Here is a 144,179-nt window from a genome sequence, read left to right on the forward strand (position 1 = left end):
TCTTAAAATTATTTCAACTGATTGCCAACACATTTGCAAATTCTTCTTTTCTTTGGCTTGGCTTCGCGGACGAAGATTTATGGAGGGGTAAAGCCCACGTCAGCTGCAGGCTCCTTTGTGGCTGACAAGTCCGATGCAGGACAGGCAGACACGGTTGCAGGGGAAAATTGGTTGGTTGGGGTTGGGTGTTGGGTTTTTCCTCCTTTGTCTTTTGTCAGTGAGGTGGGCTCTGCAGTCTTCTTCAAAGGAGGTTGCTGCCCGCTGAACTGTGAGGCGCCAAGATGCACGGTTTGAGGCGAGATCAGCCCACTGGCGGGGGTCAATGGGGCAGGCACCAAGAGATTTCTTTAGGCAGTCCTTGCACCTCTTCTTTGGTGCACCTCTGACACGATGGCCAGTGTAGAGCTCGCCGTAGAACACGATCTTGGGAAGGCGATGGTCCTCCATTCTGGAGACATGACCTACCCAGCGCAGTTGGAGCTTCAGCAGCGTGGATTCAATGCTGTCGGCCATCTCGGGTACTTCGATGTTGGGGATGAAGTCGCTCCAATGAATGTTGAGGATGGAGCGGAGACAACGCTGGTGGAAGCGTTCTAGGAGCCGTAGGTGATGCCGGTAGAGGACCCATGAAACGGAGCCGAACAGGAGTGTGCGTATGACAACGGCTCTGTACACGCTAATCTTTGTGAGGTTTTTCAGTTGGTTGTTTTTCCAGACTCTTTTGTGTAGTCTTCCAAAGACGCTATTTGCCTTGGCGAGTCTGTTGTCTATCTCGTTGTCGATCCTTGCATCCGATGAAATGGTGCAGCCGAGATAGGTAAACTGGTTGACCGTTTTGAGTTTTGTGTGCCCGATGGAGATGTGGTAGTCATGGTGGGGAGCTGGCGGATGGAGGACCTCAGTTTTCTTCAGGCTGACTTCCAGGCCAAACATTTTGGCAGTTTCCGCAAAACAGGACATCAAGCGGACATTTGCAAATAGTGACTCCACAAATCCTGAGATGTGAATTTACATTTGATATGTAGGGGGTTGGGGCAGGGTAGATAGTAATACAATTCAGTTCCTTCAATCTTTCAGTTTAATTCAAAATGTTTCAAGGTGATGTAAATACAGATCTGTAAAGATGTTGCATGTCTTAGGGTTCATCTTACATTGTTATCAATAGAACGATTGAGTTTATTCACCACTGGGTTACTCAATATCAGCTTTGCATGCATCATAAAGTTTGCCCCATCATCTCTGAATTGAGAAAGAGCATTTAGCTCCCCACGTACAATGTAAAGTTGCATGTAAAAAAAGAAAATGATCTGTTTAGTCTCTATATTAGCTTATTTAACATTTCTGTAACTGTTCCCATTTATCTTTGATCGACTGGCTGTTAATGAATATTGCCTGTAATAAGGCTGAGAGGAAACCATAACTTCTACATTGGCAATAATGATCATATTATTTGTGCAAATGTCATCCTGTATATCCATAAGCAAACCGTACAAAGCAGATTTATTTTGCATTTAGCCAAAATGTTTTTTTATATAACCTGAGGGAAGATCTCATTTTCAAAGGAATGGGTGGGCAAGCCAAATTTACCATTCCGTAAATGGTTACGATACATTCAGCAGCTGATACTCCTGAGAATCAGGTATTTTACAGTAAATAGGTTCCAATACATGTTAAATCTACACAAGAATAACAGTTCATATTACTTTTCAAAAAGATACTGCTTATTTAAAATGTTCAAGAATTCAGATACAAGCCTTGATAAAATTAAAATCAAGTATATTTAACAATGAATCTTAAGTTAAAAAATGCAGATTTTTTTAAACTTTATTCTTGTAGAGTGTAACGTTGATTACATGTCCATATCCATTTCATACCCACTTGTCCTGTCAGTATATCATCGTAGAGTTTATTTCTGGAAGGATAAAGTTGAAAAAAAGAGAGCATACTAAATATAGATAACAGTTTTTGGGATGTGATGCCTAAATTTAACAAAAAAGACATTGGGCATCAGCGAGGACACAACACAAGGTTATTCCCAAAAAAGTATGAAAAGTTTTTACTTTTGAAAGTGGAGTTTGTGTAATCCAATAACACCATTTAAAATAATGAAATGTTTTAATAGAAGTGCTTTTACACTAAAATCATTTTTGAATCATGGTTGCATTGTGTTTAGCGCAAGCGAACATCAAGATCGATCCCAAAGTGTCCCAACTCTTGTAAGTGGGCAATGCTGGAGTCCATATACTGTATATAAGATAGTCACTTTGTAATCAGAGAGAAATTCAGAAGTTTTTTTATCTTTAGGATGGTGAAAGCATGGAATTTGTATTCACAAGAAGGGGTCAAGGTGAATTCTTGAAATGCATTTGAGAAGAGGCAGGGTAAACATTTGAAGAGGTTGTGCTAATAAATGAGGAAAGAGGAGAGGAGGTTGGTAAAACAAAACATCAATTCCCAAAGGATGTTAAGCCAAGTCGTCTAATTCTAAGCTGTTTATTCTGTGTAGACTTTGCTTTTCCACATGTGCACTTTTATTCTTTCCAATGGTTATTGGTTTGCAGCTCAGTTTTATCACTGTGTATCTCCATGGAAATCTAAACTGAGATTAGCCATTTGATCTTTGAGTCAGACTTCCAGCAATTCTGGAGTGAATCTGAAGCCTGGAGTGAATCCTATAAGTGAAAATTATGTCCTGTAATATCCAGCTGTCTAAGCTATGTTCTCCAGCTTCATTTTGTACAATTTTGTGCACTTAAATTCCTTTTTTTTAAACCAAAAATAGACTTTATTCACAATAAATTATTTACAAAAGGAAAACTGTTCAGAATCTGTTCCCACCTTTATTTTCACTTCTGTCACTATGCATTGTTCAATTTGATTGTTACCCCATTACCACCACTGAGGCACCTCGTCGCTTCTACTCCCTTTGTTGTTTGAGGGATTTGCCCTCGGTCTCAGCTCCTCAATACCGGATAATGGGAGGACTCTAGACTATGGTCCTTCCCTACAGCGTCCTTGTGTTGGCTGTTCCAAGCCTCAGTGCGTCCCTCAGCATGTACCTACATTGCATAGAGGTGCAGAATATGATATTATGAGCTATAGCACTCATCTAGTGTGATAGAATGATCTAAGATATGATGCTCTCATTTTTAATATGTGGAGACTCCAGTTCAATGTATATTCATTAGCCTATTGTACGTGAATGGCTGAATTACTCAGTGTAATTGTGACCATATTTAAAGGATATTAAAGTGCAAACAATTAAATAGTTGGTAACAATTCTCACTTACATCATTTACTAACAGCTGCTGAACTACTTATTCACCAAAATTTGTTTCCTTCTACTATTTACTTTATTTTTCCTTTGCTTTGCAGGGTCGCTGTATCAACTTCAGCCGGACCTAAGCACAGTAAACATTGTGAAGCTAAAGTTACTTAATTTCCTCCATTGCATACTAATGGCGAAGCATTTTCGACTTCAAATCAGGGGTGCAGCGCTGCCGGTGCTCACTGGAGCGCCACTCCGGGCACCTCATGGGACCCTGTTTTTGGTGAGCTCCGGCACCTCAAAAAAAAGATGAGGAAAAACAAAACAGCAACTTCTCTGGCAGGGTTTTTTTTAAAAAAACTCCCATCACAGAACTACAGCAAGACCCTTGGACCAAGACTGTTGTCACCAAAAAAAACTTAACAGCTTGTGATCTGTTTGGAACTCAAGAGAAAGAGAGCATTAGCACCTATTTCTACTCCCCTATAAAAAGCCATTGATCTTTGGCAATTGAAGTCACTTTGATATTTTTTTCTTTCCAGTCTGAATGTAGTTTGTCCATAATGTGCTGTTTCGGAAAATCAAATTTTATAGACAGAGAGCATTGTCAAAATAGAACGTGCTAGCCGCAGGCATAGCAGCAATCTCTCCAGACCTACCCGGTGCATTAGTTCATTGCCTTTCGGCGATGTCACATCACAAGATCCTTCCAACTTCACCACTTTACAATGCCTTACGGGAGCCGTCTGACTAAAAATCTTGTCATTTTCCACTGAAAAGTGCACACGCATGACAAAATAGAGACAGGATGCCTCAAGGTACAGGAATCAGCTAGGCTTTGCCCTTTAGTTTTTGAAAACACCTTTCATTCATTATGTACTGGGAAAGAAAATTAATAGGATGTTATCTTCATGCAACACAGCCTGTAACCAAAGATCTTCTGCGAAAACTGAGACTCTGGTGTTCTGAAGCTTGATGTGGTGGTTGATGCTTGGCTATCACTCTAATACTGTATTCAGTAGGGCAGAGCCTGCCATCATCCTGAAGCAAGCACATTGATCTGCTTGTTTCTATTAAACAAATAAATGAGAGAAAATAAAGCAATCCTGTTAGAAACCCAAGGTTGTATAGGCTGGTATTCTCTCATTCGTCAAATCTCGAAGGACGTTGCAGTGTCACAAGCAAGCAACTCTCTTTGCATGAGAATCTCAAAGTTTAATTAATATAATTAAAGGCAGCAGCCTGTGAAGATTTTCCTCATCTTTTTTATGCTTTTTGACATTGAATGACCTATTGCTACTTAAGCTTTGCTCAGATCTTTTAAAAATGTATTTGGTTAGGTGTGAAAGAGGAAAAGTACCCTTGTTTGTAGCCAAACAATCAAGTCATGTTTTCCTTTAGCAGCCCTTTTTCCAAATTGTTGAGGAAAAATATATTGAATGATTCTTGTTTTCCCCGACCGCTTTGTCAAAGCGACAATCCCAAATGATGTCAGTGTGAGCGGAAACACTGTGGGGGAGAAGAAGGCAGCAGCTGAAAAAAGCTCGAATGATGCAGTCACTTTCGATACTGTACATGAAATGCAAAATGGATATTCGAGTCGAAACCTGACAAAGCGCGCCTGCTTTGATGTGAACTGGTATAGACAATGACCAGTGGCTGGGTCAGTGGGATGTCTCTCTGCAAGCAGGGAGGCTTATCAAATGACACTAAAAATAAGTTCAACAACCATCACATTTGAGAGAACATGCGAACATTTCACATTTGGTGGGCAAGCAAGTGCGCGAAATGGGAAGAGCGTCAGTGAATAGTCCTGGTCTAATTATGTTTTTGAGCTGCTTATCAGAATCACATGGGACATGAGTATTTCCTTTGGTTTACATTCAAAATTTATGATGTTGCCAAAAGCAGATCTTGCTTAATCTATTGCTCATTATTATTTGCAGTAACGGTAAGATTGTAAGGACTGTTTTTTGGAACATTGCAAAATACATTTTATTTGATTTTTTTAAATTTGGCTGATTGTTATAAGAAGAGTTTATTAAAAATGAGGACTTTCAGGATCTGTCAAGTCAGATTCCCTATCGGTGGTTTTAATTGAGGAATTACACTATTTTCCAGAGTGTGTCCCCCCCCCACCCCCCCCCCCCCCCCCCGAAGGGAGAACCGTCTACATGTCGCCAAAGATTTGTGCACACTTGGCTTTGCAGCCATTTGGAAATAAATGATCAGTTTCTTGTTTAGCAGACCTGTATTATCAGAAGAAATTTGTCTTCAGAATTTGCTTAAAAAGATCTAAGTGTAATTTTCTTCTTAACCTGTATGTAAGTAAACTTGAAGCTCATTTGCTTGCCACATTACTGGATGGCACTGAGGTGCACCGTGCAAATTCAGAATTTGGACATGATAAAAATTTGTTTTAAGTCTTTGTGGACAAAATATATGCCTTGTTATAATTCTTTGTAATGTCAAATTAACATATTAACAGATCAAAAAGATTTAAAATAAGATATCAATTATCTGTACATATCACACTTGGAATGGTACTGCATAATGGCTGTCCAGGAAACTTAAAGTAAATTTATCCTAGATTGACTGTATAGTAAGACACAAGGTGTTATTTTAACTATCAAACTTCCCTTCAAACATTCTTGAGTAATAATTTATTTATTTAAAAATATATGCAGCAGGTACCAAAATTTAATTTATAATATTGCTCTACATGATTTTAAGCAAAAATGATAATCCCGTCATCATCAAACCATCAAAATATTTGAATGTAAAAGTCATGTAGAAAACAAATTTTATAGATAAATAACAATTGGGAAATACAAAAGTAATTCACTTGCTAGGTTTTATATAAATGTCATAAATTTACAAATTACTAAGTGCATATTTTGTTCAAATTCCTTTAATTTGGAGGGCATATTTTTTTTTAATTATTCAATTGATGCTGTTATAGTTACGTGAATAATTTCTGTCTGATCTTTTTCTTTTTTTTTTAGTTGAAGTGCTCAAATCAACAAGAGAAATCTATATAACAATAAAAATATAAATGTAATAAAACCAGTGGAAGGAAATTCTGTTTGTAAACTTCTTGGCAGATCCATTGCAAGAGCTTAGTTTGAGTTGTAATTTAGCTGCAATGTATAAAATTGAACCAGGACATAAATATGCATATATTTTACATTCACCCACAAGTGAAAAAAAAGTGATAACAGTTGCACTGAGGTTTAGTAACAGTTTCAGCCTCCAGTGCTTCCGAATCACTGAAAATGAAATATACTGTAAATATTAAGCACTTTGTATCCTGCAAAATCATGGCGCACCCAGAATCAGTGCAGTCTACAAGTGCACGTGCTTAAAAACTGCGCATTCTGCTTCTCTGGTTTTTTTTAAGAGAAATAGCTTTAAAGAAGATCTCTAAATATCATCATAGAATATTTTGAGGTCACAATTATTTATTAGCTCATAAAAATGTTACCAACCAACAGCCTGGACTTGCACCAAATAAAGTTCATCATGAGTTCGAATTTTGAGTTTCCCTCCACTATGTGGGTTTTCAATCAGTGCCTATAAGATTTGGAACATCTTTGAGGTTTTACTCAAATAGATAACAGGAGATGCTGGAAATGTAATCAATGTTCAATGTTTGTTTTTTGTCATTTTACAAATACCGAGGCACTGAAATTCAATTAACTGAGGCATAAGGATCAGCACACATTAAAAAATCTTCATTTTGGATTTGTTGGGGATTGAAAGGAAATAGCAAACAGAAAATATCTGTTCAATAAATGCTTTTGACTGACTGTTGCTTTGAGGGAATGCAAATCATTTGACATCCGACATCATTTGCGCAATATTCGAATAGCAGTGTCACGTCTTTGCTAACACCATTGGCAAAGAACAAAGAGTTCAATGGAAAGTATTTCAATGTTCCTCAGCAAAATGTAACTTAAGTCTGCAAGGTATAATGCTAAGTAATAGCAGAAACAATCTTTTGTTTTAGTGTAAGTAGTATTTCTGCACCAAACCTAACGCCTATCCAATATGCCCAAGAAAAAGGGAAATTTACAAATTGGCACAAAATATAAATGGGCTAAATTGAATTGAACAATTTATCGACTGCCAAGAGTTTAATGAAATATTTCACCAAACATTTATTTTTCAAATGAAATATTTTGAAAGATTAATCTTCAGTTTGGTTGGCATGCTTAAGTATTATATAAGCATACAATCAAACATGTAAGGGAGAACATCTTCAAACAAGAAGTACAAATGTTAAATGTGATCTTGCTTGCAGGGTTTTTTTCTCAGATACCACTGAATGCACCACACATTGTCAGTAAATATGATTTGATGAATTTTTGATCCTGATTTGTAGATAACAAAAAGTAAATGTTTTATTTGTAAAGAATAATTCATCGTATGATGAATCAAAAAGAATTTCAATGTGTGCATCAGTGAAATACGGCAATGAAAATTATTAATTTAGTTAAAGTTCTAATATCTATCAAACATTTAAAACATTACATTTGGTCATGCATTTTAAACAATAAAATGTGGAAATTAACTATGTTCGATTATCAAATTGCCTTGCATTTATGTTATTGCAAGTATTAATCACAAAGAAATCTGAGACATTTGATACAAATTTGTTAAATATATTGATCATTCCAAAACTGTTGCAAGATATTTCCTTGTTCAGTCAAATTAACTTGATATTGCTGAAATTTACTAGTTGATCCAGAAATGTTCTATAGTGTTCCACAGTGGTGTCACTAGGGTTGGTGTCACCTAGTGCAGTAACTCATGGTGTCAAACCACCTCCCCTGCCCCCGCCCCATGCCATGGATCTCCTCTCGTATCAGACCATGCAAAATCCTTAGAAATGTTCTTTATACTAATGATACTCGTAAATCATAATTCCCATATATCACTGAATGCAATGGGAATAATAGATACACAACAAGCAAAATTAAAATTACACCTTTAAGTTGCAATATCATACGCCCAGCAGCAACAAAAACAACAGTGCGTGCTTGTAGCGCGTGCAATATAAACCATGTGATCGAAGGATCATTATAATTGGGTAATAAAGGTAAAGGTTGCATTATTGTCACATAATACTACATTTAGAATGTAACATACATGAAATCCTTTAACTTTGTACAGCGCCCCTCGTATAAATAAAGCCCCAGCGAGCAACAAACTAGCGACCCCTGGTTTATGACAGCTCTGACCAGAAGGTTCAAAAATAAATTAGCATAGAGTTTTACCCTTGTAGGTATATTGATACCTGTAAGATGGATTTACGAAAAATGCTTTTGTTGTTATTTCTAACTTCAGGGACATTTTTATAACAAATCAAAAATTTCTGCTAAAACCCTGCACAAAAATTTTTAGACAGTCATTTTGGTGTCACCCCCTCTGATGGTGTCATCCGTGTGGTCTGCACACCCTCCCTAGTGATGGCAGTGGTGTGTCAGTCTCTAGTTTATTCCTTTGTTAGCCCCCTGTTTTAGAACCAGCATCAAGCCAACCCTTAATGAAAGTTCTATTTATTTACAGTATTACAGGTGCATAGGAAGTAAAAATACAAAATATTGTAAATGTTAATTTCAGGTGCAAACTGCATTTACTGACAAACAAAATGTCATTGATATGAAACATTAAATCAAATTTTAAGCAACTTAATTGCCTTATCTTAGTACTTTGTATGCTTTCTTTTAAAACCTCAACCCCTCCACAATTCAAGCTGAGCATTTATGTCTATAAATAACAGTGACACTTGCACATTTGTTATGCTACAGGTGATCTGACACCTGATATTTCAATCCCTCAATCAAGAGCCTGTTGTTTCAAAATAATGGCAAAATGTTCTACTTATTTCTTTACACAAAATTCTTCTTAATAACATCTAGCTGAGCAATTTGTCAATCTTGGTTGAGCACTTTACAAGAGTTATAGTCTTCCATTCATCACCTCACTTTAAGCAGAAGAAATGGGATTTAGAAGCCAACTGTCTAAATCAGTTACTTCTTTACCTCAAAAGAAAAATCTTCATTTCTAAGTTTATATCTGAAGAGCGACGTGTGATTCTCTCCACCATCAAGTTGCCCATTGGCAAAGCAAGTTTCCTCTCCCCTATTTAGTGCATGAAATTCACGCAGGGCAAGTCTCTTATTTTTTTTAGCAATATATAGAAACTCTGCCTTGTCAGAAGCAGGGCATTTGTCCAATCTGACAATATCCCCAGCCTTTTTTTTTAATCCCAAACTGAGCTCACGGCGGAAAAGCCACGATAGATCAATCGTGTAGTAATAGGGCCACGAGCCACGTCAGTCTTTTTTTCGCTTGCCTTCCTCGGAGTTGCTCAATTGAGGTTGCATTTTGTGCTTGTAGAGGGTTTCTTATACGAGCAGCCCAAGTATTTTGGCATTCCTCTGATATGACCGACTGAAATCAAAACCTCAATAATCAAGCAATGATTTGTAAATTTAGCATTTGTCCAATTAGCTTAAAAATACGACCAAAATGTTCCATTCTTAATTCCAATCAATTCCTTGAAAATAACTGGGCACATTTTTCAAATTTTCCAACAATATTGGAACAGAATGAAGATCCAACAAAGCGACAAGATTTATTTATTGGAGGGAGGAGGTGAAGCTCACCAATAATTTAGCAGCCGTCCTGAAACTTTAATTTTATGATTAATGTACAGTGTTTTTAAAATCATCAGTATGTAATTTAACTCTTATGTTACTAGGTGAACTTAGACAATGACATTACAAGATCTGTATATATTCCTGTGCAATAAAAATGCACCTTGGTGTGATCGCTGCAACCAAAGGAAAACAAAACATTTGATAATTTAAAAATAAATTTTAAATAGGGGTAATTTGATTTTTTTTAACGGTAATCAGAGATGTGAATAGTTCTTTTTTTTGTTGGTTTTGAGTCAACAGGGGGAATATAATAATGAGAACATGTTTTTCCATTGAGTGCCACTAACATAAGACTTGAAAGAGCCAGAATCCTGAATGTATCCCCCCAGCAAGCGATTTCATTACTAATCCATGTGATTGACATGGATAGCAGCAGTGTTGGAGTTATAATAGATGGAAATCAAGAGACAGTTGGACGATGACATGCCATGAGCGGTGCGGTTAACGTAGCGGTTAGCGCAACACAGTTACAGCGTCAACGATCGGCGGCGGAGTTCTAATTCACTCGCTCACTGTAAGGAGTTTGTATGTTCACCCTGTGTTTGTGGGTTTTCTTTGGAAGCTCCAATTTCCTCCCACCCTTCAAAACGTTCCAGGGGTTGTAGGTCAATTGGGTGCAACTGGGCAGCACAGGCCCAAGGGCCAAAAGGGCCTGTTACCATGCTTTATGTCTAATTGTTTTTTAAATATAAAAAATATTTAGGAATTCTTCATGCTAGAATAGAGTTATTTGTCAGCTTTAGCATTGTGCTAACACCATTCTTCAGCCAACAAGATAATTTGATATCTCCGAACAAAATAAATACTTCGAAGAATAACATTGGCTCTTTTTCCTATTGAGAGACCTTAACATTTACATCACACAGAATACGAGGATAATTCAAAATTAATTTGCAATGTTTTCCCCCCTGTAGAAATTGCTGCCTGAAAACAAAACAGCATCAGTGATACACATTCGGTCATGAAGCTTACTGTTAAATAACTTCATATTGTTTGATGCTACGAAGTGAATAACTTGCAGTTTTCTTATTGGCTCAGCAAACAATGGTTATTGTCAGAAAGATTAAACAACAATCCACCAGTAACTAGAAGAAATAATATTTTTTAGTTTGGAAAACTTGTAGATGAAACAAAATTCAGAGGACATTGATCTGGAAGAAACTTTTTTGTTCTTACTAGAGACGAGCAAACATTGTCAGGCTGAAATCACAAGATCTATTACTTCTCAGCAGTGCCTCTGCAGTCATCTTCTAAAGGAATAGAACTCCTTTAAATCCCCAACCTTTGCTCCTGACTGACCCAGCAGTCAAGTGGCACAAAACCCAATTGCCTTTGGTCACTTGTTTATTGAGAAGGTAACGCGGGTTAGGTTCAGAGACACAGTTCTTATTTATTGAATATAGAAAAATAATACAGTAATGCCACCAAAATAACCCCCCCCCCCACTTTGTGACCAATTAACCTACTAACCCCATATGTCTTTGAGATGTGGGAGGGAACTGGAGCACCTGGGGAAAACCCATGCAGACATGGGTCGAGCGAACAAATTCCTCACAGACTGCACTGGATTCAGACCTGGATTCCTGGCACTGTGATAGCATTGTGTTCTCCACTACATTAACAATTCATGCTGGGTCATGACTAATGTTTAAAAATAGCCAGCTACTCATGGAATTTTGTGAAGCTCTCTCACACTGCTCCCCTGCTGCACATGCAATTCCTCTCCGGCTCTCTGACCACATCAAATCTCACTACTGCAGCTATGCTTCATTCCTCTCGACCTCCTTCACAAAGATTAGCAAGGATTAGTTATGAACAATATAGTTATGATCTTTAATAAAAATAATCTTTGGTTTTGTCTCGAACATCCATGGCCTTTTGTCTCTTAAAGCTGTAATAATAGAGTGCTAGTGATCCTCCTGACCACTAGAGGGAGGTCAGAAATTAGTTGGTGGCAGCTTGTTTGGATTCAAGAGAAATGCCTCTACTCAGTCTTGTGTACTTTATCTAATAAAATAGAGTTGTTTTAAAAGAACCCAAGTTTCTTAATTACAATAAAATAAACTTTGCATGGCAGCAGGAGTGAGAATCAGTCAATATCAGCAGAGAAATGGTGAGTGTAAAGACTACTGATGCTCTAAATTGGACTGGAAATGTTGACCACAAGTGGAGGTTGTTCAAACAATGATTTATGCTGCACCTGCAAGCCTTTGGACTCAATAGCAAATCTGATGCACAGACGATTGCACCGCTACTTACTGTAGTGGAACCTCAAGTACTAGAGGTTTTCAATACATTGGTTTTTGCCAAGGCAGCTGACCAGGACAAGTTCAACAAGGTTGTTGAAATGTTTGCTGAACACTGATTCTTCACCAAAGAAAAATGAAAAGCTCAAGAGGTATGTGTTTCGCTCACACACGCAGCTGCAGGGAGAGCCTATTGGAAAACTCTGTAATAAGTGCAAAGGGCAGAATTACTATGCAAAGCAATATTTTTTCCAAAGGGTAACAAAACAGAAGTGAAAGTGTGCACATTGTACACTCTGTAGAAGAAACTGCCCTCAGTGATATGTTTTTGTTGGTATGGTAGTGTAGGAAGATTATAAACCAATATAAACTGAACAGCCAAGCATAAACAGGGTTCAGCTGGGTAAGTGGACTGTGTCATTGCACACAAATGGAGCAAAATTCCTTTCAAGCTGGACACAGGGACAAGGGCCAATTTGATCTGTGAGCAGGACATCAGTGCAATGAATATAAAGCCATACATCCATGCAAATCCTGTACAGCTCAAAGCCTACAATGGATGGAGCATCAACACAAAAGGTGCATGTGAACTCAAGTGAAAATAAAGAGTACCACCCCAGGTTTGCAGAAGTCCCAGATGGACATGAATCACTGCTTAGTGACAAAGCAGGTGGGTAATCAAGAGGGTGTACCATATTAGCAGCGACAATGCAGAGAATAGTAGAGAGGAAATATTGGATCAATTTCCAGAAATTTTCAAGGGGTTTTTAAAACTATTCACCTATAAGATACAGTTAAACTGGGTCACACAGCCAATAGTGCATGCCCTGAGGAGGGTTCCAGCACCACTAAAAGAAAAGCTCAAGGAGGAAATTGACCTAATGATGGCACTAGAGGTCATAAAGAAAGTGGAGGAGCCCACAGAATGGGCAAATTCAATGGTGTGTGTGTGTCAAGAAGAACAGTGACCCTCGCATGTCCATGGACCCAAAAGACTTGGATGCTAATATAAAGACAGAACATAATCAGATTCTGACCATGGATGAAATTACAAGTGAGATAGCCAGTGTAAATTTTACACTAAATTGGATGCATCCCAGGGCTTCTGGCAAATAAAACTGCATGATGATAGCACAAAAATTCTGTACATTTCATTCACCATTTGGCTGATACTTCTGTCTGAGGATCTCTTTAGGAATTTCCTCAGCTCTGGAAGTGTTCCACACCCATGATGTACTAGCAGGACCATGGCAGAGCGATGGGACTGGTCTGTTCCATGGTTATTTACTGGTCATTGACTATCTATCAAACTCTCCGGAGATGGCATTACCTCTTAACCTATCCGCTGCGTGTGTGATCAAATATATGAAATTGATCTTTGCAAGATCCAGAATTCATCAAATTGTCTACAATGACAACGGGCCATGCTACAGCTGTAGAGAATTCCAGAACTTTGGAGAAGAGTATGATTTTTGACATGTGACTTCATGTTCTCGGCACCCACAGTCAAACAGTGAAGCAGAGAAAGGAGTTCACAGAGTTAAACATTTGCTCCAGAAAGCACTAGACAGTGACTCAGATCCATAGCTAGCTCTATTGAGTTATAGAGATTCGTCTCTTGAGCATGGCGCATCACCCGCTGAGCTCCTGATGGGATGTAGACCACGCACCACATTTCCCTACTCTGGAGACCCAAACAAGAAAAGAGATGTTAAAGATGTCAAACGGAAACAAAAGTGTCTGCAAAGGAGACAAAAAGCAAACTATGACAAAGCCAACAAGAACCTTAGGGCCACTGGCACAACATGACATAGTGAGATATGGGGAAATGTACTGTGATAACTAAATTTTCAAACAAATACAGATGTATTCTTTCCAAATAAGTGGCATCCAGCACCAGTATTTCCTCACAAATTATATAGGCCATTGAGCAAAGATTATAAGGAGGTAGGTGAGAAAGATCAAAATACTTGTCACGGTAAAGCTGAATAGAAATAAGATACGGTAAAGGTATATGTAACTGTATTCATTAAGAGCAACAGGGACATACAAAATTTGAGCTTTCGATTCAACACAAAATCAAATGAGTCTGCATCAGAAAACTCGTCGATGCAACTGCACGTTCACAGCTTTTTTTAAAGGGTGTTTGTTAAAGGATGATCATCCACATTGCTAATTATGTGCAAGATTAATCATAAACCTATACCATATGCCAACACAATTCGCTGATGGGCTCAAGCTGGGTTTTTTTAAGCAACTAAAACCTGGAGCTTCTGGTGATCTCGAATCACTGGTCCTTGCCGAATGGGGTATCAAGGTGGGGCATCTGTTTTACTTGTTCTCAATTTGGGTCAGCAAGCTAAACAAGGTTGGTAAAAAAAAAACTAGCTCCTTTAATGAGACAGTGTTTCCTACTGTCAAACTCTATACTTAAATATTCAGTAGCTTGTGTCCTCAAAAGATGCAGCTAAAGGAAAAGGTAATCACTCAATCTTTAAATTGGAATGGTTAGTCCCTTTGTAAGTGGAGCGTCTGTTCAAAAACACCAGACGCCAACAGCAAGTGAGATAAAGATAAAGTTGGATGCACTAATTTGGTTACATAGCTATTGTGTAGTGTACCACCAGATAATTTGCATTTCACTTTCCCTAAATTAGCATAAGCATTATTTCAATGTTATAAATCCTCAAGGGAGGTTAAAGGAAATTGCATTTTAAAAGAATATTTTAAGGCCTTTAGAATAAATATGTAAAATCACAACTATATGAGGAAAGGACCTGTCATAGGTTTTTAAATTAAATGGTAAAAGATATAGACCATCCATTACACAAGAGTAAAGGATACAAGATGCTTATAACAACATATATTAATAAGGACTCTCGGCCTAATGCATGAAAGCATTAATCATAATCTTTATACAGGACATTCATTTTTTTAAATTTAGACATACATCACGGTAAGAGGCCATTTTGGCCCACAATTTTGTGCCGCCCAATTTACACCCAATTAACCTACATCCCCGGTAAGTTGGGAATGGTGGGAGGAAATTGGAGCCTATGGAGAACCCACGCAGACATGGGAAGAATGTACATACTCCTTACAGACAGCGCGGGATGCGAATCCCGGTCCTGATTATTGGCGCTATAAAGGCATTGTGCTAACCGCTGCACCATAGGATAGTCTGTGAAATAAAGCTTAAACACCATGTTCAAAGGAAAATTGAAGATGGGTCCTGAAACAGCACATTTAAATTTTAAAGTGCTCCAAGCTCTTTATCAGCCAAATAGTTCAGGTGATAGTCATTCGAATGTACTCTATTAATTTTTTTGTAATCGGTTACATACTTTTGCTTTAAGTTTGCCCTTGGGTTACTTCCACACAGCAGTTGCGTTTCTTGGAGCAGAGATTGCAAGATGCACTTTTTTAGCAACTTGTTGCCAAGTAATAACTTCCAAAAAGTTGTCTGTCACCAATAACTTTGTCAGTTCTCAAGTAAATTGGATAAGCTCTGTTAACTTATCACATGCTGCTTGGGACAATAACCACTCTCCCTTTATTTACCCTTCTGGCATTGTTTCCATTGGGAATAACAAATGGCAACTGGAATGTCAAACTCAGTGGCCTAGGAATCAATATGACACATTGGGCTCAACTGAAATGTCCAGCAAAGTCATTTGGGGCTTTTTTAGAAAATGAGAAAAGTTGCATGCCTCTGAGAAAGAAATGTTCCAATTTCTAAATGTTATAGGAAAAGTTGTGCTACAACAAGAGAATCTAATCAACTCAGCAAAGGATGTGAAAGATGCATTGGGCTACACAAGGGTGTATTTTAAAAAATCGACTTCTTTTCGAGGGGATAGACTCACTGCAAGCCAGACCAACAGAATACTGTAAAAGCCCTGTTAACCAGAATTCATGCAACCAGTAGCCTCATGGAACCGGCAAAAAAAAAGTAAAAAATACCAAAGCCATTAGTTTGCCAATCCACATAGCACCCAATCTCAAGCAACTGGAAAATTCACTTATCTGGCATCTACCAATCTCCATTGGTGATAGATACCAGGGGTTTTACTATACTTGGCTACCACACCAAAACATTACCTGTGATCAACAGTCAAGTGTTACATGTGTAATTGTTCAATTTATGAATTCCAGACATGTTTAAATAATGGTATTCAGCAACTATGGTAAAACTGGCCTTCAAACAGGCTAGTTTTATTAGCTTTTTGATACAGTACTACATGGTTCTAAAAGGGGAAACTGAAGAGAGACTAATTGGAATCACCAGAATAGAAGTGCAAGAAATAATATGATTGCCAGTCTGCCTGATTTTTTAAACTACTTGTTTATTCGTACTACAACAAAACTATCCACAGAACTACATCTAAACATACTATTTACAAATGAGAAAATCACGATAAGAGAAAATCAATGTTGCCCCTTTGTAAAATTGAAAGTTATTACACAGATACATACTATTTGCATTTTCAAATTAAAATCCTATTATTACGATTTACCATTCACTCAATCCCCTGGGGGGGGGGGGGATGGGAGATAGGCACCATTCCTGGTACATGCCCACCATCCCTTTGGTTACTATGAACACATAGGTCTGGATGCAACTCCAAAAGAGGGGCAGGCAGTTGCTCACCCAGAGCCCTTGACTACTCATTGCCTCAACCCGTAAATGGCCAGGAACAACCCATGCAACTGACCCCACCTCCACAACAGGTGACCATAAATCAGGAGCGTGGGGCTAAGGTGGAGCCAGAACTCGATGAACAGCCCCTTCAGGTAGGCCAAGAGGGATTTCAACCTCTTGCACTCCAATACACATGGTGCATCGTCTCTTTCCGGCTGCAAAAATGACAGGCGGCCAGGTGTCAGTGAAACGACGCAGAAAGCGGTTGCATGGCACTGCTGTGTACAACACTTTCAACTGTAGGACCCTGACATAAAGGAGGAGGACTACCAGCCTTCATGACTGAGAGGACAGAGATTCAGATGGTCACAATACATTCTTGATTGAAACAACAACCATTCAGGGCAGCACAGCTGGCGTAGTGGTTAGCGCAACACCTTTTCAGTGCCAGTGATCAGGACCAAGGTTCGAATCCCAAGCTGTCAGTAAGGAGTTTGTACGTTCTCCCTGTATCTGCGTGGGTTTTGCCCAGGGGCTCTGGTTTCTGGGGGTACTGTACTGGGGGTGTAGGTTAATTGAGTGGCACGGACTCGTGGGCTGAAATGACCTGTTACTGTGCTGTATGTCTAAATTTAAATTTAAAAAACACATTTTAAAATACTTAGTGGGAATTTCTTTGAGCATTGCTACTCACATACCACCTTAAGTAATCCTCTACTAACCACAGATCACCTTTGGCATCTATGAAGCTTGGAAGGGGACATTGATCTCCGTGCTGAAGAATAATGCAGTAATTTCTGGGATGTTAAATGTCAAGTCAAATTTATTTGTCATCTGATTACACAAGCACCACCCGATGAAATAGCGTTCTCTGGACCTTGGTGTCAAACATGCAGACACACAACCAGACATAACAAACATACATACAAACAAACCATATATGTGCAGGACAAGGACATATGTACAGGACACCTATACAAATTAACAGATAAGTATTGTTTCATGAATATGAAAGTTTAGGATGGTCATTGTGAGCAATTCCTTTGGTCGTTCAGCATTCTCACTGCCTGTGGAATAAGATGTTCCTCAGCCTGGTGGTGCTGGCTCTAATGCTCCTGTATCTCTTCCCCAACAGGAGTAGCTGAAATATGCTGTTTTAAGGGTAGAAGGGGTCCTCGATGGGTGTATAATGAATAGAGTAGGGGGTTAAGCACGCATCCTTGGAGTGCGCCTGTCATGATAATCATTGAGGAGGAGACGTTGTTTCCAATTCATACTGACTGAGATCTTCCAATGAGAAAGTCAAGGATCCAGTTGCAGCGTGGAGTACAGAGGCTGAGAGTTTGTAGCTTCTTGACCAGCACTGAGAGAATAATTTTATTGAAGGCTGAGCTATAGTCGATGAAGAGAAGCCGTATCTATGAGTTACTGTTAACAAGGTGGTGTAGAGCTGAGTGGAGAGCCAGTGATATTGCAACTGCTGTGGAAGGATTGTGATATTGTGACAAACAGGCTTTCTCTGAAGGCCCTTTCAGATGGACCCTCCACCTGGAGGTTGGCCGCAGGATTGGATCTCAACTTGGAGACTTACCTTTCACGTGGCTGCCCTAAAAGGCTGCTTGGTGCATTGCCTGGTCCACCTGAAAGGGCCTATTTGTATCCAGAGATGCCTAGTAGCACCTCTAGATCTGATGGAGGTGGGGCAACTGCTGCTGCAGCGCCACCCATCCTAAATATGCGGCATGGCAATGGCCAACTTCCCTATCCATAATCCCCCACACCGGTGGAACCACTCTGTTTCCCACAACAGTTCCAGCTGCATGGGGAATTATGGGTAGGGAAGACCACCATTGTGTTATGCCATGTTTTGAGCTGCAGAGAGCGGCTCCAGTGCAGGAGTGGCCAGCCACACTGTGACAGCCTGCACCAGCCGCCACCGATGTCCCCCGCCGGCTGCCCCGCCCCGATGTTCCCCAATGGCTGCCCCCGTCCCAACGTCCCCCACCATCTGCCCCTGCCCCAACGTCCCCCACCATCCACTCCTGCCCCTGAGCATAAAATCCTACAAAAGGTGCGGACACAGCCCAGGACACCACAGGCGAAACCCTCCCCAGTATTGAGTACATATACAGGGAAGAGCACTGCCATTGGAGGGCAGCAGCCATCATCAAAGACCCTCACCACTGAGCACACGCTCTGTTCTCATTGCAGCCATCAGGAAAGAGGTATAGGTGCCACAAGACTCACACCACCAGGTTCAGGAACAGCTGCTGCCCCTCCACCATCAGACCCCTCCACAACAAACTCAATCAGGGACTCATTTAAAGACTTACTTGTGCACTTTATTGATTTTCCTTTTTATCCACTCAGTTTGTTTACATTCATTATCTGTTTACAGTTCTTTGTTTGTTACTTGTATATGCTGTGTAGTTTTTTTTGCATTACCAATTAGTGGGAATTCTGCTGTGCCGACAGGAAAAAAGAATCTCAGGGTTGTATGTGATATCATGTATGTACTCGGACAATAAATCTGAAATTTGAAATATGGACCCTCCCTTCTATTCTGCTGGAGTTTTTTTGAAGTAGAAACCAACAAAGTGTTGAATATGTTGTTTTCCACATTGAAGGTGTTTTCATTGGGAAGGTGCTGTCAGCTTTAATTGGATCAGACAAACTGGACAATTTTTATCCAGGCTGTCCATTCTGATTTCTTATTCTGCTTTCTTTATCATCTTCAATGAACAGAATTCTGCTTGGTCAGCCATAGTTAAAGGTAAGTTTTCACAGAGAATCTTGATTGATTAGTAGAGGAATGGTTGATGGAATATAATGCAGAGAAATGTGATGGTGTAGCGGGCATGAGTAAAGGGGCCAAATCGCCACAACCCGTGGCCAGTCCAAGATGGCACACATTCCCCTTCACTGCCGAGGAAGATCCCACGCCTAGTGCCACATGTGGCACTCTACCTCTGCATAGTTGCCCGCTGGCTGAGGAGTGACACTGCGACGCAATGACATCACTTCCAGAAGCCAGCGGGTACGTCACGGGAAGTGGGCGGGCCAGCGCGGAGACACGATGAATTCAAACCAATCAAGTCGTTCTTTGGGGCACCCTCACAGTGTGTGGACATCTCTTGACTCAGTAGCGCTGCAGCTGCAGTCGTTACAACGTGCTGCATTTTGAGTGGTCTAATATGGGTATGACCCATGCAGTGAATGGTGAAGATCTGGGGAGTGTGGTAGAGCAGAGGAATCTTGGAGTACAGGTAAACAATAGATAAGGTGCTCAAAAAGGCTTTCAGTACATTGGCCTTCATCAATTAGAGAAATGAGTATTCATGAGGTCGTGTGGCCGTTGTATACAATGTTAGTGAGGATCGATTGTGTTCGCTATGCTATAGGAAAGGTGTTGTCAAGCTGGAGAGGGTGCAAGGATGTTGCCAGGAGAATTTGAGCAGGGTATGGCTTTATTTCTAGTAGTGCAGGAAGAGAAGGAGAGATCTCGCAGAGGTGTACAAAGTCATGAAAAGAATAGATCAGGAGAATGCAGTCTTTTGCCCAGAGTAGAGGAATCAGTATCCTGATGACAGATTTCTTTTCAATATTTCAATATTTTCATCAAGTAAATGTAATATAGGTACATGATAATAAAATATTAACAAATCACATAATAATAAAACTTGTGTTGAGACCTACGCTACATTGAGAAGAAGTAAAGGAAAATAACACAACCCCGTCCCTTCAGAGGCTACTGGCTAAACAGAAACAGTCCACTCCCTGATAATAAAAAGGAAAGTAATCAAAGGGGTCAAAAAAACCTGAAGTTAACTAATCTTACAAATTTTGAAAATAATTAAGAAAAAACAAACAAAATTAAGATTAATTTCAGTAGTGGAGCATCTAAATTTCTCCAAAGACAAAGATGCCATCATATCAGAAAACTGCTGGGTGTGATTAGGAGGGAGAGCATCTTTCCATCTTATTAATATAGCCCTTCTCGCGATAAGGGAAGATAAATGGGATGGTGAAGCAGGATGACATAGATTTAAGGTGAGTGGGGAGAGATTTAATTGGAACCGGAAGGTTAACTTTTTTAAGTGGAGGGTGCAAGGAATGAGGAGGAGATGGTTGAGGCAGGTACTACTGCAATGTTTAAGAAACATTTGGACGGATACATGAATATGTTTAAATAGGTTTAGAGGGATAAGGACCAAATGCAGGCAGGTGGGACATTTTGGTCGGTGTGGGCTAGTTGGGTAGAAGGGCCTGCCTCGATGACTCTATGAAATTTTCCTAACTTTATGAAAGTGGCATGAGTTCTACTGATACTTCGGTGGATCTGATTTGGTGATTAATGCAGTTCATTAATTGCTGGCTGTGGCAGTTGAACCATCTGATTTTGACATGAACTAGACTTCTGATGAGGGCTTTGGTTTTGATCATCCCTTAATTGCTAGAACAATGAAAAGGTATCACTTGAACCTACAGCTCTTTAAAGATGACTGAACAGTGAGGGTGTAGAATCTAGTTGTCTGTGTTCATGAATTGCTTGTGTATAACTGCCTGCTGTCAGACTTTATTGATTCAGATTGTTCACTAATTTCTAAACCTTCCACAACAATTGATGGAGCAACGCCATTGTGTGCAACTTCTTTAACTCAGTGAGATCAGTTTAAAAAAAACTCTTTGGGTGACAAGGTTCATGAAATCTGTCACTCACTCTAATTAGGGAGGTGCGGCAGCTATCTGATTGGATGTGGACTGATGGGTAACAAACTTAAGAGTGAGTGGCTTTTCAGCCACCAGCCCAGCCCTGGATTTCATGATGTAATGATAACTTTGCTCCACAGTGAGCAGAATAAGAACACTTCAAGCTCAGTCTGACTGTTTAAATGACTGATAAATTAAAAATGTAGGTGAACCAAATTCATCAACAGAAAAATATACCCTGTTATCCGGAATTCAAACAACAGGCAAAAACAAAAAATGCGGAAAATAAATAGGTAAAATATGCATATTTTTTAATTGGCGTGCCTTGCCATTAGTTAATCAATCACAAAATATAACCATATAACAATTACAGTACGGAAACAGGCCCTTTGAGTCTGCACCGATTTAACTGAAACTTCACTAATTTCACCTACCTGCTCCCTGCCCATAAACCCTCCAACCCCCTCACATCCATGTACTCATCCAACCTCCTCTTAAATGACAAAATTGACCCTGCTGCAACCACCTCTTTCGGAAGGTCATTCCACTCAGCCACCACTCTCTGAGTGAAGAAGCTTCCTCTTATGTTACTTCTAAAATTTTTCCCCCAACCCTTAACTTATGACCCCTTGTTCCAATCTCCCCTACCCTCAAGGGGAAGAGCCCATTCACATCTACTCTATCTACTCCCCTCATAATTTTATATACCTCTATCAAATCCTCTCTCAACCTCTACGCTCCAATGAATAAAGACCCAGTCTACCCAATCTTTCTCCGTATTCTAGATACTACAATCTTTCTCTTAGAAATATTTTTTATTGAGTGTAATGAACAAACTTACATACAAAATGATAAGGAAAACACATAACAAGTTATCTCATGTAAATACATGTACAAAAATAAAGAAAAAATTATTGGAACTACATTAGACAGTTCTTTGATCCACACGAGAAACGTTATTGAATTAATCTATGATAAGCATGTTAAACCTATATTTCCCAAGTTAAGCCAAATAAAAAAAAAGAAAATAAAAACCTAGCAACTAAATCTAATCAACTCCCTCCCTCTAATCAAAGTAGCCTTTGTAACAGAAAAGGGAAATTGTGGATCTGATGGTAACCTCCAGACATCTGACAGTGAATCTCCAGAACATTCAAAATTCTTAATCTTCCAATCATGATTAGAATCTATGAATGGGTTCCACATCTTGTCAAATTGAAACTTTCTATCTTCAATGTTGTATTTAATTTTCTCCAAGCTTAAATAGGACATTACATCATGTAACCTCTGTGCATGGGTAGGTGAAGTGTCGTTTTCCCATTTGAATAAAATTGACTATCTGGCTATCAGCGTGATAAAGGCTAAAACTTTCTCCTGAGTTGCAGACAGAGGTATATCCGGTTCACATGAAAAACCAAACAAAGCAATTAACAGATGAGGCTCTATATTAATTTTTAAAATCATTGATAAAGTTTGGAAAATGTCTTGCCAGAACCTCTCTAAATTTGGGCACTCCCAAAACATATAGATCAGAGAAGCTTCAAAAATTTTACAGATTTCACATAGCAGATCAATTACTCCATAAAAACAAGATAATTTAAGTTTGGACATATGAGTTCGATGTTCCACCTGTGACAGAGTATTTAGAGGTGGTTTGGGAGGAATTGCTAGAGTAGCTTGCACACACACATTTTAAAATGAATAATTTTTGCACAACTTTTGCATAGTGCTTTCTGCAGAGGGACAACAAAGTATCAACATACAGCTTGCCTAGGAGAACATGTGATTTTTGCAGGCAGAGACAGAACAGCTTTGCTCTCAGAGAGGGAGGGAGTAAGAGAGAAGGAGACACAGAAAACAGTTCCAGAAAGGCAGGCTGGCAAACTTTGGAAGGCTGCCTGGTCAAAGGAGAAGACTGGGAGTCTGTAAAGTGACCTGAAAGAAAGAGGATCATCTGGAGAACCCTGAAGGGGGCAAGTTTCGTCAGCAAGACTGATTGTGAAGGAATCAGTTGCGGATGTCCTGGAAAAGGAATCTCTCTCTAAAAACCAGCAAGAACCCTCTTGAGTGGTAACCATTTGCCTGTTAAACACCAAAGCCTGGTGAACTTTGTTAATGCTAACTTCTGTGCAGAGTGCAAGAATTACCTGCAACCAGTGAGATTGGACTGTGATTCAAATAACTTTTCTAATCTTAAATATACATTACACACACCTGCACTTAGTATTAGAGGGGGGATTATGTGGGTTAAGTAGGTTAATTAATTAGGTTAAGTAATGTTAAAGTTCAATTCTGTTTTCTTGTACAAATATAATTAAAAACTACTTTTATTTAAGTAACCCTGTGTTGTGGTGCATCTCTATTGCTGCTGGTTTTTGGGGTCCTCTGGACTCCGTAACCCACCTTAAATTGTAATAAGCTATGCCTTGAACAAAATGAAAAATCATTTCTGAAGCTAACAGTAGAGTAGCAATTCTCATCTGAAAATGTTATGTTCAAATCTCATTCCCTATTGTTCTTAATCCCAGAAACAGAGGCTAATTGTTAATCTAATAAACATTATAAATATATGACATTAATCCACCATGCAAAAAAAAAGTAAGTTAAAAAATACATCAAGAATATTATTATTTGAGATTCAATGAAAATTAGAAATCTTGGACTGACCAAAATGTCTAACTTGTAAATATATAAAAAATGTCAGTTAGAAAGATTAAATTTGGCTGATAACTGTTCAAAAGAGGCAAAATTATCTTGAATAAAAATATTGTTATAACTTTGGATACCTAATCTATGCCATTCCTTGAAACCTATGTCCAGCAGAGATGGCTAAAAATGATTATCTATAATGGGACTGGCCAGAGAAAACTATTAAACCCAAAGAAATTTCTAAATTGAACTCATATTCTCAACCTATTTCTCATTATCAGATTTACCATATAACCATATAACCACTTACAGCACAGAACAAGCCAGTTCGGCCCTACTAGTCCATGCCGTAACAAATCCCCACCCTCCTAGTCCCACTGACCAGCACCCGGTCCATACCCCTCCAGTCCTCTCCTATCCATGTAACTATCCAGTCTTTCCTTAAATGTAACCAATGATCCCGCCTCGACCACATCTGTCGGAAGCTCATTCCACATCCCCACCACCCTTTGCGTAAAGAAATTTCCCCTCATATTCTCCTTATAATTTTCCCCCTTCAATCTTAAACCATGCCCTCTAGTTTGAATCTCCCCCAATCTTAATTAAAAAAGCCTATCCACGTTTACTCTGTCTGTCCCTTTTAAAATCTTAAACACCTCTATCAAGTCCCCTCTCAATCTTCTACGCTCCAGAGAAAAAAGCCCCAGTCTGCACAACCTTTCCCTGTAACTCAAACCTTGAAATCCTGTCAACATTCTCGTGAACCTTCTCTGCACTCTCTCTATTTTGTTTATATCTTTCCTATAATTTGGTGACCAAAACTGTACACAGTACTCCAAATTTGGCCTCATCAATGCCTTGTACAATTTCATCATAACCTCCCTACTCTTGAATTCAATACTCCAATTTATGAAGGCCAACATTCCAAATGCCTTCTTCACCACACCATCTACCTGAGTATCAGCCTTGAGGGTACTATTTACCACAACTCCTAAATCCCTTTGTTGCTCTGCACATCTCAATAGCCTACCATTTAATGCATATGACCTCTTAGATTTGCCTTTCCAAAATGTAACACCTCACACTTATCTGTATTAAATTCCATCAGCCATTTCTCAACCCACACCTCCAGCCTTCCTAAATCACCTTTTAATCTACGGTAATCTTCCTCACTGTCCACAACACCACCAATCTTGTATCATCTGCAAACTTGCTTATCCAATTCTCCACCCCTACTTCCAGATCGTTAATATATATAACAAACAATAGTGGACCGAGGACCGATCCCTGAGGAACTCCACTAGTCACCGGCCTCCAATTGGACAAACAATTTTCTACCACTACTCTCTGACACCTCCTATCCATTTCACTACCTCCTCATTTATACCTAAATCCGCCACCTTTTTTCCTAACCTCCTGTGGGGAACTTTGTCAAAAGCTTTACTAAAGTCTAAATAGTCAACATCCACAGCTTTCCCTTCATCAACCTTTTTTGTAACCCCCTCGAAAAACTCAATCAGGTTTGTCAAGCATGATCTACCCCTGACAAAGCCATACCGATTATTCCCTTTCCATCAACTTGCCCATCACGGGCCTATAATTCCCAGGTTTACAATTAGACCCTTTCTTAAACAGCAGAACCACATGCGCCACCCTCCAATCCTTTGGCACTACCCCCGTGGCCAGTGACATCCTAAATATCTCTGTTAATGGCCCCACTATCTGTCCACTAGCCTCCCTGAGTGTCCTTGGGAATATTTTGTCAAGTCCCAGAGATTTATCCACCTTTATCTTTTTCAACACAGCCATCACTACCTCCTCGGTTATTCTTATATGCTTCATGACCTCCCCACTATTTTTCTTTACCTCAACTGGTTCAATATTTTTTTCCCTAGTGAATACCGAGGCAAATAAATCATTCAAAATTTCCCCCATTTCCTTTGACTTCTCACTCAGCCTACCCTCACTATCTATAAGGGGTCCAATTTTATCCCTCACTAATCTTTTACTTTTAATGTACTTATAGAAACCCTTTGGATTTATTATGTGTCAATTTGGAAAAGGAACATAGTAAAAAAAAAATCCTAAAATTGCCAACATAGAAGTGTTTTTGGAAAACTTCAGTTCCATTTCTACCCAAGAGGGGCGATTCATTGACTTATCCCAATGTAATAATAAAAGTAAATTGCATATGTTAATTATCCAATAATAAAATCTAAAGTCTGGAAGTAATAATCCTCCATTCCTTTTAATCTTTTGAAGTTGGGCTTTATTTATACATGTTTTTACCCCCTGCCATGTGTAAGTAGAAATAACCAAATCTAATGAGCTAAAAAGGATATAGGAATAAAAATTGGTAAAGCTTGAAAAAGATACAGAAATTTAGGTAAAATGTTCATTTTAATAGAATTAATATGACTGATCATTGTAATAGATAAGGGTGACTGTCCTGATAATAGTAGTTTAATCTTATTGAGTGTAATATATAAATGTGTATACAAAATGATAAGGAAAACAAATATCAAGTCATTTCATATACATACAAGTACAAAAATAAAGAAAAAATGGATGGAAACTATATGAGCCAGTTCTTTGATCTTTCACTAAGTTTTTGTAACTTTTCATCATTGCAATTCCTAAATATTGGAATTGATCTTTCACTATTTTAAATGGAAAATTAGTGTAGCTTGCAAAAGAACCTTTCAAAGGTAAAAGTTCACTCTTATATAAATTTAATTTCTTTCTTTGGCTTGGCTTCGCGGACAAAGGTTTATGGAGGGGGTAAAAGTCCACGTCAGCTGCAGGCTCGTTTGTGGCTGACAAGTCCGATGCGGGACAGGCAGACACGGTTGCAGCGGCTGCAGGGGAAAATTGGTTGGTTGGGGATGGGTGTTGGGTTTTTCCTCCTTTGCCTTTTGTCAGTGAGGTGGGCTCTGCGGTCTTCTTCAAAGGAGATTTCTGCCCACCAAACTGTGAGGCGCCAAGATGCACGGTTTGAGGCGATATCAGCCCACTGGCAGTGGTCAATGTGGCAGGCACCAAGAGTTTTCTTTAGGCAGTCCTTGTACCTTTTCTTTGGTGCACCTCTGTCACGGTGGCCAGTGGAGAGCTCGCCATATAACACGATCTTGGGCAGGCGATGGTCCTCCATTCTGGAGACGTGACCCACCCAGCGCAGCTGGATCTTCAGCAGTGTGGACTCGATGCTGTCGACCTCTGCCATCTCGAGTACTTCGACGTTAGGGATGAAAGCGCTCCAATGGATGTTGAGGATGGAGCAGAGACAACGCTGGTGGAAGCGTTCTATTTATTTAATTTATAACCTGAAAAACTGACTAATTTGATTCAACAAAGTTAATATATTTGGTATAGAAACCTTAGGTTTTGAAATAAAAAGCACTATATCATCTACATACTTTATGTTCAATTCCACACCTAGTTGTACTTTTAAATTCTCTACATTGTCAGAAAGCAACAGCTAATGGTGCCAGTACGATATCCAAAAGCAAAGGACTTAATGAGCATCATTGCCATTTTCCTCTATAAAGCCTAAACATTTCCAATTGATGTAAATTAGAAGAAATTAAAGCTGTAGGGCATGAATACAATAAATAAGTTCATTTAATAAAGTCTGGGCCAAAATTAAAATTCACTAAGATAGTAAATAGATGCTTCCATTTCCCCCCCCCCCCGATCAAATGCCTTTTCAGCATCATGTGAAAGGACATATTCTATTACTGGGGTGGAGGATAAATATAGAATATTCAATAGTTGATGTATGTTATAATAAAAATAGCAATTTTAATAAAACCAGTTTGGCCAGAATCTATAATTATTGGTAGAATATTTTCTAATCTATCCGCTAAATCCTTAGATAAAATCTTCATTAAGTAATGCGAGATGATTTTACCTACTTTGTCGAGATTTGAATCTTTGATTTCCTCGATGCCAAAAAAGAGTTATATTTCAGTTATGTATAATTTGTTACAAGATAGTATGGATAAATCAGATTGGGAGAAATCTAAACTTAAATAGGAGAGTGATTTAGTTTTTATTTTTCCCAAAGATGAACGGGTGAATATGTGTCAGAACAATGTAATTAAATTGACTAATGTACGATATGGAATGGTTAATTATAATTTTTTACATCAATTATATTTGACCCCAGAAAAGTTAAAAAAATATGGGTTTAGTAATTTGGATTCTTGTTTTAGATGTGGTTCATGGATTGGAACTTTTCTACATGCTGTATGGAATTGTGTTAAAGTTCAATCATTTGTAAGGAACTAAAGTAGTTTTGGAGAAATTATATAATTTTATATTACTGTTAGATCCAACGATTTTCTTGTTAGGAAATTTGTATCAATTAAGGAGAATGGGATTGGATAAAATTCAAATTGCTTTTGTACATTTGGTGTTATCAGTAGCGCATAAATGGTATGCTAGTACTTGGAAAGATGATACTGAGCTTAATATAGCACATTGGCATAATGAATTGAAAGTATGTATTGTTATGGAAAAAATTACTTATAATTACATGATAATTATTCTTTCTTTGTTAATAAGTGGTCTCCATATTTGAAATATATGCATTTAGATATACTTTGAAATTTTATTAACATTTACAATATTTTTTAATATAGATAACCTATATAATTTTTTTTCTGCCCTTAGGGGAGTTGGTTGTGGGGTGGGAGGGTGGGATGGGTGTTAATGTAAAATTTTCTTTGATTATTTCTATACTCTATGTTATGTTTTTGTTATCTTTTAAATAAAATTTGGATTAAGTAATGCGATAGGTCTATAAGGTGTACATTCTTTCCCTTTGTTTTAGAATAAGAGAAATACAAGCCTCATTAAATGGTAAGGAAAGCTTCTCATCTTTAAATGGGTCAGCCAACACCAATATTAAGTGGGGTACAAGCCATTTGGGGAAAGATTTATAAAGTTTAACAGAAAACCATCTGGTCCTGGAGATTTACCAGACTGTAGTGAGGAAGTAGCCACAGCTATATCCTCCTGCAAAATAGGTTTCTCCAGACTTGCACATCTGCCTTGAGAAAGCACAGGCATACTCAACCAATCTAGAAATTCCAACATTGAAGCATAATCCCTATTAAATTCAGAGGTATAAAGGATAGAGTAAAATTCTCTAAAAGTCTGTTGTCATTTTACTATCTCTCATTCGAATCTTTTTTATTTGTTTTCTGTAGCCAAAATTCCTTTTAATTGTCCAGCTAGTAAATTTCTAGATTTTCTCCATGAATATAAAAAAAAAGACATCTATTTCTTAACAATTGCTGTTCAATTGGATAGGTAGACAAAAGATCAAATTTAGTTTTAAGTTCTACTCTTGTATAATTCTGGATTTTTATTTTGAGCAATTTGTAAATCAATTTGCTCAATATGATTAATTAAATCTAACCTTTCCTTGTTAATCTTCTTCTTGATATTAGCAGTCTAAGAAATAATTTTTCCTCTTAAACAATCAAGTTGGACATCAAGCAACCAGAAAATTCACTTATCTGGCATTTACAAATCCCTATTGGTGCTGAATATGAGGCGTTTTACTTTATAGCTCTCAAAGCCACAGAGTGAATCAGGTTTGTGCTATAAAATACTATAATGATATTTTAAGTCCTGTGCTGATTCAAATTTGGAGTTGAGAACTTCCTGGACTCCCAGATTGGCATTCTTCTATCTCCAAACCTGACAGTATTTACTATCATTACTAAGCTGCCTATCTTGACTTCTTAACAGTTTTGGAAAAACAGCTGATAAACTGTTTGCTGGATCACTGTTATAACAGAAATGATTTGTAGATGGTAATGTTCTTCATTATTTGTGAGACACATAGCGAGATATTCCCTTGCAGTTGTCAAAAGGATCTGTGTTGGAGAAATGTGGGTTACAACCAAAGCAGAATTCTAACTGTGTTCTTAATGGTTATATATGCAAATATATTGTTTATTTTGATTAATAACAATTGGCCATTGGACATTTTGCTGGTCTCCTGAGCATCATTTCACATCCAGGGAATTACTTATGTTTATCTATTTATGTACAATCTTCAACATTTTTGCTGTGCCCAACTCTCATGCCTTGCTTTTAATCTCAAGTCATTTAATCCCTCGTATTTCCACACATTGTTGGACTTTCTTCTTGTCTGTCCTTTGATTGGTTTGTCTTTTTGAAGTCACTTACAGATCAACAGTACATACAGTTCTGCCATATTAAAAAAGGATTTCAACAGATGAAGATCATTGCCAGCGACATGCTTTCCACTAAATGTACAACAGGCCATGCAAAAGCGAGCAAGATGTTGATCCCTCGAGGGGAACAGCTTCAGGTTTAAGGAGAAATTGTGAAGGCAGATGGGCCCAGTGCTTTACTGAGGTACGTGTTAATAAAATGTTACATCAAAATTATTTAATGATTCCGTGTGCCTGAACCCTTAAAACATCAATAGCAAATGGAAAATTTAATGAGTGTTGAAGACGGCACAATTGAAATTATAGAAGTGGACCTGCTAACAGGGGAGTTCCTGGTGCAGGAGTGGTATCTGTGGAAGTCACCCTTATTTGGCAGAAAATCACTTCCAATGAAAACAAGTTTCATGGCCTCCATGATTGTTATGCCAATGCTCATGTTTATACAGGTATTAGGATTATATTGATCTGTTCTTAGTGCCTGTCTTTCTTCTTTTTCTTTGGCTTGGCTTCGCGGACGAAGATTTATGGAGGGGGTAAAAAGTCCACGTCAGCTGCAGACTCGTTTGTGGCTGACAAGTCCGATGCGGGACAGGCAGACACGGTTGCAGCGGTTGCAGGGGAAAATTGGTTGGTTGGGGATGGGTGTTGGGTTTTTCCACCTTTGCCTTTTGTCAGTGAGGTAGGCTCTGCGGTCTTCTTCAAAGGAGGTTGCTGCCCGCCAAACTGTGAGGCGCCAAGATGCACGGTTTGAGGCGATATCAGCCCACTGGCGGTGGTCAATGTGGCAGGCACCAAGAGATTTCTTTAGGCAGTCCTTGTACCTTTTCTTTGGTGCACCTCTGTCACGGTGGCCAGTGGAGAGCTCGCCATATAACACGATCTTGGGAAGGCGATGGTCCTCCATTCTGGAGACGTGACCCATCCAGCACAGCTGGATCTTCAGCAGCGTGGACTCGATGCTGTCGACCTCTGCCATCTCGAGTACTTCGACGTTAGGGATGTAAGCGCTCCAATGGATGTTGAGGATGGAGCGGAGACAACGCTGGTGGAAGCGTTCTAGGAGCCGTAGGTGGTGCCGGTAGAGGACCCATGATTCGGAGCCGAACAGGAGTGTGGGTATGACAACGGCTCTGTATACGCTTATCTTTGTGAGGTTTTTCAGTTGGTTGTTTTTCCAGACTCTTTTGTGTAGTCTTCCAAAGGCGCTATTTGCCTTGGCGAGTCTGTTGTCTATCTCATTGTCGATCCTTGCATCTGATGAAATGGTGCAGCCGAGATAGGTAAACTGGTTGACCGTTTTGAGTTTTGTGTGCCCGATGGAGATGTGGGGGGGCTGGTAATCATGGTGGGGAGCTGGCTGATGGAGGACCTCAGTTTTCTTCAGGCTGACTTCCAGGCCAAACATTTTGGCAGTTTCCGCAAAGCAGGACGTCAAGCGCTGAAGAGCTGGCTCTGAATGGGCAACTAAAGCGGCATCGTCTGCAAAGAGTAGTTCACGGACAAGTTTCTCTTGTGTCTTGGTGTGAGCTTTCAGGCACCTCAGATTGAAGAGACTGCCATCCGTGCGGTACCGGATGTAAACAGCGTCTTCATTGTTGGGGTCTTTCATGGCTTGGTTCAGCATCATGCTGAAGAAGATTGAAAAGAGGGTTGGTGCCAGAACACAGCCTTGCTTCACGCCATTGTTAATGGAGAAGGGTTCAGAGAGCTCATTGCTGTATCTGACCCGACCTTGTTGGTTTTCGTGCAGTTGGATAATCATGTTACCTAGTGTCGCCGAGAATATCCTCCCAGAATCACAGTGCGGCTTTCGCGCAAACAGAGGAACTACTGACATGGTCTTTGCCCTCAGACAGCTCCAAGAAAAATGCAGAGAACAAAACAAAGGACTCTACATCACCTTTGTTGACCTCACCAAAGCCTTCGACACCGTGAGCAGGAAAGGGCTTTGGCAAATACTAGAGCGCATCGGATGTCCCCCAAAGTTCCTCAACATGATTATCCAACTGCACGTTAGTGCCTGTAACATCAGACAAATTGAAGGAATTTCAGTTTGGAGATTTTGATTCACCCCAGTATCCAACTTTCTTTGAAGTCAGTGTTAGGAGTTTCCAGTCAAGTACACTGTTGCCACAATTCCTTGGACTGAAGGCCAACAGTCCTTTAACAAGTCAAATGTAAAGCTCGTCGAAAGAACCAAAGACTTGTTGATCCAAACCAAGGCTTTTATTAGCAAAAGACAGGAGCTCTTCACAGGTGGCCGACCAGTCCGGAATGATCCGACTTGGCTAGGGACACAACCCTTTAAGGCCCAGACAATAGGCGTGGCTTAGCTCTCAGCCAATCGCTGTAAGCACAGTCTAGATACAGTAACTATATACACTATGTACATTGGTGATAGATCTGTACTATCACAACAAATAGACTGAACCTAGCTACTGCACTCCCATCCTGGGCAGTTAATGAGGGCCTTAATGCTCTCAGCTAGTGAAGCCTCACCCAAAATTGTGAAGTCTGTTACAGATTTGATCTAAATCAGATTCATAACATTAATAAACATTCTTTAACACAAAAAAATAGTCAGCCTTGAGACTTGGTCGAACCACAAGTGAGTTTATAGCTACTAGCACTCATTCATAAAATTGACTTTTAAGAATGTGAAGTTATCCTTTTAGAGAGCCATGACATGTATTGCTAGGAAAGGTTTTACTAAAGGGTCCTTTTGGGGATAGTTTAGTTCATTATTTACAAACAATTTGTGGGTGTGGCATTTCCAAATTCACTTTGTACTTTACATAAATAATGACAAAATGGCTCCAAAGGAAGAAAGAAAGCATTTATGACGGCTTCAAGAGAAACAGGCACTGATACTGGTTAATCCTGGTCGCAAATTTAAGCTGTCTCATCTTGTGGAAACTTTGAGAGCCCTTTTATGGACATTATTCTTTGGCTTGGCTTCGCGGACGAAGATTTATGGAGGGGGTAAAAAGTTCACGTCAGCTGCAGGCTCGTTTGTGGCTGACAAGTCCGATGCGGGACAGGCAGACACGATTGCAGCGGTTGCAGGGGAAAATTGGTTGGTTGGGGTTGGGTGTTGGGTTTTTCCTCCTTTGCCTTTTGTCAGTGAGGTGGGCTCTGCAGTCTTCTTCAAAGGAGGTTGCTGCCCGCCAAACTGTGAGGCGCCAAGATGCACGGTTTGAGGCGTTATCAGCCCACTGGCGGTGGTCAATGTGGCAGGCACCAAGAGATTTCTTTAGGCAGTCCTTGTACCTTTTCTTTGGTGCACCTCTGTCACGGTGGCCAGTGGAGAGCTCGCCATATAACACGATCTTGGGAAGGCGATGGTCCTCAATTCTGGAGACGTGACCCATCCAGCGCAGCTGGATCTTCAGCAGCGTGGACTCGATGCTGTCGACCTCTGCCATCTCGAGTACTTCGACGTTAGGGATGTAAGCGCTCCAATGGATGTTGATGATGGAGCGGAGACAACGCTGGTGGAAGCGTTCTAGGAGCCGTAGGTGGTGCCGGTAGAGGACCCATGATTCGGAGCCGAACAGGAGTGTGGGTATGACAACGGCTCTGTATACGCTTATCTTTGTGAGGTTTTTCAGTTGGTTGTTTTTCCAGACTCTTTTGTGTAGTCTTCCAAAGGCGCTATTTGCCTTGGCGAGTCTGTTGTCTATCTCATTGTCGATCCTTGCATCTGATGAAATGGTGCAGCCGAGATAGGTAAACTGGTTGACCGTTTTGAGTTTTGTGTGCCCGATGGAGATGTGGGGGGGCTGGTAGTCATGGTGGGGAGCTGGCTGATGGAGGACCTCAGTTTTCTTCAGGCTGACTTCCAGGCCAAACATTTTGGCAGTTTCCGCAAAGCAGGACGTCAAGCGCTGAAGAGCTGGCTCTGAATGGGCAACTAAAGCGGCATCGTCTGCAAAGAGTAGTTCACGGACAAGTTTCTCTTGTGTCTTGGTGTGAGCTTGCAGGCGCCTCAGATTGAAGAGACTGCCATCCATGCGGTACCGGATGTAAACAGCGTCTTCATTGTTGGGGTCTTTCATGGCTTGGTTTAGCATCATGCTGAAGAAGATTGAAAAGAGGGTTGGTGCGAGAACACAGCCTTGCTTCACGCCATTGTTAATGGAGAAGGGTTCAGAGAGCTCATTGCTCTATCTGACCATGATTGTTCAAAACTCTTTAAATTTTCCATTTGCTATTGATGTATCAAGGCACACAGAATCATTAAATAATTTTGATGTAACGTTTTATTAACACGTACCTAAGTAAAGCACTGGGCCCACTGCAATTTGCCTTGCATCACTCTCATTCCATAGCAGAGCCAATATCACTGGCTCTCCACTCAGCTCTGGATCACCCAGAAAACAGCAACTCATACATACGGTCACAGCTCGGCCTTCAGCACCATTATTCCCTCAGTGCTGGTCAACAAACTCCAAACCGCGGGGCTCTTCACCACCCTCTGCAACTGGATCCTTGACCTCCTCATCAGAAGACCACAGTCAGTACGAATTGGAAACAATGTTTCCTCCTCACTGGCAATCAACACAGGTGCACCTCAGGGATGCGTGCTTAGTCCACTGCTACACTCACTCGACACATGGGTGGCCAGCCTTTTAATTTAGTCTTTCAGCATGGTAACAGGCCATTTCGGCCCATGAGTCCATGCCGCCCAATTAACCTACACCCACAGTATATATTCGTTCGCATGTTACCGTGCTCTATGTCTAAATTAAAAATTAAAATTCATAGGTTGGCCACCCCTGCTTTCTACACCCATGACTGTGTGGCCAGGCACAATTCAAAACCTATCTACAAATTTGCCGATGACATCACCGTTGTTGGCAGAATCACGGACAGCAACGAGGAAGTGTACAGGAGGCTCACGACAACACCCTTGCACTCAGTGTTAACAACACCAAGGGGTTGATTGAGGACTTCAGGAGGAAATCAGGAGAACATGGACCAGTCCTCATAGAGGGGTCAGCAGAGGAAAGGGTCAAGAGCTTCAAATTCCTGGGTGTCAAAATCTCCGAGGATTTGTCCTGGGAGTCTCCACGTTGATGGAATCGTGAAGAAAGCTCGCCAGTAGCTGCACTTTGTGGACATTCAGTATGTCACCGAAGACTCTTGAAAACTTTGACAGGTGTACTGTGGAGAGCATTCTGGCTGGTTGCATCATGGCCTGGTACGGAGGTGCCAATGCTCAGGACAAGAAAAATCTCCAGATGTTGTTAACACAGCCTGTGAAATCAGAGGCACTAGGTCTTCACCCATCAAAGACGTCTACACAAGGTGGTGTATTAAGAAAACAGCCTCTACCCCCACCACCCAGGTCATGCCCTCTTCACCTTGGGAAATAGGTACAGGAGCCTGAAGTCGAGCACTTAGCAGCACAAGGACAGATTCTTCCCCTCTGCCGTCAGATTCCTGAATAATAAATTAACCAAAGACACTGCCTTAATTTTTGTGAAATAATATTTTTAATTTTTTAAATAATGTTGTAAGCTGGTTAAAATATGAATGTTTGCACGATAATGCTGCCAGAATTTCGTGACTTGTTCATGACGATAAATCCTGAACCTGATTCTGATAAAAATTTACACTATGATACTGCCATAAAACAATGAATTTTGTGACATGTTCATGACAATAAGTTCTGATTCTGATCATTATTATCAAGATGAAGAAAAACCAATACCTTTGTCAACGTAACAGCGCAGTTAGCGCAATGCTGTTACAGCAGCAGTGACGTGCGTTCAAATCTGGTGCTGTCCCCATAAGGAGTTTATATATTCTCCCCATGACTGCGTGGGTATCTTCTGGGTGCTCCGGTTTCCTCCCACCATTCAAACCCTACAGGGGTTATAGATGAATTGGGTGTAATTGGGCGAGGCAGACTCACAACCGGATGGGCCTGTTTAAAAAAACCGCATAAACAGTATTCTAGGTATAATTACATATGTAATTGTAAAAGGAATTATCAGATTGGATTTTTTTCTGATTCATGTATTGATAAAGATGGCATAGCTCCAATGCACACTAAACTGCATGTACATGTTCTCAGAAGACTTCTGGGTTAACCTAGTTCTTTGTAGCTCTGCTACTGACTTCCCAAGATACTTGTATTGTATAAAACGATAGCTGGTCCATACTGTTATATGGTTTAAAACCAGCTAGTAGCCCAGACTGTCTGAGGAGAATTTGTTGCCACATAATTATAGAAAGAAATTAAACATTTCCTTTAGTTGCATTTATCTTTGCATGATCTTTCATGGATCAAGAACGTATCTGCTCTCATGGAAATCCTGAAATCATTGTGACTTTATGTGCATTTAAAATTGTTCATTAAATCTCCGGATTAAGTGACTCTATTCAGAGCGGCTGAGAAGCAGCTTCTATTCGAGGGTAGTGAGAATGCTTGAGCGGCCAAAAGAACTGCTCACGCTAACCATCCCGAGATATCTACTAAACAATCTTTATTTATTATTTTCAAATCTGTATATTTGTCCAGCAATATGTACAGTTTGTGTGTTTGGATGTTACATCTGGTTGTGTTCCTGCATGATCAGTAAAGAGGGAGTATTAGAACTTCTGGGGTATATAAGTAGATAACTCTCCTGGTCCTGATGGGATTTTTCAAAACTCTGACCTCCTTAAGGGAGGTCAGGGAGGAAATAGCGAAGGCTTTGACAGTGATTTTTTCAACGGTCACTGAAGGAGGGTGTGGTGCTGCGGGATTGGTGGGTTGCAAATGTGGTTCCGCTGTTTACAAAGGGCGCAAGGTGTTGGCTCAGCAATTATCAGCTAGTAAGTTTGACATTGATGATGGGGAAACTAATGGAAGGTATTCTTACGGATAATATGTATAACTATCTGGAAAGGCAGGGATTGATCAGGGACACCCAACATGGGTTTGTGAAGGGAAAGTCATGCTTTTTTAATTTTTTTTAATTTTTCACACTATAAACCATACTGACCAAAATACATACATACATTTTTCTCTTGAATATATACAGTGTCATTTTCTCCCCTTTTCCCCCCTCCCTTCCCTCCCTCCCTCTCCTCCCTTCCCATTTATTCAAAGTTCAATCTATACGATACATTAAACCCGTTAAATAATGTCATTTCTTAATAAAAATGAACAAGAAATTTTTGTCTTTTATATATACTGAGTCAGTTCATTTCGTTGTCTCTCCTTCTGTCATTTTAGGTGGTGGAGGTCCATGGTAGGATTTCTCTATTGTATTTCATGTATGGTTCCCATATTTGTTCGAATATTGTGATGTTATTTCTTAAATTATATGTTATTTTTTCCAATGGAATACATTTATTTATTTCTGTGTACCATTGTTGTATTCTCAGGTTGTCTTCTAATTTCCAGGTTGACATAATACATTTTTTTACTACAGCTAGGGCTATCATAATAAATCTTTTTTGTTCTCCATCCAAATTGAGTCCAAGTTCTTTACTTCTTATATTACTTAGGAGGAAGATATCTGGGTTTTTTGGTATATTGCTTTTTGTGATTTTATTTAATATCTGGTTTAGATCTTCCCAAATTTTTTTCTCTTTCTCACATGTCCAAATTGCATGAAATGTTGTTCCCATTTCTTTTTTACAGCGAAAACATCTGTCTGATACTGTTGGGTCCCATTTATTTAACTTTTGGGGTGTGATGTATAGCCTGTGTAACCAATTATATTGTATCATGCGTAACCTCGTGTTTATTGTTTTTCTCATAGTTCCAGAGCATAGCTTTTCCCATATTTCATCCTTTATCTTTATGTTTAGATCTTGTTCCAATTTTTGTTTAGATTTACAGTTTGTTTCCTCGTTCTCCTTTTCTTGCAGTTTGATGTACATGTTTGTTATAATTTTTTAAATTATCATTGTGTCTGTAATCACATATTCAAAGCTACTTCCTTCTGGTAACAGACTGTTTCCCAATTTGTCCTTCAAGTAGATTTTCAGTTGGTGGTATGCAAACCTTGTATCATGAGTTATATTATATTTGTCCTTCATTTGTTCAAAAGATAATAATTTATTTCCCGAAAAACAATTTTCTATTCTTTTGATCCCTTTTCTCTCCCATTCTCTGAAGGAAGGTTATTTATTGTGAAAGGAATTAGTTGATTTTATGGGAAAGTCATGCTTGATGAATCTTGTTAAATTTTTTGAAGAAGTGACTAGAAAGGTTGATGAAGTTGACATGGTTTATTTGGATTTCAGTAAGTCTTTCAATAAGGTTCCACATGAAAGGTTAGTGAGGAAGATTCCATCATTAGAGATTAATATAGAGATAGTCAGATGGGTTCAATGGTGGCTAGAAGATAGGCACCAGAGAGTCATGGTGCACAACTGTGTATCAGGATGGAGGCCGGTGATGAGTGGCGTGCCTCAGGGATTGGTGTTGGGTCCTTTGTTGTTCTTCACTTACATTAATGATTTGGATGATGGGGTGGTAAATTGGATGAGTAAATATGCAGATGATACAAAAATAGGGGGAGTTGTGGAGAGTGAGAAAGGTTTTCATGGACTACAGAAGGATTTGGACTGTTTGGAAAGGTGGGCTGAAAGGTGGCAGATGGAGTTTAATGTAGATAAGTGTGAGCTGCTTCAGTTTGGGATGAATAGCCAAAATAGGACGTATGCAGTGAAGGGGAGGGCATTGAGGAATGCAGAGGAACAGAGGGATCTTGGAATAATGGTTCAGCATTCCTTGAAAGTGGATTCTTATGTAGATAGGGTGGTGAAGAAGGCTTTTGGTATGCTGGCCTTTATAAATCATAGCATAGAATATAGGAGCTGAAAGGTGATGTTGAGACTGTTTAAGGCATCGGTGAGGTCATGTTTTGAGTATTGTGTGCAGTTCTGGTCTCCAAATTATAGGAAGGATATAAATAAGGTAGAGAGGGTGCAAAGAAGGTTTACTAAAATGTTGCCTGGATTGCAGAATCTAGAATACGGAGAAAGATTGAGTAGATTGGTACTTTATTTATTGGAGTGTAGAAGGATGAATGGGGATTTGATAGAGGTATTTAAAATTATAAAGGGACTAGATAGAGTAGATGTGATTAGGCTCTTACCCCTGAGAGTAGGGGAGATTGGAACAAGGGGGCATAAGTTAAGGAATAAGGGGAAAAACTTTAGAAGTAACATAAGAGGAAGCTTCTTCACTCAGAGAGTGGTGGCTGAGTGGAATGACCTTCAGGAAGAGGTAGTTGCAGCAGGATCAATTCTGTCACTTAAAAGGAGATTGGAAGAGTACATGGATGTGAGGGGGTTGGAGGGTTATGGGCAGTGAGTAGGTAGGTGGAACTAGTTGGAGTTTCACGTAAATCTGTATGGATTAGAAGGGCCGATATGGCCTGTTTATGTACTCTAATTGTTATATGGTTATACAGGTACACAATCCTTTATCCAGAACCCTTGGGGGAACAGTGTGTTCCGAATTATGGATTCTTCTGGATTTCAGAAAGCCAGATTTAAGCCCACCTGAATTGTGCTGCCGTATCCACCCCCACCCCCTTCCAGTTGCGCTACCGATCTCTCCCCCACCTCGCCCGCCCGACTCGTGCTGCTGGTCTTCCCCCCATTGCCAAAATAGCGCTGCTGGTCTCCCCCCCGCAATTGCCCGACTCGTGCTGCCTGTCTCTCCCCCTCGACCGCCTGACTTGCACTGCCGTCTCTCTCTCTCCCAACTTGCCAAATGTTGGAGCTTTCCGGATTTTAGATGTCCAGATAAAGCATTGTGTTCTTGTATGGTTATATAGGACAGGGTTTTGTTGGGCTGCGTTTGTGCCCACTGATGATAATGGACTTGAAGTTGAATGGATATCTTACTCTAACTAGGCAACCAATTGGGTGAGATTGTTTCAATTTCTTGCCCATGTGATTTTGTAAAATTATGCTGTAGAAATTATTTGCCAGGCTTATCATTGCCGAGTGGATGAGGAAGCTTTAATCATCTTACATGTAGAGTTTTCAAATATTGATAACAGGTCCCTGCAAAGTGATGAGTAGAAGTGTTGGGAAATCAGGCTTATTTTCCATTTTGACGCTAGTATCAAAGTGAAGACAGGTCAGAAGTTGATGTTATTGCTGCTTCCATAATCACCAGGGTGAGGAAAAGCTGTTTAAATGTCATTTTAGATTTTGAGACTAGGAGAGAAATGACAGGATATGTATACAAACCAAATATTTTGAGTTCTTTGGAATGATTTGACAGTGAGTAGCCGTCAACATGAACAAAATGTATACATTTTGAGCACTAACTGTTCGTGTATACTTAAAAAATGATTCCCTGCCATCTATTTCTTAACCACAATGGGAATGAAATTGGTCAGATTCAGATTTATCAGATTTCAGATTTATTGTCAGAGTACATTCCTGACATCACATACAACCTTAAGATTCTTTTTCCTGTGGGTGCGGCAGAATTACCACTTATTGGCAGTGCAAAATAAAAACGGATTCAACGTTTTCACAAATAAAAGTGATTGAATGATTGCGCGATACAGAGAAAAAAAAAGTTTAATCGAGACCTGAAGTTTAATCGAGACCTTATAATGCAACTCACAGCTAATGAGCAGAATCTTCATGTGATTCCCTGTTCAATGATTGAACAACAAAATTGACATTCACACTATGAAATTGATAGGTATGTATCAGTTTACCAGGAAGTCACATCTGGTTAATAGGATATGACCCGTCTGTTTATGGGGATTCATTACCCACTGAAGAGTCAAGTGGGATTTTGGAGTCTCCCAGAGTCTCTTTACAGCAAGGAAAAGGCCCTTTGGTCCAACTCATCCATGCTGGCAAAGTTGGCATTCTGGGAAACTCTCATTTGCCTACATTCATATCAGTCAAAGCCCTTTCTAACCACGCATCTGTCCAAATGCCTCTGGACCTTCTAATTTTACCTGCTTCTGCTGCTTTCTCCGCCAGACCATCCTCAGTGAAAAAGTTACCCCCACACCTCAGATTTCTCTTAAATCTCTCCCCTCTGACCTTAAATTAATGCCCTCTCACTCTGGAAGTGTTGGAAATACTGAGCTTCTTGAAAATCTAAGCCTTCACTTTTCGTCCAGCAGCAGAGGGTGGAGAGGAATATGGATCGAGGAATGTTTATCATCCAATTGTTTCTTGGAATGGCAATTCGGAGGTAGAGGAAAGATGCATCTGGACCTAATGATTTCCAGGCTAATGATAGAAATGTTACATTTTCCATGGTCACAGCTTTAGGCATCCATCATGTCTGGGCAGCTCTCCCAATGTAAATGTCATTTACTGCTCCTATGAATCTTTATTTCATTCAGATAGTGTGGGCTGCACTTTGCATTTTGTAGCCTGCCAAGTTTTTCTACCTCGGCAGCACAATAACCTCCGCAGCTTCTCTTGACATAGAGATTGAGTCAAGAACCAGAAAGGTCTGCTTTACCTTTGGTCAGCCGAAAAATTGGGTTTGGCCACAGAACATCAGGTTGGCCACCAAGTGCCAAGGTATACAGGCCCGTTGTCATGGATATGAGACATGGTGCCCATTTCAAATTCACTTATGTCCAACTGCAGCAGCGTGACCTACATTCGCTGAGGAAGATAACCTCTTGAGACAAGGTCTCCAATATCGAGGTCCTTTCTCAAGCCAGAATGCCAGCAGTTTCAACCACGGCGAGGTCAGCTCAACTGCGCTGGGCAGGACACGTTTTCAGGATGCCTGATGGAAGACTCCCCAAGGACATCTTGTACGGCCAACTGTCCAGTGGCAGCCGAAAATGAGGAGACCAGCGACTACAATACAAGGAAATTCTGCACAGGAGTCTTAAGAAAGTTGACATTGCCCCATCAACATGGGAGGGTTTGACTCAAGATCCCCCACAGCAGAGGGACATCATCAGAAAAAGTGAGGACGCTGCTGAGAACAAGCTCAAGGAGGTAATAGAGGGAAGGACCAGGAACCGCCACAACAGAGCTTCTGGCCCTGCTGCCCCTCTACACCTCACCTGTCAAGAATCTGGCAAGCAGGGCCTGTCAAGGATCAGCTTGTATAGCCATTCCAGGATGCACCTATCAAACCCCCACAAACTGACTGAAAGGATCCATCATCATCCTATGGGATGGACAGCAAGAAGGAGAAAGAAGACATCACATGTGCTGTATTGGAGCATTTCTACTCACTGAGAGGGAAGTTCATCTTCTTTGCCTTGAGCTGAGAGCCACAGGCATCATGAGTGTATAGATTTGTGCAGACTGCGGGTAATTCAAATGTCCAGGTAATTGTACCTGCACTCAGGTTGCAAGTCACACTATATATTAATCTGAGAAAACATCACTCCCTAAATGCACAGATTGTGCCCGCCAGCCAGCCCCCCAGACATGACTAAATTATCCTGATATAGTTCTTGGTCTCCATCATACCCAGGAAGACAAATGGCTTTTTGAGACCTAGATGCATTGATGGGATGGATCCTGGTTGTTGCAGAGTCCACAATTGCAAGGGCCAGAAGGGGTAAAATGTTTACTGCTTGGATTCTTTTTTGAATAAAAAAAATTTTAATTATGCTGCATGGTAACCGGCCAATTCAGCCCTACAAGTCCATGCCGCCCAATTTACAGCCCATTAACCTACAGCCCGGCATGCTTTTGAAGGGTGGGAGGAAACCAGAGCCCCTGGAGAAAACCCATGCAGACATGGGGATAACTCCTAACAAGCAGTAGGGGATTCAAACCCAGGTCCTGTCCCGATCACGGGGGTTGCAAAGGTGTTGCGCTAACCGCCACACCAAATGTACTGATTCTACCTTGATGAAGGGCTCAAGCCAGAAACATTGATTATGTATCTTTATCTTTATGAAAGTACACTGTTCGATCTGCTGAGTTCCTCCAGCATTGTGCTTTTATACTTCAACCACGAGGTCTGCAGACTTTTGTGTTTTTCTCCTGCTTGGATCCTGCTGCCTGAACCATGCAGGGTTTGATTCATAATGCTCTCTCCTCTTTTGAATAGAGCATGTGGCATGGTGTGCACTCTGGCCATTGAGTGAGCCCAGCTATTGCTCCTTGCAAAGAAGAAGGGAATAAAGGAGAGAAGAGATTTAGGTATATCAGGTCTGGCTAAGCAGACAGGATGTACTTGCCATCTTGAGGGACAAACAGATGGATAACCTAAGCCCAGAAACAATGTCTTTGCCACAATATCGACTCGAAATTTGAAGTTTCTTTCCTGTCTCATCACACAATTTTCAGGCAATGGCCATCTCCCGCATGTCTCATCGTTTCCCTCTGACATTTCACTGCATTCCCATTACTCACCCCTCTAGTGTCATCCAAGTGGAGTGATCTGTGCCAGGATTCAAAGGTGCGCCAGATGCTGCACACACAGGGACTTGCCTCTTTATTTCACAAACCCATTCCATCACCCACAAGAACCAACCGGTTTCGAAAGAGTTCCATACAGACAATGATGAATGTACTCAACTTGCCTCTCTGTCTCCAGCTCCAAAGATGGTTAAGAGTAATGACCTCATTCAGCACCTCTCAACCCACCTACTGTTGCCCCCATTATCTGCTCTGACCATTCACTGTCATTCTACATTGCTGCAAATTTTACGGTGGTGTGTCTTATATGAAATGAATATTGGCATCTTATTAACGCTCTCTTTTCATCATGTGGAAAAGCCTTCATCAGTTGGACCTAGAGTGTCAGGGACACTGCCACTTAAGTTCTCTAACCTTGAGAAAGCGAGTCTTTGTCTATGAATTTGTTTGGATTATATTTTTATCTAAAAAAGCACAATTCTCATGTAATCATCTCTCTATTTACTCATTATTGTGTGCCATCTTTTCCAGAACTCACCAAATCCAGAACCAAGCAAATGACAAATAGCATGCAATCCTCACCCACCCCCTTAGTGTTTGCATTAACTTGTACCTTTGCCTTCAGTCCTTTCTCTGCAGTAGTCCTCCAGTGGCTATACCCAAACTAGTGGATGACTGTCCTGCTGGCAATGGAGTAAGATGCAGATGATCGTGAAGAACAACCGTGAGGAGTGAAAACACAATGTTGGAGTAACAGCAGGTCAAGCAGTGTACTTTATATAGCAAATATAAAGATATATAACCAATGTTTCAGGCCAAGGAATAAGCAAAATGTAGGCAGGCGCCTCAATAAAATGGTGGGGGTGGGGAGAGGAAGGGGAGGGGGCATAGCTCTGCGAATGGAGAGGGAAGGGGGTGGAAAGCTAGAGGAAAGAAGACAAAGGGATAGGGGACAATGGGGAGTGGTCTAGCAGAAACTGGGAAAGTTTATGTTAATGCCATCCAGTTGGAGAGTGTCCAGGTGGAATATTAAATGTTGCTACTCCAATTTAACGGTGACATTGTTTGGCAGTGCATGAGACCATGGACAGATATGCCACTGATGGAACGGGGTGGAGGATGGAAATGGTTTAGCACTGTCATTGATGCAGATAGACTGAAGGTGCTCAGTACACAGCCAGTCTCTCTTAAGCACTGGATGCAGTAGATGTCTCCCGCGGATGCACAAGTGAAGTGTTGCTTCACTTCGGGTGACATTGTTTGGGCACCAGAATGGTGGTGAGGGAGGTGTGGGCGCAAGTGTCGCACTTCCTGTTGCTTCAAGAGAACGTGCCAAAGGGGTGATTAGTAGGCTGGGATGAGTGGACGTGGAAGTCACTGAGTGAGTGGAGGAGCTCAGCTTTAGATGACATCATCTTGCCATGATCAGCCGCAGTCTGGCCTGCCTGACCGACCAGCCGCAGCAGGATCCTAGTAAGATGACATTAGCAGGAACGTGAATGGTGTCATTTGTGAGGCAGGAATAGTGTATTTAGTGGACAACAACAAAACCCCTGGCAACAGAAGAATTTGGAGCCATAGTGGTACACATTGAGCTTGGATGAATACTGCCTGAGGTGCAAAGGAAGCTGTGATTTCTCCCAGCATATGCTGCTCCATGATGATGTTGGTGAAGGAAAGGTAGTGGACGTTGTCGACATGGACGTTAGTAAGGGCTTTGACAAGGTCCCACATGGGAAGTTAGTCAGAAAGATTCAGACGCTCAGTATTCACGGCGAGGTTGTAAAGTGGATTCGACATTGAAGCCAGAGAGTAGTAGTGGATGAATGCTTCTCAGACTGGAGGCCTGTGATTAGTGGTGTGCCTCAGGGATCAGTGCTGGGACCATTGTTGTTTGTCATCTCTATCAATGATCTGGATGATAATGTGATACATTGGATCAGCAAGTTTGCAGATAACACAAAGATTGGAGACATTGAGGACAGTGAGGAAGGTTTTCAAGGTTTGCAGAGGGATCTGGATCAGATGAAAAAAAATGGGCTGAAAAATGGCAGATGGAATTTAATGCAGACAAGTCTGAGGGATTGCATTTTGGAACTGTTACCAGCCCAGAGGACTCAAAAACTCAGCAGCAATAGAAATTCACCAAGATAATGGTTACTTAATTTTCTTTAAACATAAAAACAGGATCAAACTTTAACTTATTACTATTAACTTAACCTAACTTAACCCCCTTCTAATTCTAAGTGCACGTGTATGCAATGTGTATATGTTCAGGAAAGTTCTCTATTTCACTGTCCAATTGTTCACTTTTTCCTTCTCCAAGTTCACTGGTATCAGGCAATTCTTATACTGTGCACAGAATTCAACATTTATAAATCTTCACCAGGCTCTAGAGTTTAAAGTTAAACAGTTACCACTCACGAAGGTTCTAGTTGATTTCAGAGAGAGATTTGTTGCTCATTGGACACACACAAACTGATTTCTTCTGATCAATTACTTGACTGTCTTGCCGAAGAAACTTGCCCCATCATGGGTTTTCCAAATGATAACAGCTTCTTCCAGGTCACCACAGAGTTCCTCTTTTTCCCTTATTTCAGGAGAAATACTCTAGCCAGCCTCTTCCTCTTATAAGGACTACAAGGGTTTTGAACAGGCTGAACTCAGAACTCACAACCCATCTTCAAAATGGGGTTTTCAACAAGCTGCCAGCTTGCCACATTGCAGCCTCAAAAAACCACTGTAGAACTGACTCCTCTTTCTCTCTGAGAGAAGAATCCTATTTGTTCTTTCCTATCTCTGCTTGTAAAAAACCAAAACCTCTCCCAAGGCTCAAACCCAATCTTTGAAAGATCTTACCAGTACTTGAGCCCGGACTTTTCCATTTGCACCTGCCTTTGAAGTTCTTTCCAAAGCAGTTCCATTGTCTTTTGCAAAGCCAACCAGAGCCTGAATGTCTGGCTACAGCAAAGCTCCTGCATTTTAAATGAGATGTCTTTTGTGAATTGTTGCTGTTTGTGAAGTGACCTACACTAAACCTCCATCATCTATCTCTTTTAAAGACATATTTATCCATAGCCATACTAATATAACCCATAACAGAGGACAACATAAGCAAGGACATACATGGTAAATGGTAGGACACTGAGGAGTGTGGAAGAACATAAGGATCTGGGAATACAGATACATGATTCCCTGAAAGTGACATCACAGGTGGATAGGGTTGCAAAGAAAGCTTTTGGCATATTGGCCTTCATAAATCAAAGTATTCAGCATAGAAGTGGGGATGTTATGGTAAAGTTTTATAAGACATTGATGAGGCCAAATTTGGAGTATTGTGTACAGTTTGAAAGAATACAGAAAAAAATTACGAGGTTGTTGTCTGGACTTTCGCTGAGTTACAGGGAAAGGTTAAGCACGTTAGGACTTTATTCCCTGGAGCATAGAAGAATGAGGAATAACTTGATGAATATATTTTAAATTGTGAGAGGGATAGACTTAGTAGGCTTTTTCAACTGAGGTACAACCAGAGGACATGATTTAAAGGTAAAAGATTAGGGGAAACATCTTGACACAGAGAGTGGTGCGAGTGTGGAATGAGCTGGCAGCTGAAGTGGTGAGTGTTGGCTCAATTTTAACATTTATCAAGAATTTGGACAGGTACATGGATGGAAGGGGTAGAATTTGGACTGGGTGCAGGTCAGTGGGACGAGCCTAGCAAAATGGTTCGACACAGACTAGAAGGGTGAAAGGGCCTGCTTCTATGCTGTAATATTCAATGGTTCTCCTTTGGGATGACAAATGGTTATTGTTCAGTTAGCCACCACTGCCATGATGAAACTGATGGACTCCAGTCTCAATGTCAGGGATGGTGTTGGAATCCACAATGCTCCGTGGATCTCCCTTTGGTTTTTGACAGGCTAACCAATGTCTAAAGCAGCCATTCTCTACCTTTATTTTGGCTATGGTTCCCTTAGGACGCTGTTCAAAGTTTTTGGGTGCCCTTCCCTGTGAAGCAGTCAAGTTTTGATTTCTTCCGTACTTCTACTGATTATATAAAAAATGCAAACAATTATTTATGTAATGTGAGGTGGAAAGAAAACAAAACTTTTACTTAAATATTCTATGGCCCCAGAGCCCCATAGAGAATGACTCATCTAAAGCATCTCTTTTTTGTACATGCATAGCAACTTATGATTAAGATTAAACCCAGTGTGCTCCCTTGCTTTTTTGGGAGATAACACATGAGCTTCACTTTCCCACTCGTCTGCCTAATGTTCACTTGTGATTTAATATATGTAGATTCTATGAAAGTGGTCCATGTAAAGATCCACATCTGAACTGGGAGATCATTCTGGGACGCAAGGTCCTCTGTTCATTAGCTGGGCCACAGCCAGGTATCCGAGTTGAGAAGGAAATTAGCATACAGTCCTGGCAAGGGCAGAGGTGTAAACAGGACAGCATGATTAAACAAATTGCATTTCACAAGGCAAAGGGAAGGCATTTGGCCAAAGTGGATGCAAAAAGGATTGAAAATGAACTTGCTTTGAAGCATTGATAGACTTTGATTTTCTGCTGGCACTGGGATCTACAGCACAGTCTCTTGTCCAAGTGGACTCAGCCTGAATTTGGTAGAACCCCACCAGTCTGCAGCATCAGATTAGTGGGGCTATACCAGTGTCTAATAATGAGTTTGTGAGAGTGAGTGTAAAGTACCTGGGCATGATTGAATAGTTGAAGATGTATGTTGCATAAAAGGTAAAGGTTCCATTATTGTCACATAATTCTACATTTAAAATGTGACATACATGAAATTCTATAATTTTGTCTACCATAAGGAAGACAGAGAGTCGCCACTTTGTCCACCGCCCCTCACAGAAAATAGGTCCCAGCAAGGAAGAAACTCACGACCCCCTGGTTTACAAGACCACTGCTCTAACTACTGAGCCTTTCAGATTTCTATGTTGGGTTTTGGAGCAATGAGTTAAGCAATTATTGGCAGATGAAAGTTTGGAAGGTTTCCACTGACCTTCCCTGGGGTTGGGGCATTGGGATCAAATCCTCAAGCTTTCAAGGCATCAAGATCTTTTGCTCTCGTTTCTCAGGTTTCTACATTTCAGTCATTAATGGCATCAACATTGTATGCCTGATTGTCCAACCCTATACCTGGGAAGTGGATTAGATGCAGTAGGTTTCCTCTTCATTTTTAGTATTGCCCCAAGCTACACATTGAATCTGAACTGGCAGTCCTTGGATTCATGACCAACTTCCCTTCGAAGAGGTTTAGGCTTGATGTGAATCAGTTCAAGTTAGTTTCATTTGGTACAAGGGACCCATTAATTTATTTTTATGTACCCTGTGAATCTAACATGGCAACTTACATTCTTTGAAATCTCATTACCCTCCTTGAGGTGAACATTCACAATTTAAGAGCTAACATCACCTGGACAAACTCATTCATTCAGTGTGTTTTCATGCACAGTTTGATCTACCAATCAAAAGCTCCAAACTGAAAAACACAACGCAGTCATAAACAGAGATATACTCAACACTTTGATTTATTAAGGCCACTATGCCAAAAGCTCTCTTTGCAACCGTATCCACCTGTGATGCCACTTTCAGGGAATCATGTATCTGTATTCCCAGATCCCTCTGTTCTATCACACTCCTCTCAGTGCCCTACCATATACCGTGTATGTCCTTTCTTACTTGGCCCTTGTGTTATGGATTATATTAGTATGGTTATGGATAAATATGTCTTTAAAAGAGATAACATTCTGCCACTGGTGATTTTGCCATTGTAGCTGCATTAGTTCTGAACGTTGAACACGCCTGTCATAGTTCAAAAGCACAACATTCAATGGACAAGCTTTTAATGAACCCCGTTCTGCTGTTGTAACATAGAATCAGCCACTCTGATGAGAGCCACTCTGCCAAGGTCAGGCAGACGTTCTCCATCACAGGATTAATGCTAGTTTCATCCCAGCATCCCATAGCATAACCGATATTGCAAAGGGGTCTCTTTGAATTGTGAGCATATATTGAACCAGCCATGGCCTTGACATCTGTCTACCTGCCCAATGCAATTGGCGGGAAGCCCAAACGATTTTTAAAGTCAGGCATCATTTAAATAGATTTGGCAAGGAGCCAGCACTAGTCACGTCTTTTGTTGGCAGGGTGCCAGTTGGGAGGGCGGGTAGTCAAACAGGACAAAGACATCTTGCTACCTCTTAACAGTGAGGATAGAATTATTGGAGCTTCACCATCTGCAATGCAATTGTCTTTGAGGTGTGTTACGAGTTCAACAAAGCAATGGTTCCTTAAACAAAATGAGTGTAGCGGCTGCTACAAGGAATGAAACACACCACTACCACATTAGGGGTTTCAAACGAACTGTTTGTTCAAACTTCACGCGCGCACTTTAAGGGCGGCATGAGCTCCACCCCCGCGTCAGTGGTGATGTCACCATGCTTGCCCGAGGCGCGCACCCTGGCCTCAACCACGAGGCACGGAGGTCCCCCGATGGTGCCATCTTCTCGCAGGTGCCCCACCAGTGCAGTGATACAAGCAGGGCCAGTTCGCCAAGAGGATGTCCGCCACCACACCAACCCTCATCAGAACCGATTTATGCATCTTGCCGCTTAGGTGGCTGACCTCGTCATTTCGGCCAGGCCTTCAGTACCGGCTGTCTAAGGTCCAGGTGTGCCGCCTTGAGTCTGTCGACTGTGATCATCTCCCCCTTGCCTCCGACGTCTAGGGTGAATGTCTTGCCTGAGCATTGCAGGACTTTGTAGAGGCCCTCATAGGGGTGCAGTGTGTGGGCCTTGCCGGACGAAATCGAAGTCAGCCATGACCAGTTCTTTTGGGATGCAGCACAGCGGCTGTCATGGTGGGTTGGTGGTAGGGGTGCTAGTGAGGTGAGCTTACCCCGCAAGTCTGCCAGCAAGGTCTGATCCTCGGTTGCGGAACCAGTGCTTGGGCCGTAGAACTCCCCGGGTAGCGACAACAATGCGCAATAGACCAACTCCGCATCAATACCTGTAGGTCTTCTTTTGGAGCCGTTCTGATGCCGAGCAGGACCTAGGGCAATTCGCCCATCCAGTTGGGGAGGTGAGGCGAGCCATGAAGGATGACTTGAGATGCCGGTGGAAGCGCTCCACTAGACCATTGGCTTGGGGATGGTTTGCAGTGGTGGGATGGAGTTGAATCCCCAAGAGGTTTGCCAGCTATGACCAGAGGGCAGATGTGTGCTTGGACTCTGAACCTGGCGATCCAATGGGTGAGTAGGTTCCTGGCGCAGGACTCGGCAGAAGTTTCCCTCAGTGGCATGGCTTCTGGCCACCTCGTCGTGCGGTTGACCATGGTCAACAAATAGTGGGCGTCCCTGGATGCCGGCAGGGGGCCCACGATGTCGATGTGTATGTGTTTGAACCTCTTGGCCATGGAGTCAAACTGCTGTACTGGAGCCTTTACATGGTGCTGGACTTTGAAGGTCTGGCACTGCGTGCAGTTTCCACCCATTTGGGCTACCTGTTTCTTGAGGCCACACCACACGAACCATTCCGCCACCATGCGAACTGAGGACTTGACCGAGGGGCGAGTCAAGTTGTGCACCATGCTGAAGGTCTGCAGTCTCCATTGAGGTGGGACTACCAGGCACGGCGAGCTGGTGAAGACATCGCAGAGCAGCGTGTTGGGGCTGTCCGCCAGTTTGAGGTCCTGGAGCTGGAGGCCTGTGATGGCGGTGCAAAAAGATTGTGTGTCTGCAACCTCCTTCTGCACTTGTGCTAGCTGGGCATAGTCCAGGCCGGGGGCGAAGCTGTGGATAGTGGGCCCTGAGAGTGCGCCTGCAACATTGTCCTTACCCGCTCGGTGTCGGATGTCACTGGTGAACTCCAATACGTAGGACAGATGTCGGTGCTGGTGCGCCAACCAGGGATCCTTTGACATTGCGAGGGCCTGAGTAAGCAGTTTGTGGTCAGTGAAAACGGTGAATGGCCTGCCCTCCAGGAAGTATCAGAAGTGTCTGATGGCCAGGTACAGGGCCAGAAGCTCCCTGTCAAAGATGATGTATTTTAGTTCCGGGGGGTGGAGGTGCTTGCTGAAAAAAGCAAGCGGACTCCACTGGCCATTGACTGATTGCCCCAGGATGCCACTGACGGCCGTAGCTGAAGTGTCCACTGAGAGTGCGGTGTGGGCTTCAGGCTGTGGGTGGCCTAGTAGGGTGGCGCTCGCCAGGGCATCTTTCGTCACGATGGAAACATTCTCGGCCTCTTCCATCCATTCCAGGGTTTTGTTCTTGGTGGCAATCAGTGCGAACAACGGCTGCATGATGCGAGCTACCCCTGGGGTAAACCAGTGGTAAATGCTGACCATGCCAACATATTCCTGTAGACCACACATGTCAAACTCAGGCCCACGGGCCAAATTTGGCCCGTGATATATTTATATTTGGCCCGCAAGATCATATCAAATATATATTAGAGCTGGCCCGCTGGCCGCCTTGCCAGTATAGCGCATGCACAGCTAATACTACAAATCCCAGAATGCTTTGCAAATGCATTGGCGCCGGCCCGTCAGCCTGCTAATCGCCCCCACCTCCTCTGTTTACTTACATTAACATCTGCGACCTGTCGCCTAACTCACATGTAATAAACCCCTTATGAAAAATGGCCAAACGAAAGACAGAAAACTGGATCTTTCAAGACAGGTGGGAGGCAGACTATATGTTCATCATTTTAAAAGACAAACCTATTTGTCTTTGAAGCAAGTTGTTATTTTTTTGACTTGTTGGCTTGTGAAAAAAAAATACATTTAAAAGGGGCTTAAAGGCTACAGAAAAATATTATTTATTGAATATTTTATTTCTCATTTGTTAATGCTTCTTTTGGAAAGAATTTAGCCAAAACTATTATTAAACATTTATTTTAATAAGAAAAAGTTTAACATTGCATATGTTGAAACAAGAGAAAACATGCAGATGTTGTTGAAAATTTTCAATAAATATTTAGTTTGGCCCACGACTTAGTCCAAGTTTTTAATTTTGGCCCTCTGTGAATTTGAGTTTGACACCCCTGCTGTAGACCTTTGAGGGTGTCAGGCTTCGGGAACTGGCTGCGACCTTCTCGGTTGCTGGGGCGGCCCCATTCATGGAGATCGTATGGCCCAGGAACTGCAGGGATGCCTTGCCGAACTGGTACTTAGCCACGTTGTCTGTGAGGCCAAACTCTGCCAGGTGGGCGAATAGCTAACAAGATGGACCTTGTGTTTATCGTGGTCCCGACTGCCGATGAGGATGTCGTTGAGATAGAAAAAAATGGTCCGTCTCTGCCCACTGCGTCCATCAGCTGTTGAAATGTCTGGGCTGCGTTGTTAAGGCTGAAGGGCATCCGCAGGAACTCGATGGGTCCCCCGATGGCACCATCTTCTCATGCCCTGGTGCGGTAATACAAGCGGGGCTGGTTCGCCATAAGGATGTGCACCGTCACATTAGTTAACAACGAGATCAACACTTAACTTTTCAACACTATGTTACTTACACAATCCCGCCCCCCAACCTAATCTTAGCTCAAGTGTGTGTAATGTGTTTTCAAGAAAGTCCTTTTTACTGGCCAATCTTCCACTGTCCACGTTTCCAAGGCTACAGTTTCCAGTAATTTTCAATCCTGTGCACAGAATCAAACAGTAATTACATTCAAGCAAACTTCAGTGCTTTCCTTAGAATTACCAGGCAGGAAAGTTGTGGAGGGTTACAGAGAGATGGTTGTTGCTTGTTGGACACCCCAAACAGGAGTGTCTTCCAGAAGAAACCTGACTTCTTCCCAGGTTCTTCTCACAGAGTTCTTCTCCTCTTCTCCATACCGGAAAGACTAGCCGCCACTCCTGATTTCCACAGAGATGACACTCCGGCTCCCATATCAGAACTCAGCTCAGTCTTGAAAAAGAGGGAGCCTTTTCCTCCAGCCTTTTCTCAGACTGCCTCCTGTAAACTGCCTTTGCTCTCGTTCTCTGCCCCTCCCCTCCTGATGTTCCAGGCACTGTTATTTTTTTTGTTTAATTTTGCAAATGTTGCATGTTCCAGGCTTTACAAAAAACACATGGCCCCAACTCTCTACAAATGTTTCAGTTTCAGGGATGCGCTTGCATATGTAGCTAAAGCCCTGAACCTTCTGTTTGCACCTGCCCTCTGAACTTTGCAAGGCATTGTTCTGTCAGTAAAATGCATGCAAAACCCAACAACCAGTCTAACTCTATGAGCATTTATTTAATTGGCCCATTGCATCACAGGAGCAAGCCAGTGGCAGGAAGGAAGCCGTCCTTGAAGGGAGATTTCTCTGCCAAGAAATTCACCAGCTGTATTGGAGAGTGATGACTTCAGTGTAGGATGGTGCATTCAATGGGGCAGTGCTTTGAGTTATTAACTTGTTATTCAGCAATAAAGCAGTGGAATCATCATGGCAGTTGCTTTCCCATGGATCTCTATGACGGGGCGGGGGTTGGAAGGACCATAGTGTAGAATCTCTCCGTCATTGGGCATTGAAGGTTTGAGACTGAGGGAAAGCCCTTCAAACATCAGAAGGGGGAGCAGTAACAAGGTGTTACTGTGGTGACAATGGTGTAAATAGAGAGTGCATGTAACAATGTACAATGATGGGCATGGACATAATAGTAAGGATGTGAAGAGACTGTAAGGGGTTTACTTTTTTGTAAATAATTTGTTGTGAATGAAGTCTATTTTTGGAATTGTTGACGGATCCTTCATGCTCAACAGAAATGTCACCCACCAAGCACCTTGTCATCAAGGTTTCGGCAGTGGTGTGGAGACCGTTGCTCACCTCTTGGCCAAATGCAAGGGTGGATGCAAGGGTCCTTGTCACAGTTCATCCCCAGCAGCAGCTGCTTGATTTACAAGCTGTTCTGGGGAACTTAAAAAGAGTCAGAGATCCAGGACTGCTGGAAGACAATCAACTGGTGAAAGACACCCTTTCACCCTTTGGTCTGCCCAAAACTTGTGGGTCTTTACCGAGATGTCGATGCGGGGGATTTGCTGCTGATTGACACGTCCAAGGCCGCAGGAATGTGGGCTGAGGGGGCGCACTGAATCTTGGCTGTGGGGAAGGACCACTGTCTAGAGTCTTCCCAATACTGGGCATTGACAGGTCAAGACTGAGGGGAGCACCCTCAAGCAATGAAGAGGGATAATACCAACAAGATGCCACATTGGTGGCAATAGAGCTAGAGAACAAATGTGACAATGTACGTTGATAGGTATGTGTGGCTATGACACTAAGAATATGAAAGGGCTGAATAGTTTCCCCTTTTGTAAATAATTTATCGTGAATAAAGTTTATTTTTAGAAAACAATGGATCTCGATGGTCGCTTCCACCATTAAGAGTGCCGTCATTCATATGGATATATAATCAGTTCGCTGTAACCATTGAATTATAACCATATAACCATATAACCACACAGCACAGAACAGTTCGGTCCTACTGGTTGGAAGCTGTCCAGTTGGAAGATGAGGTGGTGTTCCTCCAATTTGCGAGTGGTCTCAGTCTGGCAGTGCATGAGACCATGGACAGACATGTCAGCAAGGGAAAAGGATGGAGAATTCAAATTGTGCTGCCTCATGTACCCATGATGAGCTCGTTGACTTCATCCACTTTGCTGCCAACTTCCACCCGACCTCAAATTCACTCAGTCCATCTCTAGCAACACTCTCCCTTTTCTCAATCTCTGTCCCCATCTCAGGTGACAAACTGTCAACAGACATTTTCTACAAACCACCAACTCCCACAACTACCTCGGCTACACCCCTTCCAACCCTGTCCCCGTAAGGATTCCATTCTCTCAATTCCTTCACATCCATTCCATCTATATCCAGGGTGAGGTCTTCCATGCCAAATCATCAGAGATGTCCTCCTTCTTCAAACAATGTGGCTTTCCCTCTACCACCATCAACTCGGCACACTGCCTAACTTCCATTACCATCACATCTGCCCTGGCCCCCTCCGCCCCCATGTGCAACAAGGACAGGATATAACCATAACCATTTAACCACTTACAGCACAGAACAGGCCAGTTCGGCCCTACTAGTCCATGCCGTAACAAATCCCCACCCTCCTAGTCCCACTGACCAGCACCCGGTCCATACCCCTCCAGTCCTCTCCTCTCCATGTAACTATCCAGTCTTTCCTTAAATGTAACCAATGATCCCGCCTCAACCACGTCTGCCGGAAGCTCATTCCACATCCCCACCACGCTCTGCGTAAAGAAATTTCCTCTTATGTTCCCCTTATAATTTTCCCCCTTCAATCTTAAACCATGCCCTCTAGTTTGAATCTCCCCCACTCTTAATTGGAAAAGCCTATCCACATTTACTCTGTCTGTCCCTTTTAAAATCTTAAACACCTCTATCAAGTCCCCTCTCAATCTTCTACGCTCCAGAGAAAAAAGCCCCAGTCTGCACAACCTTTCCCTGTAACTCAAACCTTGAAATCCTGTCAAGTGTAATGATCAATAGTCATTCCTGCAGACATTCTTTAAATTTGATTTTAATGTTAACAATACAGCATGGTAGGCCCTTCCAGCTCATGAAATTCCTGTTGCCCAATTACACCCAATTAACTAGTCAACCCTGCACATTTTGGAGGGTGGAGGAAACCAGAGCACTCATAGAAAACTCATGGGGAGAAAATATAAATTCCTTACAGACGGCACTGGATTCGAACCCAGGTTGATGGCACTGTAATAACATTGCACCAGCTGCTACACGAACCATGCTCTCCATTACACTGGACAACAAAGAGTTGACTTCTTGACCACTTTGGGTGTATTTTATGGATTTTGGGCTGCTTCTCACAAAAAAAATCACTTTAAAAATTTCCTATCACGTACCATTTTTTAGCCATGACCTATTTTTGCGATTTCCTGTCATATTTTAAGTCTAATTCAAGCTTATAAAACCATGAAGTGGCATATGTCATTCAAAATTCATTTTCTACATTTACACTTGGACGTCTTCCCTGCTGAGCTTGGTGCAGTCAGCGACACACATGGTGAAAAGTTTCACCAGGACATTGCAACCATGGAAAAACGGTATCAGAGCAACTGGAATCCATCCATGTTGGCCGACTCTTGTTGGATATTAACACGAGAGGCATCAGATGCTGAGTACAAATGAAAATCAGCGGTAAAACATTTTTAGGTCGATTGAACTAATGCAATGTGCCAGCATCATTATGCGATTAAACATGGTAAATTCAATTAAAGTTAATGAAATGTTTCTGCAACTTCCTTTATGATACAGAAAATCTAAAAAAAATTGTGTTCAGCTATCATAATACCCAACTTGTTTAGGAAGCAAACGTTTTGAAAAAAAAAATGTTGTCCAATGAATGATTAGAGAATTCCACCATTCCCTGACCCAAGTCCTGGCAAATCAATCAGTTTACAGTCAAAGCAATGGCATTTTGTTGCTGCAGTAGGTATCAGCAGAGGTTTGCAGTCAATTCCCAATGTGGAAGGAGCTCAAGCAGATAACATTTTTGAAGATGAAGGACGTGTGTTCCTACAAACGACTAGAGGGGAGGGTGAATAGTAACATGGTAATAGTTTTGTGCTACTTCGTCAGGGGTCCCAGTATCCAACTTTAATATTCTGATCTGAGGTGCTGTGGGTGGAATTTCCATGGCCACATGAGCCCTTCTGCCAGGATTTCCTTTCTGCCAGGATTTCCCTTCACATCTCCAATATCTGGCGGTAGCTTAACTGATGACTGCAAAATATCCCTCAGTGCAGATAAATTGCAAAAGAACCAAACGAGTGAGAGTCGCTAGGCATGTGAGGGAACATGAGTTGCAAGGGCAAGTAGAAAGGAATTGAGGAGATTGTTCTGCTGAGAGCAGAATGGCTACTTTCTGTGCTGTATGAAACAAGACAGACATTATTGGAACTCCCTGATGCACGGACTAACACTGAGTGCAGTACCAGCCAGGTACGTATCCTTACCAGGACTGCCAGCCCTCGTTATCACTACGTACTATATAACTTCAACACTGAAAATGTAAAAGTAAAGGTTCCATTTCTTTTTTCTTTGGCTTGGCTTCGCGGACGAAGATTTATGGAGGGGGTAAATGTCCACGTCAGCTGCAGGCTTGTTTGTGGCTGACAAGTCCGATGCGGGACAGGCAGGCATGGTTGCAGCGGTTGCAGGGGAAAATTGGTTGGTTGGGGTTGGGTGTTGGGTTTTTCCTCCTTTGCCTTTTGTCAGTGAGGTGGGCTCTGCGGTCTTCTTCCAAGGAGGTTGCTGCCCGCCGAACTGTGAGGCGCCAAGATGCATGGTTTGAGGCGATATCAGCCCACTGGCGGTGGTCAATGTGGCAGGCACCAAGAGATTTCTTTAGGCAGTCCTTGTACCTCTTCTTTGGTGCACCTCTGTCACGGTGGCCAGTGGAGAGCTCGCCATAGAACACGATCTTGGGAAGGCGATGGTCCTCCATTCTGGAGACGTGACCTACCCAGCGCAGTTGGATCTTTAGCAGCGTGGATTCGATGCTGTCGGCCTCTGCCAACTCGAGTACTTCGATGTCTCTCCAATGAATGTTGAGGATGGAGTGGAGACAGCGCTGGTGGAAGCGTTCTAGGAGCCGTAGGTGATGCCGGTAGAGGACCCATGATCCATTACTGTCACATAATACAACATTTAGAATGTAACATACATGAAATTCTTTAACTTTTCTTTACCGTAAGGAAGACAGTGAGTCGCCACTTTGTCCAGTTCCCCTCACGGAAACCTACAGTTCCAACGTGGCCTCCCCTCCACATACTGACCAAGGCTTAGCCCTGCTTATCTTCCAAGATCAAACAATCCCAGGCATATTCAGGCTATTAGGTGCTGCTACCAATTCTTCTCTCCCCTAATTCCCATTCCTCATCCTCATTGACAATAGGAATCTTCCTATTACTTTTATTTCTGCCCTTTTAATGTCTGTTGCAACAGATACGATGGTGGTGGACCAGTGTGGAAGAGGTGAAATGGCTTAATTACTGAATTAGTAATTCAAAGGCTTGCGCTAACAATCCAATGATCTGATTTGATTTTTCTTTGCAGGAGCTGGGGAATTTTAAATTTAGCTAATAATTTGACCAAACTACTGTATTGTCACAAGAATGTGAATCTGCCTCCTGGAGTCTTTTTCGACAGCAATTATGACGGTGAGCCCCAAAATATCCATTGAAGCCCACTTCCTATAGGCCTATATCACTATTGAAATTATAGCAAAAGCATTGACCAATAGGTTGTCAAAATATTTGCTGAAATTGGCAAATCCAGATCAGGCTGGCTTGGTTAAAAAAAAACAAACTCCAGATAATGCAGCTAGATTGTTTAGTATAATACATCTGGCACAGTTGGTAGTGGACCTGGGGGCAGCTGAATCTCTGGATGCAGAAAAGGCCTTTGATAGATGGAATGGGACTTAAGGTACTGGAAAAATTTGGATTAGGACAAACATTGATAAATTGGGGGAGGACATTGTATCATAAACCCCCCCCCCAAGCTAAAATGATCACAAATGGACAAATGAGTAGGGCTGTCCTTTGTCGCCAGTTCTGTTTATATTAGCCATTAAACCAGTGGTAGAAACCATTCAGACATAAAGGGGTATAAGGTGGGCCTGGTGGAACACCAAAATCAATCTATTTGCTGATGGTGTCTTAATATATTTGTCAGACCCTAGGGATGGGGGGAGTGAGGCAGGGGAGGGGGGGGGAAAGAGTTGTTGGACACATGTAAGGACCACATTGGAAGATTAAGGGAGGGTCTCAGGATTTAAAATAAATTTGTACATGTGAAATTGACTAAAAGGGATCACAAACGATATCATATAGACACACATATATATAACTAGAAGGTGAACTCTGCCCATAACATTATTGGGCAAAGTAAATTGTATCAAAATGAAGGTGATGCCAAGTCTGCAATGTCTTTTTCAAATGTTGCCCTTTCCATTGCCCCAATGCTTCTTCAAAATGCTCAGTGAATGTGACAGAAACCGTTTTGTGAATGGGAAGGTAGCTAGAGCCTCCATGAAAAAAATTAATATGGGAATATAAATTAAGGGGTCTAAAGCTGCCAAATTTCAAAAAGTATTATTGGGCTTCCTAGGTGAGATTTATTGCCTCACTGTTTGGGGGAGGGGGCTTTTCTGGGCATAAATTGGACACCATGTAATAGGGATGAGGACAGCAGGAGAATTTATATATAAATGGAACACCAAATTAATTTCCAAAAAGACAAATAACCCCATATTAAAATATATATAATCTGGTACACAATCCTTTATCCAGAACCCTTGGGGGACAGTGTCTTCTGAATTTTGGATTTTTCCGGATTTCAGAAAGCCAGAATTTTGCTGCCGTATCCACCTCCACTCCCTTCCATTCACTCTGCCGTCTCCTCCCCCTCGCCCACCCAACTCATGCTGACGGTCTCCCCCCCTCCTTGCCCTCCCGACTCACTCTGCCTTCTTCCCCCCTCACCCATCTGACTTGCACTGCCAGTCTCTCCCCCTCACCCGCCCGACTCGCGCTGCCATCTTTCTCCCCACTTGCCGGATTTTGATGCTTTCCGGATTTTACTTGTCCGGATAAAGGATTGTGTACTTATTTACCAAATATGGCAGAAAATACATCAATGCATTGGATTGAAGATGGAGATGTCTCCTGTTATGGGACCAGAAGACCCCCAAACCCAGCAGCAATAGAAACTCACCCAGACAAATGGTTACTTAAACAAAAGTTGCTTTTAATTATCTTTAAACATAAAAACAGGATCAAACTTTATTACTATTAACTAACCTAACTTAATTCCCTTCTAATTCTAAGCACACGCATATGTAATGTGTATAGAAGTACAAAAAAAGTTCTTTGATTCAAAGTCTAATCTCACTTCTCACTCCTCCATGTTCACTGGTATCAGACAATTCTTATACTGTGCACAGAATTTAATGTTTATGAATTTCACCAGGTTTTGGTGCTTGAAAGGTAAATTGTTACTTCCCAGGAAGGTTCTTGTCAGTTTTCAGTGAGAGATTTGTTGCTCATTGGACACACACTGATTCCTTCCGATCAGCTACGTCAGTATCTTGCCAAAGAAACCTGCCCCATCAGGGTTTTGCAGATGATAACCTCTTTCTTTCAGGTCACCACAGAGTTCCTTTCTGTTTCTCTTATTTCAAGTGAAACATTATACAGCCAGTCCTCTCCTCTTGCATAGACCACAAGGGCTTTTACCAGGCTGAACTCAGTACTCACAACCTGTCTTCAAAATGTAGTTTGTCCACAAGCTTGCCTGCTTGTCATGCTCCAGTCCATCCATCCCACCCCTCTCTCTCTCTCTCTCTCTCTCTCTCTCTCTCTCTCTCTCTCTCTCTCTCTCTCTCTCTCACAGAGAAAACCACATGACCCTCTTAGACCCTCAAACAGACTGCGTCTCCGGACCTAATCTTCTGAGTTTGTTCATCTGTTGCTTTCCAAAACAATAATCCTTTACTCCACAGCATGTCCAATTAACACCTATTTGTGAAGTTCTTATAGGCATTCTTCAATGTTTTTGCAAAGGCACTCGGAGCCTGGACTGTCTGGCTTGAGCCGAGCTCTGGCATTTTAAATGAGATCTGTGTTGAAATGTTTGTATCTTTTTGTGACCTACACTAAAAAAAAACCTGCCACAATTTAACTCTTTTAAAACATATCTATATACAATATAAAATATAACATAATCTGTTACACTCCGAATATACCATTTTAATACCCATGACACTGGACAACAGGATCCTGGACACTTGGTTCCAGAAAGGGATCAGGTGTATCAAGAACGGTTATGATTAAGGGCAACTAATGTCATACGAGTAATTGAGAATTAAATTTGGGTTATCTAATAGAACATTCTTCTGCTTCTTAAAATTGAGATCTTTCTTAAGAGACAAATTAGGACAAACAGTGACTCCCGCTGAAGTATAGCACCATGGAGATTCTAATTCAACAGGGGAATTTATTTAAATTTATTTCTAGAATGTATTTCCTACTCCAAAGTGAGGGCCCGAAACCAGGATTATTCCGGTCGAGAGAAAGATGGACAACGATTAACAAAAATTGGTGGGAAGACTTGTGTCTAAACAGCATGACAGGGATTGTCAATACTAGATATGTGCTGTTGAAGTATAATTTTCTGCATCAGTTGTACCTCACACCACAAAAATTAAATAAATCAAAGTCAGAAATTTCTCATATATGTTTCAGATGCAGTGTAGAGTTTGGAATCTTTATCCACTCCAATTGGCTTTCTATGAAGATAAGATCCTTCTGGGTAGACCTGGGGGACATTCTAAAAAAAATACATGTGAAGTTTCCTCAAGACCCAAAATTGTTCCTTCTGGGAGATGATAGTGAAGTACAGTTGAGACTATCCAAACACCAAATTCAATTTGTGAAGATTGTTTTGTCGGTAGGCAGGAAGTGTATAGAGGTTGCATGGAAGTCCAACTCTCACTGAGTATTACACGATGGAGTGTGGAAATGCAAAGTTGCATTCCTCTGGAGACTTATAACTTGAGAAAGAAGTATGACACATTCATTGAAGTGTGGCAGCCGTACCTGAGGCATGTAGGGGCACAGATATGATCTATACCCCCCTCAACCCCTTAAGAAATATTAAGATATATATCGTCCTGACAGATAAATAAAGAGACTGAATTAAGGTTGTGGTTCAGATGGCATGTGTTTTAATTTTTAGTTTCAATTTTTTCCTTTGCCTTTTAAGGTTTATTTAATATCTGGAGAAGGATTGAAATATACTTTATTTTTATATTATTGATATATACAAAGTCCCATTTTAGTAAAATGGGATTATCACTGTAAGGGATAGTATAGACAGAAAGGACTGAAGAGTCTTGCCTACAAAAGGGCCAGGAGTGTTTCGACCACAGCTCAGAGGCAATGCAAGAAGAATGTGTGAGCCTGTCGCAGCCACAACTCCAATCTTCCCATTAATTATGTGCATAAATTTTCAAAGGCCTATGTTTCAATACTGAATTTGAACTTTGAAGTAACTTTCTAGATTTTGGCCTGGACTGTAATGGTTTGGATATATCACACACACACACACTCACACACACACACACCTGCGCATAGTTGGGGATAGATTTAGTGTTAAGGATCATTTAAAAATTAAGACTAGAGTTTAAGAGTAAGAAATAAAATGAGTGATTTAAAATTAAACATTGTCTATTGCTGCTCATGACACATGGTTCATAACAATACATGGATATTATATTGTGTGATAATAAAATGTTTTTATATTGTTTGCATATATTTGCTTGAATTGTTTAAAATAAAATATTCAAAAAAAATTTTAAAAAGCATGCACATCTGGCCTGGCCCATGGAAATCTCTGGTGCTTGGGGTATGAACAAGTTCTGTTTTTACAGATGCCGAAAGATGGATTTTGTCCGCAAGTCATAAAATGCATCAAAAAAATACACATGGGTGTAAATACACCCACACAATGTTGTAATGTGTAGCAACAAAAACAGAAACAAGTGATAAGAAAGATTAATTACTAAAAGTAGAGAGAGAGAGCGAGGAGAAAGTAGTCATGTTGTTCATAGAAGGCGCATATTTGTATGTTGGACCTTTGAATTTTATGGTGACAAAACAAGCTACTCATTCAGGGCCAATTTGGAAGGGATAACAAAAGCTGCAAGTCCCAATGAGACATCCTAACAAATGAGTGAAAACAAATTTTAAAGCTCCTACTAAATTTCCCCAGCTGGAATCTCTCAATTCAACTGCATTCATGGGACACATGTGCAGGTGTTCAGCCACATTTGATACAAGAGGAGTTAACTCCCTCCTAACTGCGAGAGAGGAATGGCTGGAACAGCAGGAGATGGTCAGTCTTCACCTCCTATGAGTACTGCACTACTGGTCGAGTTCCTCCAGCATTTCTATGTATTTTTACTACAATCACACAGACAGCAATCCTGTTGATAGGGAGACAGCGCTCCTGTAGATGGGGAGAGGGGATTCCTGCAGATGGGGAGACAGCACTGCTGTAGACAGGAAGACAGCACTCCTTAGACGGGGAGAGGGTACTCCTGTACAGGGGGATAACTTAATTCCTGTAGGTGGGGAGACAGCACTCATGGAGACTGCATGACAACACTCCGGTAGACAGGTAGACAACACTCCTGTAGATGGGGAGAAGACACTCCAGTAGACGGGGAGACCACATTCCTGTAAACGGAGAGAGGGCACTCCAGTAAATGGTGAGTCAACACTCCTCTAGATGGGAAGACGGTACTCCTGTAGACAGGGAGACGGCGATCTTGTAGAGGGTAGACAGCGTTGCTGTAGATGGGGAGACACCAATCTTGTAGGTGGGGATACGGAACTGTCATAGATGGGGAAACAGCACTCCTGCAGATGGGGAGACGGCACTCCTTTAGAAGGGGAGATGGCACTCCTGTAGACAGGAAGAGTGGTCTCCTACAGCAGGGAAACAGCTCTTCTGTAGATGGGAAGACAGAATTCCTGTAGATGGATAGACAGCACTCCTGTAGTCGGGGAGATGGCTTTCCTGTAGACAGCGAGATAGCACTCCTGTAGACACAGAGAGAGAACTCATGTAGATGGGTAGAGGGAACTCATATAGATGGGGAGACAGTGCTTCGCTAGATGAGGAGAGGGCACTTCTGTTAATGTGGAGACTGCACTCCTGTAGATGGGAAGTCAGCACTCCTATAGATGGGGAGAGAGGAATCCTGCAGACAGGGAGGCAGAACTCCTATGGACAAGGAAACAAGTATCCTGTGGACGGGGAGAGAGACCTCATGTAGACAAGGAGAGGGCACTCCTGTAGAGGGGGATAATTTCACTCGTGTAGACTGGGAGACAGCATTCCTGCAGATGGTGGACTTCACTCCTGTAGACAGGGAGATGGCACTCCTGTTGAAGGAGACTCGCCAATCTTGTATACGGGCAGACAGCACTGCTGGAGATGAGACAGAATTCCAATAGATGGGAAGACCGCATTCCTGTAAATGGGGAGAGGGCACTCCAATAAATGGAGAGTTAACACTCCTCTACTTGGGGATACAGCACTCCTCTAGGCGGGGAGATGGGACTCCTGTGGATGGTGACAGAGCACTCCATTAGATGGGAAGTCAGCACTCCTGTAGACGGGAGCAATCACTGATGTAGACAGGGAGATGGCAGTCCTGTAGATGGAAAGAGAGCAATCCTGTAGACGGGGAGACAACACTTTTGTAGACAGGGATACAGCACTGCTGTAGACGAGGAGACAGCATTCCTGTCGACAGGGAGAGGGCACTCCAGGAAATGGAGAGTCAGCACTCCTGTAGATAGGGAGAAAGCACTCCTGTAGACTGGGTGACAGCCCTCATGTAGACAGGAACACAGCACTCCTGTAGATGGGGAGACGGCAATCCTGTAGACAGGGAGAGGGCACTCCTGTAGATGGGGATACAGCACTGCTGGATACAGGGAGACAGCATTCGTGTAGACAGGGAGACAGAACTCATGTAGATGGCTACACTGGACTCCTGTAGACAGGGAGACAGCAATTCTGTAGTCAGGGAGATGGCACTGCTGTAGACAAGGAGAGATCACTTCTGTAGACAGGAAGACGGCACTGTTGTAGATGGGGAGATGGCACTCCTGTAGATGGGGAGATATCACTGCTGTAGACAGGGAGTTGGCACTCCTGAAGATGTGTAGACAGCACTCCTGCAGACGGGAGACGGCACTCCTGTAAACGGGGATTCAGCACTCCTGTAGATGTAGAGACCGCACTCCGGTAGATGGGGAGACAGCACAACTCTAGACCGGAAGACAGCACTCCAGTAGATGGGGAGACATCACTCTTGTTGACAGGGACACATCACTCCTGTTGATGGTGAGACATTATTCCTGTACACAGGTAGACATCACCCCTGTACATGTGGAGACAGCACTCCTATAGACAGGGAGAGGGCACTCCTGTAGACATCTCTCCTGTTGACGGGAAAAGAGCACTCCTGTAGATGGGGAGAGAGCACTCCTGTAGAACGGGAGACAGCACTCCTATAGATAGGGAGACACCGATCTTGTAGACGGGGAAACATAACTGCTGTAGATGGGGAAACACCAATCCTGTAGATCGGGAGACGGAACCCCGGTAGACGAGGAAACAGCACTCCTGAAGATGGGGAGAGGCACTCTTTGGAAGAGGAGATGGTACTGCTGTAGGCAGGGAGAAAGGACTCCTGCAGAGTCCCCTCTCCCTGTATATGAGAAGATAACACTCCTGTGGACGAGGAGTTAGCATTGCTGTAGTCGGGGAGACAGCAACACTCTAGATGGGCAAACAGCACTCTTGTAGAGGGGAGACAGCACTCCTGTAGACGGGGAGATATCACTCTTGTTGATGGGGAGACATCACTCCTATACATGGGGAGGCAGCACTCCTGTAGACAGGTAGAGGGCACTCCTGTAGACATCTCTCCTGTCGACAGGGAGACAAAACTCCTGTAGATGAGAAGACAGCACTCCTGTAGAGGGGGGACAGCATTCCTGTAGATGGGTAGACATCACTCCTGTAGACGAGGAGACAGCACTCCTGTTGATGGGGAGACATCACTCCTGTAGACAGGGAGACATCACTCCTTTAGACAGGGAGACAGCTCTCCTGTAAATGGGGACACAGCACTCCTGTTGACAGGGAAACGGCACTGTTGTATAAGTTCCATCATATGAACTACAGTCCCAGTTCATTGCATTCACCCATTCCTGTAGAATTTAGGGTCTGTGAATGAAGTCAAAGAACATGGAATTTTTTTAAAAATTCAAAAATTTACTGTTATTTATAAATTTACAGATTTAAGCGGTCCAGCAGTCTGGAAATCCTGGTGGACCACCTTAGCACACCTTGGGTCTCCTCGTCCCATTGTCAGGGTGGAGTGGCAGGCTGGGTCTCCAGCTTAACGGTGCAGAGGGATGCATTTTCCTCCTGAACTGGATCCCTCGAGGCCCTGGCTGGGTGCTGCAAGAATGAGCTCCATGGCTCGCAGAGCACTTGAGTCAACGGACCCTCTGTTCTGGTGGGTGCCTGATGGAGTCGGTGTCCTCCCTACCATCCTGGTACTTCACTTAGGCGTAGGTGGGGTTGGCATGGAGCAGTTTCACCCTTTCCACCATGGGCTCCATCTTGCTTCTCCTCACTAGTCCAGGAGTGGTGAGCCAGACTGGGAGGGTGGAGGATATTTCCCGATAGCGACTTTCTTTCAAAGATGAATAGAAACCCATGAAGAGTAGCGTTGGTTGTGGTACATAGTAGTGACTGGATAGCGCGATGGGGAGGACATCCTGCCAGTGTTGAGTCTGGAAGGCCTTTTGACTTCAGGGCCAGTTTTTCAGCCTTCCAGATTGTGGCGTACTCCCTTTCAACCTATCCATTTACTCAGGGGTTTTAGCTGATAGTCCTGCTGGACACGATGCCCCTCACCAGCAGGTACTGATGCAGCTCGTCACTCATAAAGGATGAGCCACGATTGCTATGAATAGAGCTGTGATACCTGAACAGAATGAAAATGGAGTCTAGGCCCTTCATAACAGATGAGGTGGACAAGTCTGGGCACGGATTGGCGAATAGGAAGCGGGAATACTCATCATTGACAAAGAGGAAGAAGGTTTTCCTGTTCGTGGAGGGGAGTGGTCCCCTAAAATAGACACTGATCCGTTCGTAGGCTTGGATGACTTGATCAGGTGCACTTTTGCGGGATGGTAGAAGTGCGGCTTGCATTCTGCGCAGACCTGGCAAGACCTGATCATTTCCCTGATGTCTTCTACAGAGTTGGGCAGATTGCGTGCCTTGACAAAATGAGCCATGCGGGTGGCAGAGCTCATTATGCAGAGTCCACAGCTGGCCAGTGTGTGAAGAGGCACAGTTTCCTCTTGATAAGGCATCTGGAGGGTCATTAAGAGCTCCTGGCTGATAGGTAATGCCATAATTGTAGATGGAGAGTTCAATCCTCCATCTAGCAATCATAAATTTTGATTTCGTCCCTCTTGACGTTACTGAACATGAATGCAACTGTGTGCTAGTCAGTGAGGAGTGTAAATTTCCTACCAGCCAGGTAGTGTCTCCAGTGCCTTATGGCTTCTATAATGGCTTGAGCCTCCTCCGGAGATCGTAACCTTGCAATGTCTGTGAAAAAAATACAACCAGCCTTCCCGCCTGAGTTCATCAGTGTGGAGGTTGTCTCTGGTCATGTTCAGGTAGGTCTGGAAGCAGTCTAACCAGTATGTCAGGGGACAGAGGGTCTATCAGCAGAATACCTGGCTTGAGTAGCGCTTCCATCATTAGGGAATAAGCTAATAAAATTGTAGTGTGAACAAAAGCTCTTACGTCTGGAAGGAGAACAAACGCTTTTATTAGCTCTTACCTAAAAGTAGAGTTCAGATGGGTCTTCAGAAGGGTTCTGGTTTTAGACAGATGAGGGAGGAGCCGGGAGGCTGGGCCAGCCATCACCACAACACCCAATCAGCGAATCGCAGTTCACTGCATCTTATGCAAATTTTACTTTGCAAAGGAAGAAGTACTTGTCAGCCAAGATCATTCTGCGACCCTTCTGGCTCTGTGCTAGTACGTTCCCCCTCCATGTATAGGCTGGGAGATCATTGTACAATCTGTTGTCCTCCAAATCAAGAGACTGTGGATCCACACCCTGCTATTGAGCTCAAACGTGGCGACTTCCCAGGACTGCATCACATCTGTGACCTGGCGATACCCTGGGCAAAGTTTGCCATAAAGTTAGCTGGAACTGTGCAGCCCAGACAGGTGGTGATTCAGGATACCATCCCAGAGAACCTCTTCTGTTTGTTTCTAAACCGTCCACATACCTCCTGGAATGGGGCAAAGCGTAAATGTCATAGTACAGCATGACTGCCCTGTCCAATTACACTCACCTATCCCATATGAAGTTGGGAGGACACTGGATGTGAACAGTGCTGCAATAGCATTTCACTAACCGCAACACTAACTGTGCTGCCTACAAAGTTTCTTCAGAAACTGGCCCCTGATATTCACGAGGAAAGTAAGGAATGGTAAAGAGAACTTTATGGATGCACTCAAAGAGACCCAAAATGTGGTGGAATTTTGGAATCTTGCAATCTCTGATGCCTTGATCAGATTTCAACTCTTCTGATTATTTAAGAGGAACTTGACAAAAAGTTTGCTCAACTTCAGACGGCCATGGTCATATAACATATAACAATTACAGTTCGGAAACAGGCCATCTCAGCCCCTGTAGAGATTTAAGTGATTTAAGTGAACTCCTCTAGTCCCACCTACCCACTCCCTAACCCTCCAATCCCCTCACATCCATATACTCATCCAACCTTCTCTTAAATGACAAAATTGACCTTGCTGCAACCACCTCTTCCGGAAGGTCATTCCACTCAGCCACCACTCTCTGAGTGAAAAAGCTTCCTCTCATGTTACTTCTAAGCTTTTGCCCCCTAACCCTTAACTTATGCCCCGTCATTCCAATCTCACCTACCCTCAAAGGGAAGAGCCTATTCTCATCTACTCTGTCTATCCCCCCTCATGATTTTAAACACCTCTATCAAATCCCCCCTCAACCTTCTACGCTCCAATGAATAAAGTCCAAGTCTAATCAATCTTTCTTTGTTTTCAAGATACTGCAATCCAGGCAACATTTTAGTAAATCTTCTCTGCACCCTCTCTATCTTATTAAAATCCTTCCTATAAATTGGGGGCCAAAATTGCACACAGTATTCCAAACTTGGCCTCACCAATGCCTTGAACAGTTTCAACATCACCTCCCAGCTCCTATATTCTATGTTTTGATTTACAAAGGCCTGCATAGCAAAAGCCTTCTTTACCGCCCTATCTCCATGAGAATCCAGTTTCAAAGAATGCTGAACCGTTAATCCAAGATCTCTCTGTTCCTCTCCATTCCTCAATGCTCTCCGCTTCACTGCATACGTCCTGTTTTGATTATTCTTTCCAAAATGTAGTACTTCACACATCAATATTAAGCTCCATCTGCCATCTTTCAGCCCACTCTTCTAAGCAGTCCAAATCCTTCTGCAGTCCCCGAAAACCATTGTCAACATCCACAACTGCCCCCACATACTTACTAACCCAATTCACCACTCCATCATCCAAATCATTAATATAAATGACGAACAACAAGGGACCCAACACTGATCTCTGAGGCACACTGCTAGTCACCACCCTCCAGTTATCCACCATGACTCTCTGGCATCTATCTTCTAGCCACTATTGAACCCATCTGACTATCTCAACATTAATACCTAGCAACTGAACCTTCCTTACCAAGCGTATTGAAGGCCTTACTGAAAGGAAACGGGGTTGCTGCCATCAGAGAACAGCAGCAGTCATCAAGGATTCACACCACCCAGCACACACGATATTCACTGCTGCCATCAGGAAAGAGGTCTAGCTGCCACAAGACTCACACCACCAGGTTCAGGAACAGCTACTACCTCTCCACAATCAGACTCCTTAATGACAAACTCAATCAGGACTCCAACGTGCATTATATTCATTTTTTTAAAAAATTCTCTGTGAATTGCACAGTCATTTTGTTTACATTTGTTTCTGTTTACAGTTATTTATTTGTTGACATGTACATGCCTTACTAATTACAGTTTTTTTTTGCATTATCAATAAGAGGTAATTATGCCTCGCCTGCAGATGGAAGGAATCTCAGGGTTTTAGAAACATAGAAACATAGAAGATAGGAGCAGGAGTAGGTCATTCGGCCCTTCGAGCCTATTCCGCCATTCAATGAGATCATGGCTGATCTTAAAGTTCAGTACCCCGTCCCTGCCTTCTCTCCGTAACCCCTAATTCCCTTATACTGAAGAAATATATCTAATTCCCTCTTAAATATATTCAATGAACCTGCCTCTACTGCTCTCTGTGGCAATGAATTCCACAGATTCACCACCCTCTGGGTAAAGAAATTCCTCCTCATCTCGGTCCTAAATGGTTTGCCTATTATCCTCGAACCATGGCCCCGGGTTCTGGACTCCCTCACTATTGGAAACATCCCTTCCGCATCCATTCTGTCCAGTCCTGCCAGAATTTTATATGTCTCTATGAGATCCCCTCTCAATCTTCTAAACTCCAGCGAGTACAATCCCAAATTGCGCAATCTTTCCTCATAAGTTATTCCTGCCATTCCAGGTATCAGCCTGGTGAATCGCCTCTGCACTCCCTCCATTGCAAGAACATCCTTCCTTAAATAAGGTGACCGAAACTGCACACAATACTCCAGGTGTGGTCTCACCAAGCCTCTGTACAGCTGCAGTAAGGTATCCTTATTCCTATACTCAAACCCTCTTGATATGAAGGTCAACATACCATTTGCCTTTTTAACCGCCTGCTGTACCTGCATGCTTGCCTTCAGTGACTGGGGCACAAGAACCCCCAAGTCTCTCTGCACTTCCCCATCTCCCAATCTATTGCCATTCAAATAGTAATCTTCCCTCTGGTTTGTATTACCAAAGTGGATAACTTCACATTTATCCACATTGTAGTGCATTTGCCATGTATCTGCCCAGTCCCCCAATTTATCTAAATCACACTGGAGCATTCTGACCCCCTCTTCAGTGCACACAACCCCTCCTAACTTTCTGTTGTCTGCAAATTTGGAGATATTACATCCAAACCCCTCATCTAGATCATTAATGTAAATTGTGAACAGTTTGGGTCTCAGTACAGATCCCTGTGGCACCCCACTGGTCACTGCCTGCCACTCAGAATATGAGCCGTTTATCCCAACTCTCTGCCTTCTATCTGCCAGCCAGTTCTCAATCCACATCAATACCTTTCCCCTAATCCCATGAGCCTTGATTTTGCATGCTAGTGGGACCTTATCAAAGGCCTTTTGGAAATCCAGGTACACCACACCCACTGGCTCTCCCCCATCTATTTTACCTGTCACCATCTCAAAGAATTCCAATAGATTTGTCAAGCACGATTTACCTTTTATAAATCCATGCTGACTCTGTCCGATCCCTTCTTGCTAGTCATATGCTCCGCTATTACATCCTTAATAATGGATTCCATCATTTTGGCCACTACTGATGTAAGGCTCACCGGCCTATAATTCCCCGCTTTTTCTCTACCCCCCTTTTTAAATAGTGGGGTAACATTAGCTACCCTCCAATCCATGGGTACTGATCCTGAGTCTATTGAGTTCTGGAAAATAATTCTTAAAGCATCTGCTATCTGAATGTCCACTTCTTTAAGTACCCTAGGATGTAGATTATTAGGCCCTTGGGATTTATCGGCCGTCAATCCCTTCAATTTCCCCAAGACCACGTCCTTAGAGATACTGATTTCTTTCAGTTCCTCCCTTGCATTAGTCCCTATGTTTCCCAACATCCTTGGGAGGTTATTTGTATCCTCTCTCGTGAAAACAGAACTAAAGTAAGAATTTAATTAGTCTGCCATTTCCTTATTCCCCATTATATATTCCCCTGATTCTGACTGCAAGGGACCTACTCTGGATACGTGATGTCATGCCTGTACTCTGATAATAAATCTGAAAATCTGAAATTGCACATCCAGGTAACACATGTCCACCCTCCAAAAAAATGCATCGGCTATAAGAATACTTTAGGAATTTAGAATCGTGCTGCAAACGTGGATGATAAAACAGTGCCACATGGGGAACAGGCCCTCAGTCCAAGTGCCTGTGCTGAACGTTAGCAAACTCAAACCCTGCTGCTTACTCCTGATGCCACTGCTGCATCCACTTCCACCCTTTCTCCTGACAGCCTGTTCTTGTCACCCACCACTCTCTGTGTGTATATCTCCTACCTCCCTCTCCCACCCCAACCCCTTTTAAATGCATGTGCAATGGAGAGAAAGTTTTGACTCTCCACTCTATCAATGCAACTGGTGATTTTATAAACACTTTTCAGGCCTACTACACTCCAGAGGAGAAAACCCTAAGTTGGTCCTCTACCACAACTCATATCTTCTGCACCAGTCAGCATCCTGGTAAACTCTTCTATTCACTCTCTGAAGCCTCTACATTCCTCCTGGGCAAAATTAAAGCACCATCTTTTAAAGCACAATTGGTCTTAGAATGCATAAACATTGCTGCATTTTGGAAAATGGCCTCCTTCCGTTCCTGGCCTCCAACTGAAGATTGAACAGTTATAGGAAGAAGCAAAATTAAATCTGTGCACCTTAATTGGATATTTTCCCCTCTACCATCAGATATTAATGAAAGAACTGACTTCAGGAAGAGTGCTAACATAAAGGACCAGCAAAAAATGTAACCCCCCCATCTTTGATGTAATACTGTCTTTGTTACCATTACATCAGTGGTTTTCCAGCTTTTTCTTTCACACTCTCATTCCACCTTAAGTGTTCTTTATGCCATCGGTGCTCTGTAATTAGTAAGGGATTGCTTAAGGTATTATGTGGGTGGAAAAAAGTTTGAAAACCAAATCATACCTAATTGACTTGTTATGTGCATGGTTTCAGAACTCCAAAGGAAATGGGCCAAAATGACAATTTTTCTCAAACAAAATATTTCAGTGACAATTGGGTCTCCAGCAGTGATTCTCAACCTTCCCTTCCCACTGACATACCACTTTAAGCAATCCCTTACAAATCACAGAGCACCGATGGCATGGAGATTAATTCAGGTGCTATGTAAGTGGAAAGAAGCATTTTGAAAACCACTGTATTACATATTTAAAAAAAAATCAAACATAAACAAACCAGAATTGGTACCTGTGCCTCCAATTTCCAAGAAAATGTTCTGCGACACAAGATATTGGTGAAATTAACCAAGAAGTACAGCGTTATAATCCATGGACTGACCTTTTTGACCGTGGACTGTCATTATAAAGGATGGATTTCTGCTAAGAAGAGTGTAACATGGCGATACAGCTTAGTGCTATCTCACCAAGGTCAAGCTGTATAGAGAGAGACAGAGAGAGAGACAGAGAGAGAGAGAGAGAAAGAGAGAGAGAGAGATGTATTAGTTGATTGGAACTTTTGAGAACAAGGAAGAGTTCTGCTGTGAAGCAGAGAATTTGGCTTGGAACAGCCAGTAAGGATACACAGAGACACCACATGCTCTGTGTTTGGCTGAACCCCCTTCTCAAGGGAAAGACTGAATTAGAGTGTGACTAAAAAGGTCACTGTGAATCTCCCTTGTCATAGATATTTTGGAGAGCTGTGTAAAATGCACATGCCTCATAAGTGAGATGTTAAAAACTACACTTTGAGAACCAAGGGAAGTCATCTGAAGAAGACTGCAAAAGGATTTGTAAGTTTACTGAAACACAACATCAGTCATTTCTCTCTCCAACGTTCTTTGTTATCAGTTAATGAACTGAACTTGGGCATTGAAATTTGAGATTGAATTCTGTGGACTGTGTTTTTTGGACTGACTTACGTGACTGACTAGGCATTTTTCCTTTTTGAATATTGGGCACAGATTGTCATGGTCTGGGTTTTTCACTTACACACTGTTGATGAATATATGATATCTGTATATCTGCTATAGATACTTACAGTGGGGTTAATTGTGCTAAGACATATTGTTAATAATCATTAATAAATATAGAGTTAAAATTTAACCCTTTTGAATTGTGCCTTTTCTTTTGTTGTTGGTTTGAGATGTAACAACAGGAAAATGCAACATCTTTTGTCAAACTTGAAAACCAATGACTTTAAATCAAATGAGCAGACCTATCTATCTATCTGATGGAATAGAGCTTGAGGAATATACTTGTATTTTGCCTGAAGAGATGATGAACTGGAGTGAGGCATGACTAACCCATGCCTGCTGCACCTGATGTTGGTAGAACACCACCATCCTGCTGCCACTCCTCTGGGATAGCCAGCTCCAGCTGTTTATTCTCTCAGTAAGAGGCCCAATTTCATGAACAGCTCAAGTTAGCTTGCACTATTTAAGGGTAGCTTCCTTTAAATTAAACATTAATTTAATTACTTTATATCAAATTTCCATGTGTTACTGTGAGTTTTGAACTCGTGCTCAGAGCCATAGAAAATTATAGTTCAGAAAACAGGCCATTCAGCCCCTCTAGTCTGTGCCAAAACATCATTCTGCTGGTCCCGCTGACCTGCTCCCATTCCATAACCCTCCAGACCTCTCCCATCTGTGTATCTATCCAATTTATTCTTAAAACTTAAGAGTGAGTCTGCATTTAGCATGTCAGATGGCAGGTTGTTCCACACTACCAGCACTGTGATGAAGAAGTCCCCTAATGTTCCCCCTAAATCTTTCCCCTTAATTCTGTGAGTTCCACAGATCTACAACACTCTGAATATAGAAATTCTTCCTCCTCCCTGATCTAATTGGATAACTTCTAATTTTAAGACTATGACCCCTTTTCCCTTGTCCTCGATTAACCCATCAAGGGAAACATCTTATCCACATTCATTCTGTCAAAACTTTTTAATATTCAAAATGTCCCTATGAGATATTCCCCCCCCCCCCCCACCATTCTCCTATACTCCAATGAGAACAACCCAAGAGCTGCCAAATGCTCCCCATATGCCACCCCCTGCATTCCAGGAATCATCCTGGTAAATCTCCTCTGCACCCTCTCCAACAACATCACATCCGTTCTAAGATAGGGGGCCCAAAACTGCACACAGTACTCCAAATGGGGTCTCACCAGTGCCCCATGGAATCTCATTAACACCTCTCTACTCTTATACACTATTCATCTTGAAATGAATGCCAACATAGTATTCGCCTTCTTCACTACCAATCCCACTGTGATAGTAGATTCTATCATCAATGTGTATATGTACATATGTACAGATGGTAGTGTAGGATGACTGTGATTGGCTGAGAGTGTAGCCACACCTACTGGCAGGTCTTAAAGGATTGCTCCTAGCCAGACCAGGTCATTCTGGACTGGTCGACCTACTTGTGATATGCTCCAGTCTTTTAGTTAATAAAAGCCTTGGTTTGGATCAACAAGTCTTTGGTTCTTTCGAAGCGCTCTACACCCACCTGGACATTAACTTTTAGATTACTCTGCACAAGGATGCCCAGGTCACTTTGCACCTCTGATAATTGAACTTTCTCCTCATCCAGATAGTACTCTGCCTGTTATTTCCACTGCCAAAATGTAGAACCGAACACTTCTCAACATTGTACTTCATCCTCCATATTTTTGCCCAGTCTCCCAATCTTTCTATATCCTTCTGCAATTTTACGATTTCTTAAACAGTTCCTGCTCCAACACCTATCTTAGTGTCATCCGCAAATTTGGCCCCAAAATTATTTAGTCCACAATCCAAATTGTTAATATAAATTGTAAACAGCAGCGGCCTCAAGACCGACCCCATGACCTGTTGCCATGCTGAACATCTAAATTTTTAAAAATTAAAAATTAAAATTGAGAAAAAAATTCATGCCTCTTGATCAATGGCACAGAACATCCCCAACACATCGATTGAATACACTGTTCAATAATGACAAACACATTCCCCAAACACTTGCAGGCCATAACCCTTAAAGAGGAGTCGGTATAGTGGGAACAGTTCTTACTGGGCCCATGGCCAGTGATAGCTCTGAAACTGTAAATAAACATATCTAGTCCTTCCTCTCATGACACCCTGACCTCTCATTTGATTCTGATCTCTGATTTACAGTGAAAGCTACAGTTGGTGTAAATATGAGCCTCTTACATCTTGGCCTAGTTCAGCTTGACCCTCGACAGCTGAGGTATAAAACCTGGCCAGTTATTGCCGAAAGACGAAAACCAAAAAGCACTACCACTGGAGATAAAATTTCAGGCCTAGAATTTAGAAGTTGGCTTCAAAATGAGATCAATAGGGAGTAAATATTGTCCCCAATTCCAACAATTGTACTGAACCAAATAGTGAACTGGACATGGCTGCACTACAGCTGTGGAGGGTGGAAATGGACACTCCTCTGTCTGTGCTCCACCTCCAGGTTGACATGTGACACTCACCCCATGAGATGCCCTGAAAGCGTTGGGGAACCTCTCAAGCTTGTGAGGCTGTGCACTTGAGCAATCTGCCAATATTGGTCAAAGGACATGATGCAGAACAGAGAGAGGGAGTGACTTCACTCATGGAACAATGACAAGGAAATGGAAGATATTTCAAATATTTCGAATACCACCTTGGAAAGATCCTGATTCACAGAAGTCCATGTCAGCAGAGAGCATGACCACCCATGTGAAAACTGTCCAACAGGGCACTTGCAGAATATGCACATTTTAATTTTTTTTAAAATTTAGAAATACAGCACGGTTACAGGCCATTTTGGTTCACAATCCTGTGCCCAATTACATCCAATTAACGTACAACCCCCAGTATGTTTCGAACGGTGGGAGGAACCAGGAGCCCCCGGGGAAAACTCACACTGGCATGGGGAGAACGTACAAACTCCTGACAGACAGCTCGGGAATCGAACCCCGTCCCGATCACTGCCGCTGTAGCAGCATTGCGCTAACTGGTATGCTAACTTTGCGGACCTGAAATCAATACCAAATCCTCGGTGTAAACAGTGGAGGAGAGATGTCTCCATGGTCACCAGCATCCTGTGTAGTTCAGGGGTCTGCAAATCAGCAGAGCTGTGTGGAATAGTATTGTGGGTGGTCCTGTGCTTAGGGCTTCACCTGGCTGTTGAATATATCCGTGCTCTAGTTTGATGACTTTTCCACTCTGGTTGTGGGATCAGTTATTGCTTATTCATTGAGGCCATGATCTGCCAGCATTGCATACCTTTGGCAGGCATTACTAGCACATGTAACATGTAGCACATGTAATAAAAAACCTGGTGGCTGATTCAATCTATCACAAATATTCATATACACGTCAGCACCATATCGAAACTGACGCGGATGCTTGTTCTACTGCAACAACTGCCAGTGAAAATGTTTTACTGTCCTTAAATCTTCTCCATGGTAACAATATGAGTACATTTTTATTCACCTTCTACATTGAAAAGTTTAAAAGTCTTCCTCTCCTTTGCAATTTCCAGATTATGAGTTAATTTGCTTTGTTACGCATCATTCAGAACTGTAAAGCAATTTTTTATTTTATCCAGCAAATGACTATTTACAAAGAATTTATTATTCTGGCTCATAATTAAATTCAAAATGCAATTTTATGGTATCTTGATTTTCTTTATTTTGCAAATTTAATGGAAATTGAACTCCTGGCTATCAAGTTGATCACGGAATTCACAAACATTTCAATTGGTGCATGTTCACTGAAGAGTTGTGGGCACTTCGTAATGTACATTTGCAAAATTCTGCAAGTAGTCAATCCATATGTCAGCATCCATGAAACAAAACAATTGCTAAACTGCATCACCCTTTACCAAGCAGACACTGTAACCAGATTTTGGCTTATTTCAGATTTCTATCATCTAGAACTCTCATTTTCATTTCATACAGTAAAGTTATGATTGATAAAAAACTGAATTACTTCAAAGTCAGCAGGATTTTATTATGTAATACCAAGTTTATAGCAGCTATTGTAAATCACTTGAGTTGAGGAATTTCTCCACATCTGGTACATTTACCATGTCTTGTAAATATACAGGATTTATGCAACAAGCTGGTTAAAACAATAAAAGATCAACGAGATAATGAGAAAACTAAAGGCATTTATATTAATACCAATATATTCACATCTGTGAAACATTCCTCAGATATTGGTTGGAGATCGAAAACAGACAATAAATGTGTATAGGAGTAAAGCATGGAAGTCTGCAGACCCTGTGGTTGAAGTAAAAACACAGTAACACAATGCTGCAAAAATTCAGCAGGTCAAACAGTGTGCTTTATAGAGCAAAGATACATAACCTAAGCTTTCAGGCTTCAGCTCCATCAAGGTATGGAAAGATGTCGGCATGTGCCCAAATAATATGGTGGGGGAGGGGAGGAGCACAGTCCCACAGACAGAAAGTAATAGGTGGATGAGGGAGGGAGGGCACAGCACAGCAGCAAGCAGGGGGAGGGGGGTGGCTCTGTGAATGAAGAAGGAAGAGGGTGGAGAGTTGGAGGAAAGAAAGTGAAGGGATAAAGAGGAGAGGGAGAACGCGGAGTGGACTAGCAGAAGTTGGAGGTTGATGTCAACGCCACCCGTTTGCAGAAGGCCCAGATGGAAAATCAATTGTTGCTCCTCCAATTTATGGGGTGGATTCGGTTGGACAGTACATGAGGCCATGGACGGACATGTCAGCAAGGGAGAGAGCGAAGGTGTGCATGCCAGTGCTGAGGATAAATTTATGAATTTCAATTTTGAGGCATAGATAGTTGATCCAGAGTTATGAGTTTGAATCCCACAATGGCAGCTGAGACACTTAAGTTTAGACAACTAAAACAATTCTGATTATTATAAATTTTCTTTAAAAAAAAGCATCAGCGATAAGGAAGCCAACAGATTACCATCATTTTAGAAAATCTGACCTTCTTATGTGGTTTGGACTATCTGTACCTCCAGACTCACCACAACATAGTTCAGATAGGGCTATCTTCTGAAGTGGCCTGGAAAGCTATTGATCGTAAGGAAATCAGGGCTGAAGTTATAAACTGACATTGCTGGCTATATCCAGACCATGATAGCAAATGAAAACGAAATTGCATTGAACAAAGAACAATACAGCATAAGTACGGGCCCTCCAGCCCACGATGCCGTGTCTGAAAGTGGATGGCAAAATAAACCAAAACTCAGCTGTTTGGACATGAGAATAATCTCTATACAATCATGACTCTCTCTGGAAGTCTCCTAAAGGCTACTCTAGCACTCACTGCCACCACCTGGCAGTCTATTCCAGGCACCAACCATTCTCTGCGCATTTCCTTTACGTTCTCCCAATCCCCCCTCACTTTAAATGCATCTTACAGGAGATGGCTTTGACATTTTTACTCTCGGAAAACATTCTGTCTCCCTAATCCACCCCTTTCATAATTTTATAAACTTCTATCAGACCTCACTGATGGTCCAGATAAAATAGTACAAATTTTTCCATCACCAGCTTTTAGTTCAGACCCTCTAATCCAAACAACATCCTGGTAAATCTCTCTGGGCTCTTTCCAAATCCTCCACATCCTGTCTGCAAGGGGTGGAGGGGGGGGTGGTGACCAGAATTACACATAATGCCTAAAGGGCAACCAAACCAAAGGTTTGTGCAGCTGAAACATGACTTCCTCATACTTGCACTCAATGCCTTGACCAAAGAAGGCAAGCACCTTTTCCCAGATGGTAAATCTATTGACTGCAGATTTGGCATTCAAGAGCATATGCAGCCTGCTTGCACTGAAGATATGGCATTCAGTAACTGGGAGAAAATACATGGTGGAAGGTTGTCTCAGGGACTCAGAGAACAGGTTTAGAGGTGCTCCATCGTGTCACAAGAGGTCCTGGTTGAGGTTCCCTGAGCAGTACTGATGGCATGCTCCAGTAGTGAGATAGAGTTCGATCTTACCCTTCTCTTCCCATCTCTTGTAGGAGGTGGAACCATTCTGCCTAGCCTTGCATTCTCCCCCTCCCACTGTCACCGACCTTTCCTTTTTACATCCTAGCATTGAGGGTAACGAGATACTCTTAGCTGAGCAAGCACATCTTCCCAGTGACTCCTACAAAATGGAGGGGCTCTACAACTTCTATTTTTTGATGAAGTCCCCAAAAAGCAATGGTTGTGTTTACTCCAGCTTAGTTAGTCACTGTTCTGAGCAATCATGGTATCTAAAAATTGTGCTCCCTCCTTAATGACAACAGCCACCAATTTAGCCCTATCACAACTCTCCTCCAGACAGAGCTGAGCATCAACCCCTCTGTTTAATTAGTTTCTACCCAGTCACAGGTCAGTTTACAATACTTTTCGCAATGGTGGTGTTCTGACTTGAAGTGAGTTTTAACTCTGGGGTAGCAAAAGATCCTGACAGTACTCAATGGCAATGTATTATCGATCAGAGTTGAGGACTATATTTCAGTATTCTTGCAAGGACCTGTTCTGTTGGCATGTTGACCTGTGTGATTTCCTGAATTAATAGATCCAGAGAAGAGCAATTGCAATTGACACTTATTATGGTAGCTGTAAAATTGGACAATAACATTATGTCTTCTGAACCAAGTCACGGTTGTCGTCTTTACAAATAAAGGTAAGTCATTAATGAATCATCAAATGCAATCTCAGCACAGATCATTCTGAAATACATTTTCTCCATACATAAACTAGAAATAAAATAACTAATCATTTTAACTAACTTCCAGTTCCACTTAAACATGATCTATTGGAGTCATGAAAATTGTATTGGTATAAATGATTTCCCCATCTTCACAATTTTTGTATGTTGAAATTTATTAATTCTAATCACATATTTTATTCCACTCAATTTCAGGTGTAGTGTATCAAGTGAACAAATATGCATAGATTTGATTAAATGTCAGATTGATCTTTCCACCACTGGCAACCAGCTTAAAATTATAATTGATGACAGATACATGGTTAACACTGAACTATTTCAGAATTTCCTCCAATTACACACACATCTGGAGGTTGTTCACATCTTCAATTCTGTTACGAACTAACAACCCTTTTAATTTTGTTTGGGATTAAAGGGACTTTTACACCGGAAAATTTACCAGACAATGGTAAATTCAAAATAATAGTTTTTATTAAACTATTAATAACATAACATTTTCTTACTTATCTCTAAACTTAACTCTAAATTTAACTCCACTATGCGCAAATTTAAATGTAAATGTGTGTGTGTAATTAAAGTCCAACTCTGAAATATCAATTTTAAAACTTCAGCATCTCTTTAGTCTTGGATGAAGGTCTTAGATTCTCAGTTCAGAAAAAATTATAAAGTGCTTTTAAACACCATATCTTCAGGCCTCTTTTAAACTCACAATTATTTCGATGAGTTGTCCTTCAGAGAGATTCTTCAAGCAGAAAAGTGACCATCTTCTGAGCCACAAATGTACCTCCTGTAAATAGGTGTGGAAGGAAACATGACTTCAATCAAGTAGACGCCAAGACAGAAGGGGGTGAGAGAGTAAATCACACAAAGTTGTTGGAATGTGATAAGGATGTGTCCTTATCTGTTTCCTGATTTTCAATCTGTCTTTTAACCATACTGTGTGAGAGGGAGTACATATCTTGTAGCAATTGATTGAAGACTTGTTTGTTTCGGGTTATAAAAGCTTGTTTTCTGCCTGATATGGGCAGAGTCTCTGTTGTGGACTCTCCAAGGATAACCTTGTCAATAAACTCTTCTAAAAACGATCTCCAGGGCTATGTTTTCTATTTAAATAATTACCCCTCCATAAATCTTCGTCTGCGAAGCCAAGCCAAAGAAAGAAATTATAGAGTCCCGAAGAAATCGGCAACAGAATCTGGCGCTCCAAGCAGGATCCTCGTTTGCAGGATCATGGACAGAAGTGAGCGGGCGACGGCCCTGACCAAGAACCTAGCTGAAAGGGGTGAGGCAGGCTCACACACCAAGACCCCTGTATAGAAGAGTGAGGTGAACGTCGAGACCTCCGCAAGGATGGAGTGAGACGCATGCCGAGACCTTCGCAAGGACGGTGTGAGATGCTGATAAGATTTAGGTAAATTGAACTCTAAAGCAGCCCAGGGCGACTATGTGGAAGGAAGAGACACCGGTGATGTGCATAAAGGTAGAAGAAAACTGTTGTTCCTTTGCTATTTTGTGTATCCTAATTCTGAAAAGACTGCAGATAGATGGGAAATTGTCAGACTAGAGAGACAGAGCCTGGCCGAGTGGCTGGTTCCGTTCCCGGGATAAAGCCTAAGCCTGCCATGGGAATATCTATGAAGGCGAGATCGAAACAACAATGCAAACAAAAGGAACTGGTAGGAGGCCTACTGCAGCCTCCGAGCTCGCCAACAGACATCATAATGAATGAGACGGGTAACTGGGACTATGCCATACCGTTCAGTAACGATCTCTACAGATGGTACCAGGAAGACTGGCCATATGGGGGAACACTTAATTTAAAAGTAATATCCTACTTCAAAAATGACGTTCAGTCAGGAGGAGGGGATCCATTGTGGGATGTTGATTATTTTAGAGACTGTTTTATAGTCTTGACCAAAGTGGCAGGGCGCCACCAACCGTGGCTTAAACCGCCACAGAGTAAATCGCCTTCAAACCCCACAAACCAACCGCCTCCATATCCCAACCCGAACGCGAGGGGCCCCCAACCTGTCCCACTGTATCCACGATTGCCCACAAACTATGACAGGAAAGGATGGGATGATCTAATTCAGACCGCCGCCGCCTATGGCCACCAACAAGTGCCGGGAGCTGTCTTGCCAGTGGGGCGGCAGCTGGTCCAATACATCCATCCGTACCCACTCCTGCATGTGTCCTACCAGCACCCCTGGATGAGGCCATGCTGCCCAGGGATCCACCAGTGAGAGAGCACCTCCCAAGGATGGAGGAGGGCGCTGAGGAAGGTGATCTCAGGACGCAGGTCCATACCCGGAGTCAGACCAAAGCTGGTCCACCTGATTCTACTACTCGATACCCTAGAGTTATGATAGGCAACACCCCTATCTTGAAACCCTGGATGCCAGCTGAGGCACGGAATATGATCACTAATGCCCCTGACCCTGTTAAGGTCCCCATTAGATTTCACCACTGGCTGGACCATACCTACCAGGAAATGTCTGCTTACGGCTCTCATTGGCAGGCGGTGAAAGAATCATTCACTGTACTGCCTGGACAGACCAGGGATTGGAGAACAGACGACACTATGGCGGATAATGGGAATGAGTCCATGGTCCACTGGTTGCAAAACAGGGGAAGAGAAGCTATCATGCGGAGTGCCAAAAGACACTGGGATATTGGAGAGGTCTCCCACTGTCTCCAGAAAATGGGAGAAGAAATTATGGAATCCGTTATTCAATTTAAAAACACCTGGGAGGAAAATCCTGGGGTGCCCCAACAAGATAACCAGACCTTGGGGGTACAAACCTTGCTGAATTATATGCTGCCCCAAAATGCAAAAATGTATAGGATGAAGCAATTGGATTGGCAAGGAAAGAACTGGGCAGATACTATCATGGTATTGGCTAATATGGATAGGGAAGGACTGTTTACGCAAAAGGAAAAGTGAGCCGGACAGTTTTATATGCACATGAAGGGAGAAGAGAGAGGACAAGGTAGGTCCCAAGATAAGGGTAACGATCAGTGCCCCAACTGCGGAAAAAGGAGCCGTTGGGCACGGGAGTGTAGGTCAATCCAGAGGGAGAGGCTGGCAAAAGGAGGGTACCCAATGCCCAGAGGAATTCAGACCCCAGACAGGTTTATACTCTAACCCAAACCAGAACTGTGACACCTATGGCCAGTGACCCCCAATTCTCTTTTCGACAACCGAACCCATCGGGGTACCCAGAGGAACCGATGGTGCAGGCTCCCCTCATCCAATTGTCCTCCAGCAGAGAGACCCAAACCATGATCATTGTAAAATTGGGAGAGAGGGAGAGTTTAATATTGGTTGATATCGGAGCCACCATGTCCTCTGTACCGCCATGCTTGGGAGTGCCCCTTAGTTATAAGACAATTGGCAACATTGGGGTATCCGGTAGTCCCATGATAGATCCGCTTTCATAACCAATGACCCTAATGGTTGGAGACACCAAGATACAAGAAGACCTTATTGTTTTGGCCAGTACCCCTGTCCCCATATTAGGGAGACAGGCTCTGTGCAAAATGAATGTGACATTGTACTGCACAGAGGAGGGAATATTTATGGATTTGCCCACTTCTCATGCATATCAGCTCATCCGCACAATGGCGGATGATGAACTCGAGATGAACAGAAATTCAACTTACTATGGCTGGTGGCTAGAGACTAATCCCTTTCTCGAACAATTGGAAGAAATAATGAGGTTATTACAAAGGTCACAGGATTTTTCGGCCCTGCAGCAACTGGGTGCTGTCCAGCAAATTGTGGCCGAGGTAAAGGACCTCTATGTGATATCTGGGTATTTTGCGCCCGGAGAGGAGGTCCCAAATATAACTGGACAAGGGGACTTTGAGGAGGCAACTGTGGGACTGCGACTGTTTTTTGGACCAGAGGGGATAGGGGCACAGGCCGAATTAAGCCTGGACCAGACATCTCATTTCCAACTGCCACACACTGCCCAACACGTCACCTTGGCGGTGTGTCGGCCTCATAAGCCAAAAGGCATGGGGCATGACTTTGCGGAAACACGATTACTGGCTGCGAGAACCCCAACACCGGGGAGAAAGGACTTGCGAGGCATACGCTGACTTACAGTTGAAAGAAGGAGATTTTAGTGTAGACATCCTCTTTCACTCCCCTGACACCGGTAGCATTCGGATGAGAAGAAAAATAGTGCCGGTGTCCTTCTGCCGAACCTGTCCAGCAGAGTCAATCCACTATAGATGGCCGGCTGCCCTAGTGCAGGTCTCCATGAAAGTGTGGGCACAGTCAAATACGCATGTGGGGTTTGTACATACTGCCCCAATGTTGCCAATTGTCTTATAACTAAGGGGTTTGTACATATTGCAGTGAGGGAGAGAGCACCCCTGCCAGCGGTAAAGCAATAACGCCTTTCTCCAGCCACTGTTGAAGGCGTGCGAGGCATCATAGAGGACCTGGAACGACAGGGAGTTATTGTTCAAACACAAAGCCCCTGCAATACACTGATCTTGCCCATACTAAAGAAGGACAAGACATCTGGAGATTTGTCCAGGACCTCAGGGTCATAAACGACATTGTGGCGCCAACCACACCAGTGGTCCCAGACACCAACACAATCCTGTGCTCCATACCTGCCATCACCACAACTTTCTCTGACATTGACCTGTGTTCCGCCTTCTTCTCCATACCACTCGCAAAAGAGAGCCAATACCTCTTCGCTTTTACCTATGAGGGCCAAGAGTATTCATGGACACACCTTCCCCAGGCCTATATGCAGCCACTGTGCGAAGAGACCTGACGGAGCTTGCCCTACCCGGGGGTTCAACCTTTTTGCAATATGTGGACGACCTGCTAGTAGCCTCCCCCGATGATGCTGCATGCGTTGAAGATACCGTTGTTTTGTTACAACTCATCGCCTGCCGGGGCCACTGTGTCTCCATGCAGAAAATGCAATTCTGCCAGAAGGAAGTAAAATATTTGGGATATATTTTACAGGAGGGGGAGCGAAGAGTGGGCCCGGAAAGGATAGCTGTATGTCAGATAAGCAAACCAACCACAAAAAAAGGGAATCCTGGCTTTCCTGGGCATGGTGGGATACTGCAGACAGTGGATACCAGAATATCGAGAAATGGACGCAGCACAAAGAGCAGCGACTGTGAAGGGAGAACCGGAGGAAGTGCAGTAGACGAAGGAAAGAGAGCAAGCCGCTTTGAATCTTAAGCAGGCTTTGACTCAAGGCCCTGCTCTGGGCCTCCCTAATTATGAGAAACCCTTCACGCTATACGTAGCAGAGAAGAATGGATTTGCTTGTGGAGTGCTGGTGTAACAGCATGGAGGAGGGAAGAGGCCTGTAGCCTACTACTCCACCAAACTCCTGTTAACGGTAATAGGGATGCCCCTGTGTTTGCGGGTGGTGGCTGCCATGGCAGAGATAGTAGAAAAATTGGTATTGCTGGTGCAGGATCGGCCATGCACGGTGGTCACGGATCATGCCGTACTACTGCTGCTCAACTCGACATCGACACAGCACTTCACCACAGCCCGAAGGACAGGATATGAGGTGGTACTGTTATCCCGACCCAATTACACTTACAAAAGATCGGGCTCTTACAACTCTGCCCATCTATTGCCTGAAAGAGAAGAGGAAGACCATGAAGGACACGACTGCGTGGCATTGACTCAGCCCAAGACCTGACCTAAAGACTGACCCAATAGAAGCAGATATCACCTTATACGTTGACAGGTCTTCACACCGGCCCGGGACGAGGTGCTATATGCGGGATACGCCATAGTGAATGATGACAAAAATATCGAAGCATATGCCCTACCGGAAGGCACCACCACACAAATGGCGGAACTGTTTGCCTTAACTAGAGCGTGTGTATTGGCAGACGGAAAAAGAGCAAATATCTATACTGATTCTCAATACGCTTAGAAACATAGAAGATAGGAGCAGGAGTAGGTCATTCGACCCTTCGAGCCTGCTCCGCCATTCAACGAGATCATGGCTGATCTTAAAGTTCAGTACCCCGTCCCCGCCTTCTCTCCGTAACCTTTAATACCCTTATACTGAAGAAATATATCTAATTCCCTCTTAAATATATTTAATGAACCTGCCTCTACTGCCCTCTGTGGCAATGAATTCCACAGATTCACCACCCTCTGGGTAAAGAAATTCCTCCTCATCTTGGTCCTAAATGGTTTGCCTATTATCCTCAAACCATGGCCCAGGGTTCTGGACTCCCCCACCATTGGAAACATCCCATCTGCATCCACTCTGTCCAGTCCTGCCAGAATTTTATGTCTCTATGAGATCCCCTCTCAATCTTCTAAACTCCAGGGATTACAATCCCAATTTGAGCAATCTTTCTTCATAAGTCATTCCTGCCATTCCAGGTGAATCGCCTCTGCACTCCCTCCATTGCAAGAACATCCTTCCTTAGATAAGGTGGCCAAAACTGCACACAATACTCCAGGTGGGGTCTCACCAAGGCCCTGTACAGCTGCAGTAAGGTATCCTTGTTCCTATACTCAAACCCTCTTAATATGAAGGCCAACATACCATTTGCCTTTTTAACCGCCTGCTGTACCTGCATGCTCGCCTTCAGAGACTGATGTACAAGTACCCCTAGGTCTCTCTGCACTTCCCCATCTCTTAATCTATTGCCATTCAAATAGTAATCTGCCCTCCGGTTTGTATTACCAAAGTGGATAACCTTACATTTATCCACATTGTAGTGCATTTGTCATGTATCTGCCCAGTCCCTCAATTTATCCAAATCACACTGGAGCTTCCTGACCCCCTCTTCCGTGCACACAATCCCTCCTAGCTTAGTGTCATCTGCAAATTTGGAGATATTACATCCAATCCCCTCATCCAGATCATTAATGTAAATTGTGAACAGCTGGGGTCCCAGTACAGATCCCTGTGGCACCCCACTGGTCACCGCCTGCCACTCAGAAAACGAGCCATTTATCCCAACTCTTTGTCTTCTACCTGCCAGCCAGTTCTCAATCCACATCAATACTTTGCCCCCAATCCCATGAGCCTTGATTTTGGAAGCCAGTCGTTTATGCGGGACCTTATTGAAGGCCTTTTGGAAGTCCAGGTACACCACATCCACTGGCTCTCCCCAATCTATCTTACCTGTCACCATCTCAAAGAATTCCAATAGATTTGTCAAGCACGATCTACCTTTTGTAAATCCATGTTGACTCCGTCCGATCCCTTCTCTGCTAGTCATATGCTCCGCTATTACATCCTTAATAATGGATTCCATCATTTTGCCCACTACTGATGTAAGGCTCACCGGCCGATAATTCCCCACTTTTTCTCTACCCCCCTTTTTAAATAGTGGGGTTACATTAGCTACCCTCCAATCCATGGGTACTGATCCTGAGTCTATTGAGTTCTGGAAAATAATTCTTAAAGCATCTGCTATCTGAATACCCTAGGCTGTAGATTATCAGGCCCTTGGGATTTATCTGCCTTCAATCCCATCAATTTCCCCAAGACCATGTCCTTAGAGATACTGATTTCTTTCAGTTCCTCCCTTGCATTAGTCTCTATGTTTCCCAACATCCTTGGGAGGTTATTTGTATCCTCTCTTGTAAAAACAGAACTAAAGTAAGAATTTAATTGGTCTGCCATTTCCTTATTCCCCATTATATATTCCCCTGATTCCGACTGCAAGGAACCTACTCTGGATTTCACCAATCTTTTCCTCTTGACATATTTATAAAAGCTTTTGCAGTCGGTTTTTATATTTGCCGCAAGCTTATTTTCGTAATTTATTTTTGCCCTCTTGATTAATCCCTTTGTCCTCCTTTGCTGCATCTTGAACTGCTCCCAGTCTTCGGTTGCTTTTGGGGTGATCCACAATTTCGGCCAGATATGGAAAAATAGAGGGTTCATAACAGCCAGTGGGAAGGGATAAGACAAGCAGAAATGATAGAGGGGCTATTAGAAGCCATCCAACTCCTGGAAGGGTTGGCCATTGTTAAATGTCAGGCTCGCACCAATCAGAACGATCCTGTGTCAAGGGGAAATGAGCGGGCTGACATGGCGGCCAAACTATTCACCAGCCAAAAGAACCCCATGTTACCCATGACCCTCAAGCGAGAGATCAACACTCCCGAGTAATACCAAATGATACAGGAATTAGAATTGAAAACTGCACAGGAGGGAGTTTCTGCCCAAGAACGGCATACGTGGGAAACCCACAGATGCCAGAAGGTCAAAGGCATATGGAAAAGCAACAATGGTCGTGTGGTGTCTCCAAGAAGCCTGTACCGGCCTTTTGTGCAGTTAGCACATGGACGAGCCCATTTGGGGAAGGCAGGAATGCTACATAACATAAAGCAAATTTGGTTTGCACCTAGAATCTCTACCAACATAGAACGGCAGGTGAGAAACTGTCTGATCTGTCAGCAAAACAATCGGGGGCGCTCGCCTGCCAAATTTGATAAAATTCCTCCTGCTCACGTCCCTTTCGAGAATTTGCAGATTGACTTTGCCCACATGCCAGCTTGTAGAGGGTTTAAATATCTATTAGTGATCGTTGACATGTTCACACGATGGATAGAAGCGTACCCGACAAAAAGGGATGACGCTTGGACAATAGCTAAGATTCTGATGAAAGAATTGATTCCCCAGTATGGGATCCCATGGGAAATAAATAGCGACTGAGGCTCCCACTTCTTGGGGAAGATAGTGACTCCAGTAAGTGAAAAAATGGGCGTAGATTGGAAATACCACATCCCGTATTAGCCTCAATCTTCTGTAATGTGGAGAGATTAAATGGAGAAATAAAAAGGGGATTGGAAAGAACGTGAGGCGAGACAGGACTACCCTGTCCAGAAGCCTTGCCTATAGTATTATACGCCCTACGCAATCAGTTAAATCAGAATACAAAATTGACACCACACGAGGCTCTGATGGGGTACCCTATGAGCACGGGAATAAGACCCCCTATCATGCTGGAAGAGGTTACCAGGGTTTGGATACAGGAAAGCACCCTAGCATATGCCCAAGGGTTGTGTGAAGCTGCCTTTCGAATGTATGATAAGATGAAAGCCGCCCAGGGACCATGGCTGGAGGGAAACACCCACCCATTTTTACCGGGAGATCAGGTAATGGTGAAAGCGCTCATGACTGTTCCTTTCTCCCCCTAGGTGGAAAGGACCCTACCAAGTCCTCCTAGTCATAAGAACCGCCTTAAAGTTAGATGCACTGGATGGCTGGATACACACAACCCGGTGTAATCCATTCCGGGAGGATGATACACACAAAGGCGATGCTTGCATGGACAACAATCAAGATACTAGGGCTGATAATGAGGGGATTGACGAAAGTAACCACAGAGGAGACAGTCGAGATCTTTCTCAAGGAGAACCCATCGGTAAGGGGTGCTGGGACAACTCCACTATGCATTGTAGAATCATCTGGAATGGGGATCAGTCAGGGTTCCTGGGGTGCGGGGCGTCACCAGAACTAACAATAAGACCTCTCCAGTACAAAACCGGGAACCTTACAATGACCTTTAAACCCTTGAGCCCCCCAGAACTGAATGAATGGTGGCATCAACAGCGAGCAGATCCCTATTGGCACAAAGTGTGGTGAGGGGGAAATGCTTTCCTCAACCTATTCCAATAGATTGGGGAATGCAAAAAAGGAGGGCTCGACACAACTTATGCTTATGCCTTTTACTGAAAAGATGAGGACTTAGCCCCAGTCCCAACAATCGCAAGCCCCACAGCAATAACCATAAACCTCCTATCCACAAGGACTGTCACTAGCCCCCCCTGCAGACACACCAACACTTCCCACACCCATAAATACCCAGGGCAGACACCTATATCGCCTCTTTGAGACTTGTAGTCATCCCCGCTTATAAACCTCACCCTCCATATATGGTATGATACCTCAGACAATCCTAGAGCCTGCCAGAATGTCTACCCTGGACTAAAGGTGGCAAAACTCCGTGGTAAACGGGGACTTGTAGAAGGAGTCCTGGGAGGCGTAGGGACTGGAATGGGAATATTGAATGCTGCAGATATTGAGACACTATAGAATACAGAGGTAGGGACTAAGGTTGGGGAAGGAATCGGAATCAGAAATCCATGGGGAAACACAGGGCAGGAGGAAATAGAATTGGGATATCGGGCCCAAATGTGAACATGGACCCTTACCGCGCGACTAATGGCTGAGATAGGAAACATCTTTGGGGATCAGTCCTGGTCTCCAAATTATAGAAAGGATATTGATAAGGTGGAGAGGGTGCAGAGAAGATTTACAAGGATGTTGCCTGGCTTACAGCATCTGGATTACAGAGAGAGATTAAGGAGACTGGGACTTTATTCATTGGAACGTAGATGACTGAGAGGGGACTTGATAGAGGTATTTAAAATTATGAAAGGAATAGATAGACTAGACATAAACAGACTCTTTCCCTTGAGGGCAGGGGAGGTTGGAACAAGAGGCCATGAGTTAAGGGTAAGGGGGCAACACTTTTGGAGAAATATTAGAGGTGGCTTTTTCACTCAGCGAGTAGTGGCAGAATGGAATGAACTTCCGAATGAGATAGTTGTGTCAGGATCCCTTCTGTCATTTAAGAGAAGGTTGGATGTGTACATGGAGTTGAGGGGGTCGGAGGGTTAGTGGCGGTGAGCGGGAGGTTTGAGCTAGTGGAGTTGTTCTAGTGAACCGGTGCGGACTCGAAAGGCCACCATGGCCTGGTTCTGCTCCGTAAATGGTTATATGGTTAAACCAGGGTGGTGCACAACTATACTAGATGTGCGCTCTCAGAGATCTTGATTCAGTTACTATGGGCAGAACTAGAAAGAAAGGTATTGTCTCACCATATGGCAACTTTGAAAGTTATGTTTAACCTGACGCAGTATTGGCTCCACCTAGACCTGCAGCATACACGCTGTAACCGTAGGGGATGCAATGTCACCATGCAGCTGGTGAAGGGACAGAATGCATCCACCTGGTACCAGTTCGAGCCAATCCCCCAACTGGTCGGAGCCCAATTCTGGGAGCCGATGTTCCGAGGAACCTGGGTAGATGAGGACGGTCGCACACACACTGAACAGTCTTGTGCTCAATGGTCTGATGGGATGCTATGTCCGCTACATTCTGCTCTGTATGACCCGTGCACTATGAGACATACAGAGGGCACATGCACTTGGTTGCTAGTGGCCGTAAACTGGACGATTGTAGTGGAGGTGCGATCCCATGAAGTATGCATGTACAGGCATTTGGAGATAATCATGAATGGCCAAAAGACACTCTCTCCCCCTGTACATGGTTGTTTAGAAAAGGTCTACACAATCCATATCCCTAGGGAAAATCATCATTTTCGCATAGGTTCTATGACACAGGTTAGTGAAGAAAGAACTGCCCATCTCGGCCCCTTACTCGGGCCGACGGTGAATTATAGCCAAGTTGCAGCAGTTGCTAAAAGAAAAAGAGCAAATCACCATAATGCTCCAGAAACTAGGCCGCACCTTAAGCCAAGCTAAGGTCGACCTGACTTACAGGGAGGCACAACTGGAGCGAATAGCCGACCAGGTCACTCAACTTAGTGTCCATCACTGGTGGGGCATTTTTAAAGGATGGTCACCCAGAGCCTCGTCACCCTACACCTTGCATGGCACCCTGTTGTGTTTATGTTTGCGGCCCTAGAGGCCTTACTTATGGTGATCATTTGCATGTGGGTTAGAGTGCGCACACTGGTGGGACAGGTTAACGAGACAATAAAAAGGGTACAGCAGCGAGTCCATATCCAATTGCCAGGACAAAGAGGATGCTCCCAGATCTTTGATCTGCAAGGAGGGAATTGAGGAAGGAAACATGACTTTAATCAAGTAGATGCCAAGACAGAAGGGGGTGAGGGAGTAACTCACACGAAGTTGTTGGAATGTGATAAGGATGCATCCTTATCTGTTTCCTGCTTTTCAATCTGTCTTGTAACCATACTGTGTGAGAGGGAGTACATATCCTGTAGCAATTGATTGAAGACTTGTTTGTTTCGAGTTATAAAAGTTTGTTCTCTGCCTGAAACGGGCAGAGTCTCTGTTGTGGACTCTCTAAGGTTAACGTTGTCAATAAACTCTTCTGAAACGATCTCCCGGGCTGTGTTTTCTATTTAAATAATTATAGAGTCCCGAAGAAATCGGCGACAATGGGATAATGCAAGTCCTGTCTTCCCAGGATCAAATTTTCTTCTTTTGAATGAAGATTTTGGAATCTGTGTTCCTAAATCAAACTATCCTCTTTATCTTGAAGAGACAGTCAGAAGTAGGCTTCTCTTTTGAAATCTACTTATTCTGTGTCTCCCTCTTCTCAAGAGTAATACATAACAGCACCTATTCTGGTCACTGTAATTCAACCTAAGTTTGCAACTCCTGTGTGTGTCACAGGGATTTGACTTCTGCAAATTGATCCAAAAAAGTCTGAATTTGATAATATATTTCTCCAAATCATGTGACAGTTATGTCATCCATGAGGTCTGTCCCAATTCTTGGAAATCACATACTGGAATCCTTAAAGGTTTTAGATTAATTTCTGCAAGACTTCTTGACTAACCTCATCTCTGTTCAAGAAACTTAATTGCTTTTAAGAACCACACCTTGTGCTTGAGTTTCAATTAAGAATGCTTTTCTTTTCCATTATGGCTATGTCGTATCGACTCAGAGAATGAACTCTCTTCTCTAGGTATAATGGTACTGTGACCTCTGTGTGTAACCCTGTTTTTCTTTGGCTTGGCTTCGCGGACGAAGATTTATGGAGGGGTAAAGTCCACGTCAGCTGCAGGCTCGTTTGTGGCTGACAAGTCCGATGCGGGACAGGCAGACACGGTTGCAGCGGTTGCAAGGGAAAATTGGTTGGTTGGGGTTGGGTGTTGGGTTTTTCCTCCTTTGACTTTTGACAGTGAGGTGTAACCAACCCACAACTAACCTAAGACATATTTATAAGAAATATAGCTTAACATTAACCTAAATATTAATTTTAATGCGGATCCACTATGATCTCAATAAATAAAATACAGGAAAATGAAACTGAAAACCAAACAATGCTTTTCCGGCACTTGAAATGTCTTCATTTAAGGCTATAAATAAATGAGCCGCAGGAAATAAAATGCACTGTCCCCATTTGCTCTTATCATGTCTGAAGACACTATTGCTGCACCTCAGCATTTGATGCTCACAAAATCTCTGGGCAGAATGTATAATTGTTCTCAATGTCTTTCTGCCTGTTCTGTGCAAAAGACCAGGACAATTTTTCACCCAGTTTTCAATTATTAATCATAAATTATTTTCATAAATCTGTAAAGATTTGTGATGTAATTCATTAGTGATTCCTGCTCAGATATACATGAAGTAGAATGTTACATCTGATAATGAAGGGTTTATTACAGTTTTGTACATCTTATGGAATGAATTGCTTTGGTAACTTGATTAGCAAAAATATTGATTAATTATCAATTAAAAATGTCATAAGCAGGAACAAAAGCATGATCGTATTGAGAGAATGTTCGCTCTTATATCAAATAAAAGGAAGTAACCTCTGCCTTTTCACAAAGCCTCGACCCTTCAAGATTCCAATTCAAGCTCCATGCATGTAACCCAATTAGCTATTAATTGATTCACTTTAAAATTCATTAACTTGCAGTTTGGAGCTAAAGCTATAATTAACTGTCTGCTCCATCTACCTCTGTTAATCTCCAGGTATGAGGTCCCATTGCTAATTGAAAAGGGTGCATTTGGTTGAATTATCAAATCAGTTACTCACTAGTGCCCCCTCCAGGCAAGTAAGGGAGCTGAAGCAGTGCCCATAACGGAGAAATCTTCTGTGATCAACTGGGGAAAGGAAGTTACCCATGTTCTATGCCAATACATGCTGGAATAATTACAAATGGTTTTCATCATTGCATGGATCATTAAAATATGTGTGATGTCTTGGAATCAGTACATGCTCTAGTTTGTGTGTGTGTGTGTGTGTGTGTGTGTGTGTGTGTGTGTGTGTGTGTGTGTGTGTGTGTGTGTGTGTGTGTGTGTGTGTGTGTGCGTGTGTACAGTATGTAAATATAGATTATTTACTGTATATACACACACAGATGCACATGCATGCACGTACACACGCACACACACACACACACACACACACACACACACACACACACACACACACACACATATATATATATATATATATATGAAATTGAACAGTTAAGGACAAAGAAAACTGAAAAATGTTCTAACAAAGAAACTATGCTTAACACACTTTTGATTTCAACTAAAATGAGAATTAAATTCTACAGGTGAGAGAGAGTAAGAGAGGAACTGCCCAAGTGACTGGAAAAGTAAGCTAGATGGGGTGATGACAGAGCAGAATTGGATGATATTTCTATAAGAAATAAAAAGCAGCATAGATATAGTACAAGAAAATAGAAAATTATGAATGGAAAAATGGTACAAATGTGGCGAACAAGAGAGGTTAAGGCTAAAATAAAAGGCAAAAGGGAAGGCAGACAAGGAAGCAAAAATTAGTCGAAAAACAGGTCTGGGAAACTTTTAAAAACACAGAAAGAGACAAGAAAGTCATTAGGAAAAAAAGATGAATTATGAAAGGAAGTTGACTAATAACATGAAAGGATACTAAGAGTTTTTTTTATTATATAAAGAGTAAAAGAGAGACCCGGGTAACTAAAGGACCGATCGTAACTGATGCTGGAGAAATTATAATGGGTAACAAAGAGATGGCAGAGGAACTGAATGAGTATTTTGTTTCAGTCTTCACTGAAGAAGACAATAGCGATATACCTGATAATCAGAGATCTCAGGGAATAGAATTACATACAATCAGGATTACTGGAGAGATAGTGCTTACTTAAGTTGAGTCAACTAAAAGTAGATAAGTTTCCAGGACCGGATGAGGTGCACCCATGGGTTCTGAAGGAGGTGGCCATGGAGAATGTAGGGCATTGGAATTGATTTTCCAGAAATCAATAGACTCAGGTATGGTTCCAGAGGATTGGAAGGTTGCAAATGTAGTTCCGCTGTTTAATAAATGAGGGAGACAGAAAAGAGGAAGTTATAGGCCTATAGTCTGACATCATTAGTTAAAAAGTTATTGGAGTCGATCTTCAAGGACGACATTATGGAATACCTCGAGGTGCATGGCATTATAGGTCCAAGCCAGAATGGTTTCATGAAGGGAAAATCCTGCCTGACCAACCCATTGGAATTTTTTGAAGTAATCTCAAGTAGGATGGACAAGGGAGAGGCTGTGGATGTTGTGTATCTGGATTTTCAAAAGGCCTTCGATAAGGTGCCACATAAGAGGCTGCTTAATAAGATGAGAACCTATGGAATTAGAGGAAAGATACTAGATTGGATGGAACATTGGCTGATAGGCAGAAAGCAAAGGATGGGAAGAAAGGGATCCTGTTCTGGTTGGTTGCCAGTTACTAGTGGTGTTCCGCAGGGATCAGTGTTGGGGCCGCTTCTCTTTACAATGTATATTGATGATTTAGATTATGGATTGAATGGTTTTGTGGCCAAGTTTGCAAATGACACCAAGTTCGGTGGTAGAGTAGGAAGTGTTGAAGAAACCGAAAGGTTGCAGAGACTTGGACAGTTTAGGAGAGAGGGCAAAGAAATGACAGATGAGATACAATGTTGAAAAATGTATGGTTGTACATTTTGGAAGAAGAAATAAACAGGCAAGTTATTATTTGGATGGGGAGAAAATTCAAAATTTGAAAGTGCAAAAGGACTTGCAGGGTTCTCGTTCAGGATACCCTAAAGCTTAACCACAAGGTTGGATTGGCAGTAAAGAAAGTGAATGCTATGTGACATTCATTTCAAGAGGAATAGTGGATAAGAGTAAAGAGGTGTTGATGAGGCTCTGAGGGGCAATGGAGAGACCTCATTTGGAGTAATGTGTGCAGTTTTGGGCCCCTTATCTTAGAAAGGATGCAATAGAGTTGGAGAGAGTTCAGAGAAGATTTACCAGGATGATTCCTGGAATGCAAGGGCTAACATATGAGGAACGTTTAGTGGCTCTTGGACTGAATTCATTGGAGTCGAGAAGAATGAGAGGGGATCTCATAGAAACATTTCGAATGCTGAAAGGATTGGACAGAGTAGATGTGAATAAGGTGTTTCCCTTGGTGGGTGAATCCAGGACAAGAGGACGCAGCATTAGAATTAGGAAGTATCCATTTAAAACAGAGATGAGGAGAAATTTCTTTAGCCAGAGGGTCATGGATCTATGGAATCCATTGCCACCTACAGCTGTGGAGGCCTGATCATGGTGGAAGTTTAAAGAGGAGCTTGATAGGTATCTAATTAGTCAGAGTATCAAGGAATATGGGGAAAAGGCTGGAACTTGGAACTAGATATGAGAACAGATTGGGGGAGCAGACTCGATGGGCTGAATAACTTCATCCTGTGAAAGGAAAAACAATTTCAAACCAAGCACAATCTGCTGGAGGAACTCTGTGGCCCAAGCATCATCAGTGGGAGAAATAGAATGGTTGACGGTTCAAGCCGAAGCCCTTAATCAGTGCGAGCATTTTTTCTCTCCTGCCGAACAAACGCTAAGTTCTTCCAGCAGATTCCAGCATCCATGGTTCTCTGTGTGCCTCAAGTTTCAACCAAAATTTGCAGAGTTTTAAATGTGAATTTTTCATGCCAAATCATTATTCAAATTATAGTTGTCTAAAATTGTTGCATTGCATTGTGATTACAAAAGATCAAGACGGTCAGAGATAATTTTGGTATAAAGTTTGGAATTTTTAAATGAGCTGGCAGCAAATTAATTACCATGGCTGACATCTGGAATGATGACTTGTTGTCTGCCTTACGGGTATATCATGTACTGCGTGTTATATTTTTAATGTATTATTACATGACAATAAAAGGAATCTTGAAATTCTTCTTCTCAGTAGCAGCCAACTGCAGCTTGTTTTAATTTTCACCATGTACTTGTTTCCAGTCATACTTGGAAATAACACAAACACCTGTGTTAATGGTTTTTGTTTTGTCCTTCACTATTTCTCTGAGCTTGGAAAACAAATGCAATCATTGAAAATATTGATAAAATTAGTTTGATAATCTGTCATAAATCACAAATTTAAACTTTCATTCTCAGGATTGGTTAAATGCAGTAAAAAAAACCTTTTTTCTTACATCTATGGGGATTAGTACATAGCAGGTAAGTAAATTTTCCAGTTGCATGAGATTACGTGCTGTGTGATTAGCGAACTAATGGTGAGGTGCGCCAATTTTTTATTTGCTGGTTGCTTGAGGCTGGTGGTTGCTTGTTTCCGGATAACAGGGACGTTACTGCACACTTTGCAAGGCTAGAAAGCCAATGTTGCAAAATAAACTTGTTTGATCGCTGCAGCAATCGTACATCAAGCAGTTGTTAATCTCTTTTTAGCATTGTAGCCCAGCGCTAAAGTAACGACCACATACACATTTGGAATCATTCTCAAGAATGGTTTATTTGGGTCTTGAGGCCTGACTTTATACACACATCCATTTCTGCCACTTCCGGCACAAGCGTTCTTCCCACATGCAGGCTTTCTCTCCTCGATGAAGGAAGCCCTGTGCCATCTTGATTGGAAGCCAGCCTCTTTGCCAATGTGCCACTGCCATTTTGGGAGCTGGTTTGCGTGTGTAGTGAGTAGGCCGCTACATAACTCCCCTCCCCTCCACCAGAACTGGCGATACCCCTCCAGACACCAAAGTCTGGATTGGTCTCTATTTGGGTGGTCTGTCCCTGCACTGCGGTGTCTGGACTTCCAAGTCTACATGACCCGGTTTCTGTCAGTCTATTGTGAAAACCTCCTCTTCCCCCCCATGTTGAAAACGAACGTGGACCCATTGTTCTTGAGCACCCTGAATGGCCCCTCGTACATTCTCTGCAATAGTGCCCAATGTGACCCCTCCTTACAAAAACTAATTTACAATTTTGCAGGTTTTTGGGCACGCTGATCTGGGTCTGCCCATGCTGTGATGTTGGCATGGGGGCCAGGTTACCAAGTCTCTCATATCGTCTGTCCAGGTCTACTGTAGATCCTTCCTCTTGGCCCCGTGGTGCTGGGACGAACTTTCCGGAGACGACCGGGGTGCTTTGTAAACCAACTCGGCTGACGAGGTGACCAGGTCTTCCTTGGGTACCCAGATCATCCTTGGGTGCTGTGCAGATTCCTAGTAGGACCCAGGGAAGTTCATCTACCCAGATACGCCCTTTCAGGTGAGCCATGAACGCTGACTTTAGATGCCTGTAGAAACGTTCTATTATCCCGTTTGACTCCGGGTGGTATGCAGTCATGTGGTATAGCTGCATTCCCCAAAGGCCAACCTCAGGCTGGAGGTGAATTGAGAACCTCTGTTGGAGGTTATGTGGGCTGGCAGTCCAAAACGTGCCATCCATGTTGCAATTAGTGCTCAGGTGCAGGAGTCGGTGGTTGTGTCGGTGAGTGGGTCTGCCTCTTTGCTAACACGTGACCGACATTTTGGGAGCCGGTTTGCATGCATAGTGAGTGGGCTGTCACAGCATTACATTTTTCCTTTCGTGCATGGGTGGCCAAACTTACTTAACAAAAGAGCCACAAACAATAAACTTCAGATGTATGAGAGCCATGAGATGTGAAAAAATATTATTATTTTGTTTCAAAGGTTTTTTCTAAATATTAAGAAATATATGGATGTTTTAATATTTATTCACATATGTAGTTTTTAAAGTGCTAATTTGTATTAGTTCCAAGAATCAAAATGTACACATATACACACCAAATATTTTCAAAATCCTGGATGATTTCCTGTGCAAACCTCTGCCCACGGAAGCAGTTGCAGCTGCCTCATTAAATACAATACAACTCCGATTACCTGAAAGAGTCAGGACCGGGCCTATTTCAGATAAACATTTTTTTTTCTTGGAGAGCAAGTCATTTAAAAAAAACAGTCCAGTAGCAACAACAAATCACTTGTAGCAGTGTTTAAACAACAACAACAAACAAGGGAAGGCTTTTAAAGCATTAAAATAATGTTTAATTCTCACCAAAGAAAATGCTGGCCACCGCCGATCACCGACACCTCCCCACCGAGGCCCCGCTCATGCTGGGAGCCTGAGGGTCCCGCTCCTGTCTGGGAGCTTGAGGTCCCCACTGCCACATGGAGCCCAAGGTCCACTGGTGCCGCCGGGAGCCTGGCGTCCCCAATCAGTTAAGCTCAAAAAAATTCAGATAAATGAGGATTTCTGATTTATCCTGATTTATCCAAATTTTTAAAAAAATTGTGGATATCTGAGGATTTTGTTAAATCTGATTTTGGATAATCAGTGTATATTTAAGATACAGTAAGATAAAAATTAAGGGATATGGAAGAATGGGGGAGCTTGGTCCAGGGCCAGATCAGCTGTGATCTCTTTGAATGTAGGATCAGGCTCAACGGGCCGGATGGACGACTCCTGCTCCTGTTTCTAATGTATTTTCTTCAAGACCGCTGCTGCCACTGGTCTCTGCAAATACCTGCGCCATTGCAGTGTTTACAGCTGAGTGCAAGATATGGGAAGCAGCCCGAGGCAGAGCTTCTTTCTGCTGTGGGGGCCACAGTTCTGCTCCTCCCCATCTCACCCTCCGCTCCCCACTTCCCAGTCGCCGGTGGGATGGGGGGTGTGGAGGCTAGATATGGAGCGGTCTAACCTCTGTGCTGCCTGGTACTGACTCCTCATCCGGTAGGATAGTGGCCTGCCTTTTGTCACTGACAGGACCTTTGCTGCTGCCAGCTCCAGCCCTGTCCTAGTGGCACCTGGACGATATCCTCATTGGGAACCTCCTCCAACCTCTCTTCCCCATCATCTTGCTTCACCCCCCCCCCCCCCCCCCCCCACCAGAGTGCCTCTGGGGCAGGCCATGCCTCATTGGAGCTCTCGTGGCCCAGCCCAGCTTCCCGACCTCTCTGGCCACTCCCTGCAGAGGACCCTCAGCTTTGCCTGTCCCTCCAACTGCACACTCCACATTGGCGGCACCTTGCAGGGGCCATTCCTCCAGTGCCCACTCCCTCTTCCCTTTCCTTGTCACACAGCCTGGGCTGTGATCATCCTGGGTCCCCCTGATCTGGCTTCATGGATTTGGAGTGTCCTGAGGCTGCTTCTGGGTGCTGAAATCTCCTCCAACCAACATACTTCCGCGAGGCGCACATTATATGTCAAAGATCCGCGTGTGGCTCACAAGCCATGGTTTGGCCACCCCTGGTTTAGTGTGAATCATAAAACCACATGATCGTTGCAAAATAATTTTTAAAATTTTTAAAATTTAAATTTAGACATACAGCACAGTAACAGGCCATTTCGGCTCCTGAATCTGTGCCGCCCAATTTACACCCAATTGACCTAAACCCCCTGGCACGTGGCGAATGGTGGGAGAATATGGGAGGCCCCCTGGAAAAGCTCACACAGACAAGGAGAAAACATACAAACTCCCTACAGACAGTGTGGGATTCAAACCCCGGTCGCGGCCGCTGCCGCTGTAAAGGCATTGCACTAAACATTGCGCTAACTGTGCCACCAAATGTTATGACCTTTGTGCCTTTGTGTATATCTAATAACATAAATTTAGTTAGAAAGTACTGTATTTTGTTATGGACACATGTCCATCAATTACATCAAATTTTGCCTGGATTGCAGTATCTAGAATACAGAGAAAGACTGAGTAGACTGGATCTTTATTCATTGGAGCATAGAAGGTTGAAGGGAGATCTGATTTAGGTATATAAAATGATGAGGAGGATAGATAGAGTAGATGTGAATAGGCTCTTTCCCTTGAGGGTAGGGAAGATTGGAACAAGGGGTCATAAGTTAAGGGTTAGGGGGCAAAACTTTAGAAGTGACATGAGAAGAAGCTTCTTCACTCAGAGAGTGGTGGCTGAGTGGAATGACCTTCCGGAAGAGGTGGTTGCAGCAGGGTCAATTTTGTCATTTAAAAGGCGGTTAGATGAGTACATGGATGTGAGGGGGTTGGAGGGTTTATGGGCAGAGAGCAGGTAGGTGGAACTAGTTGGAGTTTCACTTAAATCAGTGCAGACGAGAAGGGCCAATATGGCCTGTTTCCGTACTGTAATTGTTATATGATTATAAAGATAAATGCAAATGATCAATGAATAATCTTTCATCATGTTTAACAAAACTCAATGCTGAAAGTGATTTGGTGAAAATATGATATCTAGTATCCAAGGAGTGAAACAGTTAAGCATAATGTGTGAATAAGGTAAAATGTACAGTAAGTCGTGGTGCGGGGAGATATAAATATCAGCTGCTGGTTACTGTATGTGGAAGTGGCTACACAATGCCTCTTCAGCAGAAAGAAGTTTCCTGCTTCCTCCTGAAAGCAGTGACCCAAAAACTCTATCATTAGTAACAATAATTAAAGGTGCTCTAACAGTAAAGTGAATGGATGATTGGCGCACTAAAAGGAACATTCTCATTAATTTATCACAGATTTTAACTCTACTTCATTAGGACATGTCTGTTGAAGGCCATTTAGGACTCTAGGGACAATTCCATACTTTAGTTACAAATTCAATGTGAAGAAAAAGTCTTCTTTACCGAGTCTGCTACCATTTATGGTAAGTCAGAGCTATAATCAGTGCATCGAAAATATGGCAGGTGGCAAAATTTGCACTGAAATGATCTGTTACATCCCCCCCACTCCCCATCACCAACATACTCACCAAATAAAACTCATTTAACAAGGAATGTTCCTACAAGTGAACAAGAAAATAATTCTTCTTATAAAATGATTTCCAACTTATAATGTAACGTTAGCCCCATTTCAAAGGACTGCTTCCTTAGGTTAAATTATGATACCTGGTAATGTCTGAAGCACTTCATTATCTCTTCCTTCTTTCTTGTGTGGATAGTTGATCTCCACTCATCATTAGGAAAACCAGATCGAGAGGAATGTATTGGCTCCTGTATGCCTGGAGGTAATTAATTTCTTTTAATTTAGAAAAGGAACAAAAAAGTGCCAAAATTACAGTTTCAATCTGATTAATTTGTAGATTAATTAAAAACAGTGCTTATCAAGTTACATTCTACGATGAGTAAAATTTAAATTTCTGTGGCAAAACTGGGTTTCACAATTGGTGTTTTTATTATTCTGCTGCTCTGTTCTCATGAAGTATGAGGTGACCTTGGTCCTTGTTTGCATGACATAGAAACATATTTGTAATATTTATTTTGCAGTTGCTCATAACCTCACTGTTTGAAATAGAAGAGTGCTTTGAATGAGATTGATGAGCCAGTAACATCATTTTAATCAGCTTTGTTATAAATTTGGTGCGTAGAAATCGCAGGGAAGGTCTATTAATAGAAATGTCAATTGGAACGCCTGACAAAATTGCCCATTTAAAGTGATGGCGATATTTTCATAACTTGTTTTAATAGCTGCAACTCAACAATTGTACAGCAATGACAAGATGGGATTAGGCAGAAACCCAATCTCTAAGCATGACCTGGCAATCTGTGCGTGAAGAACTGCTTTCTGGAATACTGTTGCAGCCATCTGTGTATACAGTGCACCTTCAAATCACAGACTTTGTGTATACAATACACTTTGGGGAATTTTATTGCAATTGTCTCTGCATAATTCTTTTAGTCTTTTGCACATTCTTTTAGTCTTAGGGTGGCACGGTTAGCGCAATGCTGTTACAGAGCTGGGTTTGTATCCGATGCTGTCTGTAAAGAATTTGCATGTTCTCCCCGTTTCCTTCGGGCCCTCCCACCCTTCAGAATGCACGGGGGTTGTAGGTCAATTGGGTGTAATTGGGTGGCACGGCCTCGTGGGCCAGAAGGGCCTGTTACCGTGTCGCATGTCTAAATAAAAATAAATGTATAATGTAATTTTGAAATTCAACCCCAGTCTACTGCGCATATGAAGCATTTTGGGAGTTGTCTGCGTAGATGAGGCACCTTCATACATTTTAGATTCCCAACATAGGCAGTTCTGCACTCAATGGAAATGATTCAATAAATACAGCCAGCAGGAATGGACAATGGTCAATTGAATATGCCGCTTTGGAATCCAGGAAATGAATACCTGCTTTTGTGTAATGAACAGTTTTAAGTCTGGCAGGCTTCCGCTGCCGAGAAAGGCAGTGAATGACCAGGAGGATCCTGAGATTGTCCTGCTTAGTGGAAAATCCTCTCTTCCTCATTCTTATTCACCACCTTCCCTGCCCCATTTGCCTGCCATCTGGCAGTGGTTGTATATGGTGCTTGTTTCTGTGTCCACCCCCCCCCACCACACACACACACTCCCAATTACTCCTAGGCAAATCTGCCCTCAAGTGGCCCTAGAAAAGACATGCACCTTGAAGACAGGTTGGAAATCTTGGTCTTTCTTCTGGTGCTGAGGGAGAAATGGCTTTGATCTTCAAGTGCTTACTTGCATTGCTGATGCAACAAAGCTGTGTTCATCAGCGTTAATAGCCCAATGGTGAATTTTGTTGGCTTTTGGTATGCTGGCCTTTATAAATCATAGCATAGAATATAGGAGCTTGGAGGCGACGTCGAAACTGTACAAGGCATTGGAGGCTAAGTTCTGGTCTCCAAATTATAGGAAGGATATAGATAAGGTGGAGAGGGTGCAGAGAAGATTTAGTAAAATGTGGCCTGGATTGCAGTATCTAGAATACGGAGAAAGATTGAGGAGACTGGGTCTATATTCATTGGAGCATAGAAGGTTGAGAGGGGATTTGATAGAGGTATTTAAAATTATGAGGGGGTTGGATAGAGTAGATGTGAATAGGCTCTTCGCCTTGAGGATAAGAGAGAATGGAATGAGGAGTCATAAGTTAAGGGTTAGGGGGAAAAACTTTAGAAATGACATAAGAGGAAGCTTCTTCACTCAGAGAGTGGTGGGTGAATGGAATGACCTTCCGGAAGAAGTGGTTGCAGCAAGGTCAGTTTTGTTGTTTAAAAGGAGGTTGGAGGATTTATGGGCAGGGAGTAAGGAGGTGGAACTAGTGAAGTTTCAACTTAAATCGGTACGGACGAGAAGGGCCGATATGGCCTGTTTCCGTACTGTAATTGTTATATGGTTATATGGTTTACAGCATGGATCCTCATATAAAATGGTCTGACCATTGTGCATTTTCCTCAGAAGTCTTATCCCAGCCAGAGGTTTGACTATTTCTATTAATGTTAAATAACGTTAAAGTTGCCAGTTATGACAAATGAATGATATGCAAGTGCTCTATTCTGGGCACTGCTCATTGCTGGACCTCAGCTCCCCTGTGTTGCGCAGTCCCGCTGTAGTGGTACCTTCTAATACCTAGAAGGTACGGACTGGATTTTGTGGAGGTGTTACAGTGGGTGCAGCCAAAGAGAATCAGAATTTATTGTCATGAACATGTCACAAAATCTGTGGTTTATCGGCAGGCATTACGTTACAAACATTGCGCTAGAATTACATTTGAAAATAATTAAATGTGCACAAAAATAAGAAAATGTGAGGTAGTACCTGCGGTTTGTTCAGAAATCTGATGGCAGAGTTGAAGAAGAAGCTGCCCTTGAGCTGCTGGGGGTGGGGGGGTTGGTGTGAGGGGTGTTCACCTTCAGTCTCCTGTACCTCCTTCCTGCTGGTAGCAGTGTGACGAGGGCATGGCCTGAGTGATGAGGGTCATTGAGGATTGAGACTGCTTTCTTAAGGCACGGCCTCTTGTAGATGTCCTCAAAGGAGACTGATGACTGTGATGTCTGAGGCTGAGTTCAGAACGCTGTTTTCCTTTTGTCCTGTGAATTAGCATACCAGACAGTGAAGCAACCAGATGGAATGTTCTCCACAGTACACCTGTAGAAATTAGCAAGAGTCTTTGATGACATACCAAATTAAGCAGAGCTGCTGCTTCACAGATCCAGTGACCCAAGTTCAGTCCTGATCTCCAGTACTGAGTGTGTGGAGTTTGTCTGCTTACCCTGGTTTCCTCTCACACCCCAAGTTGGCTCATTGGCCGCTGCAAGTATCGCAGGTGTGATGGGCAATGATAGAATCTGGGAATGTAGGGAGAATAAAATCAGATCAGTGTAAATGGGTGGTGTAGTTTGGTGGACAGGAAGGTCTGTCTCCATACTGTAGGACCAAAATTAAACATGATTTGTGGATTGAGGTGCCCATCCACTGATGACTGGACTTTCTCTATTTTGATGCACGTACAATTAATTCAAAGTATTTTGTTAAGTTCAGTTTGATATTGTGAATGGGAAATCATGCGTGCTCAATACATTTGAGTTCATGAAGGTGCAATACAGTTAAACCCCTGGTATCTGGCACCTATGGGGATTGGTAGATGCTGGATAAGTGAATTTTCCAGTTGCTTGGGATTGTACATTGCATGATTGGTGAACTAACGATGAAGCGTGCCACTTGTAAACTTTTGCAATTTTTACCTATTTATTTTCCACAATTTGTTTTTGCCGGTTGCTTGAATTCCGTATAACAAGGGTTTTACTGTAGATGATGTGAAAATTAGAAAATTCAACTTCCAAAGGTATTTGATGAGGTTCCACTTCCTAGTTCAGTGAAACTTTATCTAGTGCTAGACCCCGGCATTTGCAGGTTTTCATGTTTACTGTCCCTTCCTAATTATTGTGGCAAATAAACATTTGGTGCAGGAGGTAACATAGTAGTTCAGATGAAAGATAGACTAGCTAATTGGGAATGGGGTGTAGGTATCAACGTTTCTTTTGCTGTAATGGCTTGACACACAGATATCAGTGATGGGACCTGAACTTATTCCATATGACTTGTTCACCAGGTTGATTCCAGAGATGAGGGGGATTAGCTCACGAGGAGAGATTGAGATGTCTGGGGCTGTATTCACAGGAATTTAGAAGAATGAGAAGGGATCTTTGACATGTCAAATTATGAAAGGCATAGATAAGGTAGAGGTAGGCAAGTTGTTTCCATTGGCAGTGGAGACTAGAACTAGGGGAGATAGCTTCAAGATCCAGGAGAGTTGATTTAGAATGGAGATGAAGAGGAACTTTTTTCCCAGAGGTTGGTGAATCTATGGAATGTTTGGCCCATTGAAGCAGTGGAGGTGGCCTCAGTAAATATATTTAAGACACAGTTGGATCATTTTTTAAATGGTAGAGAAATTAAGGGCTATGGGAAAAAGGTAGGTATAGAAGGTGGAGATGAGCCAGTCATTAGATCAACCATGATCTCATTGAATGGTTGCACAGGCTTAATGGGCCGGATGGCCTACACTTCCTCCTATTTCTTATGTTCTTATAGATAATGTAGGTGCTTGAAATGAACACTGTTAATAATAGCTAAAAAAGAATTTTTTTTGGGGGGGGAAAATAAACAGGTGCATTTATAAAGTAATTTCTCCAGATCAGGGTGTCCCAGAACACTTTTACCAGCCATTACTGCTGTAATGTTTCAGTTACATTTTTTTTAACTGTTATATCACATAAACTGCTCAAAATATAGTAAAAGCCCTGGTATGAATTCAAGCAACTAGCAAAAAAAAGTGAATAAATCTTTGGCTTGGCTTCGCGGACGAAGATATATGGAGGGGGTAAAAAGTCCACGTCAGCTGCAGGCTCGTTTGTGGCTGACAAGTCCGATGCGGGACAGGCAGACACGGTTGCAGCGGTTGCAGGGGAAAATTGGTTGGTTGGGGTTGGGTGTTGGGTTTTTCCTCCTTTGCCTTTTGTCAGTAAGTTGGCAAAAAATACATGTTTAAAATTGGCTTGTCTCGCTGAGAGTTTGTCAATCACACAACCACGCAATCTCAAGCAACTGGAAAATACACTCATTTGGCATCTACCAATCTCCATAGATGCTAGGTACCATGGGTTTTATTGTAAGTTGTTTAATTTAAATTTTTTAATTTTAAATTTATTCATACAGGCCATTCGGCCCACAAGCATGTGCTGCCCAATTTCACCTGAATGGCCTACAATCCCAGAACGTTTTGAATGGTGGGAGGAAACCCGAGCCCCCGAGGAAAACCCACACAGACACGGGGAAAACATACAAACTCCATACAGACAGCAGGGGATTCAAACCCAGGTCCTGATCGCTGGCACCATAAAGGTGTTGTGCTAACCACTATGTCAACGGTGCCATGCAAATGTGTAATAAAGTTTTAACTAATGAAAAACATTGAACTTAAAATGTCTCGACCTGCTGAATATTTCCAGTATTTTCAATTTTTATTTCCTATTATCAACGTAATTTTCTCACGTGTGCTTCTTACCATGGTATCCAATTCTGAAAACTATCACTGACACCAACTACAGTCTAATTTTGCTTCCAGTATCTTGATATCCAAGATAACTGGTGTGACAGTGACTGAAGGCCATAGCTCAGGGTGCAGGGGAAGGATCTTACTGATCAGGAAGGGTAGTGATCAATGTGAGAAAAGGGGTTTTCCATGATTATGGTGGCAGACACAAAAGCCATGTCCTCCTCAACAGAGGGCTTGTCCTCCCCAATTATGGACTCCCTTTCCACCTCCTCCTCTAAATTTTGATGGCTTTCAGGGATTCAATAGGGTGGACAGCCACCCATAGGTGAGGGACAAAGGGAGCAGATATTGAGGAACTGGAATCAGAATCCTGAGGTGCAAGGAGTTCATTTTTCCCATGGTGAAAAAACAGTCTCATTGCCTGATTTTGCCTGTTACCTTGCAATGTTGTCCCTTTCTTAACCATTACCCTTTTGAGTGTCACCAACAAGTGGGCTTCTACAACCTTTCGGACAATGCTTTCCAGATAATAACATGTATAGTGAAAAAGAAAATCCACCACCAATGATATTTCCTACCAATCTTGAACCTGAAGCCTTGGGTTACTGACCCTCCTGCCAACGGAATGTGACCCTCCTTCAGTTCTATCCGAGCACCCTGTTTAATCATTCCTCTCCCTGCAAGGAGAACGCTCCCAGGTTTGTGACTTTCTCCGTCGTACCCATTGTCATTCCTATAAATTGCTTTTGTGCTCTCCTAAGTATTGTGATCAGAACTGGGTACTTCATATACTTCAATCTGGTAAAAGTTAGCTCAGCATTTTTATTTAATGCCAAGGATCCTGCATTGCTTAATTTAACATCTTCATCACATGATATCACAACAGTGCCATTTTATATTTAGTGGCAATCCTTCTTCAGAGACTTGACCAAGAAAAATCCAAGTAGAAAGTCCTTCGTGTGTTCTGGATTGCCAGAGATCCTGTTTTTCAGATGTGTTAAACTGAGGCTCCATTTGTTCTCTCGATGGGCCCAGAAGTTGAATGGCAATATTTTTCAAAAGGAACAAGGGTATTGTGCAGATAAAAATGCATCCCTTAATCAGCTCCACAAGAAAATATCATTTGGTCATCATCCCATAACTCCTTGTAGATTGTATTGAACACAGAATATTACAGCACAATACAGGCCCTTCAGCCCATGATGTTGTGTAAACCTACTGCACAACAATCAAAATTTTCCCTAACTCACTAACATCACCTTCTATTTTTATAATATCGATGTTATTTGAATGTCTCTATTGTGCCAACTTGCACTACCACCCCCGGCAATGCATTCCAAGCATTCACCAATCTCTGTGTAAAACACATCTCCCTAAACGTTCCTCCACTCACTTTAAAAAGACGTTCTTTGATATTTGCTATTGTCACCCTGAGAAAAATAGATGCTGGCTGTCTACCCTATCGAATCCCCTCATAATTTTGTGTACCTCTATTAAGTCACCTCTCATCCTTAATCACTCCAAAGAGAAAAGCCCTAGCTCTGCAAACCTTGCTTCATATGACACGTTCTCCAATCCAGGCATCATCTGGTAAATTTTGTCTGGAAGTTGGCTGCCGTGCTTCCAATTCTGCTGCCATCACCATGCTTTGCCAGATGCAACAAGCGAGCTGCTGGAGCAACTCGACGTGCCAGGTAGGGACTGTTGAGGCAAAATGTCCCCTTGGAGACATTGCGGAGGAGATCCTGCCCCAGCCCTGAGCGTCTGGGGCAAGCAGCTCCAGATTCCAGCATCAGTAGTCTCGTGCGACTCCATACTTTAAGAGGCACCTTGCCGGTTGGAAAACAGTCAGGAGTATCCTGAGGTTGTGAAAAGCCCCATTCCACTGTGTTTCCTTTATTCTCCCCCTATTCTGTATATCTGCTACCAGGCCCACGGGCTTGTTTCAATGATCCTGGCCCACCTCTACTTCCTTCCAAATGCTACCATTTCACACCAGCTTTTATCTACTTTGTGCCTTTCAGATCCCCATCTCCTCATGCAGTCTCCTCCTCAACCTGTGCAGATTTGCAAAGCTAATTTTGTAGTATCCTGCAAGTCAGCATCCTTGCTGATATATAATAAGTATCTTGTGACTGTGCAATGATGCTAAGTCATTAACCTCATTGTTTTATGTCAAGGATCTGTTGAATAATTAACACCCAAGGAATGTCCACTATAGCCATGTATGGTAAAAAGTAAGCTCTGACCAGCCATGACTGAATCGCCTTGGAATGTGACTGGACCACTGCTTGGTCCATGTGCAATGTGAATAAACCACTTGAGTTTAAATCTCACTCTATCATGTGTGCCTTGTCTGTTCTTTTGACTGTGTACGTTAACTACTGGAACTTCAAATAGTTTCTCCAGTGCACCAACCTTTCCACTTTGGTATATCCAATCGAGGCTGTAACACATCAAACTCTGCAGCGGCCCCAACGCCAGTCGCTGACAGAAACTAAACACACAGCCTCCAGTCAGAGGAATAACCAGTCATCACTTCTTAAAAAAATGAAAGCCAAATCTGTGGAAGCAGAAACAGAGTTAACAAACACTGCAGCTCAGACATCTCTTGAACATTACAATGTCACGTTAACTGTAATGCCCTTGACAATATTTTGTTACATCATTAAAGTTAATCTAGATAGCCAAAAACAATTTAGTAATAACGAATCCTGTGACTGACAAGCCCATAGTTTTGCCTTATAAAAATAGATGTTCCTTGCATCTGTTTCACTGTTCAATAGGGTCATGGCTGATCCCTTCCACCAACCACACTTTCCACATCATTGCTCGGTACCTTTAAGATCTAAAAGCCCATTGATTTCTGGCAGAGAATTCCAAATAACCTTGAATCGCTGGATGAAAAAAAAAATTATTTTCTCCTCTCAATCCTGCATCCATTATTTTGAGACTCTGGTTTCCAGTTTTAGTTTTGTTTTCCAGCCAGGAGAAACATTCTTCCTCCAGCGATCTTGCCATATGCCTTAAGAATGCTCACCTCTGACATCACCTCTCATTTTAAAACTTTAATCATAGCCTAATAATCCCTGCACATCCCCCAGAGTCGATGTGTGGCACTCACTCCAAATTTCCCTTTGGTTGGGAGACCAAATCGACACACAATATTCCATATGAGGTCTCACCAGGGCTCCACGTCATTTTAGAAAGATGCCCTCATTTTTGCCTTAACCGATGGCAGTTCGAGGCTGCACTATTTTCTCCAAAAGAGTTCCCACTGCTGATGTTCATCTGAAACTGATATTATCGTTTCTTGAAGCTCAAATCCCTCCAACAGGTTATTTTCGCAGACAGATAGAAGCACTTGTATGTACATTGAAAGGTTTATTCTCAAGCTGCAACACAGAAGCAGGTTGAAACCTAACTATTCCAGTCAGTGTTAAATTCCTACAAAGCAACATCACAACATGTCACATTGATGCTATGCAAGAAAACTCAGCTCAAAATTTCCAAAATCTTACCAGTGTTATGAAGAAAAATGTGGTTTGTTTCTGAAAGGCTTACAAATCCTTAACTTTTCAATGTCAAATATGCTAAGATCTATTCATACATTACTTCTTATTACAATGGGTTCATCTCAAATTCACAATTCATTGTCTAAACCAGCTTGTTATATTTTGGCTATGCCCCTCAATGTTTATGGGCAGTGCTGGATTAAGGTATTCTGGGGCCTGTAGCAAATATTTTAAATGGGCCATAAATAGTGCCGGCTGGTGCATGTGCAGCGTGAGGGAAATACTTACACTGAAAATGCGCCCCTCCCCTCCCCGTTAAAACTTACTTACACATTTTGTTAAAACAAATCTTATGGTGGCAGTGGCGATGGCAGCAGGATCAATGCGGGATCAATGGTCATCTTTGTTACCCATAATCCCCCACGCAGCTGGCACCGCTCTGCGTTTCCCTGGTGCTGTCACTGGCAGAGTGGTGCCAGCTGTGTGGGGGATTATGGGTAACTAAGACAGCCATTGCTCCTGCAGTGATTTATTGCCGGGGATAGTCTGTGTTAATAACCCTGATTAAATTTAAGGTTAACAATTTTAGCCAATTATCACCTTTAAATGGGGTTATTAATACAGACTATCAGTAGAATCAGATAACCACTGCATAAAGATCCGCGGGAGCCCTTGAAATTACGGGGCTAGCAGCATTTGCTAATCTTGCTACTACATTAATCCGACCCTGCTTGTGCACCCCCTTCCCTGTGAAGCAGTCAGGTTTTGGTTTCTTCTGTATGTCTCTCTCCTGCAGACTACATGAAAGCCTTTAAAAAAATTAATGTTACTTGAGGAGAAAAGAAAAAAAAGGCTTTTATTTAAGTGTGCTGTGGCCCCTGGGGGTGTGGGGGTGGGGGTGGGGAGGGACATAGGGACATAGGGCCCCATTGAGAAACACTGATTGAAACAATAAAGTGTACTAACCAGATACCAGAGTAAAATATTGATACTTCTAGAACCAACAGATCACTTTAAACATTATTTTTTAAAGATGTTAGACATGCAATACAGTAACAGGCCATTTCAGCCCACAAATCTGTGCTGCCCAATTACGCACTATTAATATACAACCGGGATGTTTCAAATGTTGGGAGGAAACTGGAACCCCCAGGGAAAACCCACACAGACACGGGGAGAATGCACAAACTCCTTGCAGACAGCGTGGGATTCGAACCAAGGTCCCAATCGCTGGCGCTGTAAAGGCATTGTGCTGACCGCTACGATAACTGTGCTGCCCCATGTTGCAGACCGTGTTGTAGAACATTTAGCTTAGCATTCTCTCCTTCACTATCTTACCTGAAATATCTAGATGGAGACTGGAGCCAAAATGTGTCAATGGTAATAACTTGAGCTTTCAGTTTGTGAGCCTTCAAAGGCAACCTGATAGAAATGCCTAACATTATGAGAGGCAGATCTCAGATAGATAGTCAGAATCCTTTTTCCCAGGGTGAAAGTATCAAAGAAGGGTAGGTTTAAAGGAAATTTACTCACCACCCTTTTTCTTACAGCGACCATCAGGAAGGAGATACAGGAGCCTGAAGACACACACTCAGCTTTACAGAACAAGCTTCTCCCCCTCTGCCATTAGATTTTTGAATAGACAATGAACCTACAAACACTACCTTTTCTCTTTTTATGCACTGGTTATTTATTTTTTATTTGTTAACAGGATTGTAATTTATAGTAATTTTGCAACTTTTTCTGCGCAGTACTGTTGCCGTAAACCAACAGTTTTCGTGACACATGTTCATGACAATAGACCTGATTCAGGTTCTAATTCTGATCAGGCAGGTTTCCTTTTACACAGAGAGCGATCGGTACATGGAACACCTGTTAAAAGAGGTGGTGGAAGCAGGCATGACTGCAACATTTAAGAGGGACTCAGGCAGGTACATGGACAGAACAAAAAGAATGGAGGGATATAGAACATGTACAGGGAAATGTACAGTTCAACTGCAATTATCTGAAATGGTCGGATAAACTTTTTGTTATGGAGAACTGAGCATTTTTTTAAAAAACAGCCCAGTAGCAACAGCAAATCACTTGCAACAGTGTCTAAACAACAACAAACAACAAGCTAAGGCTTTTTATAATGTTTAATACTCACCAAAAAAATGCTGCTGAGTCACCAACACCTCCCCACCAAGGCTCTGCTTATCCCAGGAGCCCCAAGGTCCTGCTCCCGTCCGGGAGGTTGAGGTCCCCGCTGCTGCCAGGAGCCCGAGGTCCAATGTCAGTTCAGCTCCAAAAAAATTCTGAGTACACACCTCTCTGGTTATCTAGGCCAGAGGGCATTTGCTATGTTGAAGTGAGGCGAGCATCATAAACAGACCAGGCAGAATGCAGACCACGATCAACCTTCCCGAAGAACTGCAGGGAAGCAGTTTGGTTGAGCTAGTGGAGTTGTTGTAGTGAACCGGTGTGGACTCGAAAGGTTGAGATGGCCTGTTTCCGCTCCGTAAATGGTTATATGGTTATATGGTTATATGGTTAAATGAAGATGTCGTAGAATCAGATTTGTATAATCGGAGTTGTTCTATAGTTTAATTTGGCTTCATGCTTGGCACAGACTTCAAGTGTCTTTATCAATCATGAATGGTTAAATAGTTCCTCATATGTGGTTTGGGTCTTCCAGTTCTGAATACATTTGAAAGAATGAGAGGACCACCTTGCAGATATTATTTTCCAGCAGGGTTCTAGATGCACTTACGTCCTTATCAAAGAGACCAAATTGAGGTCCAAAAATGGGCTTTAGGCCTCGTCATTATTATTAGGCTGAGGTTCCAGCTTATACTGTTCCTTCGCACACTGATTGTTCATTTTGATCCAATAAACATTGAGCCACAAGCTCACTGGAACTCTCAGATTCAAGTGTGCAGTGTCGATTTAAGTATGTTCCTAGATGTGAAATTTTAGATCTGATAAATCTTTTTAAAATTATTTTTATTTGTCATATTTTTCTTTTTTTTGTCAGTACTTTTTTAATACATAATATTATTAATTTTATTAATTCTTCACTCTTTATTTGGGGGAGGGGAAGGGTGGTTTTTTTAATATATTTTTTTTAGTTCTTGTATATGTAGGGGGGGGTGGTTGAATTAAGTTAGGTTATTAATGTTGTATTGTAATTATATTATTTTATTTTATATCTTTTCTTTAAATGTAATTTTTCTTTTTATTCCTGTGATAAAATCTTTAAATAAAGTTTAAAAAAAAGTGTGCAGTGTCAAAGGGGAGAAGTGAATTTAGAAGGATTGTGATGTCAAGTGGTACATTTACTTCTCCTGGATCCAATGCCATAGAATCAGTCATACAGTCTGGATACATGGCTTTAGGTCCACTGAGTCTGTACTAAATAATCACTCATAATCCTTTATTGTCCTCCAATTCCCATCAACTAATTCTCACACTCACCCTACCCACCAGTGGCAATTTAGGGTGGGTGACCTGTTAGCCTTCCAAACCTACATATCTTCAGCATGTGGGAGAAAACTAGGGCAGCCACAGGAAACCCACACAGCCTCAGGAAGATCGTGCGAACTCCATGCAGACAGCACAGGAGATCAGGGTTAAACCCAGGTCTCAGGAGGTGTGAGGCACGAGATCTGCAGCCAGGGCAATGGACACTTTTTAAAAAAAAACTTACCGTCAATGGGCTCTTGCACAAACTTAGCAGCGTTGAGACAAACAAGGATGCTGACACATTGGTAAAGGTGGTGAACCATAGAACTGTTTACTTCCACTCTAAGTGGGATTAGCTGATGGGCCTTAGTTTAAATCCTCTTCAAAGGACACCTCATCGACTTAGCACTTCCTGAGTATGACACAGAAATGTCATTCTGGACTTGCTGTTGAAGTCTCTGAACCAGGACGTGCAACCATAGCAATGTGTGACAAACAAGCTATTAAGCGAGCAATGGGGTAGTGTAGGGAGCATTGGAAGTGAGCTTCATGCAAGGAGGCTTTGTGATGCAGATATCCCTCACTGTGAGAAAAACAGATGGTCACTGGGTGTGGTATCAGGAAGGTTTAGATTGTTGTGGAGACTGTGGATTGGCACAACTTAGTGGGCTGAAGGGACTCTACTGTGGTATAAAGTGCTCTCTTCTATGGATTACATATCTGGTTCATCAGATGGAATAAAAAGCATCTGCGGTATTCGATTCTTGCATGTGCCTTCACTCAAAACAGATGCAAGTGTTTCGGTGCTGTGACTATTAACACCATCAAAAATACTGCACAGCAGCATTACAACCAGATATTGGCTGGTCTAATGCTGGTAGGTACTTTGGGGTTTCTGGAAATCCCTACTAGGAACACGTGAGAGAAGGTAAAGGCAGCTCTGCATTTCACAATTCCTCCTGGGAGGACAGTGTGAACCTGGAGATCCTTAGCTGCTGGTACTCCAAAACCGAGAACTGACAGGTCCTTGCTCCGGGTCGCCTTAGAAGTGAGCATTGTTCAGCATCTTTTGAGCTCCGTCATCAGAATACACTTTGCCGAGGTTCTTCTCCTCCATCAGACAGGGTGGTTGTTTAGATGGTGCTGCATATTTCAGTATATGGCCATGGATTGATCCTCTGACCCAGCCAACACATACAAGGCTATGAACAATGGCCAAAGGTACAATTGGGAGCATGTGTGTCGACCATCCACCTTCAATGGGGGCCATATAGACCTCCCCCACCCCCGGGAGCCACAGCACATTTAAGGGGGTCATGGATTGAAATCAACTGAAAACGCTTATGCTTTTTATGTAGTCAGTGGGGAGCGGGGGGGTTGTGGGGAAGTAAGGAAGAAACAACTAAATGACTGATTCACAGGGAAGGGGGCCCATAAACTTTGAGCAGAGTCTTCAGGGACCAAAAACAGTGGGGGAATGGGCTGGTGTGGACCACTCCCAGTGGGATTGTGGTCTCAGTGAAGCAGAGAATTAAACAACACCTGACTTGAATGAAAAAGACAAAAATATATATTCTGGCTTCAATTAACACCAAGGGTCAAAATCAATGTCTAGCTAATGAGAGGTGAAGCCTTCCTTGTAAAAGATACCAATATTAATGAACAGAAGAGCTGAATATTAAAGTGCCTGTGGATTTCATGACAAATAATCTTTTTTCATGGATTTCAACCAAAGCACATCCAACTTGGCCTCAATCCAGTGTGTGTCCATGAAGAAAAATTACATTCTGTTTCCAGCTCTTGTTTTGATCCCATTTCTGTAACATTCAAAACAATGAAACACTTATTTAAAAGTTGTTCATCTCCGACCCCTTCAATTCTTGGAACAATTCATCATCTGGAAACACTGCTCTATATTCCTAACCAGAGATAGACTCGGAGGGGGGCGGGGGGGAGGGGGCAGGGGGGAGAATGTGAGGCCAAGCTGACTGTCGAACCAGGCGGAGTATGGAAATTCTTTGTAGCTCCACCTACCATTGAACAGCCAGGCACATAACCACCTGGTGGATAGCTACAGTCCACAACCGAGACTCCTTGACGGTGGTGTCCAATAATCTGGAGGGAAAGAATATCGGAACTGGCTGATGGTTGGGACAGAATGGACTGATGACTGGAGAATGGTGCATCAGGATGATGTCAGAAGACATCATGGTTGAAGTAAAAGCACAAAAATGCTGGAGAAATTCAGCTGGTCAAACAGTGTCCTTTATGTAGCTGTGGTGATTTTTCCCTTGCAACCGCTGCAACCGTGTCTGCCTGTCCCGCATCGGACTTGTCAGCCACAAACGAGCCTGCAGCTGACGTGGACATTACCCCTCCATAAATCTTCGTCCGCGAAGTCAAGCCAAAGGAAGGAAAGGTGATATGGAATTGGCCCACCCACTGATGACTCATACCCTATACCTGGATCCAGGCCAGCAAGGTTCTTCTGTATATTAAAGCCTATCTTTCCCTCTGTCTGATCTCTGTGGTTACTGGTAGTGCCTATCAGTAGGCAAGGTAAAAATACATAACCCACATTTCAGGCCTGAGCCCTTCATCAAGGCGTGAAAGAGAAGGCCTCTTTACATCAGAGAGACCAGTTACAGATTGGTAGATCGCTTCACTGAGCACCTCTGCTCCCTCTGCCACAACAGTGACCTTCCAGCAGCCAACCATTTCAATTCTGAGTCACACTCCCGAACTCACATGTCTGTCCATGGTCTTATGTACTATCCCACCCTGTTCACCTGCAGATTGAAAGAACAAGACCTAATTTTCCATCTGGGCACCCTCCAGCCAGATGGCATTAATTTCCCCTCCCCTTTCCAGTTTTTCCAGTTCTCCCCTCTCCCTTCCCCCTCCACCTACCCAGCCTTCCCCAATCACTGCAGTCCTCTCCCTCCCTTCTCCTGCCTTTCACCCCACCCCCCCCCACCCTCCATCATTTTGTTTGGATGCCTGCCGACACTCTTTCATACCTTGATGAAGGGCTCCAGCCGGAGACTTTGCTTAAGTATTTTTACCTTTTCTATTTAAAGGGCACTGTTTGACTAGCTGAGTTTCTCCAGCATTTTGTGTTTTTACTGGGGTCAGAAGTTGGTTGGATGGAGATCAGGAGGAAAGGAGATCTGGGGAGGTCTGGGTCTTCGGGCAAGGCACACGAAGGTGATGGTTGGCAAGATGAAAGCAAATGTTCCTCTGAAGGATAGAAGAGCGCAGAAACTGCCGACAATATTCACCTCTGCTGCACTGCTGTAAGCCAGGCAGGAGTAATTAACATGGTAACATCGATCTCCAAATCCCAGTGTGAACATCACAAATGCTGACATTTGATAACAGCTCCCAGTCCTGAAATGTGAATTCTGTTTCTCTTTCCAGAGGTTCTGCCTGATTTGCTGAATGTTTCCAGCCAAGTTTTTGCCTCACATTGTTTGAGTTTGATTTAAATATATCAAAAATATGCCCTACCTCACTGTGGCCAGTCCACAACAACCACCATGTGTTTCCTCTTCGAGCTTCCTCCCACCTTCCAAAGACATATGGTGTTAGTAGTTCAGTGGTTACGTGGGTGAACTTTGAGCATAATGGGCTTATGGAGTGGAAAGCCCTGTTACCGTTCTGATTTTCTGAATTAAAATCAATTGCTGTGCTTATCATTTTTAAGTGCTTTTCCAGGTCCCCGTGGACCTGCCTAAAGGTGAGTTTGTTGCTTGATGGTAAGGAGAGTTGGGTGGGCTGTTAATATCAGGGCCATTAGCCCTATGCTTTATCTTAACTTAAAGCTATCTGATCTGGAACATAGAACATTGTACAGTAGAGCACAGGAGCAGAACTTCACCCCTTGTGCATAAGATCAAAGGAAACCAAATCTTTCCTACTTGCACATGATAGCGATCCTTCCATCACTGTTATATCCATCTAAAAGTCCCATAAACACCACTCTTCTACTTCCACCACTATTCCTAGCAGTACATTCCAGCAGCTGTGGCACTGGGGGGGGGGGAGAGGGTTGTCAGTTGCAAGGGTGGAGGGGAGGGGGCTGTGGTGGCGGCACTGGAGGGGAGAGGGTTGCAGTTCTAGACTGTTTATGAATGGTTTTGAGTGTTTTTAAGTGCTTTTAAGTCATTTTGAATGATAAAAATGCAGGTGGACATTACATATACCATGCAAGCTCTCAACTGCCATGGTCCACCTATGGAACAATAGCCCCATTGCCTAGTGGGTCAGTGTCAGGAGGTGCATAGGCTAAGGGAGCAAACCCCTACAGAAAAACCAGAGCGAGGACCTGAAGGCAGTTGGACACCATATCATTGGCGTCCTTCCGGCTGCTTCTGCAATTGGGTTGTCCCCTAAACGTGGTGCCCTGCACTCCTTTGGAATCTGAGGTTGAGAAAAGGGTCATGTTGTCTGGGCAGTGCAAGCCCTCCTTGCATTTTGCCCTGGTAAGCACCCTGGAGAAGTCACTCCAGTCTCACCATGCGGTGAAAGCACAACATGGAAGACGGCAGCTATGGGTGAAAAGCCCTGACTCAACTGGCGTAGAGTTGGACGTCACAATTTGTCTTCGTTGGTGGGAGGGACCATCGTGCCCCACTAGTCAGCTACCGCCTGCCTCCAGCTGAGCAATAAGGTGCTGACCTGCCACAATCTGCCTGCTTAAGTGGGAGTCTCAGTGCTTCAAAAGCAGATCGCCAACCTTACACCAGACAAATAACAAAAGAAAATGAAGACTCTGGTTCTTTGAATTGCAAGCTGGAACACGAGAATTATGCATCCAAGATTGACAGATGACCTTGGAGCAGTCGTTGATGTCTGTAAGGTATCAGTTATTGGCCTTCAGCTACAGAGACTAAAAGTGGATGTAGCAGCCTTGTAGGAGAGGAGACTCATGGAAAGTGGTACTCTAAAGGAGGAACACCATACCTTCTTTTGGCAAGGAAAGAGCAATGAGGAATCCATAGAGCATACTGTAGACTTCACTGTAAGGAACACCCTTGACATAATTAAAGTCTTGCCAGTATTGGTAGAATAAGATGCAGAGTCCACAGTGGAAGAACTGACCAAAGCAATTAGCACTTTGAGGGGCGGGCAAGTGTCAGGAGAAGATTCTGTTCCCCCAGAATTCATCAAGTGCGGGAACCCATTGCAGCTGGAGAGAGGCCAAAATACCTCAGGATATGTGTGATACCAAGATCGTTACCCTGTACAAAAATAAGGGCGATCGTACTGACTGCAACAACTACCCCGCCATCACACTGTTAAGCACCGTGGGAAAGGCCTTTGCCTGAGTTATCCTAATCCAACTTCAAACCCTTGCTGATCGCATCTACCCCGAATCTCAGTGCGGCTTCAAGGTGAGGAGATCAACAGTTAACATGATTTTCGCAGTCTGCCAACTCTAGGAGAAGTGCTGGGAGCAGCAGATGCCCCTGTACATTGCCTTAATAGACTTCAAAGAGGCTTTTGACCACATGAGAAGATGTGGACTGTTCCAGCTGCTTGGGGAGATCGGCTGCCCTCCAAAGCTGCTCAGCATTATCGCTTCCTTCTATGATAAAATGAAAGATACAGTCAGCTTCAATGGATCCACCTCTGAACCATTTAAGATTCTTAGTGGAGTGAAGCAGGGACGTATCCTAGCACCAACACTATTTGGCATCTTCTTCTCCCTGCTGCTGTCGCATGCATTTTGAGATTCCGAGGACGGAGTACCTCTGCAAACAAAAAGTGTCGGAAAGCTCTTTAACCTGGCCCGTCTGAAAATGAAGATCTCATCAGAGAGCTACTGTTCGCTGAAGACACAGCACTGACCTCCCACACAGAAGGGCAGCTGCAGAGGCTGATCGACAAATTCGCCAAGGCCTGCCAGGAGTTCCAGCTGACGATCAGCATAAAAAAGATCAACGTGATGGGGCAAGATGTTGTGACCCCACCAACGATCCACAGTGGAGAACTTGACGTCACTGACAGCTTCATGTACCTGGGCTCCACCATCACCAGCAACCCTCTCATTTGGTGCTGAAACCGACAAGTGCATCGATAAGGCTGCCGCTGTGATGTCCAAACTAAGCAAAAGAGTGAACACTCAGCTCAAGGTGTATCAGGCATGTGTCCTCAGCACCCTGCTTTATGGTAGAGAATCATGGACAACTATGCCATGCAGGAGAGCTGCCTACGATCCTGAACATATCCTTGCAGGACAGACTCACCAACACCAAGGTTCTGGATGAAGCCGGTTCTCTCAGCATGAACTTCCTGCTATGTCTGAGATACCTTTGGTGGCTTGGCCACGTACACCTTATGGAGGATGGTTGCATCCCAAAAATCCTGCTGTGCGGTTGCCTGGCTGAAGGATCTTGATCCACCAGCCGGCCACAGCTGAGGTTCAAAGATGTCTGTAAGCATGATCTGAAACTTGCTCACTTCAATGTGCTCAACTGGGAGCCCCTTGCTGATGACCATGACCACTGGAGAACCGCTGTCATAAAGGGCGTGAAGAGTGCTGAGGAAAAGGGAACATACCAGCTGGAGGACAAGAGGGCACAGAGGAAGCAGAGACCACAGAGCCAGTTGACCAAACCCATGCAACAAGTGTGGCAGAGACTGTCACACTAGAGTGGGCCTTATGAGCCATTCCAGACGCTGCTCTAAAACCAACTGACTATCCATGGGACTGCCATTGTCTTTGGAGATAGAAGGATGCCTACTACTACATTCCAGCCACTTACAGGGGTATAGGTTCTAAAATAAGGGAGAGTGAGCATATTAAAAATGCACCATGACACATGCCAGATGGTGAGTCAATGGTTGAATGGAGGGCCACACTGATTTTTGGGAGGTGTCGGGGGGGGGGGGGGGAGGGCGAAATTGGAGTGAGGGGGAATGGGGCACTGGAGTGGGGGGGAGGGGAATGTGGTGGCGGCATTGGAGCAGGGGCTGGCGGCAACATCAGACTGGAGGGGAGAAGGTTTCTCCTGCACCCCACTAGATACACCACTGGCTATTTATCACTCTCTATGCAAGGACACCATGGTCGTCAGCAGAATCACAGACGGCGATGAGGAAGCGTACAGGAGAGAGTTACATCAGCTAGTTGATTGGCAGTACAACTAAAACCTTGCACTCAATGTTAGCAAATCCAATGAGGATTGCGGACTTCGTGAGGAAATCAGGAGAGCAACCCAGCCCTCATCGATGGAACAATGGAGAAGGTCAAGAACTTTAAATTCCTCGGTGCCAAGATTTCCATGGATCTGTTCTGAAGCCTCCACGCCAATGCAATCATGAAGAAGGCCTGCCAAGTAGCTATACCTTGTGAGAAGTTTAAGGAGGTTTGAAATGTCACCAAAGACTCTGGAAAGTTTCTACAGGTGTACCATGGAGAGCATTTTATCTGGCTGTATCAGCAAGTTATCAGCACGATCATGGGCACCATCTACAAAGCACCCTTTATCCTCAAGGACCTACACCAGCCAGGCTATGCCCTCTCCACACTGCTTCTGTCAAGAAGGAGGTACAGGAGCCTGAAGACATGCACCCAACTTATTTTCCTCTGCCATCAGATTTCTGAACAGACACTACCTCACTTTCCCCTATTTTCTTGCACTGATCCGTGTGTTGAAATGTAATTTATAGAAATATTTGCTCTGAAATGCTTCTGCTAACCGATGAATTTCATGGCATCGAGTTCTGATTCTGATTCTGAACTTGTACCACACATCTCCTTCAAGCTCCCCCCCACCTCATTTCAAATGTACTGTGTGTCCTGCAGCATGTGACGTTGCTACCCAGGGAAGAGATATTGTCTCTTGCGATTTAATTAACTTTTTTTTTATCAGGTCTCCCCTTAGCCTCCAATGCTCCAAACAACTCAGTTTTTTTTATAACCTCTCCCCATAGCCCATCATGTGTAATCCAGGCAGCATCCTGGCAAATCTCTTTTGTCTCATTTCCAAAGCCTCCACATCCTTCTGTTAACGGCATGACCATGCTGCTGAATATTTCTGGCATTTTTGGCTTTATATTTTGAAATATAATCAGGTTCAATTAGATGTTAAGCAATCAAAAGCCACAAGTTACCAAATAGCAACAGCTCAAAGACTGCCACTCAAGTATAAACTTTTCCTATAGGCATCATCTGAGTAAGTAAACCAGTGCAAAATCATTCTGCACAAGTGCAGTCTCGTCAACATCAGGAAAGTGCCCGTGGAATAATGGCATGTGCCACCAGATAATCATCCTGCATTTTCCTTGCATTATGCTTCCCTGGGGTCCTCTAATATAGGCCAGGGCTGTGGATGGTCTCTGGACCCTCCTCATACTTCATCTGCGCATCTGAGTTTATATTTCTGGCTGAAGAGAGCTTGCACTCTCAGTATTCCTCACAAGAATGAAAAGATAGGTGAATAAATATAAGAAAAAAAAAGTAATGAAATAAAGTGCCATTTCTTCCATGCTTTCTTGTTTCCAAGGTATTATCGATGTTTTGTGAAGATTCTGTTGCAGCATCTACCTTACAGCAATACTTGCACTGATTTATAGTTTAAAAAAAACCCTCACTCCAGAAATGACCCCATAGCAGCCAAGTACAATGATTATTGGAATTGAGTAATCATGTTGTAAATGTCTGTGAAGAAATCTTCGTCAAAGTGCTTTGCACCAGAGTTAATTTTAAACTAACTTATCCAGTGGGAAACAGGTATGATTGGATTGGCTGCTTTGACGAACCCAGAGGGCCCCAAAACCCAGCAGCAGTAGATATTCGCCAAGACAAATGATTATTTCAATAGAAGTTGCTTTTAATTATCTTTAAACATGAAAACAGGATCAAACTTTAACTTATTACTATTAACTTAACCTAACTTAACCCCCTTCTAATTCTAAGCACACTTGCATGTAATGTGTATGTAAGTTTAGAAAGGTTATTTAATTCACAGTCCAATCTCACTTCTCACTCCTGCAAGTTCACTGGTTGCAGACAATTCTTATACTGTGCACGGAATTTAACATTTATGAAGTTCACCAGGCTTTGGTGCTTGAGAGGTAAATGGTTACCACTCAGAAAGGTTCTTGTTGGTTTTCAGAGAGATATTTGTTGTTCGCTGGACACCCACAACAGATTCCTTTTAATCAGCTACTTCAGTGTCTTGCCAAAGAATCTTGTTCCATCAGGGTTTTCCAGATGATAACTTCTTTCTTTCAGGTCACCACAGAGTTTCTTTTCTGCTTCCCTTATTTCAAGTGAAACGTTATACAGCCAGCAATTTCCTTTTTTATGAAACACAAGGGCTTTGACCAGGCTGAACTAAGAACTCACAATCTGTCTTCAAAATCGGGTTTTCCACAAGTTTGCCAGCTTGTCACATTCCAGTCCCAGCTGCTGGTGCTGGACTGTAGAACTGAATTCTCTCTCTCTCTCTCTCTCTCTCTCTCTCTCCCTCTCTCACTCTCTCTCTCACAGAGAAAACCACATGACCTTCCTCGAACAGCAAACTGCATTCAAACAGACTGCAGCACCGGACCTCATCTTCTGAGTCCGTTCATCTGTTGCTTTGCAAACCAATAATCTATTACTCCACAGCTTGTCCAATTAACATCTACTTGCCAAGCCTTATAGACATTCTTCAAAGTTTTTGCAAAGGCACTTGGAGCCTGGACTGTCTGTTTTGAGCATTTTAAATTAGATCTGTCTTTTTAAGTGTTTGTATCTGTGTATAACTTAACTAAGAACCCCACACAATTTATTTCCTTTAAAAAAAATCTATATACAATATAAAGTAACATAATCTGTCACACCACAAACATCACACATTCCTTCAAGTCAAACAGAAGATAAAGTTCAGCAGCTTGTAAAACGAACAGCTGATCTAATTGTGTAGCTTCTCACTGGGAAAATGAAGTTTTAGTTGATAAGATACATCTCCAATCCACAGATTCAGAAATAAGGATTTCCACCAAGTGACCTGATCTAAAGAGATACCATTTTCTCTCTTGCGATGTGATTATTTAGCAGTCTCCCTTAATACGTCATTGGATCTTCCTGTACAAACTTTTGACATAATGATAATCGCATATTATTGTCTGCTCTGCAAAACCCTGTAATGACTTAATTTGCTAAATGAAACCATGAGTTGGGCATGCTCTGATAGTATTAAACAAGGTCATCTTCATGCTTCATGACTAGTTTTTGGCACCAGTGTCAGCGTGGCATCTGCGTTTTGCTCTCACTACAGAAGAATTAACAGAGACTGCATAAATATTTCAAAAGGTATCTAAAGGTATTCAGCATATTAGAAACATAGAAACATAGAAACATAGAAGATAGGAGCAGGAGTAGGTCATTCAACCCTTCGAGCCTGCTCCGCCATTCAACGAGATCATGGCTGATCTTAAAGTTCAGTACCCCGTCCCCGCCTTCTCTCCGTAAACTTTAATACACTTATACTGAAGAAATATATCTAATTTTCTCTTAAATATATTTAATGAACCTGCCTCTACTGCCCTCTGTGGCAATGAATTCCACAGATTCACCACCCTCTGGGTAAAGAAATTCCTCCTCATCTCGGTCCTAAATGGTTTGCCTATTATCCTCAAACCATGGCCCCGGGTTCGGGATTTTCCCATCATTGGAAACATCCCATCTGCATCCATTCTGTCCAGTCCTGCCAGAATTTTATAGGTCTCTATGCGATCCCCTCTCAATCTTCTAAACTCCAGCGAGTACAATCCCAATTTGCGCAATCTTTCCTCATAAGTCATTCCTGCCATTCCAGGTATCAGCCTGGTGAATCGCCTCTGCACTCCCTCCATTGCAAGAACATCCTTCCTTAGATAATGTGAGCAAAAATGCACACAATACTCCAGGTGTGGTCTCACCAAGGCCCTGTACAGCTGCAGTAAGGAATCCTTGTTCCTATACTCAAACCCTCTTGATATATGAAGGTCAACATACCATTTGCCTTTTTAACCGCCTGCTGTACCTGCATGCTCGCCTTCAGAGACTGATGTACAAGTACCCCTAGGTCTCTCTGCACTTCCCCATCTCTTAATCTATTGCCATTCAAATAGTAATCTGCCCTCCGGTTTGTATTACCAAAGTGGATATCCTCACATTTATCCACATTGTAGTGCATTTGCCATGTATCTGCCCAGTCCCTCAATTTATCCAAATCACACTGGAGCTTCCTGACCCCCTCTTCTGTGCACACAACCCCTCCTAGCTTAATGTCATCTGCAAATTTGGAGATATTACATCCAATCCCCTCATCCAGATCATTAATGTAAATTGTGAACAGCTGGGGTCCCAGTACAGATCCCTGTGGTACCCCACTGGTCACCGCCTGCCACTCAGAAAACGAGCCATTTATCCCAACTCTCTGTCTTCTACCTGCCAGCCAGTTATCAATCCACATCAATACTTTGCCCCATATGCAAAATATTTGACATAATGAAATGAGATTGCACATAACTATATTTCAACTTCCATAGCTGAGATATAGACCTTGTAAGCCCACATAGATCAAATACAAATAAGCAATCTTGGCAAGGAGATTTAAAACACATATTGAAAAGCAGTAAGAGTCCATAATAAATACAAAAGACTGCTGGAGGAACTCAGCAGGTCCCGCAGCGTTCAGAAGAGGCAAGAATAAGCAATGTGGGTTTGATATTCGACACCTTCTGTAAGAGTTCTCCCTGTGTCTGTGTGCTCCAGTTTCCTCCCACTCTTCAAAATGTACAGGGTGTAAAGGTTAAAACCTTGTGTTTTTGCTTCTTAGTTAATTTTGTGCTTATCTCTTTAAGAAGTATTGTTTGTAGTGTTACCATAATGACTAAGATGTAATATGTCTTACATCTCATTCTTCGACGAACCATGAAAGAGACTTGAGCTCAAGATCATTTTCTTTGAATTCGCGTTATTTCTTCTTGAGTATCCCTTTAAAGTTCAATATTGTTGTCTTTAAATATAGCCAAATGCTTTGTTTAGTTATGCAAAATATTTATCCATTTTACCAACGATTAGAGCTACATAAAGCTGCATCTGCAAAGTTTGGTTTATTGGATTAATAAGATAGTAATTCAGAAAAGATGACATGTTTTGATATTAGGATATATTAGAACCTGGAAAGTGTCACCTATACAGGGGTTGTAGGCCAATTGGGTGTAATTTTTGCAGATGTTTATTTCTTCTTCCTGCTCTTTGCTTTCTTTTTTCTGTTGGGTCCTCCACTACCTAAGCTTTTCAAGACTATAGTTGGCTGCTAGAAATTGTTTATTGACACACCAGGGTAGGTAAGTAGTGTAATGGTCAAACTTCTCCAATTTATGCATTTTCCTGTGTGATTTTCCCCAGGTGCCACAACATCCTCCCACAATCCAAAGAAAATCACCATGCTGGAGAAACTCAGCAGGTCAAACAGCGGACTTTATGGAGCAAAGATAAAGATACGTCACCAATGTTTCGGGATAAGCCATTCATCAAGGTGTGAGTAAAATGTAGGCAGGCACCGAAATAAAATGGTGGAGGGGGGAGGACCGCAGCCCAACAGGCAGGAGGTAATAGGGGACAAGCGATGGGTGGGCAGCTGGGGCCAAGGCATGAATCCACATTGGAGGGATCGGGAGCTCTGGCCTGCGGGTGGCCGGGGCAGAGGTGAGAACCGCCGCTCAAGGTGTTTGGGTCCTCCAGAGGGCGGGCGGCTGGGGCTCAGTGGTTGGTAGGTTAATTCGTCTCTGTAAATTACCTGTAGTGTGAAGGTGAGTAGAGTGTTGATGGGAATGTGGAGCGATTAAATTTGGATGAATGTTAATGAGTCCTTGATGGTCAGTGTGGACCTAATAGGTTGTAGAGCCTCTGTAAATGCTATATGATGCCTTTACCAGGAAGCAAACAACACTTGCTGGATTCAATACTCCAAATATATCTTCAACAGACAAAAATTGTTGAACAATATGTAAATTTTCTACTCCAGCGGGTTTTCAACAAGGATGCCCTCTTAGCAAAGCATACAGCAGGGATTCATTCTCCCTTTACCTCCAACTTGTATTTACATTGCACCTTTAACATTAAGATGCTTAGCAAGAATGCAATCTGACAATCACAACCACAGAAGGAGTTTTGGTATGATGGACCAGAATCTTGGGCAGTGAGACAAGACCTTTTAAAGGTGGGAAAAGAGGCAGAGAGACCGAAGCAACATGGCAATTTCAGTGGAAACTAGAGTCAGAGACAGGTACACGCCAGCTATGGCAGCGAATGCAGGCCATTACTGGTTATAAAGTGAAGGAGTACACTGTAGATGGCTGTGATGCTTTACCACCTGATGAGCTGAATACCTTCTATGCCCGCTTTGAGAAGAAGAACCAAACAGTGCCCACTAGAATCCCTGAAAAGGCTGATGACTCTGTGATATCTGTCTCTGAGAGCGACGTCAAAACTTCATTCAAGAGGGTGAACCCTCGCAAGGCATCAGACCCGAACGGAGTACCTGGCAGGGTACTGAAAATCTGCACCGACCAACTAGCTGGAGTATTCACGGACATTTTCAACCTCTTATTACTGCAGTCAGAGGTTCTCACCAGCTTCAAAAGGGCATCAATCATCCCGGTCCCCAAGAAGTGTAGTGTGAGCTGCCTCAATGACTACCACCCAGTAGCACTAACTTCTACTGTGAAGAAATGCTTTGAGAGGCTGGTTATGGCCAGAATTAACAAATACCTAAGCAAAGGCCTGAACCCACTGCAATTTGCGTTTCATCACAATCGCTCCACAACAGGTGGAATATCGTTGGCTCTCCTCCCAGTTCTGGATCACTTCAAAAACAAAAACAAAAACTCATACATGCGGCTGGTCTTCATAGACTACAGCTTGGCCTTCAATAGCATTATTTCCTCAGTGCTGGTCAAAAAGCTACAAATTCTAGGTCTCTGTATGCCACTCTGCAACTGGATCCTTGACTTTCTCATCGGAAGACCACAGTCAATATGAATGGGAAACAACATCTCCTCCCTACTGATCATCAAGACCTCTGGCACACCCCTGTGCTTTGCCCACTGTTCTACTTATTATACACCCATGACTGTGTGGCCAGGCACAATTTCAATGCTATCTACAATCTGCCGATGACACCTGTTAGGTCTGCTTTGTTCATGAATGAGTGAGACAAACACCAGGCTGAGTCGAAATCAGGGTTCTTTGTTCTTTATTACCGGATTGTAACACTTGCGACTAACAAAGTTAGTCGGAGAATGCATTCTGCCGTTATCAGCAAAATGGTGATTTTTTATACCCTTGGATATGTGCTTAGAACATCATCATATCATTACTTGTCCAATGACTAAAACTGTTGCTATCCTTTCCCTGCTAGCTTCCTGCCTCTCAATCCATCAATGTCTCTCTTATCTTGTAAGTACAAGGATGCATTCTGTTACTCCTTAGTACTGGGTGACTCCTTCTCCGGTCCCATCTCATGATGTTTTACCTAACAGGAGTACAAGGACACCTCCCCTTCTTGTTACTGCCCTGTACAGGGTAACTCCCTACACATTCCCATCTCATGATGTTTTACCTTACAATCCCTCCTTTGTCCTCTTTAGAGGACAATCTCGCCCTGACTATGCTACCACCGCGTTACATTAGTTCGCCTATTATTGCCAAGCTCTATACGGGTTCTGTTCACAGGGTAGTTCGGCTGGTGGGCGAGGGCTCCCCCAACCCTCCTTTGCGTACACCCCCCATCCGTCACCCCGATACCATTGCCCGTTTACAAGTTTCATCCCATTTGCCCCCAAGCAAAAAACTAGCTAACCCCCCGTACATTAGTAAATTCCCAAGTTAACATATGGTCTACAATCTAATTCATAATACTTGTTCTACAATCTGATTAATAATGTTTGTGTTACAATCAATGTTATAATATTTAGGTTACAAGCAAGGTTAAAATTATATGTGTAACAATCTAATTCACAATCCCTCCTTTCCATCACATTCCCCTTCAGACTCCAGATCGATCTCAGCAACTTTCTCCGACTCCTGTAATGTGAGATAGTCTTGCTCCACAGCCTGCACAGCTTGATATTTCGGAGGCAGTTCATCACGGTCAGCAAAGGCTTTCTCTATGGTCCTCGTGACCAGCGTTCGAATGCATGGAATACAACAACAGCCACAAGTGATAAAAATTGATACAGAAATGAACAAACCCAGCAAAAGTTGTCCTAACAATGTGCTCCATCTCCCAAACACTCCCTGTAACCAGGATAAAACAGGATTGGAGACTCCAGACTGGGCTTTTAATTCTTTCGCCAATGCCCTAAGTTTCGTTAACCCCTTAGTGAGTGATCCATCTGGCCCTGTGTTATTAGAGATAGAAGTGCAGCATAGATCTCCAAACATAGCACACACTCCACCTTTCTCTGCCAGGACCATATCAATCGCTATCCTATTCTGAAGTGTCATAAGGGAAGTTTCTGACAGTTGTTGATGTATTGCCTCAACAACGTCCCTGGTCAAATTTGCAAGGCGCTGGACATTATAGTGAATAAGGTTGATCCTATTAACATTTTTATTTACAGTGATGGGAAAAATTGCACTAAAAACAGGAAAGCTTTCAAACCCAGCTGCAATCTCATCGGCTAATTTAAATTCGTCCGGAATATTCCGGGCTTGGCCAATGGCATCAATCCATACCCCATCAGGGTTCCTTCCTCCCGGCCCCAAGAGTCCAACACTCCTCCTTTTCCTCCACAGCCAACTCTCTGTGTGGCGCAATTCTAGGGAATCCTCGTCTCCCTCCTGCCTTTTGACAATCAGCACTGGCGCATTAAGGGTTACTAGAGCACACCGACCATCCCAGTTAGCAGGGAGCCAGTTGTACAGCACTCTTCCTCCACAAAACTCATCTGTGTAGTCATTCAATCTGCTACAAGTCTCCTTAGTTTCAGATTCATTTTTTTTGTTATGGGACCTCAAAATCATCCCCTGTATATGTTCATGATAACCAGTAACCTGTTTGGCTGCCCTGTCAGGCACCCATGTGGCGTTTTCCCTGCTAATAGTAGGTCGTCTACATACTGAATCAGTGTAACATCTTCCGGGAGCTTTAATTTCATTAGGATTTCGCTAAGGGCCTGATTGAACAGTCCTGGACTGTCCTTATAACCCTGAGGTAATCTAGTGTATGTGTACCGATGTGCTTGGTAAGTGAAAGTTAACCAGTCTTGCCATTCCTCAGCTAAATTCAAGCAGAAGAATGCGTTTGCCAGATCAATGACAGTATAGTATTCGTGCTCCGGACTCAGAGCCCTAAGTGCTACATATGGGTCTGGGACTGGTCTCCCGATGGTCTTGGTAGCCAAGTTAATTTCCCGGACGTCGTGTACCATCCTCCAGTCTTTTCTACCCTGTTTGGGAACAGGCATGATGGGCGTGTTCCACATACTGTCAGGTGCCGCCCTTAAAACCCCTGACTCCATTAACCCTTCTATCGTTCCTTTAATACCCTCCTCCTGACTGGGCGACAAGCGGTATTGTTTTCTCCATATTGGTTTCTGCCCGGGGTTGGCCAATTCTAGAAATACCTCTCCTTTTATTACTTCCACATCATAGGGCCCCGTTGTCCATATATGTGGACTCAGATTAGAAAGATATTTGTCTGAGTCTCTGTGATCAATATTTTCTCCTTCTATGGCTCGGTCTCTTTCTACTTTCTCATTCACAACCTGGTCCCATGCTTCAATATTCAGTCTGACAAATTTTCCTCCCTCTGAGGTGGAATATCCCGGGATTTCTGTCTGCCTGTATTCACACCCTATCGCTTCCTTTACCATCGGACCCAGCTGTCGAGCGTGATGATCTTTGGCAATACCCAAGGTCACATGAGGCACACTTTCTACTCCTAAGCAGAACCACTCCATTTGTTCTTCTGTCATGACAACCATAGCAGCTATTCCCTCCTTACCTACAAAGATAAATGGACAATGTATCGTTTCTGTCTTCCCTTCTTTTAGAGAGTCCCACCTCTCCTCATATTCCTGGTCCGGGTGGATGGTGTAGTTTAATGTAACATGCATAGGATCTAGTGGATAATGGTAATCCCCATACCGTGGAATACTGGCCCTCCACTCAAAAAACTGTTTAATCAGCCCTGGGCCTGGTTCATCATACAGTAGCCGACTCCAGAAAATACTAACCTCCACAGAGTCTTCTGAAGCGTTAGATGGGGTCATTACTATAAACTGTCCTCCCCTTCTTATTGTATCCCCTGGGTATGTTAACCGAAGGCCCTTCTCAGAACATTGTATGGTTATTCCTAGTTTGGTAAGAATGTCCCTTGCTAATAAATTAATGGGGCAACTTGGCACAACCAGGACAGGCGTTTTAACCCTTTGTCGTCCAAATGTCATGTCGATGTTATCTGTATAGGGCTGTGTTTCCCTTATCCCGGAGAATCCTATTGTAGATAATGTTTTGCCCGAAAATGTGCTCCCTGGGGGTTTTTTAATCACTGTCGTAACTGCTGCCCCTGTGTCAACCATAAATTCAATTTTTTCTCCATTTACCGTCCCCCAAATTTTTGGTGGCTCCCAGGGAGGCGTGATTTTTGATTCTCCTGGGCACCTTCAATAATCAAATTCAGCACCTTCCTCAATATAGTCATTACACTGAGGTGCCTGGACTTGTTGATCACTCTGCCACCCCCCGATTCTCTGGGGCCCATCAATGTGTCCACCCCTACCCCTTGCTTGTCCTCTTAAGTTTCCTCCTCTTCCCCGATAGCCTCTCATAGAGGGTAATCTTTTTCCCCTTGCTCTCCCAGCCTCCGGACAGTTCCGCTGGTAGTGTCCAGGATTTTGGCAGTACCAGCATACTGCATGTTCCCCTCTATACATTGTACCTAGCTGTCTTTCCCAACCATTTCTTACTTGGGGTCCCGGATTTATCACTGGCCCCATGACCTGTGGGACTATCTGTTGGGCCGCTAATTTAACCCCTATATGTTCTATGGCTCTCACCAATTTATCGGTTGTTTTGTCCACCTCCTTCTGGGACGCACTTTCTGACTTAGCATGCTCTGATTGACGATGTCGTTTGATTGCATGTGTCAGGTGTCTTTTCCACAAATCCTCTGACATTGTCTCTAATCCCACAATGTCCCTTAATTTTGCTTGAACCGTAGCAGGTAGTCCGTTTATTATCCCATTACGAAAGTGAGCCCTTCCTAAGGGGCTGTGGTCGGGTCTTTCTCCAGTCCCTGTTTCCCATAAGTCCCATGCTCGAGTGAAATACTCGTGTGCAGTCTCTCCTTCCTTTAGTTGAAGGGTTACCAAGGCATCCAAACTATAGGGTGTAGAAAATGTTTCTCTAAGTGCTTCCCAAAATTTATTCCAAAGTGGGTTAAATTCTATTTCATCCCCCAATTTACTGCTTCTTACAATTTTCTCTATTTGCTTCAGGGCCCCTTCTGCCTTTAATTTTATCATGATAGTTCTGACATCTGCGAGTGCTAATTGTTCTTGGCAGGTTTCTCGCTCAAAACAAGAAATCCATGGATTAGCCCCATTACTCAACGGAGGTAGTTTTTTCATTAAACTCTCTAAGTCCATTCGTGACCAGGGTACATATTTTTGAGTTCCCCGTCCCGTGATCAGTAATGGGCATTGATATCTCAATTTTGGGGATTTCTGCTCCTTCTTTACTCTTGGCATGCATTTATTTATCCCACCTTGTTCTGACTCTTCTTTGTCACTGTCACTGTCCCTATCAGTTTCCAATGTCTCAGGGTCAAAGGTATATTGGTCACGTTCATCTCTAAGATAATCTTTTCGGCCATAGTTTAGTTGTTTCACATCTTTCTCTTTTGTTCTAACTATGTCCAGGTAGGCATGTCTATTTTTCTCCCTCCCGAGTCTTTTCCTTCTACTTTCCTCCCATGGTGGATCGTATCTCGTTTCCTCATCTGTACTACACTTTTCGTCCTTTACTCCTATTACCATTCCTTCAGCTTTAATTTCTCCTGACAGTGTTGTAGTTATCTTTTCCACTTCCTTCAATACACCTACCATTAATTCTTTTTGATCCTCACTGATCTGCCCCAGCACATTAATATCTCTGTTTAAGTTTTTAATGTTATCCTGAACCTTTTTCATGTTCCATTTCTGTATCTCTAACTCCTTTTCTATTTTCTTGGACTCCAGAGGGGTCTCTACATCTATTACTCCCCCTTCTATTTTTATTAAAGGGGCCTGTACCTCGTCTGATGTGTCCCTATTCCCGTGGTTCTTGTCACACCCCAGTGTCTCAATATCTGGATATAAGGGACGTGACTCCAGTATCCCATCTGGGGTGTCAGAGAGAGAGAGAGAGAGAGAGAGAGAGAGAGAGAGAGCATAGCGAGAGAAAGAGATAGAGAGGCAGATACACAGAGCACAAGAGATAGAGAGAGAAAATGCCTTGCACTGGCCCCACTGGGAGAAAAGTCTTCAGATTAACACTTTCGTTTCAAAGGTTTTAAAAGGTTCTCATCCTGTGATCACTGGTCTGGATCAGATTGGGTCTCCCACCACTGGGAACTATCACTCCTTCCTTCCCTCCCACCTCGAGTGAGCTACACGTCAGCCCACAATGTCTGCCCTGATCCCGCAATGGTGGGGGTGCGGGAAAAAGGGAGGGAGAGAGGATAAAACAGGATCCCATTTGATGCGGAGCTGGAATTGTGGGCACAAAATTAAAACCAAATTGTATTTCTCTGCCCTGCCCAACCTGGGGATTTCAGGGCAGCACCGCCACAGATTGGGATTGGGAGGGGGAGTGGGTGAGAGAGGAGGGGGGGGGGGAGAAGAGAGAGAGGGGGAGAGAAGAGAGAGGGGGGAGGGTGAAAGGAGGGAGGGAGAGAGCAAACCCGGACACTTCGTGGCTGGAAACTGGAAACAGGCACTTTTCCTTTCCCTTCTGTGTTTTGTTTCTTCCAGCTTATCTAAGCCTCTACGTTTTAAAATTTTTTTCCTCACCTGTCAGGAACATCTCAGTGCCCCCGGGTAACCAACCCCTCTTCCTCCAGCGGTCTACACATTTTCGGAGCATTTTTTGTTTTTCCAATGCCGCATTACTGGTATTTCGCTCCTCTAATTCCTGATTAATTTCCTTAATAACTTGGTCAAAAGTCTTAGCAGGCAACTGTACAGCCATAGCTGCGGGACCGCTTTCTAATGCCTGTTTTAATTTAGGTTTTTGTCCGTTTAGGGGATCTATGTCAACGAAAATTGCTTTTAAAAATGTCTCCTTGCAAGCTGGATGACTAATATCTTTTAAAAGAACAGTCTCTAAGTCTTGTCCTCCAATTGACTTCAGACTGTCCTGTATACTCTGATTGCTCGTTTTCCACTCTCTGTTTTCCCAAAGGGGTCTGAAAGTTAAATTACAACTAGAAAACCAAATATTTGGGCTATACTTTTGTCCTGTTTCCCTGTACCAATCTATGAATTTACGTAACTTTATCTCCTTGGTGATGTTGGGAATACCCTCATTTAACTTATCAAAAGTATTTCGAATAAACTGGGTGTCTCTTAGGAGTTTGTCAACTTTTTCATTAATATCTCCTACCTGATCCGGACACAGCTGTCGCAGCCTTCTGTCGTCGTTCTTGTTCACCAGGCAGGCGTCCCTGAGTACTTTTTTTGTTGTCTCAAGGTCTCTAGTGTCTGCTGTGGTATTCCACCACGGCGAATTGGGGAAATAAATTCTTAACTTCTCAAGTGTACAGACATTATCATACCTACCGGACATTTATAAGTCAGTCTCTCAGATACAATTGAGGCCAATAAGCCTGAACCTTTGTTTTCTTTCAAAGCCCAACCTTCACGTGGGAGATTTCTCCTCTTAATAACCAGTTTAGGGCAGAAAACTCAGGTCCTCAATTGTTTATAGACCACCTTCTCACTCTATTGGACTTTGCAACGACACAATAAAGACTTTTAAACTCTAGTAGTTTCTTGCGAAGCACTTAATAAATGTCATTCAAACACCTTAAGGACTTTTATCTTGTCTGTAATCACTTACGTGTTACAATCCTGGCATGCGACCTTCAATTGTGGTCGTCTAATTTGTCCGATCTCCAGTTCTTACTGACAATCATAAAGATTTTTAAAAAAAAAAGAGAATTTTGTTAAAACAGGCTTCTCTGGACCTTTTTATCAGCCGGCTGAGATGATTGTCAGAAAAAACAGAAACCGTCGTCCAGTGTTCACTCACCCATCACGTCGGGGTCACCAAATTGTTAGGTCTGCTTTGTTCATGAATGAGTGAGACAAACACCAGGCTGAGTCGAAATCAGGGTTCTTTGTTCTTTATTACCGGATTGTAACACTTGCGACTAACAAAGTTAGTCGGAGAATGCATTCTGCCGTTATCAGCAAAATGGTGATTTTTTTATACCCTTGGATATGTGCTTAGAACATCATCATATCATTACTTGTCCAATGACTAAAACTGTTGCTATCCTTTCCCTGCTAGCTTCCTGCCTCTCAATCCATCAATGTCTCTCTTATCTTGTAAGTACAAGGATGCATTCTGTTACTCCTTAGTACTGGGTGACTCCTTCTCCGGTCCCATCTCATGATGTTTTACCTTACACACCACAGTTGGCAGAATCACAAATGGCAATGAAAAAGTGTACAGGAGGGAGATAGATCAGCTTGTTGAATGGTGTAACAACAACCTTGCGCTCAACTTCAGTAAAACCAAGGAGATGATTGTGGAGTTCAGGAGGAACATGTCCCAGTCCTCATCGAGGGCTCAGTAGTGGAGAGGGTCAAGAACTTCAAATTCTTGGGTGCGAACATCTCTGAGGATCTGTCCTGGAGCCTCCATGTTGGTGCAATCATGAAGGCAGCTCGCCAGCGGCTATACTTCATGAGATGCTTGAGGACATTCAGTATGTCACCGAAGACTCTCATAAACTTCTATAGGTGGACCGTGGAGAACATTCTGGCTGGTTGCATCACTGCCTGATATGAAGGCGCCAACTCTTAGGACAAGAGTAAATTCCAGAGAGTTGTTAACTCGGCCTGCAAAATCACTTCACTCTGTCGAGGACATGGACATGAGGCGGTGTCTACCCTCAAAGACCCCCACCACTCAGGCCATGCCCGCTTCACTGTGCTACCATTGGGGAAAAGGTACAGGAGTCTAAAAATGAGCACTCAATGGCATAAGGACAGCTTCTTCCCCGCTGCCATCAGATTTCTGAATGATCAATGAACCAAAGACACTGCCTTACTTTTCATGCACTAATATTGTTATTTTTTATTTATAGTAATTTTGTAAGATGGTTATAATATGAACGTTTGCTCTACGACGCTGCCGCAAAACACTGAATTTCATGACTTGTTCATGACAATAATCCTGATTCTGATTCTGAACTTGCTGTCACACACAGGCACAACCAATGCTGATATATTTGAATTTACAAAAGACACATCTAAAGCAAAAAAGTGACCACACGCTGCTGGATTAATTTAAAAATCTAACTGGTTCTATGAAGAAGTAAACCTACTTTCCTTTCTGTCTTGCCAACCTGCGGCCCCAGTTCCCCCATCATCATTTACTGCTCTTTGATGCAGCTCAGATGTAGAGATTAGGTCAAGATATTCCACCCACTGCCTGAACAATAATTCCCAATACCCACTTCTCCTGTACAACAATAAACATGTTATTACTTGTTAACATGCATATTGTGTTGGTAAAGCAGTTCCCTATTTATTTTTGTTTTGCCAAATTTACAAGCATTATCAAAATGTATGGTACCCAATTCAGTCAAATTTCTGAACAGCAGAATTATACTTGGTGACCATGGAATTCCAACCTGCTGTAATCACTATTTCTCTTTCTTTTAAAAAAAAATCTTTTTAGTAATTTTCCACAAAAGAGCAGACAATAATATATCAGAAGACATCAAGAAGTAATATACATTGTCCTTGAATATAACAATCAAGTACTTTCAAATTAATTCAACATTTCTATGTATTGACAGTTCCATTGAGCGAAATAAAACAGTCCGCTCTTCTCATGATGAATTTTTGTAGATTTTTACAGAGTGTTGAAATTGCAAGTCCCTTCAAGATCCTTATTCCCATTACAACATATAACAAAAATTTAGCCATACAGCACAGTAACAGGCCATTTTGGCCCACGTGTTCATGCCACCCTATTTACACCCAATTAACCTACTCCCCCGGTCAGTTTCGAATGGTGAGAGGAATCCAGTGCCGCCAAGGAAAACCCACGCAGACGTGGGGAGAATGTACAGACTCCTTACAGAAAGTGCGGGATTCGAACCCCAGACCCGAGCACTGATGCTGTTAAAGGCATTGCGCAAACCACTAGGCTCAAGCCAAAAAATAAAACCCTTTGTATATTCTAAAGCGTACTTATTTTGAAAAAAGCATGTACTTGCTGCTAAAGAGAACTTGTGTCATGCTGTTGAAAAGACAAGAGTTCACTAACATCGATAAATCTGCTGTGAATGTTTAAGTAACAATGTTGAAGAACAAGCTATAAAATTTCACATTATAGAAACATAGAAACATAGAAGATAGGAGCAGGAGTAGGTCATTCGACCCTTCGAACCTGATCCGCCATTCAACGAGATCATGGCTGATCTTAAAGTTCAGTACCCCGTCCCCGCCTTCTCTCTGTAACCTTTAATACCCTTATACTGAAGAAATAGATCTAATTCCCTCTTAAATATATTTAATGAACCTGCCTCTACTGCCCTCTGTGGCAATGAATTCCACAGATTCACCACCCTCTGGGTCAAGAAATTCCTCCTCATCTCGGTCCTAAATGGTTTGCCTATTATCTTCAAACCATTGCCCCGGGTTCTGGATTTTCCCATCATTGGAAACATCCCATCTGCATCCATTCTGTCCAGTCCTGCCAGAATTTTACATGTCTCTATGAGATCCCCTCTCAATCTTCTAAACTCCAGCGAGTACAATCCCAATTTGTGCAATCTTTCCTCATAAGTCATTCCTGCCATTCCAGGTATCAGCCTGGTGAATTGCCTCTGCACTCCCTCCATTGCAAGAACATCCTTCCTTAGATAAGGTGACTAAAACTGCACTCAATAGCATACATCACCATAAAACGTGAAAGATTCTAAGGAAATAAAAGCCATCAAGCAAGTCACGCAAGTTCCAATTAAGGAGTGAAATACACTAGAACTATATAATTCTAATCATTTAGAATTTAACCAGGCAAACTTAGTTCTTCAGATTCTCTCGGACAGCTAATAGAATTAATCAACTTAGCCATCCTTATGAGAGGGGGAATATACTGTAAAAACTGGACATTATTTAAAATGCTAGTGAGTATAATAGCACCAGGCTGAAATAACCATTTCATCTGCCTACATTACTCTAAAATTAATGAATAATGAAGCAATGCCCTTCACATCTCTTTCCTTTCCATTTGAAGATATATTGATCAGATGACATTTATTTAAGTTTGGTATAATGTATTAATTTCAAGATAATTATTCAATATACTTTCGTCACTGTTGATATGCTTCAAAGTCATCCAGGGCCATGAATGAATAAACTGTTATCTGACATTCCTAGACAAAGCGCAGGATATGAATTTATTTTGTCTCCTTGAGCACGACTATCTGGGATGGAGTGAAGGGCATAGGGTTTGGCAGGGAGGGAGGGGTGCTGCTGGTGTGGACAGAGAGAGGAAAGGCTGAATTCAGTGTGGCAATCAACTGCTCTTATGGTGTCACTGGGAACAGAATGACACTCAGCAATTCTGACAGAGCCAATCCTGAGTGTATACAGTTGCAATATTAACACTCATTTGGAGCAGATGTGTCTCAACGCATGAAACATTGACTCAACAGCTGCCATGGATCCAGTGCTATTGTGCAAGCAGTAATGGTCTATTAATGCACAAAGGTTGGTCGCTTGAAGGGCGGACTTAATCGCATTCATGCTCCCATAAGCTTAGATCAAGTACTTCTAGTCAAAGAGAAATGAGATTTAAAAAAAATGTTTTTGACTGCCAGTTGTATCAACAGCATTATGCTAAGTGAGGATAACATATTTCACTCCTTTCTCATTCAAATCTGTGAAATACATTGGAAGGCTGCCGCTGGTTCTTGAGACAAAATAACAAACGTATAGATTAGACGGTGCCAATAGGTCAGGTGCTTGTTTAATTCATGGCAATCATACAACCAGCCAAGGTAAATGCTTCATGTAGTTTGCATTTTGTATTAATAATTAAAATTCAAGGAGGTGAAATGAAACTGAGGGGCGATGTGCTGGAATGAGCAGAATTTAGTTTGGCATCTATATCTCCCAGGCCACAGATTTGCATCACGGATGTAAATAGCTGGACCATGCACATTTGGGAGCTTCTGTGTTCTTGGTTATCCTGGTTTACAATCAACAGGGATACAGCTGGTAAATCCAAGGCTGTCAACTGATGAAGTATACTGCTGAAATGTTGTTCTGAGAGCCACCTGGGCATCTAAACATGAACTGTGGTCAACTTCCCTGGAAAGGAATTTGACTATGATTTTCAAACCAATAGTTTTCTTCCACATTGGAAAATTTGCTATCCAGTAATATTGTGGTCTCTGTAAACCTCACAGTGACCCATGACCTTTGTTTACATTTTTTTAAAATTGTAATCAACCTGCACACCCACATAAATGTGCCACTGTAGCAGCCCTTGCTTCGAGCCGACACAGGAAATGGCCGTCGAATGTGGTGACCGTCAATGTATCATGCGGGCTGAAACACCTGTTTCCATAGGCCGCCGACAGGGCGATGAAACTGGGCAATTGCCGCCGATGGATGGCAGGGGGCCCATTTGGGGCTGAGGCATCCGAGATAACGAATCAGCAGCCAGCCTGCTCAAGCCACACCCCGGAATAAACTCAGTGTCGATTACACTCTACTGGTGTGTGTGTGTCTTTCTTCTCCTGTGGATTCGAGCTACAGCCTTAGGGCTATGACCGAGAGCTATAACCTTGCTACACCATGCCATTTAATTTTCAAAATATCTGTTTCAATTGCAACAAATTGTGCATATGTAAAGAAAAATGGAGCCTCATTGAGTGTCAGAGATCTATTCAACAGCATAGCAAAAAGAGAAAGGTTGCACAGACTATACATACTGCTGCCTTGGGAAAACTGGAAATATATTACAGAATATATATTACGCCACCCTGGTCGCATTCTCTTCTTCCTCTTTCCAGATCAAGGACAGTTTCTTTCTTGCTGTTATTAAAACCTTAAATGGATCTGTTAAATTACAAAAATGTACTATTTTAACTGTACTTGTCCCTATTCTCAGGGGAGCAGTGCTCATTTGTTTAGGACCCTGAGCTCACCCGAAAAAGTGACAAGGAGGTGGTGGAGTGGCGGTCCAGTGAGGTCTGACAGTGTTGCACCCTTGCTATCCCTGCACTTTGTGATGTAACTTTAAACTTGAACGCTTTAACTTACCATAGTGCCACACCCTGCACTTTTGATGTATTATTGCCCTTCTTGTTTTATTTAAGTATGGGTTGACTTACCTGGATAGAATCCAAAACAAAGCACTCCAATATATTCAGTAGATGGGACAACAAAAAAATTAAATTCATTTTAGAGTGGAAGAAACAGATATATAGTTAAAACAAGCTGTGAGAGAGCAATCAGAGGGGAGGAGACTGGTTGGTTTCACTTCTTTCATTAGCTAGAGCCCAATGTGTAGGGAGTTCAGATTATGTTGAACTGCAGAGTTGATTCTCAACCAACTCAAGACTTCATGGCTCTCAATGACATGGATCCACAGAAATGAATCTAATTATTTCTCTGGTTTTATTGATCTTTTTTTTCTGAGAGAATTATAAATGTGACAGAATGCCGAAGAAAGCCACTGGGCCTGTCTGTGATTATATTCAACTGGAAAATTGTCTGTCAGATCCCCAATTCATACCCATATCCATTTTGTTTCTGACAATTATCTACAACATGCTTAAATAGTCCATGAGCTGGGCTCTACTTCAATTACAAACTATGATGGTACACACCCTTCCAGTCCCTTCTACAGTCATAGAGTCATACATGTCAGCTCAAGACAAGTTTATTCTCATCTGATGGCACAAGTGCAACCCAATGAAACAACAGTCTCTGATCTTCAGTGCAAAACATAAAAACACATGGCTAGACATAACACACTTGCAGACAAACAATACATATGTCCTGCATTCATATACACAAATAAATAAAAATTGTTTCATAAATATGAGAGCCTCAAATGGCCAGTGCGAGCAGTTCCTTTGGTCGTTCAGCGTTCTCACTGTCCGTGGGAAGAAGCTGTTCCTCAGCCTGGTGGTGCTGGCTCTGATCCTCCTGTATCTCTTTCCTGTCGGGAGCAGCTGAAAGATGCTGTGTGCAGGGTGGAAGGGGTCCTTAATGATTTTGCATTTGACTATGATCCCAGTAGATCATGTCAATGGGGGGGGAGGGAGACCCAAGTGATCCTCCCTGCCACTCTTACTGTCCTGTGGATCAACCACTGATCCATTTCTTGGCAGAAACCGTCCACACTGCAATGCAGCCGGCCAGGATGCTCTCGATGGAGCTTCAGTAGAAGATTGACGTGATGGTGGCCAGTAGCCTTGCCCGCTTTAGTCTTCTCAGGAAGTGCAGTCACTGTTGTGCCTTCCCGATGAGTGAGAAGATGTTGAGTGTTCATGAAAGATCATTAGTTTCATGGACTCCAAAGAACCTGGTGCTCTCCACTCTCTACTCTACAGATTTATTGATGTGTATTGGAGAGTGGCCATTCCTGGTCCTCCTGAAGTCCACAATTATCTCCTTCGTCTTGCCCACGTTGAGACTCAAGTTATTACTCTCACACCATTTCACAAGATTTTCCACCTCTTCTCTGTAGTGCGACTCATCGTTGTTGCTGATGAGGCAGACGACTCGTCACCTTCAAATTTAATGACTCTGTTGGAACTGGATCTAGCAATGCAGTTGTGGGTCAGTGGCATGAACAGGAGTGGACTAAGCACACAGCCCTGAGGTGCGCCAGTGCTTAGCATGACAATACTCGACATTTTGCTACCCACCCGGACAGACTGTGGTCTTTCCGTTAGTAAGTCCAGAATCCAATTAGTGAGAGGGGTGTTGATTCCCAGCGAGGACAGCTTCTCCATCAGCCTCTGGGGAATGATTATAATATACATAACAGCATATATCCATTTGCTATTCTTTGGTCCATCAACCCAACAATCTCGATCCTGTTGTAAACTTAGATGTCCCTCTTCACTGTCCACCACACCACAGGTTTTGCTGTCATCTGCACATGTATTCGTCATGTTTACTACATTGTCATTCAAATTGTTAAAATAGATACAAACACTGAATAATGGCACACCATTACCCACCCTCTAGTCTTCTGGTACTTCACCTGAGACCAGAGGTGCTGTAAATATCTCAGCAAGGGCCTCTGAATGTGAGAGGAAACTAGGGCACCAGGGAAAACCCACACAAGAGAACGCTGAAAACTCCTTACAAACAGTGCCAGGTTCAATCCCGGTTTGCTGACGCAATAATAATATGGTCCAGGACCTTGCATAGTGTTTCCTTCAATTACTTAACTTTCATGATCTTATCCACAAAAAGACACTAGAAATATTCATTTAAAATCCCTCCCATCCCCTGCGGTTCCATTAAAATGGCAATGATGATCTTTAATAGGATCCTTTTACTCTTAATATACTTGCTGTTTAATTTCTCCT

At 42.7% G+C, this 144,179-nt stretch overlaps 1 long non-coding RNA gene across 1 annotated transcript; it reads right to left on the minus strand.

Annotated features, from left to right (window-relative positions):
- Positions 1–1,813: 1,813 nt before the first annotated feature.
- LOC138758182 (uncharacterized) lies at positions 1,814–105,912 on the minus strand. Its single transcript, XR_011354197.1, has 3 exons — positions 105,646–105,912; positions 102,990–103,102; positions 1,814–1,912 (listed from the first exon to the last, which is right to left on the minus strand). It is a non-coding gene; the product is annotated as an uncharacterized lncRNA (long non-coding RNA).
- Between the last annotated feature and the right edge of the window lie 38,267 nt (positions 105,913–144,179).

This window comes from Narcine bancroftii, chromosome 3 (assembly GCF_036971445.1).
Source record: "Narcine bancroftii isolate sNarBan1 chromosome 3, sNarBan1.hap1, whole genome shotgun sequence".
NCBI lineage: Eukaryota > Metazoa > Chordata > Chondrichthyes > Torpediniformes > Narcinidae > Narcine > Narcine bancroftii.